The sequence below is a fragment of the Sipha flava genome, unplaced genomic scaffold (genome assembly GCF_003268045.1).
Source record: "Sipha flava isolate LNK unplaced genomic scaffold, YSA_version1 0_pilon_pilon, whole genome shotgun sequence".
Classification (NCBI taxonomy): Eukaryota; Metazoa; Arthropoda; class Insecta; order Hemiptera; family Aphididae; genus Sipha; species Sipha flava.
In genome coordinates this window covers 734,355-873,343 of record NW_020271713.1, presented here as the reverse complement: position 1 = coordinate 873,343, position 138,989 = coordinate 734,355, and the positions used below count along the sequence as shown (strand labels likewise).

The 138,989-nt window shown below is 34.3% G+C and overlaps 2 protein-coding genes across 2 annotated transcripts; both read right to left on the bottom strand.

Annotated features, from left to right (window-relative positions):
* Positions 1-12,052: 12,052 nt before the first annotated feature.
* Positions 12,053-23,852, bottom strand: LOC112686429 (DNA (cytosine-5)-methyltransferase 3C-like). The gene is made up of 7 exons (XM_025558726.1): positions 22,901-23,852; positions 13,677-13,783; positions 13,498-13,585; positions 13,024-13,260; positions 12,808-12,955; positions 12,515-12,747; positions 12,053-12,417 (listed from the first exon to the last, which is right to left on the bottom strand). The coding sequence occupies exons 1-7, from the start codon at positions 22,917-22,919 to the stop codon at positions 12,191-12,193; spliced, it is 1,059 nt and encodes a 352-aa protein (XP_025414511.1). The 5' UTR covers positions 22,920-23,852; the 3' UTR covers positions 12,053-12,190.
* A 12,329-nt stretch (positions 23,853-36,181) lies between these two features.
* LOC112690166 (transcription factor collier-like) lies at positions 36,182-121,767 on the bottom strand. Its single transcript, XM_025564150.1, has 14 exons — positions 120,733-121,767; positions 111,884-112,034; positions 109,785-109,848; positions 109,657-109,712; positions 101,269-101,342; positions 99,697-99,765; positions 53,210-53,291; positions 46,067-46,184; positions 42,166-42,320; positions 41,915-42,041; positions 41,677-41,765; positions 40,661-40,880; positions 38,428-38,784; positions 36,182-36,520 (listed from the first exon to the last, which is right to left on the bottom strand). The coding sequence occupies exons 1-14, from the start codon at positions 120,924-120,926 to the stop codon at positions 36,411-36,413; spliced, it is 1,866 nt and encodes a 621-aa protein (XP_025419935.1). The 5' UTR covers positions 120,927-121,767; the 3' UTR covers positions 36,182-36,410.
* Between the last annotated feature and the right edge of the window lie 17,222 nt (positions 121,768-138,989).

Here is a 138,989-nt window from a genome sequence, read left to right as displayed (position 1 = left end):
CGCGCATAGGCGCAGCCTTTTAGCACATTTTCATCTCAATAATCACCACCGACCGAAACGACATAAGCGTGCGCAGGGGGTATGCAGGGTATGCAACTGTATACTCTAAACATGGAGCCTTCTTTCTAAAATTACAAAAAATAAATTAAAATTATGACATCTTATGTATATTATGTGATTTTTAACATATTTTTATATTTAGTCCCAGAGAGTTTAGTTTTGAAATACAAATCATATGCTATAATAACGATTTAATGTGTTAATTAAATTAAGAAGTACAATAATTCAAGCGAGATTAAATAGCTATCAACTACAGAACAAGAAATGGCTTTAAATTAAAATCCCGAAAACATTATTGGTGATATTATTAACTCAACTGTACGCAGAATCGTTTTATGATTAATTTTGATTATTTATCAAATTTATTTTGTTTTTCATTGAAGTATATAATTACGTTTTTATTTATTTACTCTATTTAAACGTATTTCTCAAACCATTTCAAGTGTTATGTATTTAATTTTATTTTTTTTCATAATTTATTTTAAATTTTAATTATGAAGACAGTTATAACGATTGAGATATTGCTATTCAGTCACTTTTTTCGGGAAAAAAAATTTTAAATCAAATAGTTATTAAGACCAGCATTTCGAACAATTAAATTAACTTTCAGTTTTTTTTTTTAGACAGTAGCAGCCTTTTGCATACCCTGAAAAAGAGGTCTGTGCACGCCTATGGGGACCGACGTATCATTCTAGTACTGATGCATATGCATAGGCGTAATTAGGGAAGCGAAATAGGGTTTTTAGCACCCCTGAGTTTAAATGTAGCACTCATGTTTTTTTTTCTGATCTATATAATCTATAGTAATTACAGTTAAATACCATTTTATTTTATTTTCAGTAATTTCAGCACCCCAATATTTGGGCTCTAGTTATGCCCGTGCGCATATGTACACAAGGGCGCCCATATGGGGGGAAGAGAGGAACATGTACCCCCTGGAAAATATCAACAATTTTGGAAAATTGTTCACTATGATCAGAAAATATTTACTTAAATAGAATTTAAAAATGTAATTAAATATATGAAAATCTATAATTTGTTAATGAAAAATCTATTTATTTAGTTTGGAAAATCAGGTTATCAGCTATAAATAACAATACCCTTTCTCGTTTCTATTCAATGGATAATTATCAATTCTTAAAATATTGTGTAGTTTCAGAAATACGGTATGTATATGTGTGTTGTGTATACACGACCATAATATTTATATAATATTTGTAAATTGATATTTTAATAAATATAACTAACGTTTTAAGTGTCCAATTTATATTATTAATTAAATACAAATTTCAATAAAATACTTTTATGGTAAATTGGTTAAATGATTATTATTTTATAGTCTTCCAGTTTGATAAATATAATGTAAAAGTATAATGCAAAATTGTAAGCCCCTTCCTATATTGTGGGTCATTCCTATTTATGAATAGATTGATAAATTAAAATTTTGTCCCTCAGTTGAAAATTTTCCTTTGGGTGCCCTTGTATGTGCAAGATTCGAAATCCATTGTTCATATCCAGTAAATGATACGAGTAGCGGTATGAATGTGACATGTTACGTCAACCGTGCAAAAGGTGAAGGTGCAACACATACGCTCATGGAACGTAGAACGTAGGACGGTCGATGCAGTGGAGAAATCGGTTGGGCGTGACCGGTTCGCCGCCGACAGAAACTGGGGCTCTATTCTTGAACGTAGTGGAATATTGTTCGTGAATACGAATCGTTCAATCGTCAACCATTCTACTACCGTCGTAAAATCGTATCTACCGAACGCTGACAGAACCGCGGTCAGTAGAACGGTTCGTGCGCGAACGTTGTTTTCTATTATACGAGCGACAACATCGCAATGTCGTCGTTCCATTGATTTGCGCGCGTATTCGGACCACGCTCGATATGCAGTTAAATAGGAATGAGAAATCTTTACGATTCATGGAACACAGAATTTACAGAAAAAAAGCATATTTAGCTAGGGAGCTAGGAAATATTCAATACGTTAAAGAATATTTTATAAACATTTTGAGTTTTACTTTTGTAAATATTTTTTTCGAAGAAAATAATTTATCATTATATTATCTTAATTACCTTAATTTATCTGCACATTTATGCTCGTATTACGTACTTCAGCATTTTGATAATAATGATCAACAAATACAATATAAATAATGTGAGTTGTTCTTATATTCTTCTAGATTGTTATAAAAATTAACCACTAGATATTAGGGGTAATCCACGAATGGTTAAAATTGGCATTAAAACCATTTTTTTTTTTTTTTAAAGTTATTGTATATCAAATTAATAATAAAATTTAATAAATGATAAATAAATCAAGTAATTACAAATACATTTTTTTTTTATAGTTGAAAGTTTGTATTTTTAAGGACAAAAAACATAAATTTGGTATTTTTAAAGAATATTTAGAGAATTTATTACGTTTTATAAACAACATATAAACATCATATTTTAAGAATTTAAAGTGCGATTCCTTAGAGTGCGTCTATAGACGCGCGACCGATGCGGCTGACGCAGCATAACTCTAATTTTAACTGCTTTTTCTATCTTTAAGGGGGCTGGAGCGTAGCATAGTTAACAATAGGTACTTAGATTAATAATTATTTTTATACTTTCATACATTCAAAATAACTTTTTTGGGAGAGAAATTTAATAAATATTAAATAAATATAATTCAGCCATTGTATAATTATACTATTTTTCAATAATAACTAATTAATATAATACTTGTTAACAAAACGGATAATGATTTAGGTACATGTATTACTAGGATATTATTTAAATAAACAGTTAAAATACAAATTTCTTATTACTATTAAGTATAGGCAAAAGCCTTTTTTATAATAATAATAATAATAATAATAGGAAAATAATTTTTAAGTAAAAATGAGTTTCATTTAATATCTAAAATGATGAATGTAGTTTTTTTTTTGCGTTTTTTACTTATAAATTAATCTTGGCTATCTCCCAATATGTGGTCTACCAAAATGGATGTGGTCTACCATAATAATATTAAAAGTATAAATAAAAAAAAATTAAATTTATTAAGGATCCACAAAGCATAATTTCATATCTCTAAGGAAAGCATCAAAAATATTATCAGTTTTATTTAATTCTCAACACCAATACTCTACTAAGTACCTCTCTAAGAGGTCTTCATTAGTACCTCACATTTTTTTTAACGATTTTGAGTAAATAATAGTTAATAATAGTAATAGTTAATAGTAAAAGTAAATAATAATGACTGGAGATTCCCAGCTATAAGTAGAACACATAACATTGGTAGACCGCATACTATATTCATATTTATATTTACGTAGCATACAAAACGAGGTAGAGTGAATGGTAGAAAATGAGGTAAACCGCATATTGAGAGATAGCCTTAATTTTATTACTTTTTTTTTTTTTTTTTTGTATTTGATTTTCAATTAATCTAATAGTTTTATACACAGCTTAGGTATTATAGGCACAAATTAATTGAATTTATTTTTGATAAATTCAACAAAGTTATATCTAAGAACGATGGAAAAATATCAATGGGCCCAATATACCTGTGAGGGCTCGCAATCATACCAACCCAGGAGGCGTTTGCCCTCTGGCCCTTCGACCCAGTCCACCCCTGAATTACTTGAAAAATATTATAATTTCGTTTGTGCATAATGTGCAGAAATATATGATTAAATTGAACAATAAATTAACTCATTTATCAAAAAAATGTCACTTATCACACTTGTGCGTTACGCCATCGAAATATGCAATAGATCAAAGTCTTTGTTGTAAACTTATGTTATTAAAATCTGATGGGTTAAAATGTAAGCCGCATACACGCCTGTTATATTTTTAATTAGTTAAAAGCAAATCAGCCAATTTAATATTCCTTATAAGAATAAAAAAAACAATTAATATTAGTATCTAATTTCATAAACAATATTTTAAAAAAAATAAATTGATAAAATACATATAAACATTTAAAAAAAAAAAACACTATTAATTTTTTATCCTGATTTACGGTCGTCTCTATTCGGCATTCGTTATCTAAAATCTAAATTTCGAAATAAACAATAACACGTACCTATTTTATTAAAAATATTTTAAAAATGACCGATTGACTTTACACTACATTTTGAGACATCGTTATAGTAAATAAATTGGTTTCCATATCGCCTATACCAAGAGTCTATGTATATTTTTTATATTTATATTTAATTTAATATTTTATATTTTATAATTAATCTATGGCCGAACTCCCGAGACATTCATATTCACTCAGTCTTTTGTAGAAAATTCAAAAACCCAAATATTGGGGGTATTGATTACCAGGAGCATAGGAATATTCCGCGTCCGAAACAGCGGCGAGAAGTTGTCCGCGTTCCGTACGTCTCTAAAATCAGACAAGAACAAAACGTAAAGTGCTGTAAATATTTTACATAGTATAAATTTTATTCGCACGATTTTACACAATACCCATAATTACACTTTTACAGTGCCCCAGTTTCGTGAGAGCAGCAGATGAACGTTGAATTTATTTTATCGATAAAAAATACTTACACTTCGGGTTACAAATATTAATATATTGTATATTTGTAATATTTTTCATTTTAATACAGTTTTATATACATTGGTATTATATATTATTATATTTACTTATTTATTTATTTATTACTATATATATAATATATAAATTATTTAATAAATTAATTAATAAATTATTATAACTAATTTACGTATACTTTTTATTGGTATCTACTAAATATTATATTAAAATTAAATATATTATATAGTATTATATAATAATAGAATTTATAGTATATTTTTTACTTTTTATTTACAAATAGTGAATATTAATGAAAATCAATAAGTTATTATCAAAATATTACGTTTTATACACCAGAAACCTATACATACTAATTACAGCTACCAGCCATATCATAAGCGTACGCTACTGTAGACGACAGCATTGCTATACGAGCGGTCATAAAGCCCTGGTACTTCAAAACCAAATACTATGGCGGAATCGTTTGAAGCACGAAAAATATCGTATAAAAAGTGACCTTGTAAAGTAGACCTCGTTTCCAGTCTACCAAAGCATTCGTTTTTGAGTCGCTAGTTAAAATAATTACATTTTCAAGGCCACTTTTTTTACAAAAAAATCGATTCTAGTACAAGGATCCCAGAATCCGGTTGCCATCGCTTGAGCGTAGCATGTTTTAAGGAGTAATATTTAGGCATTTTATATCACATGAACATTAGTGTATGTAATCCGTTATCGCGTTTATTATGCCACCGTACATCGAATTCCCGGAACTACAATAATAATCAAAATGAACATTTTATCTTTACATTATATTAATTTGCACAACTTCACGTTTTAATGATCCAATACTATTATAATATAGGCAGTAGTTTGGACAATCTAGTACTATAAGACATAAATAATACTGTGGGAGCGCATATAAATCTGGACCGTATATATATGGAATTTAAAATCTGGATTGTAGAAATATGGACTTTATTTATTTGGAGTGTATAATCGGATGTACAAATCTGGATTTTATATATACATATATATTATTATTTTATTACCTCCCTAACCATTTAAGTCTGCTGAGAGCTGGTCGTTTTTCCGCAAATTCGAACCAAAGAGCGGAAGAAAAATTCATCCGGTAACTAAATCCTGATTTTAATTTTGAAAACACATTTGAATTCTTTATTCTCTAGTCTATGTTTTGTAGGAAATAATTGTTTTCATTTATTTGTTTTTTATAAGCATACAGTAAAAGAAAATTAAAAAAAAAATGTATTTGGTACTATGATAAATAAGCGATACAATATTTATGTTATAGCTAGAAATACTACAATTCTTAGAAATGTTCTAGCGTCCATACGCGCATGCACAATTCAATATACACGAAGAAAATACTTTTGAACTTTAAATGCTTATAAACAAAAATTGTAGCTAACGATTTTTGATTTTTCTTACTACAATAAGTAAAATTTATAATAAACCTTTCATTAAATTTTAAAGATTTTTTGGATTGCTAAATTTTTTTTATAGGCACAAAAAAACTTCAAACATTTCAACTGTCTATAAATATCTGAAAAAAGTCAAAATATTTTGAAAATGTAATCGTAAATAGATACGGCTAATATAAAAATGAAAATATATAAAAATATATAAAATTTTAATTATTAAAATTATTTTATTATTTTATATTAATTATATTAAAATTTTATTCATATATAAAAAAATATATGAAAATTTCAAATATTTACAATAATTCGTTTTTGAGGTACAGGAAAATAAAAAAATTGATTTTGTCAAAAACTGATTATACGTAAAAATTACCGTTTTTCCGTTACTTTTTTATGATTTTTCCTAAAGCTTTTGAAAACCTCTTGATCTTTTACTTTTGACTGCCCAAAGTACCAACTAGATGCATTTTCCCTTTCAAAGAGGGGTTGAAAGTAAAAAATCAAAGCATTATTTCTACTCAAAAACGTTATCAAGTTGTTATAAGTAAAAAGTAAAAAATATACACCATTGTAAAATCAATAAATTTATCAATCTAAATAAACTTACAAAATTATTTTAATTTTTAAATTAATATACAAAAAATATATTCACTATATATCAATCAATATACATTATAATTACCTCATCATAGTTTTTATGATCTTCGCGTTTTTTGCGTTTTAAGTTGGCAAAATTAGGTTTTTTCCGTAATGCACATAGCCTGAGACGTCATTTTTTACTCAAACGCCAGTCTTTATTCATTTTAAAATTAAAAAAAAAATTACTGACGAGAAAAATTAAACTTGACTTGCTGAAAAGTTGAAAACAACTAGTTCTATTTGATTTGTGCTAACATAAATTAATTTATTATGATCTATTTTATACTTTGCAATGATTGTAATTGATACAATACATTATTATTTCATTTCCATAGTCATTAGTTCTAATTGACTGATAATCGTTCGAAATGCGGGTAATATTTAATATTTATGTTATAGCTTGGTTCTAAAATTCTTAGAAATGTTCTAACGCCCATACGCGCATGCACAGGTCAATGAACACGAAGAAAATTTACACCACGCTAAAAAATGTCAAAAACGCCAAAAATCTAGACAAAATTGGGAGAATTGGGATTGATGAATTTAAATTTTGAAAACAGATTTAATTAAGTCACTATGTTAGCTAGGGATTGACCAAAGGAATTTTCTATATTGTTATCAAATAATAAGATATTGACAATTTAAAAAAACAGAAATTTATGTATTTCATGTATTTAAATACGCCATTAATTTTTGTAATAATAAAAATGCTTTCGAACAAGTTTTAGTAAAGATGTTCAAGATTTTTAATTTTTTTTCAAAATTAAAATCCGTCAAACCCAAGTCTCACAGTTTTATCTAGCTTATGACCTGTTTTACGTGATTTTTTGCATCGTCTACAGCCCCTTAACAAATATTTTGTTAAATCAACCTATATTTTTATTGAAATAACATGTATATTTTTTTGAGTGCACCGATGTCAACTTAAAACCTAGTCGGTACCATGGGAAAGCCCCTTGTAAAGTATACCTCGTTTCAAGCATTCGTTTTTAAATCGTTAGTTAAAATAATTACATTTTCAAGGCCACATTTTTTTACAAAATAACCGATTCTAGTACAAGGATCCCAGAATCCGGTTGCCATCGCGTTGCCATGAAACCTATTCCCAACACCGCCGCGCGGCTGTTGCGTCTCTAATCGCGCGACTGACGACCGCTTGATAGGCGGTCAAAACGCACTAGACGCGCGATCGATTATCGTCGACTTGTTAATTTGATACCGTTTATTTGATTTACCTATATAATTTTAAAATGTCTTGAAATTGTTGTTGCATCAAATCATGTTTGGAATGATATTAGTATATATCTGAATGGCCGTGTTAGCAAATATGCAATACATTTGTTCGTGCATAGTGATCGTTATAATGTATAAAAAGCTTTAGGATTACAAGAAGAGTACATACAAGGCATTTGTCAAATTTTTTCAAATAACACTCAGACGAATATTGCTAACGAACAGGGTTCATATAATTAGTTTATATAATATTATACCCATGTAATATACAAATATATTATAAATACGAGTAAAATACATACTATCGGATATTTCTTAAGAAAATAAAAATAATTACTATTTTTATCCAACGCCATTGTTATTTAACAAATATATGTTTAAAATAGAAATAGTGTGTTTGCAATATGCCTTTGTATAAATAATAATAATAATAAAATTATGAATATAATGATGTAAGAGATTTTAAGCATACAGAATTATTCTGAAAATATTTTTTATTTTGTTAATATAACACTTTGCTAATTAATAAAAGTGGTAAAATGGTTTTACAAATTACGTTCTAATTATTCGCAAAATAAATTTTTGTAAAACGTTTATTTTTACTGGTGGGGGTGGCTGGAATAACGTTATTCCAGCCCCTCCCGCGAAAAATGAATTTTTCTCGATGAACGAGGTCCGCACAAATTCTGAAAATAATCATACAAATTACGTTCTAATTATTCGCAAAATAAATTTTTGTAAAACGTTTATTTTTACTGGTGGGGGGTGGCTGGAATAACGTTATTCCAGCCTCTCCCGCCAAAAACGAATTTTTCTCGGTGAACGAACTCCGTACAAATTCTGAAAATAGTCGTATAAATTCATAAAAATTACGTACTGATTATAAGCATGAAAAAAATCACACATTTCTGGAGGGGGGGAGGGTAATGGTCGTGTAAGTCGCGCGTCTACAGACGCATACCAAGGAATCGTACCTTTAAAGAGAATATTAATCTGACCTCTATTGATTAAAGTTTATTTATTTTAATGATTTAATTTCATTCAGTGGTGTAGTTAGGAGGGGAGGCTTTAAGAGGCTATAGCCCCCCCCCCCCATCGGCCGTGATTTTATATTGTTTTGAGATATTTAAATTTAAATATGGATATTGTCTCACAAATTATAATTATTTAAAATAGTAACGGCAAATTAACTTTAATATGATATCAGTATTTTTTTTTCAATAAGTTATCAACTATTGTTTTCTGCATTTTATAAAATGTGTATTAGCCATTGTACCTATACCATGATACAGTGGCGTTCTCAGTAATTTTCAATGGGGGGGCTCTGATAATTTACTAGAATAAAAAAGTGGGGGGCTCTGCCCCCCCCACACACAACCACATTGTCATAATAATTACAAATTTTGTACTGTTTTAAAAAACCACATTATTACAAATCGTCACCAAATTGTTAAATTGATAGCGCGGTCGTGTCATAGAACATGTTCTATGGTCATGCTCCAATCCAACTTGATAACCGTGATACTGGTTACTAATGACGTATAAACCACTAAATTATAATCAATAAAATCAATAATCAATTATTATTAAACTATTGGAATAATTTTAAAAAAATACGACCAATGGGGGGGGGGGTCAAACCCCACGACCCCCCTCCCTGTGAGTTCGCTACTGCCATGATATGAAATAAATTAAAAAACATGTTTTTATAGATAAAAGCGTTTAAACCAGCTGGTTATCGATAAAGCGTTATTTAATTTCTTATCATGTTCATAGAACAATAGTTAACAATAAAATATTACTATGTTTTAAATTACAATTCATATTACAAAATTTTTTTTTTTACGTAAAACATTAGCTCTTAGGCCATTAGTTATTGATGTTACGAATATACATAGATGTAGGTCCTTACGAGTTATATTGTATAGAAGACACATAGCACATAATAAATATTAGAACAACTATTACAGAAAGGCATCAGTATGATATATGTAAAATGTGGAATTTACGAGGTCAACTGATTATATAGGTAATCCAGGGTTGGGCGCACAAAATACAAGTAGCAACAATCTAAAATGCCAAGGTGAATAGCATAGGTTGACAGTTGATTAGCATTCACTAGGTCCGGGTCAACTATGAGAAACGGGGTATATAAGATAGTCCCGAACAGACCAATATTCAGACGTGTTTTAGTCCGACTCTAGCAAGCACCTTCACGCCAGTTTAATTGTCAATTTAATTGAATACTTGTACTTAGAAATATTTCAATAAAACAGTTTAACTTAGTTAGTTAGAGTACTTTTATTGGAATTATCCTAAAATCCTCATATGAACTGTTGAATTGACTGCACACAACATTGAATTACATTCTTTTTTTCTTTAAGTTTAACATTTTTAATTAAATTTGTTTGTATAATTTGATTTCCTTTAAGAAGTTTATTATGTTGACATTTGATTGGATATCGGATTGTAGAGCTTCACATTCATGTTTTTGAACATTCCGTTTACCTGTGAAACTACATTTTTTTATTCTTTTTTTTTTATTGATTAAGCATCGACTATATAGGTTATTAGCTTTAACAAAAGTATTACATTTTTACATTATTACATACTATTATAAAATTTAATTTTTTTTAGATATAAAATTATGTTTTGATAGTTAGAAAATGGACCAATTGCTTCATACATGTCTGGGATTATGTAGAAGTCTTTGATATTCATCTCAAGTTGGGCATAGGGGTGGATCAGTCTTTGCCATAAGGTGTCCTTATGTGCATTTTGTATGGCCAATTCTAAATCTATTAAGAATTATCTCATTTTTTTCTATTTAAATCAATGTATTTCGGATATAGTTCAACAGTGTTTAATTTCACTTAACTTATTTTAACTTTTTGAATGTAGCTTTAACCACTAACTAAATAAAAAACGGATGACTCACTCGACTGAAAACAATGGTGAAAAAAATAACCAAACTAGTATAGCAACAGAGTCCATCTAAATTATTGTTCAAATACAACACATTATTATCGTCTTAAAATTGTGCAAGTACTCACATTTTCACATGTACCATCACACAAAATCAACATTCTATTCTATTAAACATTGAATTCCCAAAGTGATTTCCATCAACTATAACCATTTATTTCAGTAAGTGCTTTTACCAGATAATCAGTATTACAATATCCAACCTTATCGTATGACTCTCGCCTTTAGGATGTTTAGAAAATCCTTATATTCTTATATTTACATTGATATTGCAAAATTGTATAGAACACTGCATTTCACTTAGCTCCTCGAGAACTGTTAAAGGTTAGGATAACCTAATGGAATGCTTTATAGACACAGATTTAAATGTTTCCACAAACATGTTAAAAAGAACATAGTACTATATGATGCACTTAACGTATTATCCAGTTGCAAAAGTTATCATGGCTGGATAAAGAAAATGAAATAATGTAAATAGGTACTTTACAAAACCATTGATCCGTATCTCTTTAATTTACATATGAAAAAATGTAACTTGTGTTATAAAAAAATTATTAGTACTTATAAAGAGTAACATAAGTAAATAATTATAAATACAAATTATTTAAAATTTTATCATGTAGCAATTACAAATAAAAACTTTTAGTAAATAATTAAACTATTAAAAGTAATTTAAAAAACAAATTCTAAAGCTTTACTTAATAACTTTTATCTTTTGTTAACAGTAAAATTTCAGTTATCAGTGTTATAACATTTTATATTTAAGCAACAAAATCATTAATTCAATGTCTCTTATACTATGTACAAATATATAAATGTAACAATTTTGTAGATAAATTCACTTATAAATAATATAAATCTTATAATGTTATAACAATATATAAAAACTTTTAATGAACAATTGTAATATTAAAAATAATTAAAAATCTTAATACTGAACGATTTCATTATCATTCATCACAAATGTGACGTAGAAACAAAAAATTACTTATCACAACCAAAAAACTCAAAGCTTTACTTAATAACTTCTATCTTTTGGTTACAGTAAAATTACAGACATCAGTGTTATAAAATCATAAATTTAAGTATCAAAATCTTAAATTTCAATATCTCATATATTATTATATACGAATATATAAATGTAACAAGTATCAAAATAAAAAATAAATAAATACGTAGCATTATGTTTGTAGATACATTTTGTTACAAATAATAGAAATCTTAAAATGTTATGGCAATAAGTAAAAACTTTTGTTGAATAATAAGAATGTTAAAAGTAATTTAAAAAAATCATCACTGAACAATTCCATCATCCTTCATCGCAAATATGTCACGTAAGAGAAGAAAAATATTTTTCACAACTGGAACACTCCAAGCTTTTCCTAATAACTTTTGCCGCTTGCTTATATTAAAATCACAGACATCAGTGTAATGGGAAGTAAACCCAAAAATTAATTCAAGTTCTGTAATGTATAACTTAGTTTTTATACCATCTTGACTCACCGGATCTTTTGAACTACCTGAAACAGATATCATTTTGGATAAATATCAATACAAAAAAACAATTGCAAATGCAATTTATTTTTTATTATTATCTATTTAAGTTTTCGTTAATACCGTCATTCAAACAGTTTCTTTTAGTTGTAATGGTCCCAATTTTGTCAACGTTAGCTGTACGACCCAAATTTTTAGTCAAATAATCGTCTAACACAGGCTCCTTTTTTCTTGTCTCATGTAGTAGTTTATCAACCAAATTATCAATGCCCGGTAAATTGTTCCAGAAAAATCGCTTACGTCGCTGAGGACTCAAATGTAGCGAATCAATGACGTATGGTTCGCTGTTTAAAAATCTAATTTAACAACACAAATTAGTCAACACATTTTTTTAATAGAATGTGATTTTTTATTACTTCGAAATAATATTTTTATTTTTTATTTCCATGCCCGAAACATTTTCAAATATCCAATAAAACGGTGTTTTTTCTTTATTACTTTTAATCTTCAGATAATTCCAAATATTGTAGTAATCGAAAAATAAAATACCGGTTCCAGTAGGATCTGAAAAATATTACAATGTTCATACACCAAATACAAATTACATCATGCGGTTATTAATTATATTTTACCGTATAATCCTTTTCTAAGAGGATTGACACAGGACAGATCTGAACACGGCGAACCACCAATAAGGAAATTGATAGGTCCAATTTTATCCAATACGTCTTCGTTAATTTCTGTGACCGATCCCAGGTGCGTTATACGGTCTCCGAAATGATGTTTGGTCAACTTTATTGCATCTTCATCTATTTCGCTTGCGTAAAAAACTTCAATATCAAATTTTAACTCGGACAATGCATACATTCCTATTGATGACAAAAAATGAACAAAATTAACAATTTGTATTTGTTTTACGGTTTTGCGGGGTTTACGTATTTAATTAGCAAAGGATAAAATAAAACTTTTATGCGTATATTAATTAACATTTAAATAATTAAATAGTAATAATCATCGAAGGTTCATTAACTTTCGACAACTATTATGTTAGGTTAGGTTAGTCATAAATTCACGTTAACAATTTTTATCATTTTATTATCATTTACCAGTGCCGATTCCGTCGAATAGCGATAGTACTCTCAATCGTGGTAGTGACGTCGCAGCTGGTTTTGTGATCGAAGTGGACATCGCAAACTAAGACAAATAAACATTTCTATACAATATTTTATCGCATTTGTCGGTCTATACAAATTTAACAATTTAATTTTCGATAAAAATGCTCTACCTCAAGTTCATTGAAAATGGAGGAGCTACTACTGCAACCACTGTCACTGATTTCGCTGCTCTGACCAACCAAATTACTGGTTTCGCAGTCCATACCACCACCTATACCTATATCATAGTTATAATTAAAGCATATATATTTTATACTTCTATACCAAATTGTTTTTAAAAAATATGTGATATTATTAATTTAATGTGTAAGTTATAATAGTATAAATTTAGATAAATGTCATCAAAAATGCTACTATAACAAATACTCAGATACTTACAAAAATAATAATCCAGATATATATTCAAATACATTTTAATATTAGATTATTTATACCTTTAATACTCAGACCCAGCTCAAGGGGTAGGCGACATAGATCCACGGCTAGGACGGCATTTAATATTTTTAAACTATAGATAATTTTTAAAAATCACTACAATTCCTAGTAGTTACTCATATCAAGTAATGCATAGTAAAAAATATGGCCAAAAAATAGGTTTTGTTTTATTAGTAGTGGTTTACCTGTCTACAACAAATGTATTGATCTAATTAATTTTTAACTTAACATAAATAAATATAATTATTTCAGAATAAAATCTACACGGAAAAAAAAAATTACTATTATTTTAAAGTTAAAATAAATACAGTTATATTTACTGTATTTTTGGTTAATATAACAAAACGAGTGTAGTTTCAATAACTATAATAATATAGTAACATTATAAATAAATAATATAGTTAAACTACCTATAATAATGATTAGTTTTACAAATTATTATAGATGAATTTTTTAACTATCAAATGTAGTTAAAATTATAAAAAATTATAGTTTACAAAGATGGTGTTACTATTATTTATAGTAGGATCAACTATAAAAATATGTTGGTTCATATTTTGAAGTTATCAACATGGATTGTTATTTGTTCCAATTAATCACATTTTAGTTTGCATACGCGCTTGAGATCATTTTGTTTAATTTAAATTAAGTCAAGTTTTTAATAGTTTTATTTTCAAAATTGTTCAAAATTATTCAAAATTAAATTGAATACAGTTTTCAGGTATATACTTTTTACACTATAATATTTTATTGCAGTGGAGTAGCCAAGAGAGGCTATGGTGTATGGTTGATTGTTTATTGGTGGTAAAAAATATCACCTAGGCGTTTAAATACCATATTTAATATTACTGTCTCCCATTTTTTCTTAGCTATGCCACTGTTTTATTGATAAGGTAGCTTGCAGCTTACATTATATTATTTGAAAGATTATAAGGATTCTTTTACTTGGTTAAAAATTAAAGTCGAACCTGAAAGTGTTCTTCATAAACTTTGGAATGAAACCTCTTAATATAGGCTAGAATTCCATAAAAAATGACAATATAATGAACATATATTTAGCTTTGAAAAAACCCACTGATCATTATCTTGTTAATACCTATTATTTATAAGTTAGTTAGTTTTTAAGTTTGGTACTTACCAACCAAAATAAATTGTATTAAATACTTAAATTACAATGTAATACTATTTTTATAAGTTGATATAGATTTTGCTCCTCTGTATCCAGATAAAATAATGTGCTTCTTTCAAAAATTTGAAACATTCAAAAACAAGTTAAAATATAACTCAGTAAAAATTGTATTAATGTGGGTTCACAAGGGTAGATCTTTCCAAAATACTTGAAACTACTTTAAAGGCTGGCAAGTGTATCTGATTTGTTGTAACAAATTGACTAATATTTCATTTGAAATTAAAAAATTTGCAGGAGATGATGATTTGGCAGCATTCCAACTAATTCCATTTTTATTATCACCAGTTAATGTTGTTTTTAACAATAAAAAAATACTTAGACCATCAAAAATTGAACAATTGCATGCTTTTATTGTGAACTTACAGGTAATTTATTACAATTAATAAGTAATGGTTAATTATTAATATTTTTATTTTATATTTCAGAATGTTAATGAAATGAAAACTACCTATAGAGAAAAGATAGCTTCAGCATTAAATTTGGATATAATTGTACAACCCTATATTGTTGTTGTTGGAAATATTAAAGAAGCAGACAGTTTTATGCAGTATTTCATTATAATTGATGACGTTCATTTACAACTGAAAAATTTAAATAAAAAATTTAATACACAGTACTTTGACAAACATTTCCAAGCCTTTAATGTAATGTCTACACAAAATTTAATATGCATTTCCCTAACTAATTTAAAAAAAACATTTACCCTACTTATCTTTGTAGTATTTCTAATGGGTTATCATTTATACCATTAAAATTATAAGCAGATGTTTAATGAAAAAAAATATTCAAAATATGTTTAATTATTATTATATTATATTTTATACACATATTTTGATTACTGTTTTATGTATGTAAATATTTAATAAATTATAATTTTGTAACAACACATTTTTAAATATATTTTGTTATTAAGTATTATTTTATGTACCTACCTTATTACCTTTTACCCCTACCTTAAGTATTATCATTGATTATAAATTGATTTTAAGTATTTATAATCAATGTTATTATGTCAGATTTTCAACTTTAAAAATATGGTTAGAACAACAATTAATTTAGTTATTTTTTAATAATGTTAAAATTATTAACAACTATAAATTTTATATAAGGATAACTATTCATTTAGTTGGATTAACAACATTGTAAAACTTAATACAATAATTAAATCAACTATAATTTATAGTTAATAAATAGTAATCAATTTTATAGTAGAAATAACAATAATTATCTTACTAAAAAAATTATTTATTTTAACTAGAATTATAGCTGTTACATATATAACTACAAATTATGATTAAATTAATCATATACAGTCAAAATAACTAATTTTTTTTCCGTGTATTTTAGTATTGCTTATGTAAAAAAATATTCGATGAAATATTTACATATAAGGGGCGGCAAAACTTTAATTTCCTTAGGTGTGAGTCAACATTTGAACCGGGCCTAAGAATACTATAAGTGTTTCAAAAATTTTTTTAAATTTTTTTTCCAACATTCTCCTAATGTATATTATATAACATAAGTAATTATTAGTAGTCATCGCTGCCCGTTATCCGTTGCTACAAAATTAGAAAATAATTGTCCCTTAAAAAATAGTAGAAAATGAAATAATATGATTATAAAATATTAAATAGTTTCTTATATACGCATAAAAAAGAAATGTATAAGATGGAAAATATTTAAAAAAGATTAAACAAGGTGATTGAACGTAAAAAACGTATTAGGAAAATTTAAAAATTATTTTGAAGACTACCCAGCCAATCAAATATATTATAAACATTATTTAATCACAACTTCCGTAAAAAAAAAAATAAGTTGTTCACTCGGAAAGTTTGAATTAAAACTAATTCTGTTATGCAACTAATTTATTTTGTATTTAAGTTATTTTTTTAAAAAGTTAGTTTTATGATTTTATTATAGATGATTAAATTTTAATATCACTATGATTTTTGATATGGGTGACATTTTTATGATAAAAAAGTAAAACTTATATAACGGTATTTACCACTAAACTGCTTTAGGACGGCAACACGGACGATATTTTACAGTGAGACATTTTCACCGCGCCATAATTTTATGGCGCATTTTGTTTAAGTACATTAAAATTATTAAAATGACGAGTGTTGCGGCGTAAAATTAACGCGCGATATTTCGAAAACTTTCGCGTGCACCAAGACTTTACCGCGCGTTAAAAATATCATGCGACAAGGACTTGCCGTTTGTATGCATTGAAATATATGAATGACAACTGTTATAATGTTGCGGTAATTAACACGCGATATAATGTTATTTTTTACTCAAAACGTAATCATTGTTATGTAACTTGCTTTTCTGTAAACAAATCGATCAATTTTAACACGGATTTGTCAAATGAAAACTCTCAAATGCTCGACGAAGATATTTTAGATATTTATATGTTAATAATGTCGATAAAAGGAATGCCGTTATTATGGAGACAATTAGACAATAGATTCTTACTCGGACCGAAATGGAAGAAGGGAATGCTGGAGAGACATATTTTGTAAAATGACACCAGCATTTGAGGAGTTGAATAATATTCTGCAAAATTGCAAAATAATATTGTCGTCCGCCACCGTTGATATGTATTATGCACTGCAGAATTTTGGTTCAAATCGCTAACATGAAAAATATCGCAGAGTAAATAAAGTTCGTGTGTTTTTCTATGTATATAAGGCGCGGTTTTTAGTTATGAGTAGGAAGTCAAATTCGATGACACGTTTGATTCAAGGTCTTAATCTCGATAACACATTTTCCCCTAGTTTGATACACAGACGAAAATCGGAGGAGACTCCAACGGCGGTTTATATTATTCCATCCGGATTCCCAAGCGGCTTTAAAATTTCTTATATACAATGAGAAATTTGAAACATCACATGGTACATTAAAAAGTATATGTACATATATATATATAATAAGTGACGAAAATTGTAATTTTTTCCGCTTTTGTATAATATTTTTATGGATAGTTCATAGTAACACCATTTACGTTACCACTGAATATCAAAAAAACGTCATTAGAAAACGCTACCAGAATTGTTCAGTATTAATCAGTGGTGTATCGGTGAATATATTTATGGGTATACGTACTAATAAAATATGTATAATAATCCTTAAAAAATGTTCTCGTTTCGCTGGACAATTTTATTTCTCGCTAAGTTCGAATAAATAAACCCTTTACATGTTTATAATTTCAAATAAGTCTATAAAATAGAACACCACAAGATATACATTTGCCGCTTGTTATAAATTACTTGGTGCAGGTTTATAAACCATAAGCTGAAAGTGTCCATACTACATATTATATTTAATAACATTTATTTTTCTAAATATTATCTACTAAATTGAACATAAAATACATTAAAACTGCAATTGAACTGTTAACTGTACTAAATATAAATATTTCATTGAAACTTCATAGTTCATAACAATTTTTTCTAATGAACTATTAAGCAAGTTTTATTTGGTTTACGAGTTATTTAAGGAGCGTATACCCGTGAAATAATATTTTACATTAGGTATACGCCAAAAATCGAAAATCTGCAGACGGGTATACGTACCAATACAGCCCTGGTATTAATAGCAATTTAAATTTCAATCGCAAGCCCGTTGTTCAAGTCTAACGCGGGAATTTCGTTACGTATCCTTCGTCGAGGATCCGAGGCCACGGTTATCGCGAACGATACGAGAAGCACTCACACGCGTCGGACAGGAGAGTTTAGGAAATGGAAAAATCGCGCGTCGTCCGTCACCCTCCGCGCGCGTGCAACAATTACACAACACGTACACGGCCGAAGGACCACGTCGACGCGCGCGCACGTAACGTAATATAATAACAATAACGCCGTACGATAATAATAATTACAATAACATTACGCGCGGCCAAACAATACACAAATCGTTTCGGGAAACACGATGTTGTCGTTTTTTCCCCCCGGTCGCCACGTGACCAACGGTGCCAGGGAAGGAAGAGGAGTCTCGTTACATTTCGTTATTATTATTATTATTATTATTGTTATTGATAAAAACCGACGGGCTTATTAGTATCGAACGGGGGCGGCCGGAAAGATATGACAGCAGCCCGGGGCGCACGTCTCCCACGCGGCTCTCTCGTCGGACAGGGCACGCGGCGGCTTTGCGCTGTTTGCACACGAATTACACGTTACTCTTCCGCCGCCGCTGCCGTCAATCATATCGCAGTATCGTATTTTTTTTTTTACACGTGCGAGTAATCACCAAAATCACCAAAAGATCATCACGATGACGGAGGACAGAGTACTCGCGGGCCGAACAATAAGTAACATAAATAACAGTGTTCGAGTATTATCGAAACGTGTACTAATCAGTACTAATAATAGAACGCCAGGAAGTTATATCCTTTTGCGTATTTTTTTTTTTTTTTTTGATTCTACGACGGCGGTTCGAGATCTTTACAAATCGCGAAACGTGTAAATGAACGGCAACAGTATTTTTTGCATGTTGCAGTGGCGGAAATTCCAATAAATGTTCCATAGTAGCGATATTGAATTTTGAAAAACTTAACAAAAGTTTTGAATGAAAACAATTAAGTGCAAATCATAGACAATTATCAACGATAACTGATTCGCTCCTGTGAGACTTCGGTTGACGTCGAAAACGTTCTTTCGATAAACAAATAAAACATTTTAATGTATCAAACAAAACATTGTTGTCAACAGTTTTCAAACATTATCTTAATTAAAAATACGACATTAATGTTATTAAAAATAAATCTACGTTTTTATTCAAGCCGTATTATTTATCGTATAGCTTTAAATTTTTTTGTAATACGTACTTTATTCTTTTACATACAAACGCATATTTTTAATTAATGGAATATATTAATATAAAAGCGTACCTACTTTATACACATTTTATTATTTACGATTTTTTAAAAATATTTTAACTTTTTTTAAAAATATTAACATCTCATTTTTGATATTTTGAAAAAATATTATTCCGGCCTTTACTAATAATCTACAGCCCGAATATTAACGAATACAATAATTAAATATTTCTTGTTTTAATGACAAAAACTGATTAGTTCTTAAATAACAACGACTATTCCATCTGGTACAAAATTATTGCAACTAATTACGGTCTTGGGCCACTAGCGGATGTTTAAAAATGTTGAAAATAAAATATAAATAAATTAAAACGCAGTGAAACTATATTAACTCCAAATAAACTACAGCACAAAAAAAGATAAAATATTAAAATAACATGTATTTTATAATTTTACCCTATAAATAGATAATTACGGCAATACTTGTATACACTGTTTGTTATTCAGTATTACTATTTTCAACGCTGAAATATTTCTTAGAATACTTACGCGTAATAAGCATACCATGTATACGTGTGTGTATATATATGTATAGTATACTTATAATTTCATGTTATCGACATTGTGTCCGAACATCCAAGAAATAATATTTAATTCGTTGAATTGTACATTTATGGTTTGTTGATTAAAGCGATTAACACGGAACGGAACACAATAAATGTGATAAATAAACACGACCGATTCTGTTAATTGGGATGATTTCTCGTCTCATACGTTGTACATGTTTTCTTTTTAATATTTTCGCGTCGTATTACACAGACCGTCGTAACGAGTATCGTTTTCATAACGAACGAAATAAATATAACAGTTAAAATGATGTATAGCACCCGTTATTTTATGATTCTTCATTTTAATTGCGGTGCTAAGCTCTCCAATTCATTATATTTCACTCGAAAACACATTTTCGTATTTTAATATTATTCATTATAATTTATGATTTATATCTTGAGTATTTAATTTCTCTACACAATTTAAACATGCATTCAAATGAATGTTATTACAAGAACAAATTAAAACATATCAAAATAGTTCAGTTGTAATGATGTTTTATGTCAAAACCATTTAATTGTTAGTTTTTACGTGTAATAAAGATAGAGACATTTTACGTTTGATTGCGCCGTTAACACTAAAAAAATAAAATGGCCCGAAAAATGTAATTTTCCCAGGGCCCATAAAATCTGAGTACGTCCCTGATATGTAATCAAAAGTAAAGTATAATCGACTATAATTACAAAAAAATTTTCTCGTAAAACTTTAGAATATCTATTTAATATAAAAACTTTATATAATAATAATTACTGAACTTTATAATGAAAATATCGAAAATGTACAGGTGTAGACAAACTTTTCTCTCTAATATATTGATAGTGGGTATTTTTGTTCTTCGTTTTATTAGAAATAGAAAAAGTAATTTTTATACCAATTTTTATCAATATATTGACGCCCTTAATACACGGAGACTTGGAATTTACAAGAATAAATGTTCTGTTATTATATTCATACCCACGTACGTTACCAAACTGAATTTTTTTTTAGCATTACTAATAGAGCTCTAATAAAATATAAAAAGATTTTTACCTATTTTAGTTTTATTAAATTTATATTAGATATTAGTTCTTATTTATAATAACATTAAGGAAACAGGAAAAACCGAGTGGAATAAAAGATGACGCGCACTATTGTCGGTTCGAATTCTCTCTCTTCTCTCTCACTCTCTCTCATGGTATGTGTTTTTCTAGAGAAAGAAATACCGCCATGTTTGTAGAAAGCAACGGAAAACTAAACAATGTAAATAGAATGTGTAATGAAATGTACACAGAATTTAATTATTTTAATTAAATGTTACTGTTATTGTATATTCTACTATTTTTGGTCTCCCGTGTTTAAACCGTGAGCTTAGCAAAATCTGTTATCACAATACTATATACTCGATGCTGTATGTTCTACTTATTTGAATGTAGCATAACTACAAAATAATATGAAACGTACAATTAATACCTAGTAGATAGTAATTAATTTAGAAGAATACCTAAGAGTGCTGATATGATTTAAGTAGAACATAAATTAATTATATTATACATAGCACATGATGTAACTACAGAAGTGGAAAAATTCTTACGCCCTATCATAGTGCTGTGGGCAGCTCGGATAAGTCCGTAAGCTTGGATATTGCGACCGATTGGTTAAATCCGCCGATCATAAGTAACGTAATAAGTTCGCACTTTCGAAGTCGATGAGGAAGTTATTGATTCACACAATTATTATATGCACTAATATACTATTTTTATTGAGTCGTTATTTAAAATATTAATACTTTTACAAGAAATTAATACACTTGCTTAGCTGTTACACGACTGACTCCTCGATAACGGGTGGTCACGCCTGTACGTATTAAGTTGAAAAAAATGGATAGTCAACATTTGTCCCCACATACACACTAAGGATATACTACTACTACTAATAATAATAATAATAATATAATAATCATAATAAGGGGTTCATAACAATAGACCAATAATCAAATACTCTTGTCGAGTTTTTTTCTAATAATACTTTATACTTATTGAGTTTTAACGTAATATCAGTATTTAACAAAGTTAAAAATATTAAATTAGTTGTTAATAATTACAACAATTACACCCTCTACAATTTTACGCCCGGGGATGAATCCCCGTCTTCCTCCCCCTAGTTCAACCCCTGTGTACCTATGCAGTCAGTCCTATTATATATGACCAGGTTTATAGGTAGGGTGGGCCATGGCAAATGATTGAGGAGCGGCTTCGACGGGGTTTTATAATAATAAGGATATTGTACATTTATCGACTTACCTCCCGTTCGGTCGACCATATCTTTGTCCTGTTCGTTCGGTGACGGTCGTTACAATAATACGATAAATCGTAACGAATTTGACTGCTGCGATGGTTTCGGCTATGTTCTCGAAGACTTGTCACGGACACGCGAGCGTTGACGACGAGTGTTACGGCGGAAATGATTACACTCGCCGCCGTCTACCGTCTCGGACAAATACCGTCACGGTTGCGCGAACCTCCGCCCATTGGTCGCCGCCGCCACTCCTTATTGCGACGTACGGTTTCACGTAATATTTTAATCTCGGCGCGTCGCGGGAATTCAGCGCGGACCTCCGTTATCATATACAAGACTGGGTCATTTTGAGAACCGCGGCCGCGTAACCGCGCGATTCCTACTCGATGTTTCCACTCCGTACGGACTTAAGGGCGGGCCCCACACACGATCAGTTTAACCGTGCAGTTTATCATGCGTGACGTCATGTCTGAGCGGTTAACTGAGGTAACTGCGCTGTTTTGAAAGATTTTCACTCAGGTTTTTGACCCGTGTAATAAGTTCTACTTTGTAACGATAAATCGTGCTGTTAGCTCAGACAGTCACACGGTTCACACAGTCTTGTCTCGTCTTTCATAAAAAAAATCTGCTACCAAACAACGCACGGCCGCTTTTCATTTTCGGTCACCCATCATAGAAACACGAACTGTACACTAGCCGAACGATTTCCGTATTATACTGGACTGGAAAACTGAGAGAACTGTGGATATAACTGAGAAAACATTTTCGAGTAGTCTACACACTTTCAGTTCAGATAACTGTACAATTTATAGTCGGTTATTTACACAAATAAACTGCACAGTTAATCTGATCGTATGCGGGGTCCTTAGGAACGAACATGCGTACGAAAGTTATCAGGAAACATTTTTCATGTATTACTTATCGGGTCGTCCGGGACACGAACACAACATGTTTCGTCCTATCTCATTGGTTATGCGTTGTATACGGCTCGAGAACCTGTGAACGGGAGAATGGAAAACGGTCTAAAGTAAAGAAAAAAAAAGTAAGCCCTTGGATTATGAACAGACCGGCGATTTAATATGATTATATTTAATATGATTTGCACCGTGCGTGCGCGGTCGAATCAGTTCAACGATACTATAAATACTTCGAAAAACGAAATCTATTTGTAGGTATCTAGTATTTCTCAGAAATTAAAATCAGAAAACTAATCGTACATATATATGGTTTTTATTGTTCAGTATAAATAACAATCGAAACGCACATATTATAAACGATAACTATAAATTCTCAGCAAATACTTTTCATGTGCCCAAAATGATAAAGTATAGATTTTCCATTTTAAGTCTTATTTATTTTGAAACGTTAAAAATAAATTATATGTTGTGATGTTAGACACCATTATTCATTATATTTTGCTCCGATTGTATTCCGAGAGATAAAATAATGTTTGGATTTAGATGTAATATTAACACCATAAATTACAAACGCACCGGTTTTTTCCGATTTTACGATTCTACTGAAATTCAATAAAATGTTTGATATTACGAATTTTTTTTTACGTTGGTGTTACTTTAACGGTGCGGTTAGACTATGGTCCGATTGCGAACGAATGCTATTAAAACATATTTTTCTTAAATTCACCAGAAATCCGGCCGCACCGTGCAAGTTATTATTCGTTAAAATTGTACGAGTTCTGACGAATTCGTCTGAACAACAAAATTCCTTGTTTTCCACGGAGAGTGTTGACACTAGCAACAAAGATAACGTCAAAACATACACGATATCGTCAGAATCAGTTGAGCGTTCAAACAAGTTTGATTTTTTCGTACGTCTGCTTGGACATGATTCGATTAATTATTTTAGACTGGTTTTGGTTAATCAAATTATACAATTGTACAATTATACAAATTATTTGAACCATGGATTCTGATAAATTAATCAGTCTCGTGTATGAGAACCGGCGCTCGTTGACATGCTTTGATTTTCCCCCATTTAATAACAATAACTTTATTAACGGACTTTCAAAAAAATACAATTCATCAAATTGATCTTATCTTTGTTGAATGACAGAAACGTACTGACCATCAGAATATCAGAAAACGCGCAAAGTGTAACCGTTCTATTCTGACGAATATTTCGTACGTACTCGCCAGAATACATTTTCGTCATACCTCGCATACATAGTAACCGTAGCCCAAAGGCTCTATGATCGTAGCACTCTAGGAGCGAACTCTATAGAACGCGAACGAAAACATTCATTGATCACTTGAATAAAACAAAGTAAATCACATATTGTTAATACACGTGAATTAACAAAAGCTGAATCACGTGAATAAGCTTTAAGTAGGGTTGCCATACGTCCCGGAAAACCGTGATTGTCACCGGTTTTGGACTTTGCGTCCCGGTGTCCCGAAAAATGTTATCGGGACGTCCATATGTTCCGGCTTAGACGTTTAAGGGAAATTAGTAATATTGTTTAATTTTTAATTTTGACCTTTTTATCTCAAAATACATTTTTAATCGTAATCGATTAAAAATATATAATAATTTACACATATCTATAATATATAATATATTTCATTTTATAAATTTATTTTTTAAATATTATATTGACGGCCATTAACGGTCCTCTTTAGTGGCGTATACATAACTTTTGTATGAGGGGGATCATTTGCATACAAATCGTTATTTTTATTTTTTCATAATTTTTTTTTTTTTTTACGTTTTTAAATCCCTCACACTAAGAACATTATTTTATAACATTTAAAAAAAGGTCCTCTCAATATATTAAAAGTTTTATAAAAAGTATATTACACAATATTGTGTTTGTGTTGTCCCGGTTTCGCCTTATAAATTTATGGCAACCCTAGCTTTAAGTAAATAGTATACATACACACTAATGATTAGGTCGGCGAAAACTATGGGCGACCTGGGCGATTGCCCAAGGTGCCAGACTGAAAATTATTTTTATCTAATTTATCTTTTAATACGCATTAATAATATAACAGTTGTACCTTCTACTTCTTTACTACATCGATACCGCTGGTTCTGATGTAAAAATAATGCATAGAAACATATTGCATACCACCGCATTTGTGTGTGTAAATAAAATATAATACAGATGGTCGTACTAATTATTTTCATAAAATATTTACCTACTCGATTATAAATAAATCCATATAATTAGACGGTTAGGTAAAAACCGCGGCGGTAAAACCGTTCAGACCTTACGGCGAAAATACCGCTGTGTGTGGTGTAAATCAAAAAGATGCAGTTGCCTGACACCTACGCAAAATTTATTGTTTTCGACGAGTTCTCGCTACGTACGAAATGTACGTAGCGTCAAATGTGTAAATTAACAAGTTACAGTCAACCGGCAATCAATATTCATATTCTTTGTTTAGTTCATTTGTACATAATATTTTGGTTTCTTATTAGTAATGCGCGGATTTCAATGCAAAATGCATTTTTTTTTTCTAAATCCTCGGAGTAAATAATGTCCCCAGACAAATCTATTATTTTATATTGTCACTATCGTAAATTATATCAAGTAATAATTTCATATACCTTTCTAAATATAGTACGTTAATAATTATCAAGTATTTCCACCATTTTTGTCTCTTTTACTGTTAATTTTTTCAGTTGAAATCTGAATTCGGCAATTATTTACCACACGCGCGTAATGGTGTTATGTGTTTTATACCTATGAGTTTGGACATTGTATTACAGTACGCTTGTTATTTTGTGACTACATTAGACATGGACACTTTTAGGCAAAGACATTTAGAGTTATTTAGAAGAAACTGACGAAGTTACTGATGTCTGAGGTGGTGAATCCAGTGGTGACGAATTTGTCGTTGAAAATGATACTTGGTCTGATCATAATACTGACGATCATATAATAGAAATATGTCCTGATTGTTTTATAGATATGTAATAAAAAAATATTAGTTTTTAAGGTATCACTTACAATAAAATAAAATAATTAAATGTTAAATTTCGATAAACATAGTTTTTGTTTCAAGTAATTCAAGTATATTTGATTCTTCTTTTAATAAAATTTGTGTATTATATTAATTTAAATAAAATATATAAAAGTTCACAGGTAATGTTTCTTTGTAAAATAAATGATTTTTGCATAATGTGTTAAAATATTCATTGATTTTCATATGGAGTAAAAAATTACCCCACACGCATGGTTACGTTTTTTAAAATCACGCGCGTGATCAAAGGTTAATTAAATTATTGACAAATACATTTCATCGTCTTAAGTGATCGCTATGTCATTAAATTATGGTAGAATAATCGATGACCTTAACAATACAAATAAAACTACTCATTAATATTACTCAAATAAAATAAAAAAATTTTAGTGCATTTTTGGAAGTCATTTTTCACATTTTTAATACATTTTTTATACGCGCCCTATTTATTAGTTATTTACAAAGTATTCCGTTTTCTGATTATCTTAATAAATAAGTAGTTAGTGAAATATAGTATTCCTATATTATAAGCAATGGTGGCGTGAAATAATACATCCCCCAAAAAAACTTTCAAAGAATAAAAAAACGCCGAGTTCAAAATTAGAACGACATATTATATTCTTGCAACGAAAAAAAAACCTATCCAAAAAAGTATTAATATAATACTAAGCTAGTAAAATACTAAATACATACTAATTTTATTTAAACCCACTAAAAAACTTAATTTTACTACTATTCAAACTAAGTGGGTTGTAAGGGGGTTTTTAAGGGCTCCAAAAAATGGTTTTGCCCAAGACGTCAATACTTCTAGCGCTGACCCTGCTAATGATTAAAATGTGATAGCATAGTTTTGACTGTATGTTACATGTTATATACAATCGTTAACAATAAAATGTAAACATGCTGATATTTTTTGATTGAAATCAAGAATTGTTACATTAAACATATTTTTGAGTTTAGATGGGCATCGCATAGATGCATTATTAAATTATTAAATTATAAATTTTAAAAATAAAAAATAATTATATATTTTCAATGAGATTTTTTGTTTATATTTTTGTTAATCTATTTATTATAATTTCTTAGATTATTACCTATTTATTTATACATTATTTATTATTACATTATCTATTTGTTTAAATTTGATTCATTTAGTTTTATATGTATCAATTAACATTAAATTATTATTATTATAATTATTTACTGAGCGTACTTTAACAGTTATACTTAGGATTATTGATTATTATACTATTCTAACCTATATCCATGTTTTAGTTTTGTATGACTAATTCTTAATCTACTTATTATTGACTATGTGTTAGTCTTAACAATGGTGTACTCAGGACAGGGCTAAGTGTCCTTGCATCAGTCCCGTGTTATTGTTTAAATCTTATTCAATAAAAGGCAAAGTACAACCATTGATTATAAATACTATAATATAAATATTTATAATCAATGGTACAACCAACGATATTTCTGAAAACGGTTTTGATGAATAAGAATTTGATCATATTTAAAATTCAGTAACAAGAAGTGAATTTCTCGTTGCACTTGAAATTGCATTGATAATAATCATGGATTTATTTTTTCTCTGTTCAGTTAATTATACGTAATCTAACCTAACCTAAATATTCGATTGAATAAATAAAATAACAAAAATTAAATATTTCACATTGTACGCGTGCGCGAAACTTTTGAATGGACGTTGAACTCGGACAGATACGGTCGCTGCATCACTGAAATGATTAATTTCGATTACACGCTCGAGGACCACGGGCGCACGCATGCACGCGATTTGTTTGCTTTCGTCGCGTCCCCTGCAAGTGTATATCGTTTACCATATGTCCTTTACTCCGATATCGCCCTCCACCGCCATTGCCGTCGCCGCAGACTCTCATCGCGAACAATGAGCGCACGGCGCAGTTAAGTATTTGTTTTGGCCTCTTCGGGACCGGCTTTTTTATTTTTCAACTCTTTTTATTTGATTTTTTTAACAACCTCGAATACAACCCCTCTGCACGGTACACACGGTACATAGCATAATACGTGTGCGCACACATGCATATATCACACGTTGCACGAGCGTGTGCACGCATATAAGTACCTTTATACATATAAATGCATATGTAATGAATTAAGTAATATTCTGTGAGTATATATACAAATATATATGTAGGTATATATATATATATATATATATATTTGTATAATGTCTACTGCGGTTTTAATCCCGTCCGGCGGATGAGACATCGCGTTTTTTTCCCTCACCTTTATTTTTTTCTGTTTTCTTTTTTTCTCTCTCTTGCCTTTCCTTTTTGCCAGTTTACTCTCAGCGATTTTGTTTGTTCACTAAATTGGAAATTCATCGATCGTGCGTCCTACCGCGCCTTCACAGCCGCAAGGCTGGACGCCGCACGTATTGCGTTATTTGATCGAGTTTTTAAATTTCTTTTGTCGCACAATAATTTTCTTATTTTCGACGGTGGTTAAAAAGAAAGGGTGCGCGAGAGTGAAAGTAACTCGAAACAACCAGCACGGCGGCGCGTGAACTGCGCGTGTAAGTGAGTCATAACGCGAGCGCTTATGCGATAGTATAATACAATCTAAAAATCGTATATATAAATGGATATACACACACATGGTTCGACTGATACGAGCATGAATATGTATGAACGAAAATTGAAAGGGAGAAAGCCCCCCCGGTCGGATGCCGCACGTTAGCTTCGCCACTCTTATAGTCTTCCAAACAGTTTACCATCCTCTTCATCAGAGAATTATACAACAATAACAACAATATAATGTGCTTGGTGCTTCTGCTATTGTATCTGTTTAGAGATCACTGAAAGTGACCCTCCGACGCTGTTTTTAAATTTATATTTCCACCAGTAATGTTACGACATGTCACCGATTACTACTTTATTACTACATAAATACACAGTTTATACATAGAAATAAATAAATAAATACTTATAATCCTGAAGTATTATTTTATTTATAATGCACGACCGGTTTCGAATTAAAAATTCATCATCAGGTATGTACAAAGTCAATAAAATCGCAACTCAATGAGCATATAAACTATTTATTTATATATCCATTTAGAGTAATAAAAAAATTATTAATTTTTGTTTTATTTTATTCTTTACTACCTTATCTACGCCCAGGGCACTTGTTGAAGGAGACCTCACCTCAATGATATGACATTAACGGAAAATATATTAAAATATATAAATATAGATTTACGCAGATTACTTAGAATATTTTAGTATATCTCAGAACAAAGAATGTGAAAATAGTGTCGTTGGTAGATTGTACTTTTTACATTGGTACACATTTAAATTATTTTTTTGTCACAATTATTTTTATTGGACAAATTTATAATATTACGACTATGTGTAATATGAAACATAGATCCACCGGAGGAGAGTACGAAAAATAATTTATTATTGTGATCATACACTTATGCGCCATATATATAATCTGATAATATAATTTATTCCTTTTACTTTTATACGTAAATTATAGATAAACTGTAACCCAAAATAACATAGGCTCGCCACAATTATAAGAAGATATAAATTAAATTAAAGTAATTTATTATAATGAGAATAAAATATCCGTCAAGTATGAGTAAAAATTAGTAAACTAATAACAAATAACTTATTTATAAAATAATTTACATTATATAAATACACATAATGGAAATATGTGTAGGCAGAATAAACTCCAGGCATGTAAATAGGTGCTTATTTTTTTGGAGGGGACGATTAACCTTCAAAATGCTCGAGACATTAATAATGTGCAATAAAGTGGTATATACCATATTTATTAATTCGTGGATCCTTAGGGGGTAGGTAATCGATCATACCACCCCTTCGATTGAATTACGTGCCCGATAAACGCAAGTTAATATTACCTATATAGATACAAATAAATACTTTGAATATTTTTTTGATAAACATTTATTTTTTTATTCACACGAATATGATATAATATACTTGTACCAAGACCGTATTTAGGAGGGGTCCAGGGTATCTGGACCCCCCCTCCCCCAAAATTTCTTTAATATTTTACAAATGTTTAAAATAATTATTTATTTTTAATAAATATTTTCAGTCAAAAATGACTTAAGCTCCAATTAATTATTGACTGTTTTTAGATATTTTTATTGCGTCTACTAATAATAATCATAGACTTCTAACCAACGCGCGTATTATATAGAAATCTAATGTGACAAGATGTTTACCTGATTTTATTATATTTTAATAAAAGAAGACTATTTAGTTATTTTTAACCAAATATCAAAAGTCGAAATCTAAATTCAATAAAATTACATTATACATGTTTTGGACCCCATATTTAGCGATATATATAATTTTAAAGGATCAATTTTAATAAATTATTAAAAAAATAAATTGTTGATGTTTTTCATTTTTATATTTCGTCACCGTTCACAGCACTCCATACATCTTCCACTTATATACCACATCCTTATACATCTATATTAAATTAGTTACTTTTTTCTAACAAAATATTCTCTAGAAATAATTTATATGACAAAACAACGTTTGTCGGGTCAGCTAGTATATATATTATTTTATCAAAATTAATTAAATTGACATATCGAACTCTAATGTCTCACTAGAATTATATCATCGCTTTTTTTAAAATTGTTCTCTGTTGGCATTCCCTAAAAATAACGTGCAATGTGCCAGCTGCACCCATTAAACAATTTTGAAATAATTTTTATTTCAAAATTTGCCACGCAATTGGCATGAATTTGCACGAATAAATTTAGAATTTCCACGGTAATACAATATTTGCAGATTCTTTACTACAATTTTTATCTTTTATTTGATGAATAGCTTATAGTATATACAGCTGATGAATTTGTACACGTAGAGTACCTATATCAATTTATAGACCACTGAACGTAAGAAACAATTAATATTTACAGATTAAATTTAAATTAAGAAAATAATTGCTAACTCACTTTTGTTGCGATCGTCATCTATACTAATCACTTTAACTTTGAATTCAAATAAAGCATCAATAATCACTGATGGTATAAGGATTAGTTTTCGTTCAACCATTATAGTAAATACAGAATTTATTGAAAAGCAATATTTTGTGAACAAAAAACATAAAAAAAAAAACTATTAAAAAGACGAAGAAAAAAACTTTCAAAATTAATGATAAACATACTGGAGCAGCGTTATCTGTTAAGCATTTATAATATAAAACATAATCATTCATTTGAGGACGAAGAAAAAGAAAACACTACGCCGGGTGGCTAACGAGCCAAAAACAAAACGTTCGCAGACGCGGCACGGCGCGGAACGGCGATTAGTTCGGATGAACAAAAACAAAGGCCAAACGTAGAAAAAAAATGACGGACTGACGGCGACCGGACACCGGATCGCGAACCTGTTCCGTAGACGGTGGGAGAACGACGAAAAACTCGCCGGCGACGGGCAACTTGGCCGCGGCGATAGCGGGGGTCCAGGTTGGACACTCCGGCGCGACAACGTTACGGCATATTATTAATTGCGACATGACCGCGCGCAATTTGAATTAGACTTGTATCCAACAACAATAGTATAATTGAATACCTACCACACGTGATTATAATATACAATACAATATTTAAACATGTTTGACGCTGTACGTACAGTTATATTATATTGTACTATAATAATCCATTTCCATAATGGGTTGAATATACGGGTGATGAGTAAAATTACATGAACCTAAATAAAGAATTCCGTCTCTAAGTTGCAAAAAGCGATACGAATTATTAGAAATATCTGATTTGATAGATGTTGTCTTGTATTAATAATGAATATTGTTTATATATTATATTTATATGTTATTTTATATATTAGTTTAACTCGAATTGATATAATTAATAAAGTAAATAATTATCCCAAAAACATAATGTTTATTATTCTAATGTTTTGTGGTACACAATATTCTTAGTTCAATTTTCTGGCGCGTGTATGAATAGTTTTGTTGATATTCCGACACGGAAACAGGTTGCATACAACTTGCTATGTGAAAAACATAGATTTTTATCATTGATGCCACAAACACTTAGCGACTGCCCTTATCGACATTGCTAATGTCAGCCGCACTAGAAATTGTAACTGTTTAAAGTTGAATGTCATATCGTTCGGAATCAAAGGAATCCGTGAAATTAAAACGTTTTCGCCTCTGTGCTTCCCTTTTAAAATTGTGGTTTCGATGACGTTTATCATTAATATTATCTTCACCACTAATCGGGTGCCATTATAAAGACCTTTTGGTTAATATGCAACATAATTATTTACGGATTCATTTATATATATAGATGTATAAGCTATCGTGCTCTGACCTTTTCGAAATTTGGTGTTTTGATTTATTTTTGTTATATGTTCGAACCGAAGCAAACCGAATCTTTGATAATACATTCAGAATTCAAACTGTAAGAACATTATTAATTACCTAGGTACATGGTGTTTCAGATTTAGAACTTAATTTGGAAAACTGTTATTATCCACAGATACTTCTTTAAAAAATGTACGTATTTAGAGATAAAGTAAGGTTTTAATGATATTTGTCTTAATTTTCCCTTAATTTATGAATTAGCATGTATACGTCATTCTTCTCCAAGAGAAGAAATATTATTATTTCCTCATTTATTATTGACAGAATAATACCTGTGTTTATATATGTAGTATGATATAACAGGGTACATCATTGAATGGTTCATAAAATGTTTCTCACTAAAATAATAATAATAAAAAAAAAATCATTTGTTAACACAGTCATACGCAAACACGTTTGATGGTCGAGTTTGAGTAAATAAAAAAAAAAAAAAATTACCTGTATGAGATGAAAATCATAAATATTTATTGTAGTAACTTTAAATAAATACATAATATTCATATGTGTAAATCGTAGTAAGTAGTACCCAAATTGTAATGGTTCGTCTGCTCTAGCACTTACCTTCCTCTGAGAACCTTACTTATATACAGGTGTTTCGGTGTATAAATAAAGAATATTAAAATAACCTACCTTTGACAATAATATTTATGACCTATATAATAATTAGTTGTTTACGATTTTTGATGTCAAAGGCGGGTTAGGGTAACCTAGTAAATATTGAACGAGATTAGACTTGCACACACTTATGATCGTTTACTTCGCACATATAAGTCAGTTTAATGCTATCATGTTAAATTGCCTATATTGATTTCCTTAAAATACGATCGACTGCAGCCCCCTTAAGCTCTATAAGCTCTTCGTCACGGTAAAATTAAAATGAATTAGGAAAAATATAACTTATTATGTATGCAACATAAACAAAAAAAATCTTGTTTCCACGATCGACGCGATACGTGGAACGATAAAAATAAGTCCGGTGCACACATCGATTGTACCCCAACGACGATGTATTAACATTATTAATAATTATTATATATTAATGTAGTAACCGACATGTAGCTAATTTTTGTACGGCCGCCCGGAGCACAACGAATGTGTGCTCCACTAATTATTCAATCGCTAATTGACTTATTATTCAACACGAAAAGCTGCAAACACTTTTTTTTTTTAATGAATATTTTTTTTAATTACAGACCGTGTGCATAATAACCAATTATAATTTATCACAGGAATCTAATAATTTTGTATATAATTTTGTTTGGGTGGTTCACATACTCCTGTGCACGAGTTCGCGACTGGCTTTAATATAATATCTATTATGCTATATTTTTATAACACATTATAACATGTTCCAGATCATACCCGTATTCTCTTAGTTTTATCTATTTTAACTGCTTTTGTATTGGTATATATTGGTAATATTGGTAAGTATTTCTATGGGTATGAAAATCACGACACTTAAAAAACGGCTGCTTTAACATTCCGGTAGATCTTTTATTCTTTTCTTTTTTTAATGAATCGTGATTTGTATTTTGAAAGTCATAGATTCTACCAGCACTAAGCAGTAAAACGTAGTTACTACGTTCTTTCCGAGATGGCGGCAGATGGCGATTTGCGAAAGCTATCGTTCGTGGATGCAAGACGAATGGGAAAAGAACACAAGGATATACCGTTGCATGATGTACACTAAATAGATAATCATATTCGAGGTGATCACACGCATTGTGCAATACAGCAGTGGAGATAAGACACAATCAACAAGACGAGGTAATTGGTTGCTAAATTCTCATTTTAATCTCGAAAATCAAATAAAAATAAATAAATAAATAAATAGTGTTACTTACACAATCGAATAGTAATAATAAATGTCGAACGAAAGTCTTAATAGAGTATATTATATTATATGGTATATACATGAATGTAAATAATATTTTTATATTACTACCAATGTATATAATTATAGATATGTACAATTTGAAAACAATTTTATACAACCAAAAAAGTGGCAGTCTATGGAATATATTATACACATATATATATATTACGCTGTACTAATTACACAGAAGCTGATAAGAAACTAGAGCGTTTTTTGTGTAATGTATATATATATATATATATATATATATATATATACACTAATTATTAACAATATAGGATTTTTGCAATTTATTTTATACATAAATATTAGAGCAAACGAAGCTCACATGATATGTAAATGTTTCAACCGTCGTGGACGATAATATAATGTATAATACGATCGCATCGAAATTAACAATGGTTGTATAGGTACATTAAGACGTGTAAAATTATTAATATTATGATATTTTTAGATATTTAAATCATTACAAAAAAAAAAAAATAAATAATAATAAAGGGTTTATAATAATAATTTGTATAGAGATAAAATAAACGATTAAAAATTGTTGTCATTGGGACTCATTTAAGAAGTTTTTATTTGGTCAACTATTATTTGAATATAGCGTTACTATAATATAAAATATTTGGTTAAGCGATGGGATTTTTTAACTCAATACATAAGATAATAATAAATTACTTTTTATTACATTTAATTAGACTAGATAGAAAAGTTTTTTTCAACAGATTTTGAAACTATACAAAAGAAATTTCATACATAAATAAGGAAAACAACTAAAATATTTAATAAAAAAAAAAAAAACAAATCAAGAATATTATAATACGTCGTCGTACGACTAAATACGATTAAATACGTAATATAATATGATATAATATATAGTTTAAAATAATTTCTAAATACAACTTCTATGTATACAATATATATATTAATATATATTTTTGTACAAAAATAGTCTTAATGAAAAACATTAAAATTGATATTTTACTTTAATAGTTTTTTTTTATTTTTTTTTTTTATCGTTAATAATTTGTAGTTGGTCGATTTAGAATTAAAAATTCTCCAAAATAGCGTTGTTTGACATAACGATTATAATAATAATAATTATATGACGTAACTATACCGACGTGTGTAATTCGAAAGTTTCCGGGATCGGTTCAAGTCGATCGACTTTAATAACTGGAAAACATAATCGATACTAATTTAATGACACTTTGCGTCTTGTATTATTTATTTCGCTGACGAGCTGATTAACGGGCTGGTGGCGTAAGGTTGTCCGTTGCAGTTAGGTAGTGCAAAGGGATTCATGGCGAATGGAGATGTTACTAGAGTGCCCATTCCTATAAAAATAAAAAAAACATACGTTTTAATGAGCCAGCAACAAAATGTTTTCATGTAAAGTCAAGGTTAAAAAAAAAAAGAAAAAAAAAGAGTACTTGTAACGAGAGATACTAAAATAGAAAATCATTACATGATTAAAAATTAACCAATGGCAAAAACGCGGAATTATGTTGGTGTGCAGGCAAAAAAAATAAAATGTAATGAGTAAGGTGAACGTTTTACTGAACTTGCGGATAAGTACAAAAATGTGAGTTTAAGAAAGAAAAATCTTTTCCAAAGGTTAATATATTTTTAAACTGATCATAATTGCTATCTTGCAAATGTTCGGCGATTTAATAAATATATTATACTTTATCAACTATTTTTATAGCTTTATACAAAACAATTTCTATAGAGCGATTGTTCTTACGTAAACGCGAACAAATTATTAGATTCTATATATTTTTTACTTAGAGTAATTGGCTGTTTAAAATAACACTTCAGTGGTTCAACAGACGAATTCCTAACGTACTTAATTTTGTAAGTTAAACTTTAAGCACAGTATTTATTTTCATAACCGGTATAAAAGATTTAACGAATGCTGCGTAAACCGTATAGTTGTGTATATATATGCGTTGTAAGTTAATTTTAATAAAGATTTTTTGATCGCTTAGAGATTATAATTTCATTGTTGTTTTCGAATATAAAATTGTTAAACAGGGATAAAAAAATACGTTATCTATTTATAATATTTCTTTAGTACGCAAACGAGTTTATCTTTACACACCAACTATTAATCTGTCTTATTTGTTTAAAATTAGTTTGATTTCAATCAAGTTTGGTATTGAATAACAATTATCTGGGAAAATTTTTATACGGTGATATAAGCCGGAGCGAGGTACTACATTATTACGGATAAATTGTATTGAAATCTGTTGCTGTTACTCTGTATTAGCAGGGGGGCACAAGTACCAAGTCCGCAGATACCGTGCAACTGGCGATCATCATGCATACAATAACTACGATAACTCGTAAATAATATTATATTTATATGTTGAAGTTGTGTGGAATGTTTGATTTTTTCTTTAGTCTTTAGTCTTTTTGTGCCATACTGTTCACGGGTTGCGAGATTGGTCACGGGCAGTTTAGCGAATTACTTGACATAAGGGTCTAAGTGCCTCGGAACTACTCGACAAGGGTCGGGGTAGGGAGATTTCGGCCCTCGAGAATTACAATTTTTTACCAGTCTTGAATGCATCGATGACCCGTTGAGTGTATCATATCGGATTCGTTTCAATTAGGGTAAGCTAATTTTTCGAGTAAATATTTTCGCAAATTAATTCTGCGGCTCTTTGATTTCTTATCGATTTTTTAACCGTTTCCTGTAGTACGGGCAAGGGAACCGTGCTAAGCACGTGGAAAAGTTTGGCAGTCCAAAGACGGTGACAGTTATGTATTCGGTACAGTATAGTTGTAACCAGTAAGTAAGCCTGGGCATCAACGAGGAGTTAATACGAGTCTACATTAAATTGATTTTAGTTTGTAAAAATTTTTAACGGCGTCATTTTTTTTTTTTATTATTCGCGCATCGCGATACTATAATACACAGCATTCGTTCTTAGAAAATTTCGTCGTGTTGCTATAAAACAAAAAACGTTCTATGATTGTAGTTTTGAGACAGAATTAAATTTTATTCTTAACACGTCCAAAAACAAAATTAATCGAAATCCAGCGCATTCGTCGTAACGTAATTGTTGTTTAGAATTTTTCTGCCAAACATACATAATCGAATTTGGAAAAAAATAAAATGACCCGGGTAGCGGGGTCGAAAAACATCATCGTTTCGCACCAGTCTCGGGTGCGATGAACTAGGCGGACGTATCGACTGCGTTATGGGGTCGCGTATTGCACGTCGTGTACTACTCACGCGACGAGGAGTTGAAGAGCGACGGGTGCGAGGTGGCCGTGGGCGAGTTCATGTTGGTCAGTTGGACGGACGACGCCGCGGACGTGGTGTTGGGCATCGAGGACCCGTTGTAATTGCCGCCGTTCCCGTTGTTCGGACCGGAATTGGACTGGTTGCCGTTGCCGCCGCCGCCGCCTCCTCCGCCGCCGCCGCCACCGCCGCCTCCGCCTCCGCCGCCGCCGCTCACGCTGGTCGGCGGCGGGTTGATGTACGTGCTGCCGCCGTTCGTGCCGTTGGTCGAGTGCGGCGTCGATGCGCTGGACCCGTAGCCGCCGCCCCGAGGTGACACGCTGCTGCTCTGGCCTCGACCGTAGTCGTCTGCGGATGTCAACAGAAACGTTTTAACGTGCACAAGCCACGCGCGTTCACGCGAACGTGTAACTGTTGGCGGTCAGAAGTAATGGAAAGTCTCTTTTTTTTTTCTAGCTCGCGTTTCTCCCCTCCCGTTTATTATTCAAAGCTAAACCTATCGTTTTAAATCCTAAAACATACCGTTTGTGTTTCATACCCCCAATCGGTATCGTAATTTTTATCATGAGATTTAAAATCTTTTGTTTCACGCAAACAAATTTAACGATATAATGTCGCGCGTTCGACCGATTAACTCGTGTTTCACTGACTTCATCTTATATTAGATAAGTAAATCGCGTTCTATAGCGCGACACCGGACGGTCAATGTACGTGAATAAGACGTGATCACATAATTACAAGGAATAAATAAGTTATTATTTATCATCCCGTATAAAAATGTTATTTGCCGAGATACGGTTTTAAATATTTAAAATATTGACCTTATAGTTGCGCTAGTCCTGTAAAATATTCTGAAATCAAATGCACGATGATACGTTGTAGAAAGCACTTAAACAATTATTAATTACAATTAACAGACTAAATTATTGTTTATTCGTTTGTACACTATTTTCTTTATTATTATAATTTTTTTTTTCTGCGTATTCTAAATGTCTAACCGCAAACCGCGGTAAAGTTAAGTCTGCTGACTGTAAACATAATCGAATTGGACATGTAAGCCAATTTGATAACTATATCAGGTCACCCTTTTAAATCGATTTATTCCACTATCGTACAATAACGTTTGAATAATAAGAAATGTAATTTATTATTTTGAATTAAAATTAAATTGCAAAACGAGAGCTGACCATTATTTTCGATGAAATTTATGCATTTAGAACAGTAACAGCTTTGTTAGTGATTTTTAAGTGTGGACAACTGTACGTATCAAGAAGAGTAGGTGTAAATCTATAATGATATAATTTAATTACTAAAAAAAATATGTACGAGTATATACACACACATACTGATAAGTGGTAATAATTTACAACAAACACGATCACAGAGAGACAAACACTAACGAATCAAAATAATTATTTTATACACACGTCTTTAATCGTAACCGTGTTACATAATTCAATACATCGAAGGCATATATATATATATTATGGTGCATACATAATGTTATAAGTAATCGTATTACACATAAGATTTGTAATTTATGTGCACTAAGCCATCGTACTATATATAGGATAATTCTGTTGTCTTAGGATTTATGTCTTTACTATAATTACCATCAAAGTGTTATTTGACTAAAAGGGTTAATTAATTTGTTGTTTATTTATATTGTTTCAATGTGAGGTGAAACGTTAGTTTTATATTTAGTTTATTTGTTTATTCGTTAGTTTATTTGAAGTTATATAAGTTAATCAAGATTTATTTATATCAAGTCCACGGTTATTCATATTTAATTATAACTCAAAGTGAATTCTCATTATTTATTTATTTATATTATAATACATAAATAAAAAAATACAAATATATAACGTGAAGTTAAACTGTCTTAGGAATTTTGTGAATACATTGACTTGAGATTTAATTTTATGTTAACATGAAATTAAATGGATGGTCTCATGCGTATAAGTCATAAACGAAGCCAACGGCTTACATTACATCCCGCAAAAGACAGAAAAAGAAAACTTGTTAATCCCGCATCATTCGAACGATAAGGCGAGAATTTAAAGGATTTCGTTCTGTTCTACCCAATCGCCAACAATAGACGACTTTGGTGATTTATATATTTTTATTTAGACTTTAAGACTTCCTCTTGCTTGACTATACTGATGCCGAAAATCATTCGATTTGATACAAACGCAATGATAAAATTAAAATTAATAGCACTCACCGTCATTCCATTGACCCGTTGCTCCGTGATCGTGCACGGTGACCGCTAGCTGACCGGTGTACGGATTGAAGCCGGTGCCCGCGGATCCCGTTGACGACATATTGTTACCGTCCCTGTCACGAGAACATGGGGATCTGGGCAATGACAACGATAACTGGTTGTTTCTGGGCATTGTGTACAGAGCTTCCGCCAAGTCCGCAGCTCGTTTCAGGATCACTTCCTGCGCGTACAATAAATATTTATACTGGATATTTTTCTTTATAAATAATGTTTAATTAAAGTATGGAAGGATATGGAACGTTGTTAAAATAAAAAGCTCTCCAGATACCCTTATCTTACTACATAATACGAAAATAATACGAAAATTTCAAATTAAAATCACTTTGTCAAAGTTCTCGTAGAGGTACACACTTTAATTATTTATTTCTTAAATAAGCGATAATGACGTAGTAATAATAATATTTCATATAACTACAGTTAAAACGAATAGAAAATTTTAATAACTTATACAAGTAATATTAAATCGGCTCAGACGGACGTTTAAATGCCGTTTATTCTTCGTTTTATTTCCATGTGAATCTTCATTAGTGGAATTAAGCCGTACAGCATCGATTAGTATTTATAAGATAGAAAAAAAAAAATAGAACGACAGTACGGGGGATATCATCATCACCGAAGACGTCATTGATTATCATCACGATAATTTACCTTACACAATAATGATTGAGAAATTAATGGCAGCAATAAATATGTTGTAATTTTACAGATACAAATAAAAAAAAAACTCATCAAGTTAAATAAATTGACATTTTCTATGCGTTCGATTGGTTTAGAGGCAACTCGACATTTTTTAGCGATTCTACTGTAAATATTATACCTCCACTTGAGCCGCCGAGGTTCTATTGTTTATCAAAACGACATTTATAAGCTACACCCGGGGGTTAAGAAGCTACAGTATATTCGTTAACTGTCGTGCACTATACAATTCTGTGACGGTAAACAATCGTTGTAATTACCTTTGGCAGTTTTTCGGGATCGCCCGGATATCTTGGTACGAACTTCTGTAGTCTTTGGAAACCATAATCGATGGTCGGTTCACTCAGTGCTATAGTAGGAGATAAAAGAAACAACGGTTTTAATAATCTACATTCTATTAAGATTCTTAAACGCCGACGTAATATCCCGAAACGACATACAAATTTTCTAAAAACACATCGTCAGCATTTGATTAACAGTTTAGGTACATATACTTACATATATACGCAAATCTTCCGGGAGATCCTTTGCAAAACTGTTTAGATTTGTATGACAACGTCACTTCCACGATACCTGGTATGGGTCTGGGTGGTGTTTGTACTTGTATGGCATGAGGAGTTAATAGCTGAGAAACAAAATAATCGTATTAAATGTACGTGCTCGGACAACGCGGGAAAATGTTTTATCGATATATATATGTGTGTGTGTGTGTGTGTGTGTGTGTGTGTTGTTATTTTATTTGTAATTACTTCGCTCCAGACTAGATTGCTACCGAAAACCACTTGCAACCCGTCAAAAAAATTATCACCCAATATAGTAACCGAAGCTCCACCGTGGGTCCATCCTTCGCTCGGCGTGATATGTTTAATACAAGGGGTGGCTACGGGTAGAGGAGAAAACATGCCTAGAAAACAAACAAAAGACAAAGAAAATATAAATACAAAATCAAATTTACCGTTGAATATTATTGAACGCGAAACTTTTATCTTTTTCACTCTATCTTTCATTTTTTTTTTTTTTTTTTTTTTTAACAACATATATACATAGGTACTAAAATGTTATAAATTTATATATATATATATATATATATATATGCATAAAGTAAAGTTTTGACATGTTTTAAATCGACAACCCCAAAAAATCCTAAAAAGAAAACTTTAACTCTGGCAGAATATTGAATATATTTATTAATATATAGATATAAACACTCGTATGATATTCGATTTCTTCCACTTCCCCTATGGTATAATATTAGGTAAATTATTTGATTTATATATTTTATACATTTATAAAATATTCAAGGCGACGTTTGAGAAGGTAAATATATGCGAATTATTAATTTTTGATTACGTTCACTGAAATGACGGGTGGAAGCAATATTAATTTTCGATGAACTTCCAGCTGTGGTACCGACTCAAAATACACATTCGACGAGACCCATTGTCACAATACAAAACAACGGCAAACAAATCGTTACGATATTTCGATTAGGATAATAATTATACGAATATTATTAGAATACTACCTATAATACACGATCCTGTTGCCTGATCGGTGATAATGTAGATACGAGAAAACTGTATGGCAGACACGCAATGTCTCGCTGACAATCGATCGAATTTTGAGTGAAAACAATAGTATGATATAACGACGACGATTTCTGGTATATACAGTATAGTATAGTATAGTATATATAAATAGTAATGGAAACAAAGAAAAAAAATAATGGATTCGCTAGAATAATATAAAAAAATTTCCCAGACGGAGTGAGCTGTAAATAAATTCTATCCATCGGCATCGTTCAAGTCATATTTTTTTTCTATTTTTTTTTTATCTCTGGTATATATTATTATGTAGTGAATTGAAGTTACGCTTAGCTGTCGGGACCGAGAGATTTCTTTTGCCGGGAGCAGTTCAATTGCGACGCTGTATAAAATGGGTTTTATGCAGTGGACCGAATCAGGCGGTACCAATTCGGGACAAGAAAAAAAAAAAGAAAGTTTTAGATCGCAAAACTCCGTAGAATGTCGCCCAGCATACACAAACAACTTCCACGTGTATTTTTTCCCTTTATTTTATTTTCCCTCCTGTTTTCTTTTTTGTCCCTTTGCTCTTAGAGAATAATATGAAAAAAAAAACCGTCAAAACTCACACACGAATGTCTGTTTAGTATTACCCATGCGTTTTTTCGGCTTTTAACAATCACGAGACACCCTGTTATATTATATTATTAAGGTTTTAAATGTGTCTATTTTTTTATGTTTTATAAAAATCAATTATGATAAATAAGGATTAGGTAAGCCTTGTCACTGTTGTAAAAAAAGAATTGAACCATCCGGTTAAGTATACCATTTATGATAGTATAGGTACCTAATTCACGAGAAAAAAAATGAATTTAAAACAATATATATAATAAAATAAACATTTTTACTTGTGATGAAATTATCTTGTGTGGTTCTTATTACTGAGTGTTTAAAATTTATTTTATTACTTTTATATTATATAGCTAACTTGGCTATACTTTGTTATTGCTATTTTTTTAATAGATATATTTGACTCGGTGAACTTTGTATCAACTACAATTTATCCTTCTTTTATATATTTAGTGTCCCCGTGTACATCGTTGTGCGTAAAAATCGTCATAATAATTATTCTGTTTCAAATATTATTTTTTAATTTTAGACACGTTTTTTAAATAACAAAGTAATCTCATAAGCTAATATAATAACCTACTTTGTGTGTCATTAGTGCATGTCATATGATTTATTTTGAAATATTTACTTAAATAAAACGAAATACTATGTAAATTAATTTGTTTATTTAAATTATTAAATACTAAGAGTAAATAACATTTTTTGTTTTCAGATCTTCTGGTAATATAATAAACTGATTTTCCGGTTTACCTGTTTTTGATAATCTCACTTATAACAGATCATGAACAAATTCATAGCAATATATTGAAATTATTTGGCCTTGAGCCTTATTAATATTAAAAGCCAACGAAACTTTAATGGAGAATTAAAGTATCTTATACTGGAAAGATAAATTAGTAGGAATCATAGGTATACGGTGTATTACGGCGATTTTTCTCGTTGTACAGTAAAATACTGTCACTGTTCGATGACTACGCGACAAAAATACAAATTTTCTTTAATTATGATCTTCGGATATCCAATCAAGTTTTCAATGTCGTGTTATACATTAAAACCTTCGCCGAGACACAATCAATTATAAAATTAATAAATAAAAAAATGACAAAAAAATTTAAAAAGTTAGATCATTGAAACTGTGGTTCGAACTCGAAATGTCATTAAATCATAGTATAATAGTCGATGACGATAGCAATTATACGAACTACGTGTATGGAAAGCATTGATCAAATAAAATAAAAAATGTTAGTGCATTTTTGGTAGTCATTTTTACATTTTTAATACATTTTTTTACGTGAATTATTAATTTTTTTATGTCATAATTGAATTTCTTCTGAGGCATTTTAAGTTATTTTTTAGGGCATTCAAATCCGTGCCCTAGTAATGATGTAATGATGTAAAATAAAAATACTTGTATCAAATTATGTAAAACTTGTACATTTATAACAACATTGGATAAAGAGAGCCGGAAATATTATTAGTTCTTATAGGAAATATTAATAAATAAATGATTACTTGAGTACCATGTTCATATTAACGTAATATTCTTTGGCGACATAAATCCTAAAACGTTCAAGAATATTGTTAATTGCCTATATCGTTAATTCCTTGATCTACGTCTTTGCCGAGAATACGTAAGTAAATTTGTGTAATAATATATAAGTGATATTAGTAGCATATCATCAATCGATGATTACGACGACGATGTCGCAGGCAAGAAATTAATACATACACGTATAGTATAATGTATACGATGTGACCTTTATCGGAACCCTAATTTACGAATCGGTGAAAATTAAGCCCACGCGCGGCCAAATATTATTACGTTATAATTAAATTGTTCCGCACAATATGTGCTCGAAAAATAAAAATAAAAAATAAAACCAATAAGGTTTTATAATGACGTATACGTGTACCCAGTGCCGTGACTACAAAATTGGAGGTCCGTGTACGGTGATTATATTAGGCCCCTTTCTAGGATTTATTTTTGTTGTACGTCTTATTTATAAGTATCAATTTTTTTAGGTTTTAAAACACGTTTCACATCAGTTAGTGTATGATACATGTACATATATACCAAATTAAATACCTTCAACTGTTGTATACTATACTTCACTACATATTTGTGTAGTAAATTTATTTAACTAGTTTAGGTAGGTATGTTGTATGTCTATTCAAATACTCAATGGACTCATTGTTAAATAAATATTAAATTATTCTAAATATTATAACATCCTTACCTGAATTTTAAAAAAAGTTTCTTTTTATTATAAAATAATATTATAATATTATTAAATAATTGTGCGTTTGTAAATTGTATTTTATTTTAAGCTGGGACTAGGGGGCCCCCAAATGTATGTAAGCCTTGGGGCCCGTGTACGCGGCACACTATGTACACCCAGTTTTTGCGGCACTGCGTGTACCACTTCAACAATATTATGCAAATGTAAATCTGACTTAAATCCGTGAGTTAATATTTACCCATGCGTATTTTCCTTACCATCGTTTGGGTCTAAACGTTTTGCTCGGCGACCGTGTTTGGAGTTGTTGTGTACAAACATGTTATCCGATACGGCCAATAGAGGACCTTCAACCGTGACTTGTGTCGAAATGACCACCTGAAAATTAAAATTGAACGTTTAATTTAGTATAAATATTATTATTATTTTTTTTTACTATCCGCAGCGTTGCACATTGCACGGTGATCCTATTAAATTGCTATACCTATGAATGGTGGAGTAACTATTTTATAATATTATCAGAGGCGTGCGCAGACTTCAACTTCCAGTCGAGCCTGAATACAATTAGTGCCCCAATACTTAGACAATACCCCTAATTCTTTTCTAACACTTCAACATAGTAGATTCTCTTGTAAATTAAAAACAATGTAGTATTTATATCTATACATAGAATTAAGTATTATATTGCTAATTTTTAGACATATATGTCTAAAAATATATATATTTGAAGTTAAAAGTAAAACTAAATTCTTTAAAATCAAATGATATAAATACAATTAATTGATTTCCACCGACATATTAAAATATATATAGACATTTTACTATAGTTAGTTTAAATTTTACTATGCCCTCAAAAAAATTAAGGTCAAGCCGGGGCTCGTCCGGCTCACCCCGTGCGCACGCTTATGAATATTATAACATGTACTTGATACAAAGTAGGTCGGTAATAGCCGTAGAACCGCAGTTATAAGAAGCATTTTGATTTTGTTCGTTGTTTTTTTAAGTTAACCTATTGTTATTTATTTGGAATTTTTTTGAATTTCAGATAAGCGTATTATAATTGTATTAAATATTTTAATATATAAATGACAACAGTTTTAAACTGTACAACAACGATACAACATTAATCATGTATTTACTAAAACATTGTGTATAATATGAAGATTCATCAAATTTGACGTTTACTTAACGCGTCATCCATATAGGTACACAAGGTGAAAAAATTCTCTTACATTATGACTTGCATAAAATGACGGAGGGGTGCGCGGAATTCCTAAGATTTGTTCGCATTGTATTTTAGGTATGCGTTTTTGTTTGGTTCGAATTGTACTCGTATATGTGGAAACGTCATTGGTCGTAAAGCAAAAGTAAACGTTTACAGCCCATGAACTCGGCGGGTCAATTTATAAAAATATCTACGCGTTCGCGGCTATTTTACAGACGAGTTGAAAGGTCCAATTCGTGAAATGTTTTAATAATAATAGTTTTTTTGATTTTTTTTTTTTTTTTTTGTTAACCTGATGTGTTTGATTTTTTAATCCTTTTAATCCTTACCCAACATATAAATAATGTCAAATGATTATCATACGATTTTTTTATATTTAAAGTCAGGTCGAACACATGGTTCCGCGGGATACAGGTACCGCATTCGAGTAACTCGAATCCTCATATCGCAAGGCATTGACTGAACGGAATTTGATTTTTCGACAGTAATGTCCCTAACCATCTCGTCGTACAATTACCCTTCAAAACGCTAACGCTGGCTTGTTGTGTTCACGTCGTACGTAGAAAAAATATCGTGTGACAGGTACAGCAGTGACGAAATACGGACACACGTATGTCGACGTATACCATGTATATTATACGTGTGTACATGATTTGACGATCGTTGCGATGCGCGTTGTGCCGTTATCGTTACGGTTATTACTATTATTGTAATACGTTCGAATGTAGAGAACGATCGATATTATTGTTTTTGTGTTATTCGGCAAACCAACGAGGTGATGTAGATGTATTATTTTACGGTGCGCAGGTACGCCGGTGGTGTGTATAGATTAATGTTTGGCGCATAAAGAACGATAGGTTATAAATTATGACTCGCAGAGCTTTGTATACGTATAACCGTCGCAATTACTCACACACGCGTGCATTAGATATTACGCGGTTGATAAGTTCCACTCGTTTATTTCAAATTTATGACCGTAAAGGGTTAACAGCCGCGGTGTCGGTGCGCAGACGAATCAGATCCGAGTGTCGTCTCGTTGCGTTCGCGCGGCATCAGTGAACCACCGCATCGCACCGCTATCGTTGTACGAGCGTTATCAACAATAACGCACAGAGGAGTGTACAGTAGTACAATGATCGTTTGTCATTAATCGTCCGCAACACAAATGTTATTATACGTAGTGCAGCACGAACCGTTTCCCGCGGGAAGGGGGGGGGGGGTTCTTCAGATTTCAAAGGCACTCCGGGGCGACGGACGCGAATGGGGTCGAATACCGAGGAGCTTCACGGAGTTTGTCCGTATTGTTCTACGTGTCGTCTGCTCGACTAACGGTAATGGCATACCGGCTGAGGATGCTGCACATCGAAATACTCCTCGTACAAGCGCGCCCAACCTTTTCTCGCCACGTGCACGCGGTGGTTTCTGTTTTTTTTCGGTTTTCGTATGTTTTCCCACAGCGTTTTTATGTTTACGAAAATATATCTGTGTACCCGTGCGCAACAACAGTAGACTTTCGCGGAGAAAAATCGTCCCCCGATCGTGTAAAACTGTGAGGGGATGCGAACAGTACGGAGCGCGATGATAGTTTTTGAGCATGTTCAACGGACAATTATTGCAAACGCAAGACTGAGCGCAACGCACATCGTCGTCGAACTTTCAACCGGACAGAGTTTAATCGCGGAAATAATCGCGCGGTTCGTCGTCGGATGGCCGCGATCACCGGTTGCCTGATCGGGTTGCAACGAAACGCGTTGTCGCGGGACGCTGATACGGTCGTGCGATCGTAGGGCGACGGCGGTTGCGGTCGTGTAGTCAATTATTAAATCTCGAGCGTCGATATTCTCGCGGAAAGTTTTCCATTATTAAATAGGTGCGGCGGACGCGTGCGTGAGCGCTCACGGTGTAAATTAGATTGGCCGTCGAAAGTTTCGGCGCTCCCACCCCCCACCCCACCACCGCGCAACAATAAGAATCTTCCGCGACGCGGCCCACGCACAACGCAATGCACCCCGCACGGACGTACGCTTATTATTTACTCGCTGTATTATACACGTGCACCACATATATATTTATTATATACAACGAGTATTCTTCTCTCCGCCTTTCCACGCATCCTTTGCTCGCGTGCACTTCCGCGCCCGCCGTCTCTCCCTATCCTACCCTATCGTAACCTACCTACCACCACCGCGCACTACCGTCGTACAGTCTTTCGACCGGCATCCGACGACGTGGACGTTCAGGGGTGGTAATGGTAGAAACGGTAGTAATGTGTGCATAGTACATATATATATTTATATATATGTGTGTGTATACATTGTATACACTCACACTCGCACGCATCACCCGCCAACACCGCCACCCATTTTGCGGCGACTATAGGGTAAAATCGACTCCACCTCTCGAGGGTTTTGAATTCCGCCTCCGGGGAATAAGCCGCTCGTGCGGTACAGCGCGGTATACGACGACGACGACTACGACGACCGTGTGCGAGGAACTCGCGAGCGTCCTTGACGTCGTCGTCGTAGTCGTAGTCACAGTCTTTCAACCCTCACCACCGCCGTCACGCGACCACCCTTCACTGCCGTGTCCAGAGTCACAACCCCCTATCCCCCCCTCGAGGGAGCCGTTCCCATGGGAACATGCTAGCGCGAGAGCGCCGGCGACGGGTCGAAGGGCGAGACACGCGGGCGCGGGGACGGTTTTAAATCGCTAAAGAACATCGCCAAGTGCCTCGCCGCACCGATCCTGGGGGTTTATAGCGTCGACGGTGAGAGGACGGATGGACGGCGTGCTCCGGGGTGGGGTTAACGTATATATATATGTACGCAGTCGGGTCATTTCTTCGAGCGTTTCGACTTTTGCTGCCGCGAAATACCCGTGCCACCATATTATTATTATTGTTATTATTATTTCTATTGCATTATATTTATTATAATAATAATAGTGTATAACGGACAATTGGATGAATTTTCGTTGGAACGGCATTACGAGAAAAAAATGAAATAAAATAAATTCTTCTGATAAATATTATAATGTCTAAACAAAAACAAGCGATTAACGGTTGATGGAATGGTTGAATAATATTGTCTTGAAAGATTTAAAATATAAGTAATGGTATTATTGTAGTATTATTGTCTGTAAAATATCTGGAATCCAAGCTGTACAGGTAAGTTTTATCAGAAAAAAAGATAATCTTTTTGAAAAACTTAAAATGTTTTATGTTTGTTTGCGTAGTGAACGGTACCTATCTACCTTCTGGTGAAAATTTATTACTCAGAAAAGTGTTACAGAAAAAAAAAGAAAAAAGTGTGATACTTAAACTTTAATTATTTATCTATAATCAAAATTTAAATTAATTTGGACGAGATTAAAATGTTTTTAACTCGATCAAATTCAACAACATTCAAAAGTTAAAAGAAATCAACAAACATTTTTATTTATTTTTTTTATCAAAGAGAAATTAGCTGCTACAAAAAAACTAGGGAAACCCTGTATATTATAACAAGTAACTCAATATACATATCTGTTTTAACACAATCGCAATTTATAAGGGACTGTGAGAAAAAAAAAAGTGGTTTTGTACCCCTCCTTCCTTCAAATTATTTTTCAAATGTCATCATCATTCGTTATATTTATATGTTTGTATTTCGTAAACCGTAATATAGCATCATATTTTTAAATATTTTCTAGTATATGTATTATTATCCGAGTTTTCATAAATCTTAATATATTTCCTGGAAATGTCACAATTGAAAAATAACATGGTACCTAGTATAATGTTAGTTAGTCGTTGGTATTTTTATTTTTATCACAATCACCAAAAATACAACCGGAAACAGTTGCTGCTCCTGTAACAAAATAGCTCGGGATTGCTGATGATTGTAGTTATTATTATTATAGAATATGATTTCGCTTTATGATATTTTTCTTATTATTCGATAATATTATGTACTATGTTGTATAAAAACCGTATTTTTTTTTTTTTTTTTGCGTTGATGTCAAAGGTCAAATGCGATATGGTTTTATTGTATACACTCCTAATGAAAAAAATTTAATCAAGTTACACCACTATACATATCATACGTACGTACATGTATATAATATCATGCGATAGACGATCACTGCACCATGTACACGCAATGTATTATGTAATCTCGCGTATGCGTGCGGTGGTCAAAGTTTTCTTCAAAAGTTTCCGTGGTCAACGTTATATTTTTTTATTTTTTTTTTCTCCCACTTCCATTAATTTTCACCCTAAATTTATTTCGTAGAAATCGCACTCGCGAATGTCTGTAGAACATCGATTGGTTTAACCATAAGAATTTTTTAAAAAATTATAGTAATCTAGCTCGTGGGTCTGGATTAGTGTGCGTATACGCGGGTGGGCTGAGTTTTTTACGCTTTTTTTATAAGTTGATCGTCTAGTTTACGTCTAGCAATGCACAGAAAAAGAAAAAAGAAAAAATTACGATTTCTATACAATAAATGTCTGTACTATAATTGAACAGGGCCACACTGCAATGTTCGATGTCCACTTATTCTTCAACTCGCTGAAGATTCCTTTTACTTTAATGCATATATATTTAAATATATATAGTTAAATAAATATAGTTCATATAGTATACAGAACACTGTGATGCACTGATGCTCACTAAGTTGAATTTCGATTCGCAAATATCGTCACCACGTGGATAGATATTTGATTGTAGAAATCGTTTTTGAACACATATAAGTATATAAGATATCGTACTCGACGGGAGATATTAACATTACGTCGTTTTAGGTACATATACTAGGTACACTCGATCGTCAGGGTGACATTAATGGGTATTATAATATAATATATACATATATTATTAAATTATAATACCATCAAATATTATGTTGACGGCGGAAATACGCGATAGCAACGCAATAGTGGTTTTAAGGTTTTTTTTAAATCTAATAATGCGCCAGCGTATATTATATGTAGTTTGGTCGGAGGAAAATCATTTATTAAACCAAGCATTGAACTGATGTATATTTAAATTTTTGTAAACTTCTTTTTGTTACACCTTTTTCATTCAACTCCAAATACTATGTAAGATTCTTTTTTTTCTTTTTCTTAATGCAGTTGTATTACGTATGTATATTTTATTTTGCTCGCTTATTATGCGAACTAATGTTGTTAAAACTTTTAGTCCTGCCTACTTATAGCCCCGAAACTGCCGGAGAGTCTTGACATGAATTCTGGCTGTTTTGAGTAATTTTTACACAAAAAGCTTTAAAAAAAATAATTAATACGAGTAAGATTCTCAACTATTCTTCTCTTTCTCTCTTCCTCACTCCCTCTCTGTCTATCTTTTCCATTCACTCTTCACGGGTCTCATTTGTTCTTCTCAAAACGTTTGTTTGTTTATTTTATTTTTATTTTTATTTCTTACTTTCCTGTTGCTTAGTGTTTGGACGGGATCGCATTAATTATGCACCGTAATAGCATTTTATATTCTTGAAATTGTCAGACGAAAGAAACTTTTTATTATTATTATTATTATTTAAACGCGAAATGTGATAAAATATTTATAAAAAAAAAAAAGATCGACGCAAACGTATGTATAAATAAGGTGGAAAAATGTGCGACACATATATTTATTAAACAAATGCTTTTGACTGAAGATTTAACGACGATGGCCCATAACCAGCGTAACGCGGTATTATTTTGTGAATAACAACTATGCGCGTTTATTATAATTATTAAATTTCTTCGTTCGCGCAAACTTTTAATTTATATTGGTATGACATGCGCGTAGAAAACGTCAACGAAGATCGTTTAATTTTTCTTGTTTACGATGTTAACCCGCAATAATCGGAGTACATAATGTTATTAAAATTACATTTCGTGTTTGAACGACGTATAGGACACGCACGGCAAAGCCACCGTATAGACGGCGTATACCATTTTATGTTTGCACGTATATACATATTATAATACTGGAAAACCCTTTTACGTTAATGACTTGAATGAAAAAATATCCCTCAGGTTTTTTTTCAACCAGGGGAACGAAGGACTACCTTGTCGGTGCTTATACTTGCGTATACTTTCACTTATATTGTATATCAAAATATTTTTCACTTAAAATATATAGATTATTATAAAAATACATTTATTTTTATTTCTTATTTTTGACAGACGACTTACTTGAAACCTTCGCATGTCTCTGGGATTGCCAGCGTTTTTTAAACAATTTTGATTGCACTTCAAGAAAAACTTGAGGAAAAATCTATAAAACAAAAACGTGTCATTTCGAATTAGTTTTGTAAAAGTTATAACATATTAAACAAACAAATATTAGTAGTATTTCATAGAAGCACAAAAAAATTATTACACGTCGTGTTATGAGAAACAGTATTAAATTACATTGGGGGTACAACATTCGCATTTCAATAATATTTCTAATTTTGTACATCAACAAGTGTTCATCTTAGATCGTCGAGTAAACTCGTTCTCGTGTTTACTTGCAGTACGAAAATGAACACAAACACACACATTTATATATATATTAACTATTAAATGAAATTGTAGAGTTTGCGATGGTTATAAGTATGGCAGCAAGACGACGTTAAGTACACTTATCCGTCATAAATTCCATCACAAAATAGAATTTATGGCATCCAGGTAATAATATTGTATCGTTGTGATATTATTTCGACGAAAGTTTCGCTTTGTACCCTACCTACTATATACTAGTAATAACATTTTAACGTTTAATAAACATCGACGCCTTGCTCCTGTATAACCTAATTACTATTTGTTTCCGTTGAATTGTTTTTTCTATGTCTGTGCATTTTCTTTTTTTTTTCTTCGCTGCGTTTGCAACGCGATAAGTGCCTGACGACGTATAACGAGACAAAAAGCCCCCAGGATGCTGTCGGGGTTGCAGAATGGCGGATCGGAAGAATATTTAGTGAATTTATATGTACTTCACTGTATGTATATGTGTATGAATATACATGCGAACCCGGGGGCTTAGGGCGTAAAATTGCATTATTCAATAAATTATTATGGGGTAATGAACGTATATATACTGCGCTAGTCTTGTGAGTGTACGGTATGCGTGTATGTGTATATACGCACGTTCAATAGTCGCATGATAAAATGATCGATGCACTTTGCCAATCGTCCCCGCAAATCACCCTCCCACGCGTACCCTCTCGTCCGCACCCCGAGATCATATTATTATTATGGTCGACTATCACGCGCACACGGTTTGTTAGTTTGATAGAACGTATAATCTTCGGCACTCCCTCCCTCTACTGCGAACCCCGCTTCGGGGCGACTTCAGTCGCGGATGGTCGTCGCGAAAGACCGACGTAAACGACAAACCGTCTCCGCTGGTCGATTCCCCGAGGACTTTTGTACAAACACACACACACACACACACACACACACATATATATATATTTATATGTACACTATACGTATTCAGTTGCAGTCCGTAATGTATAATCCAACGCGCCGCCACCATAACAATAATGCTCGTGGTTTGTTTGGGTTTTAATTTTTTTTTCCACCGCTATCTTTTGTTACTTTTGTCGTTGTTCGTGTCGTTCTTACGTTTCTGACGGTTACACACCGATCGAACTGATTGTTATACTCGTCTTTGGTCGGAAAGTGACGTTTAAACAGCGGAGTCCTAGCAATAAGATTAAAACAACTAAAATATAACTCCGAGAGTAGCTGTAGTTGTGTCCTTAATCGGGGAATCACTTTATCATCGCACGAACCTCGACAACTTTATAATTTTTTGTTTTTTTTTTTTTTTTTTAGTTCTTTTCAACTACAGTCATCGTTGGTGATTTATTAACATTAGAACATCAACAGCGGTATTTATTTGTTGTAGCTTTTGAGCAAACAAACTCACGTGTACGAAAACGAAATGCGTTTCGACCGTATTCCTACACAACCGTACGGCGGTGACGTATGTACGAGAGTAGGGCACACGCGAGGGATTATAACATTTGGCCAGTACACGTCGACGGCGGCGCACGTGTGTATTTTTATCGCGAACTATCGGCCCCGAGATCAGTACACACGGGACGCGTGTGTACACGGTCGTGTGCCGAATAAATCGATTTTCGTGCAGATAACAATCTTTAGTAGCGATATTACGACGACGACAGCGATGATTATGATTATGATGATGATGATGATAATAATAATAGTAGTATTTACTTTGCGAACGTACGGACAGCAATAACTCGCGGATGGTTTTGGTACGTCGTCGTAAATACTATTATATTACACACGTTCGTTGCGTGTTTGACAATATATTATATCGACTAGACCGCACGCGTTCTGTTGTGTTACCTACGCATTAAATACGGGCACGGGCAATGAACGATTTCACGATAAGTCACAGAAGGACGGTCCACAGCGGTGCGCACGACGTGCCGGAAGTTTCACAATCGTATACCGGCAATAATTGTCGCAGAACAATACGGGCGGGGTTCGACCCCGGTCTCTGGACGCGATGCAAAGTGCGTCGACGGACGGGACCAGTCGAATTTTACACCACAGAAACGTGTTTACGGTACTGGTTCCGGGCGAACGGTCGGCGAGTTCGAGAAGTACTGAAGTTTCGACTGCATGATAGGCGTTTCCGTGTTCTCGTAACGACCGACGAATGTTTTTGTACAATCCATTACATAAATGAAATAAATTAGTTTTCGCCGATAACATATTACCACACCGTTATGAGTATGAACTATTCATTAATACAAAGCGTCGGTAGGCTCTTGGCAAGTCGTATCTAAATGGTCAAGGTAACTGTAAGAAAGACGAACGTGATATTCAATGGCACCGCACATACAATAATATTATTGATCGCATTAAAATCATGATTTCACAGGGACCAAGGAGTTACGTTGGATTGGGATTTTCAATGGGGGCCCATGTACGAACGTTGCACGCAGGTAAACATTGTTGCCTCACGTATACTGCCGATGTGCGGCAGCGTGTAGCTGCTTAAAACTATGTGCGAATCGATTAATATAGGATTCCGCCTCCGGGTCGGTCGATTGGCCCCTCGAGATGTAAGCTCTCCCCTTTACGTGCCACCGTTACCCTCTTGCATAATAATGATAATACTACCGACTTGACCCGAGGTCGGACAACTGTTTTCTCGCGACGTCGTTGATATAATACGTAAGAATGCAACAATATAATGATATAAATCACTTATTTATTTGCGTGTATACATGTGAATGTGCGTGAAACACTGTGAGGTTGAGTGTAGTGGCAGCGAAGAGAAAATAAACCAGAAACGCAGGAAAACAGGGTACCTACGACAGGTGAGGTGAAGAAATAATTGCATTTAGCTGACCGTGAAAAGAACGCGTGCACATTGACGTGCGGGACGGACGAAGCGAGAGGCGGAAGGCGGGAGCAGGGACTCCGTATACCTAATGTTTCTGCATTAGCCCGAAAAGTCGATGACTACACACCGACGGCAATTCCTCCCCGGGGATAGTTCAGCGACAGTCGTTCTCGTTACCCCGCAACAGTTTATCTTCGATCCTTAAGGTTTCTCTCTGCAACAACGTCGGTCTCGACCCCCTTAACCTTTACCTCCACCATACCCTTTCGTTCGACCGTTATATACGTGCACCCCCCCCCCCCCCCCACACACACACACATATGTTTTTATATATATATATATATATACATATACAAACAAAAATATATACCTGCAAGCCATCCATATACCACTTTATACACATTTACGTGTGTACTGTGCAGCAACGGCGATACTGCTTTAAAAGCCCTGACACGCACATATGGGCTGACCGTTTCGCTACAATCTGGCAAAGGGTTTTTTCGTCTCGTAATTAAATAGATCGTTCACGGCGGTTGCGGTAAATAATCGCACGCCCACGCGTCTCTTCCCATTCCAATGTTCATGAACCGCGTTTTTTTTTTCCCGTCGCTAGCAATTCGCGGTCGTGCAAAATAAAGTTTTACGTATAAAATCGTCCCGTTCGATAAGTTACACGACGATGGGAGCGACGCTGTTGTACACTGGCACGCGAGTGCTGCGCGCCACGAAAATCCAATTAGAAAAAACGGCGGAAGGTTTTTCGTTTCGAAAATATAAGAGCTATGCGAGTATGATATTGTAATAATTAATTTCGTCGGAAGCACATGTATACATAATCGACACCGGACGTTTCAGAGTGGCTGTTTTGGCGTAGTCATTTTAAATTTCTTCATAAAAATGATTTTTTAATCGCGTTTAAAAAAATATTATGTTTTCTATCCGATATATTTATTATTGTAACAAAATATAAAAGCATTTATCAGTTTTTACAGTTTTTACTCTCGTCGGTTAAATGAACGTATTTAATCAACTGTATATAGGCTTATAAAAGCGAAATTGGGAATATATTATCGCAGAACATGATCTATATTAGCCATTAGGTTATTGACGATCATTGAGTAATATAAGATTGTGAACTAGTCAGTAGAGAGTAGTTAGTAGTCACCATGGCACAAGCGATTGAAACTTTTTGTGGACGTGAAATATTTGTACATGATGGGTATATGTATATTTTTGATACATTTAGTGCAAATAAATTAAAAAAGTTTTGGCGATGTCGTGACTAAGATTCGTATAAGGCCAGAATTCATACATCAATAGAAAGTTTGAAGGTACCTAATTTAATACTTCATTATTTTTACTATCTATAGGTATATAAAATTTTATTTTTAATAAATAAATTAAATGTATTATAGTTTTAAAACAAATAAATGAACATTCGACGAATATAAAAAAACGAGCACGTGAGACAATGGAGCCTATATAAAATATCATCAATTAATATACGAGTGGATTATTACAAGCAGTAAACGTAAATATCTAAATTTTGTACATAAATTGATAATTAGTTTTAAATTACTTAGGAAACATTTACGCTGATGGAGCTTTTAAAAAACAAATAAGACGAACACGAAGTGAAATTCAAGCTGCAACTGATGCTCCAAAAGATTTGATTACATTAATAATACCTGAGAACTACCAGTTGTATTCGTAATTTAAGTTGTAACTGAACATTTTTTATTCACGGTAGTGGATTTGGAGTGGTTAGAATTTTCATTTTTGGTCATCTTCAAAATTTATAACATTTTATTAGAGTTTTCTAATTGGTTTATAGATGGCACTTTTAAAGTAGCACTTTATTTATGCTTTTTTATCCGATAAAAAAAAAATCTAACGTATGAACGGCTATTTAAAATACTGCTTAAAATACTAACCTAACCCGGGTTAAAACCAACATCAATTGCTTGCGATTTTGAGTAAGTTGTAATTAAAAATAATTTCCCTGAAGTTCAAATTCACGAATGTTTATTTAATTTGACAAAAAAATGAGCAACCTAAAATGAATAAACTGAGTTTATTTTCGAAGTATAAAAATAATGCACAACTTTTAATTTATTTGAAAAAGATTTTGTCTTTAGTGTTTGTTAAAATTGATGACATTTACAACAGTATAAACTTATTATACGATGAACTGCATGAAGATGTATTTCTTAGAATGGTTTGAAAAAAAAATTATACCGATACAGTTTTAAGAATTTTATTAAAAATATAACTTTAAACTATTAAATAATTTTAAACTTATAAATAAACGTCAAAACGGCCATACGCCGAAATGTCCTAGACCGATACATAATAGACGTTATACACACATAAGCTCAAAGTTCAGCATGTTCTTCCTTTACGTCCAATCGGGCTCTCTCTCGTTCTCTCTTTCTCTCTCACCCTTTTTTCTCGCTCTGTCATCCGTGCTCAGCCGCTCTCTCACTTCTCTATTTGCCACGCATAAATTCGAGATCACTGCCGCGGCTGCGGTGGCATGAGTCTAACGTTTAATTTCGTTCGCCACCGCGCGACTAAGTTTGAGCGCAACAAACTTGTTCGCGAACAACACACTCAGAGTGGAAGGGAACGTAGGAGCGGCGGTGTTATCTGGTGTGGTGTCGAAAACTTTACCGACCACAGCACATCGTCTCATACAATGAGCGTGGGTATAAATATAATATATATATATATATATATATATATATATATTACACCTTCTCCTTTCCACAGTCTCTATCGTTCCAGCCTTCCACCCCTTTATCGTGTTAGACGCACGTTATACGACCACGCACATATACACGTAAGTTCTTGACGGAGACGGGGTTTTGTATAGTAATAATAATAATTATTATTATTATTAGCTATAAGGTATGTATGTATGAGATAGAGTGAGAGAGAGTGAGAGAGACAGAAAGAGGAATATAGTACGGATATGAAGGGTTTTTAGGAGAGAGATAGAAGGAAAAGGCAGGAGGTAAAGTGAAGAGCACTGAAAACATAGGTGGGCAGACTAAAGTTTCGGTGGTGACAGAAGCGAATGATAGAGAGAGGAGAAGGGCTAGAGGGGAGGTGTAGAGAATATCTCGTTACGTTCCACCACCATCATCTACTGCCCGTAATATATTTACGTATAACCACGCACAGGTTACTTTAATAACGTATACACATATATTTTTAATACCATCAACGTCAAATACCACGCGATTACACAATAAACACTTATACATATTACACTACGGTAAGGTTCACGCACTGCGCGTTTTCCCAATCAATTGATTTAATCCGAATGCAATAATTATTTACGTCGAATGTGTGATTTAATATAACGTGAAATGTTAAAACAATATAACTGCATATATCTTATGCCGTCGAAATTAGGCCATGCGAGTAAACAGTTTTGGAACAACACGGAAACCGTGAAAATCTAATTTCCTATTGTTAACTCGTAGCGGTGTACACTGCAAAGTGTTATAAGCTCCGGATTGGGGCGCACGTCGACGTGAAAATAGTTTGTTTTCACGCCATATAGACCGCCGTGTTGTAGCAGATTTAATCGTTTGAAACGGATCTCGACCTTTGCGATCGCTTTAACGATTTTCACACAATGTAACCCTTTCTTAATCGGCAACAGTTTACAGACGATACAGTGGAATACGGATTACAGTCATGCGCGATAATGTCAGTCTGATTTACCGGGGCTGTTACGTTTTCAATTTTATTCGAATTGAATGTCCACCGTCATCTAGTAAATGCCAATTATTAAATGTGAACATGAAAATGTTTTGAACATGTTATCGATATGTTAACTGCAGGATAACAATAATAGATGGACGGACGAACAATAAGAACTTTCCAAAAGCACGTTCAACCTATTCATGTATAATCGTATAACGAGATAATGCGATTTCAACGTTACAAATGTATATGATTAGCGAAGCGTTAATGTATGAAACCGCGAGTATACATAGTCGAATGGGCTTGACGCAGAAACGTTGTACGAGTCGAAACTAACTTTCGTACAGCTGTAGATGTCCGCTAACGTTGAACGTTTTTTTTTTTTTTTTGGCCGTTTCTCATCGCCGGATCCTGAGTTCAGAAAACTCCATCCGTGAAGATCAACGTTGGAAAACTCACAAAATATACATATTTGCGGACGAGTATACTCGTATATATATATATATGCGTGTTTTGTAATACGATTGTAAACGTACCGATTAGATTTAGTGTCGAAAGTATCGTTTAAAAATTGTCTTGCACGTACCGCTCATGTGGGTTTGTTTTAATTGCTTTTTATTTCTCGTGTCCCTCGGTACGGGCGACGTAATCGTAACGCGGCGTGGGTCGTCGAGACCACCGAAAGTGTGACGCGAAAATAATACAATGTATCGAGAGACGCGAGGTCGAGGAGAACGGAAAGCGAAACGCGCGAAAAGTTTACGCGCCACACAGAGAGCGAAGGGCACGCCGCAGTGGAAGTCGCAGTCGTCGGCGGCGTCGTTCCCGTGGCAACGCGTTTTAGGGGACTCGAGTCGCCTTCCATTTTCGCCGCGGCACACGATGTAGCGCCGAACCGAGGAGAGGGGACTGTATGACGATGGTGGTGGGAGGGGGCACGGGAGGGACGGAAGTAACGGGGAAGGGACAGGAGGAAGGGCCTCCGCGCCGTCCGGTAGGACCGGAGGACTTGACAGTGCGTACCACACAAACACGCGCGCACACACACACATATACACACACACACACACGCACGCACATTTATATGTATATATATATATACATATGTAGGTACGTGTACAGTGAGTATATAGTGCACGCACGTAAGGAACGGTTGGCGGCGAAGGGGCTCACTGGTGGCAATGGCTTTTCCGACTCGCCCCTCCGTCACACCGCGGGCACGATTTTCCCTCACGCTTTCCGCGCCCTTTTCCGGCCGCGGTGGCGGTGGCGGTGCGCGCGCACGCTTGCGTGTATATGTGTGTTTGTGTGTGTGTGTGTGTATGTGTGTATGTGTGTGTGTATGATGTTTGCCCCGTCGCGTTATATGCCACCGCCGCCGAACCCGACATTGCGTACGTATACATCCTTGCGACGGCGACCCGACTTCGATCGCGCGCGCTCACATCAAATCCCCCATATCTCCTCCGACCAAAACGCAGTTTTTCCAAACCATTTTCGTTTTTCTTTATTTTTTTTTCTTTCCATATTCCACGCCGTCGACTTGTGCGGTTTTTCCGACATTCTCGCTAGTGCGAAACTCTGTCGGTCCGGTCTTCGTATCGTTTATTAAATCACATGCTGCAGTCCGCGACGCTTCGCCCGAGACAATCATCGTGTCCGTTTAATTTTTTTTTCAAACATTCTTCTCGTGGAACAAAAACGCTAATTAAACACACATTGAAATCCGTTCAAGTGTTTAAAGTTTGCACTTAACGGACGGAGGATTGCCGACTATATAAAATCTGCGAATGGAACTTTAACACGATTTTCAAAAAATCATAATAATTTTAAACAATTATTCTAAACGAATAGTTCTATGCACGTCTAAGTAGATTGTATACATTTTTATATTCGAGCATAAATACAATAACACATAATGATATTTATTAGAACACGCAGACATTTGTTTACTATATAGTCCGCGGAGATGAATGATATATTATACGAGGTTTTTTCGGTATCGATTTTAGTCTCTAAACACTTCATACTGTATAAATGTCAACTGTCGAGGTAACTTGAACCTGTAAAACTCGGATTACATTTTAAGTACCTTTTTTTATGTATTTCAAAATACACTCGTCATAAGAACCATAAATATACTACTATCTAATAGTTTCTTAAATTCGAATGTATGATATATATTTATGAAAAAGTTATAGGAAATATTAAAAATACAGATAAGATTGATGTGCGATGATGTTTGTTTCATCTTTAAAGCATTGTTCTAGATCTTAAGTTTTTGGACGTTATAAAATAGTGTAAATAATGTTGTTTAGAAAGTATCCTGCTAGTTAGTGCTTACACTAAATATTATTTTTAATTTAGGGAAATCGGACAATTTGTATTTAAATGTATGGAAAAAACGCTTTTGGGATCAGAGTGCACGAAAAAAGAAGAAAGCTTATAATTTCTATAGTATAATAACGTATAATTTGTAAATAATACAGGAAATGTATTGTATGTGTATACTCGTATTGAAATCTACCTGTATTATGTGTAATGTTTTCCGGTCGGGTTAGCTAAAAGTTATGATATAGGTGAGATTCGTGTAAAAAAAAAAAAAACAATAAGTGCGTGTAAAATATCCAAAGAAAAGTTTTAGTGAGAAAACGTGGAAACTTTCCGCACCCAATTCGCTCCTCGCATTAAAACAAACGCGCTATACGAGTACAGTTATTAATAATGGATGAGGCGAGAAAAAAGCGTGTTTTCCGCGTTCCTTTTGTTGCATTCTCACTGCACCTATTCAAACATTATTAATTTAAAAATCACCACGGTGTCTACGTGCAGAGAAGGCTCGAAGAAATTCAAAACTATGCGCGTTTTCAACAGTTAAGTTGTATTACAATATTATTCATGATACCGGATGAGTAAATTCAATCGATTGCGTTTTATTTATTTTTTGTCGAATAAGAATAAAATTCTTTATCCGCGCAGGACCTAGAAGCGTGCCTGTGCATTATGCACATGCATCGTGCGACTTGACATGCATACAAGCGCGTTCGCCGGCCGAGACGGATCCGGGTGGATTTAATTTCACGCGGATGACCAACAAAGTGCGATCCCAATTTCCGGTCAGGTATATCTTTACGTCGGGCGCTCGTCTCCGCCGGCCGAGGCACGTTGCGAAAACAATCTCACGCGTACACACGAACGACACCACGTCGTACGTACGTAACGGAGGGTCCAGTCAGCGGAGTGCAAAGGGCGCGCGTGCGAGAGAGAATATGGCGAAACGGTCGGGCCGAGATAAAAGTTTACTTATAGCCGGCGCCCGCTTGTGTACGTAAACACGTGTGTGTGCGCGCGTACGTGTACGTTGTGTATGCGCGCCGCGGCAGTAGTCGGCGGCAAGTGTAAGTGTCGGTATAGCGGTGGGTAGATAATTTAAGGGGAGGGCTGGTGGCGTTCGTCGACGGGGTGGTGGTGGTGGTGGTGGTGGTAGCGGCGGCGGCGACGACGACTGAAGGGTCGAGGGTAGGAGAATGGTGGAGTGGAGACGAGAGAGAGAGAGAGAGAGACACGCACAAAGAGACGAGGAGAGAGAGACACGGAGAGAGTATTGACTCCGGTTCCCCTGGGCTTGGGCTCCAGTCAATACCGCTGGGACCTCGCCTTACGCGGTGCGCGCAGTACTTCCCAAACCGAGTGTATTATAAACTCCAAGAACCATGTCCGCTGCACTGTATTATGTTGCTGTTTTGTTCGTGTTTATTTTTTTTTCTCTCTCTTTTTCTCTCGAACCTAACCGCGAAAATCGCTACGAAATAATACCGAGACCGCGCGATATCGTCACCGCACAATTACGTACGCGCGTCCGCCTGTACCTACGCGAAAACGTCTACGTTGGATCGCAATGTATAAGCGTCGCATAACGTCTCAACGCGTCTGGGGCCCCTTCGTTGCGCGCGCAGTAGAATCGGTAACAATATAACCGTTTACGCGCCGTACGCATCGCATCATCAATTATAACAGCAGGTACAGGAATTATTATTAAGCGATTGCCGCCGATAAACGAGTGGGTCTAAAACCGTCACGGCCGTCGCTGCACCACGTATCGCACATAAAAAAAAAAATAAATAAATAAATAAAAAAAAAAAAAAACGTAAAAAATAAAATTAGCGCGGCACGTGATATCCGCTTGTTGTTATCGTCGTTCGAATTACGATGACGGTGTAGAAAGCATTGCATACTATAGTTAAGATTTCGAGTCGAATTGTTAAACGCATCGATTAATCTATAAGCGCCGTGCGCCCGAACCCCGGTTTAACCTCTCTAAGTGCTAACAAAAAATATTCCGTAAACGAAAACCAAAATTTTAACACTTTAAAGGGTACATTTATAAATGTATACAATAAACATCGTCTTGCGCAGATAAAAACAAATCATTTGTCAGATACGTTATGGCGTACTAAACGACTGTCGACAACAATACTACATTACTAAGTTCGTACGGTCGTGGATCTGTAATTGTATTGGTATGAACTGTATAATATTACTACTTCGATGATAACAGTTTCAGATTTTTGTTGCTGGTATAAAAAAAATGTTTATTTTTTATATATATTTGTTTGTTTTATTTTTAAAATTGAGTTAAAATAATTTATAAATCTCGAATTGTTAGCGAAAACATGTAAGTTGAACGAATCTACGTGAATAATAATTATTTTGCTAATTATTAGTAAGAGATCAAAAGTATTGATCAATAATTTTTTTTTTTTACAAAAATCGGGTGTTATTTACTATGTGTTTAGATAAGAACATTGATACAAGTCAATAATATCAGTAGTGCATTGTATTATTTAAAAATAAAAATAAATTCGAAATTATTGATTTGAAAGTTTTGCGAGTCGTAGAAAACCTGCTTTATGGTTTTTTTTGTAGTTTATCGATTGCGGTTTGAAGACTGCGCTGACAAACGACCTTTGAATTCTGGCCAATGCAGTTTCGATTGACAGAAGTTCGAAAATATTCTTTTAGGTCTTACTGCATCAGCACAATGTTGTACAGAAAAAAAACAAATTTACATAAATATATATTATTATCGAATAACCCAATATGGTTACGTCATTTCGTTATAAATCTAAAATTAAAAACTGATGTTTTTTTTTTTTAGTCTGATGGACTCGACGACGAGGCGCACAATCTAACGTCCATATACTCGTATATATACCCGCATAAACGAACGTATGTGTCCAAAGCACATATTTTATACTAGTATATGTTACAGTATATTATGTTAAACATTAAAATAACGTTATTTTCTAGTAAATAACAATAATTACCTAATTAACTAGGGATTATCGTGATTTATTATTTTTTCGGTTTGATTATCGATAATTTCTACACACGATGGAAAATGTTGTTATATAATGTTATCTTAATGGTATTAGTTACTGGATAGTATTACAGCTGCAGTAGATAGAACTTCGGACTAAGATTTTCTCTAATATATAAATAAAGTATAAATAGGCTTAGTGGGGCTTACTAGTTTATTGTAACTATAATAACTTTTATAGATAATAATTTTGTCAGTCCTTCACGGAACGCGTAGAATCGATATCGTCGTTACATCGTCATACTATTTTGCATGCTAAAATATTCGTACAACATTGTGTTCATTTTCTTTAAAGTTGTATTTACTTATTATTAATGAAATTCAATATGGACGAACTTAAAATATACATATCTAGTATCTAGTATTTAGCTGTCTTTGGTGTACGCTGACTACGGTGAATGTTTGACTAACCCTATTATATATATATATATAATATAAAGTACACTCGCGAAATGCTTTTTCTTTTTCTGCCAACGCGCCGCGTGTCAGACCCAATAACGTTACTATATCGAATTTCGTAAGCTCGTATCTTCTCGATCGGCCCGTCGAATCGCATTAACAGCAGATATTGGTAAAATTGTCGTGGAAGGCGTACTGAAGTTTTTGATGGGTTGTATAGGGTTTCCAAATGCACGGTATATGCCTCCAATCTCTCCCCCCCTTCTCCAAATTTTGTTTTTATATATAAATGATAATATACGTGTTTAAATAAAACGCATATAATACGAGAATAAGAATAAAATCTAAACGTATTGATTTACGTACAAAATAAGTTATTACCCTTTTTATATTATAAAAGGTATATATTTGTATTTTAGAACGGATTTCGTAATAAACAGATAATATTACAGCGAATAAATTAGTAAAAATTAGTAAATAGAACAATGAGCATAATTTAAGTCTTAGAGGTAATCAATAACAAACTGTACGGTATCAACGATACATATTCAATATTCAATAATCAACAATAATTTAATATATAATATATATTATACATATATAAGAGTATATTATATATATTATAATATATTATATTATATACTCTTATATGTATATTACAAACAGTAAACGCTACTGGAGAAAATTATTTCAAACCGTTGTAAAATAAAATCTGCAGGTACGTAACGCGTTAAGTTATAATATTATTTTATGTCTTAGTCATGTTTTACACACAGAACCTTTATAAACACTGCAGTATATCAGAGTTTCATTGTAGTGTATAGTATAGGTATTGACAAAATATCAAAAAAAAGTGGAAAATTTACATTAAAAGTTAAAACTTTTAGAACGATAAGTGGTCCGTTATTGGTCACGTACATTTGCTGTCATGTCTTATAACAATAAACAAGTGAAAAAATAACGTTTAGTTGAAAAAATGGATTTAATTATTTTAATATTTAGTGTATATACTTATTCGACGAAGATATAATTTTTAGTTTTAAAAATTAAAAAAATAAAAATGTGTACAAAATAAAGTTGTCTAGAGTTAAATTTAACTTAAATTAAACTTAAATTAATCTTTGAAGAAAAACTTTGCAATAATCAAAATTAATGGTTGTACTGTAATAGTACTATAAGCATTTTTCGTTAAATACCATTTTTAAACCGGTTAGTCAAACGATCTATGTGATGATGTTCAATCACGTATTTAAACTACAATTTTTTAAATATTTTGTTAGATTTAATTTTTGAGAATTTCGTTTTGTAAATATGATGATATAAATCAAATGGTCCGTAAAAATAAATTATTTGTAGTTTTTGAAATGATTTATAAATTATGCTATCACATGGACAGTAAATCTGTTCGGGAAAATCGAGAAAAGGCCTATGGCAGATCATACATACGTGTCTATAAACTGCATATGACGAAATTAAAAAAACGAAAAATTCAAAAAAGCCGATAAACCCGTATGCCCTGCGTAATATTAGCGTGTTGACGAGCTCACCGAGCATAATTTATTTATTCGTATGACCAACCAAGCATAATAATATATACGTATTAAATATATATTAATACATTTTAAATACTTAAATCCAGCCGCCGCACCATCAAGCCACCGGACGTTTCCAACGCTTTGGAAGTTTTTTGGTCGTTCCGTGAAGCTCAGTTTTACCGCGAAGTAAACAAATAATTATTGACTAGTTGGACAATATAGCACCCGAGAAGCGTATTACGGTAGCGGAAAATAGTTGAAAACCAATTGGAGCTTAAGTTTACAATCATTTAAGCAAATCCCCGCGAGCACGTTAACTTGACACTCGTGCGATGTAAAAGACGCGTTCGCAGGGTGTATTCCATTTCAGCCCCCGTGGAGAAAACTTTTTTTTTCATACAAAACTATGGCGATAGTTAACAAAACATGTTTTTTTTATCTCTACCCTTCCTGTACAAAATATAATACAGCTACAGCTACGTACGCAATGTAATTCGTACAGTGTCAATATGTGCACTCATTATGAGTATATTATCATTATCATAATTATAATCATGTAACGGTTGAACGTTGATTTTTTGGGCGTACACCTTTTGGGCGAATCGACCCAAAATAAAGTCTGGTTGGGCGAATAAATATATATCGTTTGGGCGAGGATTATTTAACTAAAAAATCGTTTGGATAGTATAAAAATGCTTATAATATACACTCAACAATTAATTAAACAAAATGATATAAAATATAAATAATTAACAATAAGTTATATTTAAAAAAAAATTGATATGGATATTGATACTATTATTATATATAATATATAACTATATAAGTAGTTAGTAATCTACAGTCAAAAAATTATAAACACAATTACATATAATATAATTAGTATATTTTAAAGTAATCTATCGGCTTTGTATGAAAATGCTCATAATATACATTCAATAATTAATTGAAAGAAATCATATAAAATATAAATAATTAATAATGAGTTCTGATTAAAAAAAATATTGATAATGATATTAATAATATTATTATTTATAAGTCGGAAATAATCTATAGTCAAAAAGTTAAAATAAAAAAATTAAATTACAGATATTATAATTATTAGTAGTTTTTAAAGCAATTTATTGGCCTGATATTTTAAATCTAAATATTTTATGTATTCTAATTGGTTAATATCCTCTTTTTTTATATATATTCCATGTTTCTTGTTTAAACTCTCTATTTTTTATTTGCAATAATATCATCCGTATCTGTCATCAGATTTTTACCTCGTACAGGTAAAAATAATAACTCTCGCCCAAACGGTTTTTGGTCAAAATTATTACCTTCGCCCCAACGACCACCGCCCGATTTTTCCACCGTACATGGTAATGTTTTGTTTTTAATCTCGGTAGTCTTATTCGAAAACCAAATCATTCGAATGTAAACATAATACGATATATTTCTCCAACATCTTTATGCATTTTCGTTGAATATTTAAATTGTAGTAATTCGTCTATACGAAAATATTACTTGTATCGACGTCAATGGTGCAACCAAGGGGATGGACTCCGGGTCTGGACCCCCCTGGTACGTATAATAGTATATTAATATCATATTCTAGATATATATGTATAGATTATAATTATTTATTAGTTTATTTTGTTAGACCCCCCCATGAAAAATTCCTGATTGTTACTGGTCGAAGTATCATATGTAAAGAATATTTGAATAATGATATACTTTTTTACAGGAAAATAAAATGTTGTGTCAAACAACTATTTATATACATACTCGAATGTATATTTGCAACACTGCGCACTCCAGTTATTGTAAAATACATTTATCGGAGTATTTTATTTGATTAATTATTTAATTAATTTTACTATCATATCGACAACGAAAAGTGTTTAAAATCAACATGAACACTTGATTAAAAAAAAAAACAAATAGTTTGAAATGTATAATACTTTTCGGACGAACATCTACTTCTTTTGTGCCACGGCGTATTGTTTGTACGTAATCCCTTGGGGTGTATAACGGATTAACCGTACATTTAGGGCATAGGTCTTTATGTACTTATAAAGTATCATTGAAGTAGCCATCGTAATCGCCACTTATTTAAGATGATCACGACTGACTGAATATCATTTGCAAACCACATCGCATAACACTCACGTGTGTCGAACTGCGATTTAATTACAACGTGTTTTCGCGCGTCCTTGTATTAACTCCCGATGGCCTATTGATTTTTATTGTAATAAAGATTAGACTCGCACTCACGTGACGAATTTCCATTCGTATATGCGTGCGTGCGTTTAAGTTGGTTATACGAAATGTAATTAATAACGATCGCGTTACCGGTCGAAACTGTAGAGCGGAGACAACAGCCGAAACACTATATGGGAATACGTAGATATTGCAAGGTGTTTCGTTATCACCCCTCCATTTTATGATACCGTTAATTTATTTAGAATTTCAGAATAAGACGTGGAAAATTGACAGATATTTGATAAAATGACATGAATTATAGTTTCTGCACTTTGAAATTTATCGAAACTATACGATAACGATACGTTTGAGCGCTAAGTTCTGGCCTATTTTAACCAATGCGTTTTGATTAATTTTATATTTATGTTTTTGTTTAACATTTCTTTTCGTAGCTTAAAAACGTCGAGACTAGAGATTATTGCAGAACTCGTAGAAACCAGAGTAAAAAATAAAAATAAAATATATATCTTTTTGCAAATCATTATGTAGGTACGTACGAAAACCATTTGTTCGTACGGTAGCTGCGAAAATGACGGAGGGCGTAAAAAAAAAAAAAACCAAAACCAAATATCAGGTGATGTGCCATGATATTGTTTACGATCATGTGGTGTTCTATGCCCATACACTACTACTTAGTACAAAAATCTCAGGATATCGACGAATATCTTTGTATTCAGGCCTTGTAATATACTCGTATGTATATATATATATATATATATATATATATATACGTGCGAGTGATTCGCGTGTATGTCACAATGCACCGCGACGCGATCTGGATAATTCAATTGATCCGTCACGCGCGTTCGAAGGACGGAAACGAGTTTACGTATGCGCAATAAGACATGGTACGAAACGTACGCGGTGCGGGTCATTAGGGGTGACGAAACAGTGTTCGGATACGTTCGCGCGACTCGAAGGAAGTGAATTGTCGAAGCACGGTGAGTAAACATATCAGACTGCGTACGATTTTATAATACACGAATGTGCACGCACGAACTCGTATACGCACACGTAACCGTAATGAACGAGGATCGCGTTTAAATATATTACGCGGCAGAGGAATCTTTACCGACGGACGTATATTATATTATTATAGGCGCGCGCGCAGCACACGTAGTTGGTCGGCAACGGGGGGTCTGCAGAAGAAGCGACGGCGTAAAGCTGGAACACATGTGCTCCGGAGGGAGAATAGTATAAAGAAAACGAAACGAATCGAGGGACAGTTGTGAAAAGAACGGATGTTGGTGTGTATATGTGCGCGCGCGGCTATTTCGGAGAAGAAGGAAAAAGATTCTAATTGAATTGGTTAGCGGGTGTACGAAAAAGAAACCGATATCGTTTTTATCTCACAATGTATAACATGTTAAAACGTCGGTCGGATTTCAACTCGAAAACCACGCGAACGAGCACACGTTTCTTAGATCGATCCCGTTCCGTCTCGCCCTGCTGTCCGATATCTGTACGGTGCACGACCAAACGCGGACATTGTGGCCAGAACGAGAACTCACTTCGAGCGCGCGAACACGTCGCTTTTACATACGTTTTCCCACCGTCAGCTGCTGTTTTTTTTTATGCTATTTTCTTAACATTTCTACACGTACGTAGGGTTTGATTTCGTTGATCAATTAGGTCGGTTGGCACTCGATTGGATTTGTTGACTTTGTTGCCGAACGACGACGAATGACCACGGTTACAGGTCATCCGGAGGGAAGAGTTGTGTCGACAGTCGGGCACGTTGTAAACTTTGAAATGTGATTGCGCAGAACGTGATTGTTGTGGACGAGCGTGGGACGCGGTTCGCGAACACCGAGAGAAACACCGGCTGCACAACGGAAAAGTAGCTCGAACGGCAACCGATCAACCGCCGCGGCTCCGCGTCCGGTCATCGTACACCGTGTCGACCCGGTGCTCAGCCGGTTCGCTGTCGGTGCGCGTACATACAGACGTGCCCGCGCGCCCTACGGGGAAATATCGTCGGGCGCGCGCTAGTTTCCCGCGGCCCGGTGACAGGGAAAAACGACACGGCGGCCGGTGGCGGAGGCCGGCGGGCGGGACCAAACAAATTGCGCGACCGGCCGGCCCGTTCCATCTTACTGTCAGCTCGCAGCCGCCGTATTAACGGCTTCATGATGACATCATCAATTTCGGGCGCGCGCGCCGCCGCCGCCGCCGCCGCCGCCGCCGTGAATATAATGTACGCGGCGTGTATCTACGACCGCACGTAACGGCCACCACGTCTTAGGTGCCGCGCACGTATACATCCATCGCCTCCGAAACCCACTCGGTACATCTCTTATGTGTATATACATTTGTGTAACGCCTTCGTCGTTGCTGATAAATTACGTCATTAACGTCTTAACGGCAACCGGGTGCTCGCCGATAGACAGGGGTAACCCCGGACGAAGAGTGTGTGCCCGGGGCGGCGAGTAAAAATAAACTCGCATACATTCGACTTCCGCGGAGCGTACGTGTATTGCAGCCATGTGCGCGACTGCGTGGATCGCGGGTACGCGAGAGCGAAACCAGTGAAAACCGAATTTATCGGTGTTCTCCGAGAAAAAAATACTTATTCATGACGTCAACAATTTTATGCGGTTGGCTATTCCTTTTTTCTCGCACCGCGGAGTTACACGATTGTTAAAGTCCTAAGGAATTTGATTTTTCGCGGCACGGAAACACGCGCACGTTTCCTCGACGAATTATGCGTTTCTGTATTAATCAGCTCGAAACCTGTTAACGTCCGACCGACGCGATGCGCTTTTTATCGTTTCCCCCCTCGGCAAGCGAATTATTTTTTTCGTACGATCTGTACCAGCTGGAAGGCGTTTAAAATGTATTGGACATAATCATTTCGTCGATTATGTAATGTTTACTGCTTAAATGATTTTTAAACGACGGGCATCCGGTATTTAATCGCACACGGTGTAATACCAGGCTGTGTAGTGTATTTCTTACATACTTGAGCGAATTCTAGTGAGTTTTCTAGCGCATTAACACCAAAGCGGACATGCACACAACGTAGACGGAGCGTAAAAATAGTAGTTATGATAAACGAAAAAAAACCAATCAAATCCCGCAACCAGTGCCGGTTCGGAAAACGGACATAACGGTGGCGGAATAGGAAATGGAGATTACTGGACGCGTAATGCGTTTTAACGGAACAGTTTTGTCGCGCGCGCATACAATTTCCGTCGGCCGGCTAGGGCGCGTGCGAAAGGGTTTAGCCGCCGCGGTCACGTGCCGGTCGCGCGCGTTCCCTGTGCCCCTTCGCTCTGCTTCCGTCCGCCGCCGGAACCGTTCAATTAATGCGATTGCGTTTGCGAATAAAACACACGCACACACGTTCATCGCCGCGAGTGTCGCCCCCGCACGGCCGTTTAGGGTATTCGGCGGGCTCGATGCGCGGCCGGGACACTCGAAAACCGCGTGACGTACGCCCAGGACCTTTTTAATTCTTTCGGAGGGTTCTTTTCTTTCTATTATTTAAACGACACCAACGAGATATTCCTCGACGCGCCCCTCTCTTCGAAACGTCGACGCCGTGCCGTAAACAACCACCGCTTCACGCGCACTGTAAACCAACCCGGTAGCTGAAGTCGTCGCCGCGTCTATGTAGATTTATAAATTCATTTTTTCAAACTTTATTCTTGGCGCACACACACGCGTACGGGATTAAAAAACACTCGCCCGCGCACGCCGGTTGACATACTGTTGTACGGTGTACTGTTGCACATTGTAAAGCGGACACGTGTTTAAAATTTTTACTCGTCCACTTCGAACCGCGTGTAACGTCTGTTGTCGTGAAAGCGCACGGCCCGGTCGGAACACTATCTATACCACATTCGGTTTCGCAAATCCAAAACGAAAAATATAGGAAACAAAACCTTTTTGCACACACATTTTACCGCGCCATACATTTTGGGATTGGCCTCCGTCAGGGACGTGGGTAGGGATTGTCAAGAAGCGACGCAATATCAGGAATATGTCGAAGAAAATAGCAATATAACAGTAATAAATACGTATTGGTAACAAGTACGTAAGCGAATAAACTGCTCTGCGATTGAAGTAAAAATGTGCATACAACAGATTATAAGTAACGTTTTTTAAAAAAGGAGATCGTTCAAAAAATTATTCGTGTTAAGTCGTAAAATAATACGATGATGTCCATTCATTAGCATGGTTTTTTAAATAATCATTGGTACAATTACTCGGAGAAAACAATGACAGAAAATTATAAAAAATAAACAATAAACTTACTTCGTGTATTCTTGAATTACTTCGTGCTGATATAAGGAGATGTACTTGTCCGTGCGCGTTACGCTGTGTTTTCCGATCGGTTTAAAGGCGAAACATACGTGGCGTGGCGAGTTCGAACAAACTGTTCGCGATTAATTACATTGCCGACGCCAGGGCACGTACTCTTGGGGATACTGTCGTTTAACGGGCGATTTATGATTTCTGTACTGCACTTTCCGCTTAAACGTTTGCGCGTGCACACGCACGAGCAAATATCGGTGAAATATTATTATCGTGTTATATGAATTCTGAACGAACACGACGAAGACAGTATTGGTATTACATTGATGGGACATTTTTCCCTTCTACGAACACCTTTTCGGGCGGTAAATTTGTGTACCGAAAGTCTCTTGTACCGATAATTTGTATTCAGAAATTAAGTACGGGTGTGAAAATATCTATTTTCGTTCTCCAATACGAGTGGAATACGAAAAAAAAACTAATACTCATAAACCTAACGCATGATTTTGTTCCGCGTAACAAGCGTTTTTATTAAAGAAATCTTTGTTCCTCGGTTTTCAAACGTAATAACTTATCAATACTTTCAAATTTCTAAAAAATAAATATATACTTATTCAACAGAGGACATGCGATCGAAACCAATCGACACTTTTTTTCAAGGCTTTTACAACCGAAGCGTTACAGCGTTGCACACCGAAAAAGAGTTCTTCTAAAAGAGTAAATATCCACGTGAAACGATGGGAAAAAGTCTTCGCGGTCGATTCCCTTTTTCTTTTCTCCACGGGTTCTCCGTTCGTACGTCGCGCCCTCGTGAATAATAGACCGATGCGCGCACACATTCACGTATCGCGCGAAATAATATATTTATATTATACATGCACATGCACATCAATCACGTCGCCGGAGTGGCGCGCGAAGTGTCGTCTTGGATGCGATGAGAAATGAAAATGAAAATAAACACGGACGCGTAGAAGTAACAACGCTGCGGCGGCGACGGCAACCGGAACACCGTGAACGCGCCAACGGTAGGCGCACGGGGGACGATTTGTGCGAATGGCTTCGTGTTAATAAATCATTAAAAAGGGTCGTCGCGACCTACGTCTCCCGCAGTCGATCCGGAGAGCTCGCTATATAACCGTGCCTAAGATGGTTAAAAAAAAAAAAACAATAACGAAAAGATCGCGATCCTCGCAACGGTTCTTGCCCGAATCGGATTTCTACCCCCTCCTCTCGCCCGGCAGGGGAAGTACGTGTTACGATATTACATGCGCGTACAACGTGCGTACAATGTGACGCGCATGCATACGATACGACGACGACGTTATTATGTTACAATGTGGTCTGGCACTCGTCGGAAGATAAAATACGTGTCAGGCGCGCGACAACTGTGATGGTTTGCGCCGATGATGATGATGATGATAACGATGATGATGCGGCGTCGCGGGGAACATTTCGTTCGGAACGGAGCGACGGCGGCGATGTCAGACCGTAAAAATCAAAATAATACCGCCGTACGATATTGCCCCGAATATACTTTCACGTGCACGGCACCACACACATTCGACGGCCACTATATTATAATGCGCATTCGATGTTGCGGTGAGCGCATGCGCGTGCGTACGATGATATCGTGTACCACGTTAATTCGTGTACGTGGTTTCTGGTCGCGGCCCGGCGACCAGATGCGAAAACGAACGTGCCGTGATTTATTGCGGCACCCAAACGCCGGGCGCGCACGGTTAGTGTTTGCGGAACTCGTCAGCGGAAGAATAACCGTCCGCAGCGGACGCGACGACGAAGCGCGGTTTCGGACAGTTCGCACTGCAACCGTGCACGTGCGCATTCCTTCGGATAGGTTCGTCCGACCAGCGGCGCAATCAACAGTCGGGGGGGGGGAGTCTCATGCGTGTTCGCCCTCTCCGATAGTTTAATCGACTGTTATTGTTTCATTACGATTACAGATCGAATCGCCTATTGCGTTGATCGACTTCAGGATTTGTTCCCGTAACGTGTTGTCCCTCGTCTGAGCGGTGACGACACGAACAATAAGCCCATCCTATTTTATTTACCGTCGGGTAGGTCGAGCGGTTACGTAGGTACACAATAACATCGTATAAACATAAATAAATAAATGTTTTTCCGGATACTTTAGTCTTGCTGCCCTTTGAAAATCATAAAAAAGGCACCGACATAACGTTCTCGATGTACGACACACGTGACGTGGAGATTAATAAAGTTAGTTTAATATATGGTTAACGAGATAATCAGTTACGATCGTTGACGTAGCTGACCTAACTATATTATAATGTAATGTAAGTGACAGATCAATATCTATAGTAGCACTGGGACTACGACTCATAATTTGTGATATTTTGTAATTGCACACATCATACTCGTATACCACGTGCTCTAAAATTTGGTTGCGGTGTTAATTTATTGCGTTGTTTTCGCTTTGAAAAATTGTCGTAAAATTAAAATCCTCCAAAGTTGTACTCCCAGTTCGTATCAATAATGTACAGTGAACCTGCAGCATGCGTTTTAAACAATAGCATCTCGAGATAGGTTGTTTATATATTGACCATTTGAAAGCAAAATTAATTAATTTTTTTTTTTTTTTGCTATTCCCTCGACACGTAAAACGAATGCTCCAATTTGCTCAAGCCAAAAGGTTTGGTGACAAATTAATAATTTATAAAGTTTGTCTTCCGAAGGGTTGACAGTTTGATTAAATCCGGACGACTGACGTGCAACGGCGACGACCGCATATATATATACAGCGTACGGGCACGTGTGTAGTAGTTTATTGTCGTCAGTGACTTCTTAGAAGTTTATAGAATAACGAGTCATTGGTGAAAGTTTTTAGGAAAATACTTTAACTTTGATTTTGACCGTTTTTATAAACATATAGAGGAGCGCTGGAAATCGTTGTCGTGTTATAATTTAATAAAACATATACACTTCCTCGTACGTTTTCCCTCTCTCCTCCGTGACCAACATGCACACAAACGCGGACAAATACAGTATTTGACGCTCAACATGTCGTTGTCACAGCTAATGGTTTTAAACACCAAGTATAAGAAACACACACACACGTACCTATATAATATTTACATTTACACGAACGTTTACCGAAACGATTGGATGCAATTTCGTAATGGCCAAAATTCGTGGCGTACACAACGACGTTCACACATTGTACCCACACGAACAAAGATCACGACACGGTTCACGTGAACCCAATGATGGGAGACACTCTTTTTACAGCTTTTCGCCGGGCCACGCGCAACGCGACACGTTTTAGCGAATCGAACAGATGTAGCAAACCCGAAAAACGAATTAACTACACTCCGCAAACACTGCACTCGAAACAACGCGCGCGCGGACCAGACGCGTGAAGTCATTATTATTACTTTTACTATTACTGTGATATACTTCTTCCACCACTGCTGTGCACAACGTGTCAAACACCCCCTATGTATATAACGTGTGTATAGGGGATGTTTGTGCTAGGCGTGCGTGTTGTCTAGTTTTACACCCATCGTCTCACGCCTAGGGCGCGTTGCATATCGATATTGCCTTTACAACGGTTCAGTTCGAGCACACACGAGCAAACGCACGCACACATGTAAAAACGTTTACACTCGATTTGTGTACCGTTTAAAGTGTTTTTACTAATTTCCGACGGAAACGCGGATAATTTATCGTTTTGTACGGCGTACGAAGTACACACTCGGTCGCGCATACCTCAACACGCTAATTATCTGACAAATACGTCCCCGGATACCCGTAATGGACCCAGTGTCGTCGACTAAACAAACTCTCAGTTGAAAACGTGCGCTCCACTTGTGCACCGTCACCCCGCCGCGCCGTGTACAATATTGTAACGCCTACGCTATATTAATAATATCATCGCGAACCGCGTGCATGGGAACCGCGCGCCGACCCACGAGCTTCCCGTTTCACGATTGAATATTGGCCTGCGTTTCAAACGCAGGTTAGCCGCGAACAGGAGGGGGTGGGGCAGGCTTTTTCCAGGAGCTTCGCCCTGATAGTACCCCTCCGCCAATCCTTATCCAATATGAAATTCGATATTTAATAAAACTGCAACAGTACGCAACCGATACATGTCGACATGGGATAATTTTGAAAAAGTTAAAGAAATGTTTATCGCTGCTCCAGTAGAACCATCCGTGCAGTCTGCCCTCCCGATATTTCGTTGTTATTTATTACGTAAATATTATATGATATTACAGGGAAAAGAGTTCAAAGGTATTTTTACGACATGTGTTTAAATTTTTTCTCTTACTATAATGGTTTATTGTATCAATACATGTTATAAAAAAATGTAAAAACGGACAATTTTCTACAAAGAAGTTGGCACCATGGCTATTATTGGATTATAAATATATTTAACCGGTTCGGATGAACTTTTTCCCAGTGAACTTTAAATAAGATATCCAGTAGATATATATTCACATGCATTTACTTATTTTAATTATGATGTTCATTACTTATATTATTATGATGCATTTATTTGACGTATTACTATTCAAATTGTCGAAATAATACAGAAGGAGCAGCCGCTTTACAATTTATGGTTTTACTAAATCATAAATCGAGAGGGCTATAAGCTCCTTTTGCTGTTCCAATTATTATACTTTGTGAAGTACCATTGTGGTTTTATCTTTTTAGCGATTTTCCGGTCGTTGTCGATCCTCGGACAAGTATTTTTGACCAATATCTGTCAGCTATATAAATGTTGATACATATCCATTTCTTTATATTTCTACGTCGATATCCGTGAATTACCGTTTTGCATATATTTTACTGACAAACAGAAATTCGTTCGGGTATCAATATTTATACCGGATGAGATTAGCATCTCAGAACAATTTCTATTCGATAAAAACTAAATGAAAACCCGTCCCAATTTAATTTTTAGTCCTTATATATTCATCAAATATTTTCTTGTTGAAATCAAATAACATAATATTCGGTCTGCGGCGAGCTTCTCTTTTTGTTAAAAAAACAATATGTTTACTTACATATAATTTTGTAAATACAACTAAGACAGGAATACTGATAAAAATGACAACGAGTGCTCGCTTAAAACTAATGTATGCAGATCGTTTCGCCTTCGTATGATGAATTATGTTTATTGAAAAAAACGCATTGATGTTGTTGATTGTTCGGTACAAAATGCTTACGAAATAGAAGAATAGTTATTAATGATTATAATTGCATGGTATTAATAATCAAAATTTGAAGCTTTATTCGAATATAAAAACGACGAAATGATAAAGTGATGTAAATAACAAGAATATATGATGATATTTTAATTTATTCAGAATTTATCGAAAATAAATCATAATTTAAACGTATAGATTTAATATTTAACATACATATAGTAACAGTATACACTCCTGTCTATACTTGCATTACACATTTCAGATGAAAAAGGTCATTCTGTAAAGAATATTATATTGCTAACTTTACAACTGGGTATTTGGATTTTAAATATATTTCTAAAAAATCTAATTTTTATATTCAGAGTTCCACGTTAGTTTTGGTGATTAAATTTGTTTGTAAGGTGCTGACGCCATTTATAATAATTATACAGGGAAATCAGGTTGATTACAGAAATGCGATATTGGTATTTTTTTCCCCCGTAAATATTTAAAACACTTTTCCGGGAATAAAAACTTGTTGTCGACCCCAAAACGATAGAAAGGCTACAACGTATCGGATATTTATTAAATATTTATTAATTTCTCTGAAATTGCCGCGTTCGCTCATTCCGTGATCCATTGGTCAAGTTTCGAGTCTCATCAATAATTTCTTCTATTCAGTCGACGGCGCGCCCTTCGGTTACCGTCCATCCGGCAGCAGCCACCCTTCATCTGATAGTTTATCGAAATAACATCTCCGTCTCTCTTTTATCGTTTTCCGAACCCCACACTACGTATCTCTATTGTCACCATCCCGTTCTTTAATATACACGCACGCGCATCTAACTGCCTAAAACTTTATGGCTTTTCTCTCAGTCATTACACTCACAAGCCCGCTCACACATTTATATGATATTGCATATACATACACTTATATACCAATGAATTGTAACCGTTATCAACGGGTCAACCGTCCACGCATTTACTCGCGTATGCTCACAAATAATTTTATCCATCCGTCGATTAATTAAACAATGTTTTTAAATTTTTATTAATTTTGTATATTTATATTATAAAAAATACAATTATAATACAGATTAGGCACTAAACATTACGTGTTAATGGATCAAATCGGTTATGTTTTGATAAATCTGTATTTAAAAAAAATATTTATTAATAGCATCGATCGGTAGCAATGTAAAATAGTAATAATTGGTCTAACTTCATGACACACAAACATTCGTACTGGGACAGCTGAAGAATGCAGATCTTGTATATAAAATACAGACGATTTTTAAAATCTAATTAGTAATTGTTCTCGGTAATATCACACACTAACAGTTGGAAAATATCGATTTTCGAATAGTGATTTTTTTTTTTCACGTAAACTCTGTTTTTTCCAACGTACCTTTCCATAACGCGCGTAAATATAATACACTATTTGTGTGCGTCGCACGAATTCGACGGCATTATCACCGAACTTTGTATGCGCATAGCGAAACAAGAGACTTTTTAATACACACACGATTGCTATCAATGACTGTTGTTGGAAATATCGTGCGAATCCGAATCGCTACATTAACGCGTGTAAGCGTTGGAAAATTTTGCACCGGAGTCGATAGGTTAGATAGGTTCGATGTGTTATTAACACGAGTACTGTACTATGTACCCTTCGTGTTCAGGGGGTAAATAGTAAATGCTGTTAAATACTATTTAGAAACAGTAACCGGACATCGAGGTTATTCTCTCCGATCTTCATCCCGGTGAAAAGCGACGATGGTACGAACCGAACGGTACAGGGATACAATTATTTTCAGCCCAATCAATTTAATACGAACGAATACATACGAGTACATCGATTTCGATTCCTCAAGCCTACCATAACAGATATCATAATAACGACAGCGAAATCGTGAACGATACACAAGTGGTATGTCCATCTGCATACATTTTAGTCTTAACGTTCAGTGGCGTAGTTACGGGGGTGGGAAGATGTTTCCACCTCCCTCAAATTTTTTTTTAATGATATTTAATTATTATTTATGAATATTTACATATCATATTAAAATGATAATTTCATTTTACTACGATTAGAGGCATATATTAAAAATCGAGTAACAAAATAATTTTCATTGAATACGGGACATAATAACAATACCATTTTAAATGTAATATTATTATCTAGGACCTCGTATTAAGATATACTAAGAATATTATGAATTTACTCTTAAACACCCTCCCCTCCCCAGAAAAAAATTGTATCCACGCCACTGTTAACGTTTTACATACAATTGTATGTCTGAGGGTGCTGCCCCCTTTGTACCGTCTAATGGACCGGTATTAACACCTATACAGCAATATTTTGTAAACGCGATTAATGTGCGTTTCGTACAGATATGGTCCCGTGACTGTATGTACACCGTACACACGCGCGCCCACCCGTCTAAATCGATTCCGGATCCAATATACGTGCGCGTTTGTCGGAAAATATACTGTTGACGTAGGTCGATCGAGTTTACGTTTATAATTATGTGTAATGCGTTGTACGCGCGCATGTGATGAACCGAAATCAGTCGTGCAAACATCGGACACCGAACCCAGCGGGTTTTTAATAATGATTCGTTTCAATTTGTTCGCGACGTCCGCTTGCACGTCAATAACAGTCGGATCGGATGCCTCGTGCCACCGTATCAGTGTGTTGTCTTTGGCGGAGTTTCTCTTCCCTCGGACCGTGTGTTTACGCGACACTATGTGTCTACGAGAGTACGTGCACCGTCGACCAATGAACCCGATACATTTTTTCGTTGACATCTGCGACTCGAGTTTAAATGATGTACGGTTAAAAATAGTGTTGCTCGTAAAGAGATCAATTCTTGGCTTCTTTCACGTTTAAACGAACCTAACGAACCTAATCTTGTCTGAATATCATTCGAGAAGCTATATATTTCTGTTACCCAAAATATTCGGACTCGACCCTAGCAGACTACAACGAAGATATTTAAACGCAACGGATCGCGAAAAAAAACTTAAGTTTCCTCCGGTACATCTGCCAGTATATTGTTTTGGTAATGAATAGCGGGTAAAATAAAATGTCTATAGTCGTTTTTTAATGCAAAATAAAAAAATCAATAAAAAAAAAAATCGAATAAAAAATGTTTAATCTACAAGTTTTTGCATGTGAATTATGCTAAATGTATACGCCTCAAATGTGTTTAATGTCGTCGTGTGCCATTACGTAAGGCACATACAATTATTGTAGATAGTGTGTACGAGCAGCACAGTTACAGCGATGTCATCATTTTACGTGATATGATATAATTTACGACTTTGTTGTTGAATACTACCCAGAAGAATATTAATATTAATACGTCAAAGTGTTGCGTAGAAATGATTAAAAACAGAGTTTTATTATTTCCTAATAATTAGGACGAAAAATAGCGAACGAGTAATTATCATTCAATCATACACGTACAATTAAATCACATTATTAAATACGAATCAGCGAAATAACTAGTGATTCCGACTGATAACTGTTATAATAAAAAACAAAAGTACAATACATAAGCGAAATAGAATAATTATATGCACGTGGTTGGACTGTATGATATACGTACACGTAAAATCATATCGACATCACGACTTTTTTTGGCCGGTTTAAAATATTCATTTTTCGTTTTATTTTTTAGTTTCATCATACGTCAAATCATCTCTAGTCCGGTTTACGAATAATATATTGTACGAATAAAAAAAAAATAATAATAACGTTTTATCAAGGACACTCCACTACGTTATCCGTAATTTAGACCGTCGTAGAGAGGATGAGTTATGTTAGTTTTTGATATTTCAATGCTGTTTACATGTGTACAACATATCCGAGACCAACACACCGGTTTAATTTTAAACATTTAATCGTGGAAAAAAATTAAAAAATTACAACCACGGTGGTGGCGCGGTAGTATGGCCCGGCGGCGCTCGTTACAATATTATGGTAAAGTTCCATTTTTCCATCCACCCGCAATTTAATGGTAATATTTTAGGCCAGATGCCTAATTAATTCAATACCGGCAAGAGATAACAAAAACGGATCCCCTCTCTTCGCATTATAAATATTATTTGGACCCTCGTGTCAGCTCTATGTTTTGGCTGTGCCGAATTTGCATAGGGTAATGAACGGCGGCCACTTTTATTGCTATACCACATATATGCGTACGCACACCACACACACATGCATGCATGAAAAAGCGAAGAGATGGTAAATGCGAGAAATACAACTTGTATGAAGTTATTTATATGAAGTTTAATATATTACATTACATGTCTACCAAAGTACGAAAATCTGACGTCATAATATTATTCATTAACGCACAATAAACCAGCTATCGTGACGTAATTTACGTTTGTTATTTTATTTTTTCTACGTTTAACATATGTTTTTCGATTAATTCAATGTACCAAATGTCTACTGAACATCAGAATGTCTACTAAAGTTGATTGCTACATCAAACGTACGACTCTATAACTAATACAATTATTATTGACATACGTCCTATAAGTAATAAAATTGTTTCGTTACTGTTTAGGTACAAACGAGCACTAAATATGGATGCTCGAAAGCACGATTACCCTATAATAAACCGAGTGCCTAATGTTACAACATTGAAAAAAGTATCGCTTATGAAATGATCACCATACATTTTCTTCAACCTTCAGCCGTAATTTTTATTCGTTTAGATTTTGTTAATAAATCAGACTTTTAAATCTAATTTAGTTTTATTTTAAATTAACTCTATTATATTGTAACTCTACTTATTTAAGACTTAAAAAAAATTAATTTCTGAAACTAAACCCTTTGCCCGGCGTATAATTATTCATAGCAATTCGACGGTTGTCTAGAGAGAATACTCCTGATTTTCAATTAAAAATAATATTCACAAATGTTGATCAATTACCGAAAAGATTATTTTAACTACTCTCTGATACCTACTTTAACGATATGATATTATAATGTATAATTATTGATATCAGATGAAATGCGAATTAATTATTCAGTATATATATTCAGTTATAGATTATTGGTTTGAGATAGGATATAAAAAAACTCAAAACATTTTCTACATTGAGAGCGGTTACGGTATATTTCTTATCGATCAAAGTTATCATATTGGACCTGAGGGCACAGCGTAGGATTACAGTAGTAAACAAGAAAACAATATAATATGTACCAATAAAAGTGCAAGGACAAATAAATACTATGTAAAAACGAGCGCTCGATAAGAATAATAAACGTACGTCTGCGGTACGATGATTGTAAACGTATAATAAAAACGTACATGCAGCATATGGATGTATTCTATTAAATCCCAACATCGCAATTTTCGATATTGATTACATTTCATGTACTCAGTACTTACTACTCATATTTTATTAAAATCTCACAAAGGGTGCGCTGTACTAATTTCTAATCTATATGCTTGCGTAAATGTTGATTTAACTAAGAAAATATTATGTCGAGAATAATTAATGTATTGCTTTTGCGCGTGCAGGATTTGAAGGGTGCACTAACTACACGTACATAATACATATACTTGTGTTTGTATGAGAGTGCGTTCACTTAGATACCATAATGTACGTAGGAAAAAAAAAGAAACGTCCTAATAACAATATAATAAGTGAAGCACCCGTCCCTGTTGCAATAATGGAATTCCAGTCGCGCCTGATCCAGATTAGCCGTCACTGGCAGATTAGTAGTCCGACTAATTCGGTGATAAACACAGTTATGGTAACAATAATTTCATTTGGACCTATCGGGAGCAATGCGCAGACGCACTCGTATTAATGTATAGTACATGCACCGCGCGGAGCGCATTCGTCATCGGGGTAGTACGCGCGGCAGCAGCAGGGTGGTTCCGTGACATTTGCTCGAGGGCCACCGATTACGCCGGGCACTTAGGCATCTCGTTTTACACGCGTAAAGCAATTATACCGCTAGCCCCGCGGCCGCGTCGTTTATTCCGAAAACCTTATACCGCGTGTGCAATGTGTCGGACGCGGTGGCGGGTAGAGAGGCTAAAAAGTTGCCCGATGCAGTTCGGCGCGCGCAAGTGCGGTGGTGGGCCGCTGCAGCAGCACAAGTATACATATATATTATGTAATGCACACAACAGATGGGACACCCAATGCGATGCTTTTAACCCCACACGGACGTAAGTGTGTGAGTGAACGCGTAGTTTGCGTACACACGTTATTGTCGGGTGATGACCGGAAGGGCGATAGACGAGGGAAGATAGGAAGAAAAAAATAGAATGGAAAAATATAAGCAAAATAAACCCACCCCCCTTACCCCCGGTGATGTGTTCTTCTTCATTGTCTGCTGCCGCCGTTCGTTGTAATGACCAGCGCAGAGAAAACAAAGGGGCATTAATAGAGCTCGCGTAATAACATAAGCCGTCGTCGATCCCTTCGACCGCACGTTATTCGTGGAAGGAAATCCGCTGGTTTGAGTGAAAATATCTCGTCTGCGCATAGCTTACGTATTATTTATTATTTATACATGTGTGCGCGTGTGCACATCAACCATGTAACATGTACGTACGACGATGAATTGACTCGAAAAACTCAAAACGATATCAAACTCTCGCACCATACTAAACAACGGGTCCGTTTACCAAACATTACCTGGTATTCGTTACGTACCACATTGTTGTCGTCTCCCAGTTTCGATCGATCCGAACTCAATTCCACGACGTCAAGCAATTTATTCAATTCGATTACATAAATAAACTTACGGTTTGGTCTCTAATCACTGGGTTTCGGAATACTGTTCGATGTAACAACAAAGCCCGTCAAGGGTTATTACCGAAACATTAATAATTAAAGAAACATAAAATTCCATATAAATGAAATATAATTTAGTATTGGGACGAAATATCCTGTAATAAAATATTCAAATAAAAAAAAATTATAAAAATCTGTATTGTTAATACCTGTATGGTTTTTTTTTATTTAAATACATTATTGTTCATTTTTAGATCACATTTTAGTAATATTTAACATTAATAATACTTTATAATACAGTTATAAAATAATAATAATAAAAATAATATGTTGTGTTATATAATAATCATATCTTTAGTTTTATGTAGTGCGGTACACGTAACATAGTTTTATTTTTACTATTACTATTTTATTACTATATTATAAAATAATGTTAATTTTGATTTAAAAATGAACAATGTATCTAAATAAAAAATAAATAAAAAAATAATGTACAGATATACAGATTTTTATTATTTTTTTATTTGGATTTTTTGTCCTAGATTCTGTGAATACCGTTAACGTAGGGTTATTTATTATGCCATGTTAGTTACTGTATACGTATTTATATCTTAAATTATAAATAATTTATTCAATTTTTTTAAAAAAAAAATATTTACCTATTATCTCAATCGATAAACAAAAATGGAATATTGATTGAAATTTGAAGTTGTTATAATACTACAATAAAACAATGTGATGTAAACGTATGCGATTTATAATCGTATACAAATCACAACTAAAATTTTAAGTTAAAATGTTTAAACAATCCATTAAATTGGTACAGTTAGGGCACATTACACTATGTTTACATGCTCTCTAAAACCACTACTGAAGAGAGAGAGAGAGAGAGAGAGAGATAGATTAAAAGTACACCTACTTTATAATATGACGTATAATATAATGTTTTCACGGATCAATGATTTAGCGGTGAACCACAAAACGATGTAAACGTATGGCCCCGTGCACGCGAACTATTTACAACAGATGTGCTGTGGCCGTAAGATTGGGAGTGTCGCTAATATTATTATCATATTTTGTGACGGTACGTGGCAAACGAAAAATAAAGTAGCTCAACGATAGCTGTTTCAATAAGTACTAAAAAATAGTTCAATCGAAAATAATGAATTTGGTAAATTCGAAATTTCGTAAGCTCGGTAAACAATGTATTTTTGGGAATGACAAGTTTGTAATCTTAATGCGTCGGATGTTGTTATAACAAGCCATGGTAAATGAACAAAAATCGCGTTTGGAACTATTAGAATTATCTTCGTTTTGATCCACGAATAGTCGAACTGTTAAGGTTACCGAACGGGGGAGGTGGCAGGACGGACAGCAGCTGTTGTGCGGTCGGCGAAATAGCGATTTTCACGCGCGCGCGATATTTGATTAGAGGTCGGCCGACGCGTCGTATTACAACGGACTACGCACGCAAACACGTACCTATATATATATTATTAACAGAGACAAGTGAATCGACTTGTCTCGCGACCCCTCGAACACCAGCGGCACCGGTCGGCTGTTTATGTGTATACGTACTCTATCGAAAACGCTCGGAGCCTTTGCAACATATAGACGCACGCGCAGCTATATACGCGTGTACACACACGCCCTGAACAATGTCAACAATTTGCGCGACCCCTTTCCGGTGCTGGCTGGACCCCGCAGGACTATCGAAAACGGGTAAATTATACGACCGCGATAGAGGACCCTCTCTCGACGGGTGACGGAACAGCAGCAGCAGCGGTAGCAGCAATAGTACAAGCGGCAGCAGTTTCTGCTAAAAACACGAGTGTGTGTAAGTTCGGACCATATGCGTCGCGATCCTCGTCGTATATGCCCACACGCATGTAAATATATATATGCTATACTATTACTGTTATATAATAACATACGTACGCGACTTCGTACGATATCGTATCAAACGCGTTTTTAGTTAACTGTTTTTATTTATCTCGAAATTTCAAAATCCTTTCTCGTTCGCGCAAACCACGTGTGTTGGTGGAAAACCCTCGCATGTTTTTCATTCCATTGCAATGGGGCTCTCGTTTATTTTCAAATATTCTTACACGACTTAAATCATAACCGTGGTATAATGACTGCAAATAATAACAGCCGAGCGGTGGTGATCGCTCGTAGATATTTCATTTCGTCGACAGAAATAAATCACACCCTAACAAACAAAAGTAAAAAGAGCATATAACGTCATAGTTGTATTATACTACGCCACTGCACCATAACGCTCTGCCGATTTCGGTCCGGACAAACCAGGCACAATAACGAAACACACGTGACACAGTGCAGTTGCATGACTTGTGTTCTGGACCACACGGCACGCGAAGACAATTTGGAACAATCGAAATGGTAATAAATATTCGGCTTGTCAACTTGATAATGTGACTAATGAGCAATATATACAATAAAAATCACACATACAAGAATGGTTTTTTTTTTTTTCAGCTTCACACATTCATCGTACATGTTAGAATTACCCTATATACTGCATTCGTTATTCCTGTGAACTTATTTGTGCGCTACAGAAAACAAAGACAAATTAATTTACAAAGTTATAGTTAACGGCGAAAACCATACGAATCGTATTTGTTCCCATAAAATGTTTCCACAGAGGTATGCATATGAGCATAATAGACATATGAGCCGTTGAGTATACATTATGATTATACGCACGAATTCACTCGATTTAATCGTTAAGAATGTTCTAATAAAGAAACAGCAGCATAATATCACAGTATTAATACTATGATACCAATTATTATTCATACATTTAAAAAAAATAAAAAATGTCGCATCAGGGAATCTTGAAACGAGCATCAGATACTGAAGATATATTAGAACTGCCTGAAATATAATTTCAAAGACCAAACGAACCTTGGGTGGACATTTTGTTGGAATTCATGTTCCAGATCCAAGTAATAAACTATGAACGAATCGAATAATTATAACTAATAATAAAATCAGAAAACGATTATGCATGATCAGTTTCGATACTATTTATCATCGGTTAGATAATATTTATATCCCGGATGAATGGTCTCATTTTCAAATATAAAAATATAAATCGGACAAAACTGTCTAAGAAGGATTCAAATTGGGCCTGCGGAGAAATGTCCGTGGCTTGAGACAATTTTCCGGTTTATCGAGTAAAACGTTCACAGTTTGATTTGGTACGAACCGAATGTTCGCATCACAGTCCACAGATTTTCATCTTATTCACGGCGGTCCATCTTAAAAAGATTTCACTTGCATATATAATTTGAGCGTTCAGCGAGAGGTTACACTTAATGTGCAGTAAACCGGTATAAATGTACAACACGGAGGTACGTATTGGAAAAAAATATTTTCTAAAGGATTTTAAGGTTTTCAAGAGCTACGATAACCACAGCTATTTACAAACAGTAATTAACGATAGAAAATTTGATTTAGTTATATCATTAAATACATAACATATTTTGCAGGAGCAAAAACTACTGGTCGTTATGTGACCAGGAAACAAAAATAAAAATATAAATTTTCTTACAATTTCCTAATTTGAATCTGATAAGCGGCTCCTTGTACACGCACCTGTTGATACATAATTATAAACGCAGACTTTTCATATATATTATATAAAAGTTCGTATACGCGAGTGAATGTATTACATATGTATACACACACATATATTTAAATACGATTATGTTTTTCATGTAGTAAAATACCAAAAAAGAGCAATATTTATACGATAAATTATTCAAGCGCGGAGCTTAACGCGTCTGACGAGTTTCGTAAAATCGCGTTATACACCACCGACGCGGCATACAATAATAATAATAATAATAATAATAATAATATACGTCATAACGCGCCGCCGACAGCCAAATCCCCATCCCTGCACACCGTCGTCGTTATGTTTTCGGCAATTATTTATTGATGTCGGACCGCCGCCGACGTCGAGTCGCTCTCGCCGGTCGGCTCGTCACTCCACCCTGTACAGTATACGGCACCGGCGGCGAGCACCGGCGACAACCAGGAGCAGCTGTCATCGTAATTCCATTAATCATCGCAAACGAGAAGCCGACGAATGTTATACGCGCCCGTTGTAGTAATACATGTAAATAGAAAAATAACACCCACCCGGGCACCGGAGCAGAAGGGTCGCGGCAGCAGCGCGCGTTACGTCATCGCCGCGGAAGGACTCAGGTGGTCAGCGTCGGGCGCGCGTGCACGACGCGATGACCGGCAGCACAGGGAACATGGCACTGCTGTAGGCCTTACCGGACGGTTTTTTTTCCATGGACGTACATTTATTATAATATACGCGCGCGTTTGTTACCACGTAGAAAAACCATAATCGTCACAGCGGGTTACGTGGCTCTAGTATCCTCTATCTTCCCGGTTCCTGTCCTCGCTTATAAAATACAATATCAGCCCCGCCGTCCGTTCTCTTCGCTAACCATCAAGGGCTAACTGTTTCGCGTCTGTCAAACTTACATCCGTTTCCTTATTACATTAAAACATTTATCGTGGATGTAAATAGCGCTTTTTCCGCTTAATTCGGTCCGTTGCTACAGCTGAACTGATCTTTTTCGCCTAACACAACCCTCACATGATCCAACGGAATTTTGTTGGAAACCATGACTTCACTTATGGGTATATTTATCTCCGCGTAACGAATCCGTAGTTAACGTATAAACGATTAAAATACCGATGGCGGGTGGAGGAGTTCAATTACATCAAAACCAGAATCAAATAAACACCGTATCAATGGAAAAACGAACGAATTCAGTGTGTTTACGGAGTTGACGGAGCCGAGTCGTACAAGTGCATTTCTATACAATATACATACGGTCTTGTTCACAATTATATTATTATATTATCTTCGTGATGAACCAATTAGTGAAACTAGTGCGGTGTATTTTAACAAACAGATATTATATGTGTCACTCGACTCGCCAATAACGCGGCAATGGCTGCGCGATAGTATAATAAGTAAACTATATCGCTGAAGAACAATAATTAACGATCCTGGGAAAGTACGAACGCGTTTCGAGTCCGTAATGAATTATAAATATTTGTATTCGGACGTTAAACGAATATTTATTTAAAATTAAACGAATAAAAATAAAACTTTAACCACCGACGGATGTAAGCGTTAAGTCCGTATATATATATACCTACGTATTATAAAAATAATAAAATAATATGTAAATGCACTAAATAATTTTTTCATGGATAAATGATTAAATTATTGAATTATTAAATGATTTTCGCGCGCGTGTACTTATATATACGTTTAGAATGTAGTTTTTAGCCGTTCATGTATTGATTGCATAGCACGCAGCGAAAAATTAAACATTAATTTTTAATGCCGATAAAGAAAGCGTATGGATTTACAACACGTTTGTCAAATACTATAACGCGGTTATAACGCGTCGCGACTTACCGCACTGTCAGTCGAATACTTAACCAGGTGACTGTTACGGAATTCAAGGGCATGCCTCGTCGGCTCGAAAACGGAAGCGGTGCAAACCAGCGATGATAATATAATTTATTGTCGGTGCTCGTTCACCGTAATGAATAATTTCATAATAATAATTGCACACACGTACGCGGTTTCATTTTTGACACTTTTAATTAAAATTTTCGAGTTTAAAATGACGGTCAATTTTTATAATTTTTTTTTTTTTATGATTTTCATACTCAAAATCATTTGACTGCGATATTCCGCGAATCCTCTCCATCCACGTTAACTGGTGTTGATAATAATTGAGGGACTATGGGCTTAAATCCTTCGAATATAGTTGTTATATTTTCCCTTATCAATGCGTTTAATAATTTATTACGCGTACATGTTCAACGGGGTGCAGACATTTAAACAATTTTCGACACTCTAGGGAATTGTATCGCTGCTCCTCATCGCCAATAAGTATCCAAAGTCTGTGTGAAACAGTTTCATTTTCAGCGTATTCTACGTAATTAGCCTAATATATCATATGGGATCCTTGCTGCTTATCCCCATCAACATGCTAACGTATATTTTTCTTTTAATTATGATAATTACGCACGAGAGCAATATTTTTACACTGTATTTTATCCCGTATTGCCCTCTTATATGCGGTCAGATAGATCGGTTTGTTATCTAATCTTCAATTTCTATCGTATGTTATTTATCCGCAGGAAACGTTTAGATCTGTTAGCTAATCCTACGATTTAAAGGATTCTATTTCTGTACGTTCCGAATATATTGTGTGTGTACAATATATATGTGTATCTATGTTTTACATAACAAACGACTACTTTAGGTGGATATTGGTATAGTTTGTTGTTTTATGTTGGCATCAATATACCAATGGCTGCTGTATAATGTATACGTTGTGCAATTTCGATACGATTCACTGCCACCTCACCGTCCAGTCAGATACGAACGTGCACATAGTATTTCATTTACATATAATACACTCATATATTATGTGTATGTATATTCATATATTATACATTCGATAGCAATAATTATTATTATCGAAGGAGTAAAACGGAACGATAAAAAATAAACGACCAGTCGAATTATTAACCAACACGCACTGATATTCGTAGATAAAAATATATTCAAATACACACACACAATATATAATAAACATCGACTATATATTTATATGTATTATGTACATTGCATTATTCGTATCGATCAGTTTTATTGTATTACGTCAAGCTACCACAAAAATCGAGTTCGTTTTGAAATTTTTTAATATACGTCATATTATTGTAATACATTCGAGTTACATAATGTGGATACGTTATTACACCATAGCTGTACAAACCGCGGTAAAATGCCCATTCGGCATTATACAACACGTAGAGTACTACCTTCCTCGAGTTTCACTTAATTTTACTTCGTAACAAGGGACACACGTATGTACGGCGATTTTCAATTTTCGTAAATTATAAACATCGCGATAAGTGCTCTGTAATCCTCTTATTATTATTATGATATAGCGTGTTTTTTTCTCGACCAACCTATATTATAATATTCTAGTTTATATAATATACGCAGCACCAGTCTGTGGGCTACGTTTTAGTCGTAACGACATTTAGACTCATTTTGAAAAGCGCTCCGTACAAAAAATACTAACTTTTTTCACGAAGTACGCATACTCCTATTTTGTGTATGTGTGTGTGTATGTGTGTATGTTTGCGTATATAAATTTATGTGATATGTATACTATGATGTATTATACGGTAAAATATGAGAGTTATAGGGTGGAAATATTATCTGAGAAATACAATAACAGCATGTGAAAAATAAGAGCTAATAATTTCTATTCTCGCGGATATACAAGAATATAAATTTGTGTACGCGTATATATATCCTTTTAAGAAAAAGAAAAAAATCGAACCGTATGGGGTGGTAAGAAAATGCAAGGATCACGATGTTTCCGCGTATGCGTATATGTTCGTATGTACATATATATAAAACATTTATAGTAGGACAACTGAATATAGTCACCGTTTCTACACACAATATACATCGTATATAATACGCACCTTTCTGTGTTCATATGTATATAACAAACAAACAAATTATGGAATCCCGTTACGAGAACACTTCCTTCTTTTTTCTGCAATTACCCTCCATTGTCATCCCGGTATTTCCTTAGAGAGGAGGAACGGGATTCTACATGTATTATTGTTTACGTATTTCGCCCGAATCGTCTCCTCGAGAGACGAATAATTTCTCGTCATATCTCTTACCCGTACCTATACTCTGCAGCAACACACCGTCACCAAAATAAAATGCATTTCTACGTTTATCTTTCTCTTTCTCTCTCTCTCTCTCTCTCTCTCTATACGCGTTGGTTACCCCTTATATACATTTACATCGAATGCACCGTTAGATATTATAACGGCACAGAAGTTTCCTGATGATTTATAGAGATAATAAAATATATAGTGACTATAGATGTAATATACTATCCGACTGCCGCTCGGGGGCTGTCGATAATACGTGATATAACCTTTACACGTATGTTCTATATTGTGGCTACCTCGCCATACACGGTTAGGAAAACTGCGATCGCGATGCGTATTGTATTACAAAGATATAATTTAAAAGCGGGTCGACGACTCTCTCGAAACGGCCGACCTCACCTCGCTACAGGTCGACCAAACTTCCAAATTGAATTATTTAAATTTCCATGAGATATTTTTTTCAGCTTTAAAAAACCCTCTACTAGTATATACTTATTAGCACATTCCTTTGTACGGACTCAGAAAATTAACGTAATTATCCCAATGGTTTGGACGGAATATATATTTATCTTCTTCTTCTTCTTGTGGGTTACGGCCTTCAAGACCATCCCTGTAAACAAATTTGCCGTCATCTTTCCCTATCCTCTGCAGCTTCTTTCCACTGTGTATTTGGTTCTACTGCTTTAATATCCTTTTTGATACGATCCTCCATCGTAAACGCGGTTTTCCTAACAGTCTTTTCCCAGTCATATTTTCTTTAATAACCGCCTTAATGAAAGAGCTCTCTTTCCTCTAAGCATGTCCAGCCTACAATAATCTTCTTCTATTAATTTCGGATATAATATCTGGTTTTTGAAACAAGTTATTCAATTCATTATTGTGGCGTATCCTGCATTCTCCAGTGTCGGAATCGATATATGGTCCATAGATTCTTCTTAGAATTTTTCGTTCAAACACCGCAAGTCTTGTTTCCTCTACCTTTCTCAGTGTCCATGTCTCAGTGCCATATAAAACTACTGGTCTTATCAGGGTCATGTACAATTGTATTTTTAATTTTGTCGACAAGATTTTTGAGCTAAACATACTCCCTAAGCCAAAAAAGCACCTATTTCCCATTAGAATCCTATTTATACAAAACAACAAAATTAGATTCAACAAACTTAAAGCAACTGTATGATATTTAAAATAATAAGAAACGATAACAATGTTATGGAGACAATGTGCAGCTTGTTGTTACCGTAATAACTGATGTGAATAAACGACCCGGGGGATGCACTATGTTATAAGAGCCGGTGAGACAATCATTAAGTTGATAATTTTAATTGCACAACTCAAAAATCTCAGACGACTATTATGCGTACCTACATGTGCAACGAGATAAAAATAAAAGATCATCACGGATGAATAATAACTATACACTAGCACGTGATAGACTGATACAGTGTAATATACGCAATTACATTTTCCATAACATATATATTTCACTGGATAGTTTCAACGTATATATGACGTCATATAGTCGGTTATGTGTACATATATATTTATATTTTAACGTGGTGTTGATAAAATGTATTGTGTATACAATGAAGATTTTTCGTATGTATGTGCATGTGTGGCATATAACGTGTATAGAGAAGCGATCAGTCGCAGCGGCTAACGGAGGAAAAATCGCTGCGGAATATAAGAGAAATGAATGAGGAGAGAAAAAAAGATGAAGGTTCGACTTCGACGACGACAAAATGGCATCCCGTGGGAGATGGTGCGCACAGGGGAGATGTAATAAGACACATGGGGTTTGTTTTCTTTGTTGTTCGGGGGCGGGAAGGGTGCATGCTATTTTTATCTCTTTCGAGCCATATTTTTTCCTTCTACTCCGCGTGCGCGTTAGACCGAACATAAAAATCTTTAGCAGCAGACGTTTTTTTTCTTTTTATATTCAATGGTTATAATACCGAGGAGGCTATTGCAGTACATCACACTGCTGCAGCAGCGGTGTATGCGGGAGTGTAAATATATGTATATTACACACACACATACACATAATATATATATATATATATATATAGTAAGGATATATAAGGGGCGGTTGAAGTTACTTATACGACGGCGTGGGTCGTATGGTGGTAGGAATGGACGGGGTGGTCTGTCGGAACGATGTAGTATCATCCGATTCGGATCTTCAGTCGCAGAACGCGTGTCGTTAAAAGAGATAGCAAATGTAAAAATATAAAATAAAAATACGGGAGACGGAAGAGGAAAAAAAGTTCACAGTGGTAGAAATAATAATAATAATAATGATAATAACCTTCAACGAATATTGTTATTAAGCGTTCTGCTGGAATCTCTCTCTCACTGTTTTACATCACCGCGTTATAAATCATCCACAAATATTATATAGGAGATGTGTAGTACAGTAATACGTCACATTTTTTTGTTTGTTTTGTACCACCGGCATGGAAAAAAATAAACAAACAAACAAAGAAACGCGCTTCGGGTAAAAAAAGCGAAAAATCGTAATATGAGAAAACGAAATCGTAGCCGATACAGACGTAGTTTCAGCTTCTTATAACTGGTATACGATGTATAGAAGTTGGTTATCGTGGTATACACGGTGACACATCACTCATGTATTATATTAGTATATAGGGGTGACTGATTGTAACCGGAAAAACGAATTAAGGAAATTTGAATGTACTCTGCAGATTTTTATCTTGGTATATGACATGATATACTCTAATGCAATAGTAATTATACATTTGATACTTGAACTGATAAACGAGTTTGGGGTTGGAGAGGGCGTAAATATTTCCGAGACACCCTACCCAATATTTGCATTTGTGACATAATCGCATAATATTACACGCTGCGAAGGGCAATTAATTTGGGTAAATCAATATATACATATAATAGTATATTATATTATTTCATTTATCTTATTCGTTGAAATTTCATAAATATAATTAGGTACATTACTGCAATATGATTCCGAGTGCTTAAGACTTATCAAAATAATATACGAACTGAAATGAATAGAACACAACTAAGAATTACATTTAATTAGCGCAAACCGTTGCAAAAAAAAAAACGGTTGTACATACTAATAATATATATATATATATATACTTTAGATAATCATATTTGTCTGAATTCATTTTTTATGTGAACTAGTCTAAACGAAATTTTCTTGTTAACGAGACTGTGGCAACTGTATTAGTGTACACAGTATTTCATCATTAGTTTCGAAAAAACACATATTTCGTCGTCTCAATTTCGATAAAAGGTTTATATTTTTATTTATTTTTTATTCGATTGCCTTTTTATACAATAAGACGTATGCAAGTATATGTATACATAGCTGCGTGTACCCAACAGTAAAGAAGAATTCTGTTCGATTATTTTGACGGATGGGAGAGCAGTTTGTCGGCGCAGGACTTAGGGTCGACCTCGTTAACTCTTCACCATGAAAGCTCGGACCCAATCCATTACCCAAAAGTCACATGACACAATGTAGCTTAAATAGTTTCTTTCACTCCTTCTGACATTCTAACTCTGTTTATATATATTTATAAATATGGAAGGTATATTACGTAATAATGAGTTATTAAGATTAATATATGTACAGATAAGGTTATTAAAGTTATATTAAGCTTATTAAAAATAAAATTACTTGATAATAACGTTTTAATAGGTTATAGCAGTGGTTCCCAAACTTTTTTTCTGCGGTGCCTTTTTTTGGACTCAATTTAACCATGGTGCCCTGCTGTAAATAACATGAAAGACAGGACAAAAAAATATTCATTGATAAGTCATCAATGATAACTAATTTTATTAAAATTTAACTTAATTATAAATTAATGAATTTTTAAACTAAAAAAATTAATAAATAAAATTATTGTTATCATTATTATAATTATTACATAAAAATATTATAAGGTTAAAATGAGAATTTCCGAATATACAATAGAAAATATTTCAAACAATTAGGAAAAAAAATCTATACACTTTAAAGGGCGCATGTAAACTCCACCAGAAAAAAAAAACAGGTAAAATTAGATTCATGTAAACTCCGCCAGTGAAAAAAATCAAGTAGTAGTATAAAATTAATATGATATATTATTAAAAAAAAAAATTATAATATAATATAATATCATATTGTGAACAATCAATATTTAAATCATAGTAAAAAAAATCATAATAAATAATCGTTATACCCAATAATCCAAAAATATATAGTTATGTCAAGTATGTAAAATAATGATTTGATACAATTTGTAAGTATTCTAAATCTTATAATACTCAATTAGTGTACCTATTTATAGTATCCTGTGACACTGTTTTTTTTTTATTTCGAATTTTTTAGCTTATTTACTTGAGATATGATATTTAGTTTTATATTAGTATGGGTTGGAAATTCGGTAAGAACTTTACTAAAAATAAAAACATTCGGTTGACTTCTATAAAATGAATTTCTTAGATGACCATGAAAAGATTCACAGGCAAAACACAGAAAAACTGGTGGAATTTACATATACCCATTACAGGTAAGAAAAAAAAAATTGGTGGAGTTTACATTAGACCTTTTATTACCTTTTTATCTTAACCGATAATTTAGTGGAGTTTACAATAGCCCATTTTAAAATATTTATTATAAACCGTAGACTACGGTGCCCTTAGAAAGTGCCTGTAGTGCCCCAAGAGCACCGCGGTGTACAGTTTGGGAACCACTGGGTTATATTAACGTGAGCATGAGTACAACTCAACATTGTATATATATATACATTATATTTTGAGAATTCATATTGCGTGTTATACATGTATATTATAGTTCGTAAACATTAGTTCGAATTCGAACCTTAAACGTGATGTACCTACTTCAAAGTAGGTTAAAAGGAGATAAAAATGTACGTTCGAAAAAAAAAGCATTAAACCGTTTGAATTGAAAGCACACCTAAAGATGAAGAAATAAATTGACTATAAACTGGACTATTATTTCATCTATACACGCTCGTCGTACTTAATGACTGCAATTGGTATACGTTTCGTCAACCATACAGTTTTATACGTTTGTCCACGATGTTGTAATAATGGTAATTGTGTCTCACATTATCGTTTGATCGTGTTTTTATTAGTGAAAATAATCACAAATTGAATTTAGTTTTTAACGTGCGTGGTCAACATAAATATCGTTTAAGTTTGTAAATTTTAAATGCACATTGATTACGGTTATATTGGACCGATAAAATTCAATAGCCCATAAAGTTTCGACCGCACCGAACACATGATTTACATAATATAAATTATGTTTGATAATATTTTGCGCTGTACCTTTGAATTTCGATGATGAATAGTATCGTATGTAAATAGTAAACACACCGTTCGTTCTCTGAACAGTCGTTTAAGTAATTACCCACGAGTTTTAGTCTGGTAATTCAATTTTCCTAAACAATCTCTAGACGGTCTTTGAAGTCTCTATAGCTAATTATGTTTTTACAGTGGGTATTTGTTTTTTTTTCAATTTAGCGATTACTTAAAACAAAAATACCGGGCGTTTGCGGCGTTTTAATTGGTTCTGGGGGAGGACAACGTTAGATAAAAGGCGAAAGAGCAGAAGTTTGTTCAAAGCACCCCACCCGCTGGGACGGCTTATTAGTGTGCGGATCTCTTTGTGGTATTTAAACCATTCCGTTATAAAAGTACAGGGGGAAGAGAGCATAACAGAAACGAATGGTTTTTTTTTCTAAGTGCTAAAGTCGACCGAAAATAAAGGAGGGTGAGAGAGCATTAGTCTTTCTATGTATTTATTATTATTCTTTTTTTTCTACAATAACATGTGACGTTGGCGGTGATCACAAATAATACCAAAAAACGTAGTTTACTTCGAGCTACAAATATATTAAAATATCTATTCTACGGTGGTGTCCGTGTTGCTTTCAATATACGATACGACGCCTGTTGAAAAATATCTATTGGCAAAGTTATGTATGCAAACGCGTCAAATCGCGAGTTATTTCATGCGTACGACATAGATCGTTACTGAATCTTACCTGTCGATGATGACCGGATCGGATGGCGTTTCGTTTCTGTTGCCACAGCTTTTCTTATCGCAGCACCGACTGCGAACAACATAAAAAAAAAATATTAAAAATAACAGATATACGCATGTATTGGTATCGTACAATGCGTAATGTTGTACACAATATTATACCGGTGGACCGGGGGCCTTTATTATTATTGTGCTGCAGTAGTAAAGGCGCGGTGCACCTGTCCCCCGGGGTTTCGGTCCCCTTCGATCTTGGAAAAACGCGCGCGTTCATACATGCAACCCCTCGCGCCGAGCCTGCGACTACTATTGACGGTGTGGTTGTTTACGCGCGCATGTGTACAATGCGAATGGCGTGCATACGTAAACATAAAAATAAGAAAAATGAGAAAAAATAGCGTCGATCCCGACCGTGACTCGGCAAACTTTCTCCGTCCCCTTGGCCGATCGCAGTGGTCGTGTACGCATGTGTATGTGTGTGTGTGTGTGTGTAAACATTGTACATGTCGTACGTGTGTAGGAGAATATAAGTCGAGGAATGCCGTTGTGTCGCGATACCTGGGAGGAGCGTGTTAGCGGCCATAATATTTGACCGGTAACCGATCCATCATTATTACAAACGGTTCGCACCTCAATGCCGTACGTGCGCGCACAAGCGCGACTTGGTCCCTATGTAGTGTACGCGATGCGTACGTTTATGTTCAGACGGTGTCGGCTGCTAACCCTGTATCGGCACTATCCGATCACTATATGCCCACTGAACGTTCAATGTTACAAAACATCGCACCGATGTTGAATCTCTTTGCGTCGGTTACATTATACTCCGTAGATACGTATGTGATGTGTAGTGTAAAGGTGTTACATTTCCAAGTTGACCAAATTGCAATCGATTATGGTGATGCGTTTGTGTTGTCAAGTTTTTCTCATAATTATTGATAATAATTTTGTCTTTGACATGGTATTATCATTGATTTTAAAATATAAGTTTATTCTGTAATCAATGGTATTATTTTCAAGAAAAAACCGTCTGAAACCCACCGATAAAGACAGATAGACGCTCTTTGCAATAACCTCTCACTTTTCATATACCGTCTGTTGACGCACATGGTATGCGGTACATAGGTACATATATATCTGATGAAATGTATGAAAAATTTAAACAAATGATTTAATTATAACAAGGATTAACCGAAAGTTTCTAAATCCCTAAATCACTAGACGAGGCCGCGAAAGTTCGAATCTCAGAATTGAGCATTTATTTATTTTTTCTTGTCTTATAATGGAAAACATTTATCTGAAATGTTATTATAATGATGCAAAATAACAGATATACTAAATTTTTATGAAGTATACAAATTACCGCACATTAACACTACCATTTACCATTACCTACTATAGTGTAAATCCGCTTTAGGTTGCAACGTTACACGATTTATTTTTACATCGCGTTGATATAATTGTTACGTATAATTGCACAGTGGGTAGGCGGTGGAAAATTAATACGCACGCTTTATTGTCCTATATAATGTTGTGTAGATAATTGTAAAATAAACGATTTATAGAACTGCACATTTACCTGCACATGACTTCGTGCGTGAGCAGCACCCGGCACATTTCTGGATTCTTGTCTTGACCCTCGTAAATGATGGCCTGTAAAAAAAAATCACATATTTGTGTACAACGAAGGACATATTTGATGGATTTAAAATGTAATAACGCGCGTTGTACGTAGTGACTGAAATGAACTAGACCCTGTTATTACCTACGTCGTAATGGGAAATAGTATAAATCGCTTTGCTCACCGATATATTACTATCGTTAAACAACACGAGGGGGGCCAGTTCGTATACCGAGTTTAACCAGTACTTCAGTGCGTTATGTGTCCATACGTGGATGCAGGTACATAACGCACAATACCATGTATAAATATCGTGATACTGTTAACCGTACACGTGCGTGTTTCGGTCTTCGTTACGCGCGGCGAAACCGAAAAGGTTAATATTTTATGCCCTATAATGGAAACAATTAAAAAAAGAAGGAGCCCTCCGAGGGCTTATGTAACATATTAAAGGAGCTTAATGGCATTAGCGTTCTGTAATAGATTTTTAAACAATACTCTCTCCGGCAGCAGCGAGGGGGCACCGTTGGCGGGGAATGGCGTAGTTGCGGCGGAACACGAACGCGCGCGCACATAAGACGGTTAATCCGGAGGTCTTAGGCCCGCGAGAATCAGGGGCGAGCGCAATTTTATATTAATATATGTATTATATATATATGTGTGTGTATACATACACACGCCCACACGCGTATATACGTTTTCCTGGGCTTTGTGCCGGCGCGGCTCCCTCTTTGCCGCAGGATTTATCCGGTGTGGGGGTGCAGCCACCCTTTTCGCTGCGGCGGGGCCCAATAAATACCGTCTAATTGAATACGAGAGCGCGTGCGTGCGTGCGTGCGTGCCAGAGTCGGTTGATGTAAAATGTAAAACTTATCGTGATCGGCTCAGCGGCTCATCCGTATGCCGTCCGAACGAGACGGTATCGACATCGCGGTGCTATTCGACCTAGACGAAACCGTTCGCACAACACGAAAACCCGTCGAAAGAAGCGCACCAAGTCCCCATGGTCCGTGTACCGGGATCCTAAAAAGTCCTGCGTTCGAATTTATCGCACACGCAGTTTTCGCTCAGTCCACCCGTTTTTACCGATGCGCGTATTTACCGAATTACTGCCGTGAAAATATCTGGCAGGTGAAATTCGTATAGATATATTTGTTCTTGCATTTGTACAACGCAAACTAAACGCTTTTGTATATTCTACCCGCAGATACAGTATAAATCGTATGATAATACTCTAAGCGAAAGAAAAACAGAGTGTATAAATAAATACGAATTCAGTCGTCGACGCCGACGCGGAAAGTTTTAATGAGTTCTATGTAGTGAAATTGGCTTTGCTGAGAGTTTGCGATCAAGACAGATGGCGGTGGTTAATTAACGAGACCGAATTGCGGTAGTACGTTGCGGCTTTTTAATAAATGTAATAATGATTAAATATTTGTAAAACAGGACTAAGCACGTGCTCGATTTAAAAAAGGACACTTTGCTTGTAGATAAAATGTACGTTTTATAATTGTGTAAACGATACGTTTGGTAATATTAAGTTCTGTATAATATTAATATAATATATTTGCTGTATCGTGAATACGTCTATATAGGCTTAGGAAATCTTAAATTAAATGAGAAATTTATTAATATTATTATACTAAGATGTTTGTTTACTTTAAGTGACTTTATTTTAGTAATACTTTTCTGATAGAATCAAAAATTTAAGGTAAAAATACAAAAATAATATATCCAACCGGGGAAGTGTCTTACCGATTTTTCCGATTTGTTGTGCCTATTCAGATTCTAATGGAGCATATTTTAAGAAATTTTCACCGGGTGGTACTTCAATAAAATTGTCTACCAGAGGAACATGGAGGTAAAATCGTCGTGTCGACTCACACCGCTTACAGAACCGTACCGAGCCGTTTTTTATCCCGAGGCAGAACTGAAGCAATGGTTGTAGGGTTGCCACACTCGCAGCTTTTATTATGTATTGGGACGATTGGGAAAAATCTGAAAATTTGTGATCAGGGGTCAAGCGAAACGAGAAATAACATTTCTTAAAACAAGTTTATTGTTTAATGTTTGTGCGCCCCCCAGCTTCGGGCGTCCAAGACAAGTGCCTCGCTCACCTCGCCCTAGTTACGGCTCTGCACACGTATACTCGTGGACAAAGCCGCACGCGCACACACGGGCATTTATGTGTATCGTATAGTTACGTTGTTATTATTATTATGGTGCACGTGTGCATAAGTACGGTAATATACATAATACACGTGTGCGTATATATGCGGTGCGAGCGCGACTTGGCAATGCGAAACAGATAGATAAGAGCGTTGTAATTCGCGTCGCCACTATCGCGTGCGCTCATCTCCGCAGTCGTAGCCGCACCGCCGACCGCCGACCGCCGCTCGCCATCGGGTTAGGTTATATACATCACACGCGATGTGCATATACGTACACATACACTATAATACAATATAATGTATTACATACATACGTATATATACCGTATATTATTATTATTATTATTATTATTATACATAGTGTTACGACGTGTGTATAACACTATCAAAACCTCTACACACGCGCGCGTCCGCACGCACACATATACATATACAAATATACAACACGCGTGTGTGTGTAAATCTACAACCTTATAACCTTTACCCCTTTGGACCGTCAGCGGCAGCGAGGGGTGTACCGTGAGTGTTTGCGATGTTAGTGGTGGACATGAATGCGCGGCGCAAAGGGTGATGGTACCGAAGAGATATAGTTAATAATATAATATTGCATCATCTATTATATATATATATATATATATATATATATATATATATACATTTGTGTGTGTGTGTGTGTGTGTACGTGTTTGTTTGAATGTATCGTGCAGAATATAGACACGTAATACAACCACCATGTATGTGTTGTGTTTGCGCAAAACAATTTTTGAACTATCCAAAACTTGTGTAACAAATTCGTGCCCGACCACTTGAATGCCGTAATTGATGGATTAACTCATGGATTATCAACACGTTTTATTGGACGCAGAGACGTGTTTAGGAATTTTGCGCCCTGGGTAAGAAAAAAAAAAAAAAAACCCTCTCTCAACATAAATTTCTTTAGCATTAGGTATATTTGTAAAAAAAAAAAAAAACACTTGATAGTGAAACCAATGCATTCTTCGCTACACTTATAATTTGAAAGATATACATATAAGGTATATAAAAAAAAAAATTATTAAATCACGTAATGCGTAATTATAGTAAGTATATTTATTATTATTTATACAAAAAACCCTCAATGGACTTGAGTTGTATAATAACTTTTTAGGCATGAGTGAAAATCAATTGAATATGACAATTAATACGAGTCATAAATCACAGAAGATTATATTTAAGATAATATCATCATAATGATGTCTTGCAGAAACTTCTTCAAATTCGAAATTATATAAATAGTCATTGAAGTACATTCGAATGGTTAGAAGAAGGGTTTTGTAATTATAATCATGATTACTTGCGTGAGTAATAATTATATCAAGCAACAGATAGTGAACTATACTAGTAATTATACCAGTATAATATAAAATAGAATTTATACGTTATAATGTGACATTAATGTTACACCTATATTCACATACAATCATGATGCAGATGTATGTATATATATATATATATATATATATATATATATATATATATATATATATATATATATATATATATATATAGATACATATATATACCTGTGTACATTTTGAATGCATAACATAATATTCTAAATCCTTTTCACTTGTAATATAAGAACATTCTTACTCTGTTCAATAGATTTTTTTTTAACCTGTTCCCAGATGAAGATGTGCATTTTGTACGATACTATTTATATAGTGTGAAATAAAAAGAAATACATTTGGAAAGTATTAGAAAAAATAAAAAATAAAAAAAATAAAACAGAACCTTTTTATTCTTTAATAGGCCCCGAGATAAATCTGTATAACATTTTATGCCTCGTTTCGGACGCATATATAAATATGTACATATGCATACACGTACACCAATGCACCGTATTATTTGCGAGCTTATACCTACACATAGCTATATAATATCACACGTATAGGGTACGTTCACGGTTCGTCTATAAGGTGTAGTAACAGTATAATCGCGTACCTAAATATTATATACATGGATGTAATGCGTATGTGCACGTACCGGCGTAGGGTTCTTATAGGTAATAATATACGACGGTACACGCGCGTATGTGTGAAATAAAGTACTCGGAAAAAAGTTGTATATGCACGGTTACGTACGATAAATAGATAAATAAAGGGGAAGAAGAACGAAAAGAAAATCAATTAATTCTCGACACACCGTTTCGTTTTTCGGTCGCTGTCGCGCGAAATAAGTCGGAGACGTACGAAAAACGATACACCTTCTCTTCTTTCCGCACCGCTCATCGATTTTCACACCGCGCCATCCGCTGCTTACGCGTGCAGTGTTATATATTACACATAAAAGTGTGCGCGTGTACGCGTTTATAAATTATACACTTTATCTGTTTCAAACAGTCTCGGGAAACTTATTCGATGATACTTTACGCGTTATACGCATGTACCGATGTTAATATATTTGGGTTAGTATACGTGTTCGTGCGCGCGCGTATATGTTCAATCCACCACCTGCGTGACCAACGCGCAACAAGTATTTTTTTTATTTTTTTTTTACCGTGCTCGCGCCGACGAGATGTTGATTGTCAACACGAACCGTACATAATAGTAATGATACGAGTGTCTGTATGTACCTACACCATGTAAAGGCACTGCAAATAAACTCACATTAAACGTCTCGGAGGGAATTCGATTTAAACTTTTATCCTATACCTTCGAAATGACCTACTACCATCGTCATATGACCACCCGCTACCACTGCCCACTCCCCGGAGTACGTATATTTTTTATAATCTATAAAAATATAATAACATTATTATTATTACAATCATATGTAATATAATATTTAATATATACTATATGTCGACATGGTCAGATGGAGTTGATGCAACGAAAGTCCTCCGAGGACTGTAAAACCTGAAGAAACAGATATGATTTGAATACCAGGGTTGATAGTATTTTATTATAAGTTAGAAAATCCGAATCGGCTTTAGTGGATTTGAGAAATGTCGTTCACGTACCACTAAATGTTCATATTTACCATTTTATTTTTTGGTAGTATTACCGATCGATTGTCAAAACACTGATATCCTTTATACATTTTACACTGTATACTGTACAATATACTGCAAAATTTAATAATATTAAGTACCTACCGGAAATGTTAGTTATTTTCGTTTTACATTTATATTTGTAAAAAATTAAAAATTGTAAAATTAATTGTTTTTGTATTATTGAAATTATATTCGTTATGTCAACCTTAGCTAATGTATACCGTTCTCAATAATTTTACCATCATAAATATTCACTCGAAACGAATAAACTATCGCGTGAGTAATACACTTATGTTTTGAATTGGGCGTAAAACATAATAATGTATATTACATCAATTTTATATATTAAAATAAATGGTGCATATAATACCATATGACGTGCCACAAACAATAATTTAAATATAAATTACATTGATATTATCAAAACTATACATTAGTTCTCTTAGTCGCTACATATGAATAGATATGTTAAAAATATTTAGCAACAATTTGAAATCGTTAATGTTCAACTACAAAACAATAAACATTTTCAGTCGAATTTGTGGTCTTAGAAAAACAAATATATTTAACGTAGAAACATATTGTTTTTTTTTTTTTTTTTATTTTATTATTTCTACTTATAATTATCCAGACATTATTATTGTTCTATTAGTAATTTTTTTTAACCTTTTATAAATATTTCTATGAAAAAAAAAAAATGGTATTTACCTAGTTTCTTGCATCTGATAAAATGCTTAACACGCTGAACGTCAAAAATTACGCACAGATAAGACGAATTAAAGATTTCAATGATTTGTTGGACGCCATGCGAAACATCACGCGACATATCCAACAAAACTATACATTTCACATTCGTTTATTGTAATACGCTCAATAACAACAAAATAACCTGTTCATTAATTTTTTTTTGAACCTAACCCGATTAGGGGTATGATATGATAGGATTATGAGATAGTGGCGTAATTTCAGTTTTTCGTTAGAGCGCAACGTACATCATCATCACTACAGGTACCTATCAAGATGTTATTTAAGAAGTACCTAGTACAGAACGTGTATCTTGGCCGATTTCAAATGGAAAACTAAAAGATTTAACAACAATAAAATCAAAAGGCTACAGCATCCCGACTTGCGTGTTGGCCGATGGTGAATTTAAGTTGTTCGACGCATACGGCGGACACGCGATGACGGATACGGTACAGCAGAGTTTACCGCCCCTGCAGCATGCACACACATGCGCGCGCACTTAGATGTATACGTGTGCAAAAGCAAGGGCGGGAGGAATATATACATAACAAAAAAAAAGGTGATGCACCGCCACCGTTGGAGGGTAGATTTCGATCGTCGTTTTTAACGAACGTAATCACAATGATAATCGTCGCAAACACGACGGCGGTCGAGTGTGCCGTGTACACGCGAGTACACGCGGCGGAATACCGTACGTACGATGTATTGTATACAATACGTGTATATGCGTGTTGATAAAGCCGTTTAGTGGGCGTACGCCGGACGGATGTCGGTTGCGGCGACGGCGAGAGGATCAGATTGCGGCGGCAGTCGCGGGAGGCGTGGCACGTGCCGCCACCGCGGCCGCACACACGCGCCGGTGCACGTACGGTACATACGCGTTTGCCATGGTCGCGCGCGCGCGCGCCGCACGTGACGTCCGCGTACAATCACACGGGTCAGAGAACGCGGTTCAGAGGACGTCAACGGCGACTTTGCGGATAGTTCGGTGCAGGTATTGACGTGTGCGTTGTGCACGTGCACTTTACGCGCACGATAAAAACGCACCGCACCGCACAGCCCGTCCGACTTCCGATCGATCGGTTTATCGTCGTAATCTTTGTCGCCAGCGATTTTTCCGATTTTTTTTCCCCGGGCTAAGGTGAAACCAGCGTCGGTTCGAACCGAGCGAACATTATACCGCGAGTGCAAAAGGTGGTTTACGGTAAAATGTAACGGAGGGCGAAAAAAAAAAAAAAAAATGTAATTACTTATAAATCATGTTATTACGTGAAACGGGTTGCCCCTTCCGGTCGAGGCTGATCGATACGGCGGTGAAATGTTTCGTTAAACCTCCGTATGTATACGTATGTAAGTAACAAGCCTACGCACTAAGGCACTGGAATTAGAAGTTATTCGAAGGGAGACCGAATAACGACTGAATATTCGACCGATTGGACCGAGGGTAGTGATATGCTCATAAAGGGTTCACTGTGTATTTACATACATACCTACGTATAAATATAAGTGTACGGTTTAGTACGGTCGATAAGTGTCGATCGAAACGTCGACCGCGCGTGTAATCTGTTTGCTTTCAATCGTATTATTATTTTATCACGCGCGCACGCACGCCGAGTATCGGTGGATTGGATGAAATCCACTCGGCGTACCGTTGCAGCAGCAGCATATATACACACACGTCACGTATTCCTGCACCGTGTACGTCGGTCGTCCTTTATCTCTCGATCCTTTACCCTAGTCGTCGACGAACGGCGTACCGGTAGGAAAATAATCGAAAATCAAATACAAATAAAAACCCTTTTTGGAAAAAAAAAAAATTATCCATTGTTCGCATGATATTGCACCATCCTGAACACACACGCGTGCGAATGTGCGAGTCTAAACAGCATAGCAAATAATAATTACGAAATGCGACGAAAGTCGCATTGTGTGAGCGTCATTGGATCGCGTTTTTTAACGAGGAACACCGCGAGACATTCGGTACGTCAGGAGATTATTGTGCCCACGCGCAAACACTTTTACCATCGAATCGACGTGTACATGTGATGTACACGTTCACTACATACGTGGGTGCATTAAGCGGGTATTTATTTTATATAATATTTTTAATTTTTTATGTACAAAATATATATCAGTGGTGAAAGCGGTCGGAAAAGCAGCGGTTGTAAGCAATCAGACTGGTGAAATATCAATGTGGATTGCCGAAGTCAACGTAGTAATTAAGAACTAAACAACAATCAATAAGATGGCTGTGGAATGTGGGATTGGTGAAGAAACCTTACGACGAGATAAAATTATTGGTGGAATTAATTTTCTTTTTTTGTAAATCAAAACAATATTATAATAGTGAATAATCGCGCGTAACATTATATTATTGTACATTAGAAAATCACTCACTTGTTTGGTAACGGTATCGATAAGTCTCACGTATATGTCTTGTTCTTGTCGTACACCTAAATAAATAAAACGGCACCGGTATTAGCATATTTACAGACCGCTTTTGATCAAAAGCGCACGTTCATTACCATTAGCATACAACAGCTGTAGTCTATACTGAATACCGTTGTTGGTCTTCTGCGACTCGGATTCCTGAAACGTACATACAACATTCATGTTTGACCAAATATTACATGTTTTGTGCGCGAAAACAAAACAGACTTTGACTTATCGGAACACTTTCTCGAAGCTATATCTTGTCCAAAAGTCTAACAAACGATGCGTAACGTCGAGTTAATCACCGGAAAACACTGTATACATTATGTATTATAATATAATATAGGTGAGTGGGTACATAATATATTAAACGGAATATCTTTATATTATATTGTATATACCCATATTCATAAAAAACATTCCTGAAACGTTGTCGTAACACCAATCAAGATAAAAAAAAAAAAAATTTAAAAAAAAAATTAAATAAAGTCAAACTATTCATTAAATATGATAAACCATGTTTGCAATGGAAACCATTTCGTTCGGTTAAGTTTAGATTTATTGTATTGTTATCATGTATATATTATTGTTATTACGTATTATATTAGAGCACTGAGCCAAAAAAAAATATATAATAACTAATTGGTTTTTTAATTTAGTCAAATCATGTGAAATTTCAATGAATGACGTAGTAGTATATAATTTGAACGATTTTCGGGGAATAATGATTAAAAAAAAAAAAATTAATTCTTTCGATGTGTCACATGTTTATCAGGCACTTACTACATTGCTCCACGCGTTAGGATTAATACTAACACATTCATTGTATGGTTTACGTTATAATTATTATCAATGAGACATGTTAAATCTGAATGTAAAATTACTATTGTTAGATATTGTACGCTAAAATTAGCATCTGAACCTAACAAGAACGTTAAAAATTATTACTATGACATAATATAGAAAAAACGAATGTGATAATCATTTGGAAGACTTGATTTATTTAAAGTTATTTACGTCTTACTCTTAATGTATATATTATAATGTCATTGTTGCGAAGAGAAAAAAAAACATGTGGCAGGATCGTAAGAAGTATTGTGAAAATTATAATAAGGACGTGCACTACAATCAGCATGGAAACGGATGTATTAATCGTATTATGACGTGCACGTACTTCGAGTATAATATAATACAATACAATATAATATATATGAATATGAATAGAACACATTGGTACCTATTCGTTCAAACGTTCGATGTTTACTCGAATAATAGTACGTAGAAATCGTGTTAGCGAAATTACACTTTGAATAGAAAATTAATCGATCGCACTTGAATGCCGTATTATATACATAATATGTGTTAGTGAACGAAAACCATTAGGACGTATCATCTTCTGTCAAATTTAACTCTTGACCCTTATAGATTATATTGTACTATATTATATAAACGCACAATAATATATACATTTGACAACGGAACGCAAATTATCCGTTTGTGTAATGGACCACGAATTATATATGTATATATATATATATATATATATATATATATATGCAAGGCCCTAGCCAGGGAGAGATTTTAGTGTTTAAACCCTCCCAAAATGTTTTCCTAATATATAATTAAATTATACAGGCCAATAGCATTTGAAATTTTAAAATTTGCTAGTAAAAATAGATATTTACACTCTTAATCCTTCAACCAAAAAAAAAAAAAATTCTGGTCGCGGCCTTGTATATATTTATATTAACAGTTTATTGTTATCTTTTTGTTTATATGACGTGTGTCGTTTATTGTCGTCACCTTGATTTTTACGGGAAGATTTAAATTTCCATGGTGTTCGTGTAACCATAACGATCAAACTTTCTCCAACAAGTCGTATATTCGATTAGTACCGTAACCGACCATTTCAGGAACGACGAGATAAAAAAAGAGATTAAAAAAAATAATAATTTATAAAACAATAGTAATATACACACCGATCCGATGTGTATTATAATGCACATGTTAATATTTGAAAGAAAAAAAACAGGGCTAAACGTCGTGTATTCCTGTTTTGGTGTTTTTACGTTATACACGCCGTCTGTGCGTGTACTATCAGCTAAACAAAATTAATTCACGTTATGAAGATCAAAAACAATAGACGCACACAATACGTTGTGATGAGTTACTGTAAGCATACAAAAATTACCGGTTTTTCTATGAATCCGATGAACGCGGTCCGTTCAATTTCGATCGGCTGCTGAGACCTGTCGTACAGCGCGATCACAAAATGAAAGAAATTTGATTTCCTTAGATTGCTTGGTGGTTGTTTCTCAAAGTGCGCCCTTCCAACACCGATACTGAAAACAAAAATACACGTTAATATTATGCTTTACGTTTATCATGATAAAGTTATGTACATATTTATTTATATTTACAGCCCAGTGAAATAACTGCCAGGTGTAATGCATACATACATATTGTGTTGCGGGGTGAAGATAAAAGGGGTATAGGGTGTTCACGATTATAGATTTACACAAATAAATCGATGAAAATCCAAAACACTTTTAAAATGTTTTCTGTACAATACTATTTCAGCGTACAACATTTCGTATATTATCCTTGGATGTGTTTGATAATATTATCAAATACAGGTAAATGGTATAGATATTGTTTGAACGGCCTAAAACTTTAAATTTTAAAAATATTTATTAGGAACTTCATATCCATAGACTCGTCGGAAAAGTGAGGGTGTAATGTATACGTTAACAGAAAATATTATTGTTATGAATTTAAACTTATTTGCTCCGATTAAATTGTCTTTTTTCCAGAGAAACTGAATAAAAAAAAATGCCTTTAAAAACTATTTTTTAAGAGTCTAATAATGCATTATATATCCGAGCATTATAAAATACTTATATATTAATAATATAGTAAGATATACTAGATATACTTATTCTATATTGGTTATCAAACTAAATATAAAAAAACTCATTTGCCAAAATATATCAGATAGACCGTCATAAGTTTGTTTATATCATATTTTAAATGTTTTGATAAAACGGGATTGCCGAAAACATGTTCATCATTTTTACATCATAAAGTGCGTAATCTTATAAAAGTTATAAAGATTTATCGTTCATTTAATTCTCATGTACGGATCGTTATGACGAAAACGCTTCCAGATATTCTACATATTTCATTTTAGAGCAAATAGCTTGTTCGTAGGGATCCGTTTATATGTCTATATTTATGTACACATCTGGTTTACGAATAGAATATTACGCATGTGATTTAATGCATAACTCAAGCCACGGGCGCATTGCGTTTATTTGAACCAAATAGTGGGACCAAGTATACGAAAGAGTAAAAAATCAATTTCTTTATACATATATATTAGGTATACGTAAATTTAATCAAAAAATCGAAATCGAATTTCACGACCGTTGTTATTGGTTTACGTACCATCATGTATCTGTGTATCAATAAATACATGACGTGCTGTATAATATTCACGTTCGGAAGGACTTTTCGACCCGATTAAAAAGCACAAGGCAAAGCCATACACTATACACAACTAAGCAATGTCGTCTCATTATTTGTGTAAATGCATGTGTTTTCGAACTAGTTATTGCTTTTTAAACGGTAGGTAGTAAAAACTAGCATTTATTTTTATAAAAATCTCTATATCTTATAAAATCGAAATGTAAACTGGTCGCTTAACGATTGTATGAGAGGAGTGAAATGTTAAGATATGCAATCCTCATCGTTTAGGAAAAAATATTTTCTTTTAGAAAACGATAATTAAACACTAGAAAAGATAATTTGTCGCGTCGTTTAGAAAATGGTCGAAAAATCGTATTGAAACGATATCGAATATCGTACAAAAAGTAACAAAAACAATTATTAAACAAAAAAAAAAAAAAAAAGTACACGAACCGATCGAGGAAATACGAACGTTAAAAAAAAAAATTATCCCGCCGCGGTAACATATATATATATATTCTAAAAATACCATACACACGCCGAACGCGTACAGTGGATTTTAATTTATCAAATTCCCCGGGTACGGTCGAGAGGTGGTGAAAATAATAATAATAACAACATAAACGTCGACACATCAACCGTCGATTATACCATCGCTCGCACGTATTGTGTACTAATAATAATAATAATAATAATAATAATAACAATACGATAGCTGTCCAAATAAAACGGTGTACAAACGGTGTACGCATCGTAATATTAAATTATTGTTATTAGAATCGGTCCGCAGTCATTAACGTGTGTACGCACGTGGGAATTACATAACGTACACGTAATAGGTATACACACACGAATCCGCGCGCGCGCTCCGAACGATTTGGTATTTTCAATAATTCTGACACAAGCGCGTAAATATTTCCGCGTGCGCGCGCGCACCTATATTATTTATGTATTTCATTCCGGCCGTTGTTGTTGCGCGGTTCGTTTAATAAATTAACTTGTGTTTGTTCAGTGGACGGGGGCGAACCGCACTGCGTGCAACGCGCGTCCGTGTGCGTCCCGCGCGACGTTTCGCTATTTCGCCGATTAATATTGTTGTACCGAACGGTCCAAACCGCCGCGCCCGCCGTAATTAATTTATCGGTTTTGTTTTTTTTTTTTTTTTTCCTCGTCTCGTTTTCGTTCTTCCGCAGCGGGTTCACGCCAAAACCGTTCGCGTCGTTAAACCGATACGCCGCCGACCGGTGACGGCAAATAGTTACGATTCGCCGCCGACCGCGAACTCCACCCGCCCGCAGTATCGCGTATTTCCGTACGCGCTAAAATGCACGCGTACGCGAGTATTTTTACATGCACTCACGGCGCGGTACAACGACACCGGTACAACGGTTTTATCGTTCTATGTTTACGCCGCGCGAGAGCACCGAATCGCCAAGAGGGCACGGGGACATTTGTGTACCGAGTACGTTGCGCGAGATATAGTGAAACCCACAACATCGTACCGCTGCGAACAATGTTAACGGCGCGGGCGTTCGAGGGACCGGAAACGATTGCGTTACGCGTGTCGCGGGCGAACGGGAGCGAAAACATTTTGAGAACAGAAACAATTATTTTCCGTTGCCATCAGATTACAACGATCAGCTCGATGCTGTAACGCTTAACCGCGTACGCATAACCCAAGCGAGTCGCTTCCAGTTTGGTCGTGCCATTGGTAAAAAGTTCGTTACTTTTCGCAAAAACCTATCCAAATGTGTTTTGCAATCAAGTCTTGTGGTAACGTTACGATACTCTGCAAAAGTGTCATAATACTTTCACGAGCAACGTGTACATTTTCGCGATCCATAAATCGTGTAGTCAATGCTATGTCGCTTCAACTTGTTTAAACAAATAACCATGCCCAATGTACCTGCGCATGAACACATAAAAACTGACGTTTTTACTTTTGCACCACACCCACAAGAGAGCACATTGCGCGAATTCGAAATTTTCCGCAAGCGAATACGACACAGTGGCGATCCCTAAGGCACCCCCCCCCCCAAGCCCGTACCGTATTCATAAAAAAATGTATATTGTTAACGAAAAATGCACATTGTAATATGGACTGATATACGACACGCACAAGTATGTAGATAGAGCCATAGAGGTATGACGGTGTATACGATGTACCTGCTATCTATAAAGAAGAACCAATAAGGCTATGAATAAACTATATTAATATAAAATATACTATGGTATGATACTATGATATTATTATTTTATAATATTCAAAACATGAATTGAGTAGCGCACATTTCTGTACGGACTAAATTGTTTTTTTCTTTTTGTTATAAGGTTTTGTAAAATTATAACTTTACCTCCCCCCCCCGGCTCTTGAGCCGACCCTGATACTATATCTGAAATAGAACAGGCACGCACAGCATGAGATTAATATACGCCGAGACTCCGAGTCCTTCCACCTTCTCCTTAAATCACCGTTTACCCACCGTGTGCTGAAAACGCTTCCGTTCCTGTATATAATGCTCGCACAGCATAATATGTGTGTTCAGGGAAATCAATATTTTAATTATAGAACATGGAATTGTGTACATTTACGTAGGTGATTTCGACTTAACCGATAATCAGCCGTACCGAATTACATACGTTAGTAGTACACTTGAGTGTACACGAGTGCATTTCAATCCACACATTACGAACATAAACGTTGAGGTTCACCTCGTAATCCTACTCGGCACGCGATCAAAATGAACACGAAACACTCCATTTTGAGTACGTTTATTCCTCCCATTATATTTCTCGCAAACATATTGTTACATATTGATACTTATTTATGATCTAGTTAAAACAGTTTTATGGTCGTACTTTTTCCCTTGCTTTCTTACATTTTTACCCCTGCAGGTGATAATAATCTAGGTGTTATAGAAATTATGAAGTATAGTTCGATGGTAAGAGCTTTTGACTTTCGAAAATGTTATATGCGCATAATTAGATCATTAACTCTAATCCTCCTATATAGCCAACACTACACTTGGTATATGTATATTTATATACTACATACTTCTATTGTAGTACCTATAAAAGATTTATGCTCGGAGTTATATATTTTTAGAACATTTATTAGAAATTCTGAAAATAATCAATATCTGCATAGATGTTTTATAATACGTGTAGATGCTCATAAAATATAATATACTACATAAATTATGTGTTGTATGTATTATACAGCTACCATACATAGAATATCGTACATTGTAGCGGATTGTCGAGTGAAAATTATAAGCGCATAGGTAATGATATAAATATATTATACTCGTATATAAATACTATATTATAGGGGTGGCCACAACGAGACTCGTGAGCCGCACGCGGCTCTTAAATCAGTTTCGTGCGGCTCTTGAACGAAATTTAGATTAAAATTTATAAAAATAAAATTTTTTTAGAATCGTTAGAAACATTTATAGTGTTTTTACTGCCGTCGGTTTTGTTATCGTTACAGTCGTTATTAGGTATAGATTGGCACGGCGGCGGTGTTCTTAGTACTTGTAGTTTTATAAATTTGCGGTTCCCAAAGTTAAGATTAGTGGCCACCCTTGCTATATATAAGACGATTCACGATGAAAGTGTTTATGGACTTTTATCAACTGCAGAAACGTAAATAGTTCATATCCATAGGTGTGGATATATATATCCAACCGCACGTAGTATACATAGGTCTGCGTACCTATACTTAAATACACTATTAGTCTATATAGGTTTACACTTATATCAAGTTAACAGCCATAATTGGTACATTTCATAGTTATAGTGAAGTTTCGTAAGTACACATTGAAAGGATGAAAATCATTGAATGAATATTGTTACAATTATTGTACTTAGGTATATTTCACATGAATATAACATTCGTATGTACCTGTCTCACTGCGTAGTTTTTTATATTACTTAGCACATGACTATGATTAAAGTACATCTTATAACATTATCAGAATATTATTAATTAGATTTAAAATAAAATTATATAATTGAAGACGTTATACATATAATGAGAATTATTTTTTTTTCAGTGTGGATTTTGTTGTGGATATCATGGAAACAAATCATACAAATCGATTGTTTAATTTCAGTGGTTATCTCGGGCACGAGAGCATTATATATTACATCGCACCGTCAGTATTTTATGAAAACAGTTCGAAAGAGATTAGGACAATAAACATGAAATATATCTATACAATAGGTAATATTTTATTGTACGTAAACGCATACGTCTCTATGAATTTGATAGAATTTTAATTATTACGTAAAGATTAAAAATTTTTGATTAATTGTAAATATAATGACGGATATGTTATTGAATCCATAAAATGTTTTTGTCACACATTTAATGATTCACATTAAATTTATGGAAGTATTATAAATTTCCATCAATTTTAATATACTTGTTTGTATGCATTATTAATGTTATGCTTATGTAGGTATTATTATCGTGAATTATTCTAGACGTATACTTAAATAATACATGAATGATTTATGAAAAAACTGGAGTACCTCCTATAATAATATTTAACTTTCTAACGTATAGTACAATTTTTTGATAGGAGAATTTTACATTAATTTCTGTTGTACGTTTTATTCTTTATATGTTCATATACATATTTCCCGGTGCAACAGCATTTATATGAACTCACAATAAGCTGTTTCTTTAAAATATGAAAACGTACAACGGTTATGAATGAAATGAACTGTATTACGATACGTAATATGTACACGTAGATAATAATAGTGCATGATGTAATAGAATATCGCGTTAAACGTTTCGCTTTCAAAGTGTTTTGTGTGTATTTAAATATTTTATACGGTAAAAATGTTGTTCGCCGGGGGAAAAAAAAACGACCATAAAAATATGCAATAATATGCACTACGGCGAGCCGCGTGTACAAAGAACAAAAACTTTAATTCGAGTTTGAGCGCCGTAGTTGTATAGAGTTTTACTGCCGCGGCAGCGTTTTAAATAAGAATGGTCCGATACTACTTTTTACCGATACCCGATATACCAATATATGCAACCGACATAAAACCGATACCTACCCGATATAATAATCACAAGTAAAAACTAAGTTGATTTTTAATATAATACGTAGAAAAATCAACTTTTTTGGCAAAAACCGCGAACCGATATTAAAATTGTTTTTTTGCGGTATCGGTTCAAATATCGATAAACCGATACCGATATCGGTATATTGGAATGTGCCAAGTATCGGTTTTAGGATCGGCCAATCCCTAATTTTAAATGATGTTTGTATGAAGCACCTAGGCCAATCTAATCTATAAATACGATTCACATCCGAACGATATACGTAACCGGAAACGCGTGCGAATGGAATCCGTCCCACGGAAACTTAATCATTTCACAGAACGCGAGAAAAATGATAATATTTTTGCGATCAAAATCACAGCCGAGCCGAACGGCGCGCAGCGCCGGGACGGAAACCGAATGAGAAAAAAAACCTATGTCGCGCAACATTGTGTGCTCATGACATTATTATACACGTAAAGGCACGCGCGCTTGCGTGTGTACGTATTACGTGGGACAATGTGTACATGTTACGTAGGTTGTACGTACACACGAACAGCCTCGGGAGAATATATCCAAAACCCAGTGAAATATGCTGTCTTGTTTACATAATCAATAATGTATAGGCCATACGGGGATCCTCTTGCTCGTTATGACAGATTCCAGTCATTTTTTCCCCCATTCTCATCCCTATTTTTTTTTTCACTCTCGCAATGAAATCTTTTGCTCCCGTTTTACCTTCCCTTCCGTTCACTAACCGTATTATTCGATTTGTATTCGTCTCGATATCCTATGTGTGCAGCGATAATTTTTATAACTACTCAATTCGATTTACATACTTATATATATATATATTTACTGTCTGTATTTTATCTAGATAATTTTATTTTATTTTTTTTTTTCAACACGCAAATCTCACTCAACAATCTAATTAAGTACTTATGAATATTTCCAAGATTATTTTCCGTGAATTTATAAAACGTTGTTAATAATTTGATTGCGAACACATTTATATAGTTTATACATTACGTTTGTATATTTCAACGTATAGCTGTAATTTTATCAAATGTTGTTACTTTATAAATCGAGAGTATAATTTTGTACATAAAGCAATAAATAAGCAAATTGTTATGACGTGAACATATAATGTAAACTTAACAACTACCTACATATTTTGTAACTACTGATTGTAAAAATAATTTAAAATGTAATTTATTCTTTTATAACATCTCTAGGCTTAATGTTATTAAATTAACGAATTTATGTACTTTTTAAAACGTCAAAGGGCAATTTAATATTAAGTTATAGTCAGGTACTTATACATGTATACTCGTGAAACATTTTCGCATAAAAATGTATAAAAACAATGTTATTCATACATAACATTGTTATCCAGTATCATAATCTTATTTGAAATTATTTTTAAAATTTATAAATTAAACAACTCAATATCTAATGTTCTTATGTTTTAAACTAATCGTCAACGTTTCAAATAAATTTAATAATGAAATTATAATTTTAACTGTAGACACGAGTATATTTTTAAAGAATAAAATATTTTGATATTTACAAGCTTTCACTGGTTTTATAAATTATTAATTTTTGTTAGAAAACCTATTATATTTATTAAATTATATGTGTGTAATTTTTATTATTTTTTTATTTGTTGAATTAAAAATTATACAATCATATTTATTTCTGAAAAAATGTTTTAAGAACTTCCTTTTTGTATGATAAAAATATAGTATTAATTTCGGTCAATCTTTTTTAATACAATATTGAACTTACATATATTTAAGATATATAATATAATATATTATTTAAATGTATACATTATCATATATATATATATATATATATATATATGAAAAAAAAATTTGGTTCATTATTTAATGTACATAATTTAATTTGTTTATAAAAAATTTTGATATCTTAAACATGTATTACGTAAAATTTAAACCATTAACATTATAGCTATTATTACATATATATTTAGGTACTTGTATACGTTCGATTTTCGTAAATAAATTCTGTGACCCGTGTACAAGTTTATTTTTACTAAATATGCACATGTCGGACCATTACCGACACTGTCCAACGGTTGATATTTTTTATTATTCAGGTCGGGCGTAAGTACCGCAACAGTCGGGTATTGATACAATTAAATGTTATATCGCGTATTGACGTAACAGTATTCGAAAAGTGAAAAAATGTACATTATATACGTATGATACAGGCATTTTAATGTTGCATTTAGAACTTTGACAGTTCGAGATAAATCGAGATAAACATTATCGGACGCATGAAAAATCAAAAAGGATTTAAAATTTTACCCCGAATAATAATCGTGCGTGTCTCGTAAACCATCGAAGTTTTTTCGACTTATCAAAGTCACGATGCGGGAATTTTTACTATCATGTCGCCGTATTTATTAGAAATACAGACAAAAAAAAAAAATTTAAAGCCGTTATAGAATATTTAGAATTATATTAGAATTAATTGTTTACCTGCTTTGATCGATGATGGACGGCTGCATCCACGACCGCGGGACGGACAACTGCGAGTTGGCCAGCGGTTCTTCTTTGAGCCCTGTGACGGGGCCACGGACCTGGTGATGATGGTGGTGATGGTGGTGATGGTGCAGTCCGGAAATGCCGCCGGGCGAACCGGTCTCCTGGTGATGGTGGTGCAGGCCGAACATGAGACCGGCCGCGGCGGCGTTTCGGTGATGGTTGCCCGGCGTCGCGTAGAGCTTACGGCCCCACGCGGCCACGGGATCCAGCTCACCGCCGCCGCCGCCGCCGTTTCCGCCGCCGCCGTTACCGATGTTGCCGACATTGCCGACGACGCCACCGCCCAGCGTGCCCAACGTTGACTGCCACGGGGCCGCGACCGCGGCGTCGGCGTCGGCGTCGCCGCCGGTCGCGCCGCCCGTCCAGTAGCCGGCGCCGGCCACCGTCCGTCCGTCTTCTTCCGTCGACACCACCGTGATGCCTTCCGGGCCCACCGCTGTCCTGTACGTGTCCGTCAACTTGCGTGCGCGCTGTGTCCGGTCGGGTGACGATGTTTTCTACGCGCGTTTCCGGTAAACGAACGTACACGTGCGGCACGTCGCGGGCGCGGAGATCTCGGCCCGTGAGCGCGCGGTGTGCAGATGCAGTGCTGCAAGCGGTCGTCAAACCGTCACGTGCACGCGTGATGACATCGTTGAATATAGTGTTGTGTGCGACGCGAAAACGGATGTAACCTGTGCGCGGTCGGAGGGTAAAAAAAAATATATATCGGAAATACTTGTGGAAAAGTGAGAAGAAAAAAAAACGGAGTGTTTTCCGGACGCGGCCGCGTGCGCGTCACCGGTAGAATACAATAATATTTTGTGTGGACGATATTAGAAATAACGGCGATACGTGTTGTGCAACAGAAACCGTGGTCGGAGTGTACGTGTACGTGCCGTAGCGCGAGCAGACGGCAATGGGAAAATTTGGGAAAACAATTCGCGGACCCGTGCGCACAGCGACTATAGTCGTCCCGGTGGGAGTGCGCGTGAGACTCTAAAGGCAACGCCGTCGTCACCGCGGCCGAAACGGTCCCGCGATCGTAGCGCTGGTACGCGGTGCCTGCGGGTACGTGCGCGCGCAGGCGCTCTCGTGCCCGCCCCACGCGGTCCGCGACCCGCCGCCCAACCGTCCTTCGTATACGAGGTGTCCGTGTGTGCGTCCGTCACCGTGCGTGTGTGCGTGCGCGTTTGGTCCCGTCCTTGTGGCCGCGGCCACGCCTATCCGCCGACCGTACCGCTGTGCCGGTGACTCCGCCCGCGGGCCAATCAACATCGCCGCCGCCGCCTCCGTCGGCCGTTGTCCACCGGCGGCGTCCCTGTCCTGACACATCGGCTGCCGCCGCCGCGCCACGCGGACGCCGAACGCTAGAGCGGCTCCCCGGCCGTCGTTGATCTCAAAACGTATACGCGTGCACACGCGCGAGTACTCCGCGCCAAAGATTCTAAATTAGTACTCGTATATTATATGGTTATACAAAATCCAGGACACGACGGTGTGCAGTATTCGCACAGATTTATATTGATATTATAATTATTATCATATATAATCCACATATAGTATGCGATATTCGTCCGATCGCATTGTTTGAGGACTTTTTTCGTTGCTTTTTTTCAACACAGGATAAACCAACACGGTCGTAAACATATCAGTAATATCGTTATACTCGTATACGGGAGTTTGTATATTATCGCACAACTCGTTTGTTATTGTTATTTTTTCCGCCGGTCGTTTTAAATTATTATTTCTCTCGTGCCGCTTGCGCGATTCACTTTTCCTATACATCACATCAATAATTCACTCTTCGAATGTGAATACGAGCAACGGCGAGTTAGTGGAATGGATAGACCTTGCAGCACCCGCATTATATATGTTCAGAGGGAGAGGTTAAGGATTACATTAAAAATTATTCTTTTATTTTGGGCGCGCCTTACAGTTTTCTCCACAACACATTTATATAATAATAATAATAATAAAATTCGTCACTAAAATTGCGGCAGTTTGTGACCTTAACTTTTCAATTTTCTTTTTCATACGCTGAAATTAAAGTAAATTGTGAAAGTCATATAAAAATTATGTACATATATGTTTGTGTGTGTGTGTGCTCCGATTTGGTAAATTATATCTAGGAACTGTATGTGTACGCGCAACAGGACAGGTTAATATTTCATAATGTCCGGAGTGTTTACGTACAACATATAATTGTACACATACTTTCGGCTGTTAGGCATTAGCTCGTGTATCTTATACTGTCGTATACTTATCTTATATAAATAAAAACAATATCAAATCTTACTTCTTTAATAAATTAATTTTTAGAATAATGAATTTTAAATATTATAATCATTGTTGATATGTGTACAAAAAGTGAAACCACCCAAAGCCTCGCGCATTTCTTTCACATATGGGCTTTGCGTATTCCGTATTATTAATATATTATTATAGAATTAAATATAAATTGTTTCAAGTTATAACAAAAATTGGTAGATACGAGTACATACTACGCATAACATTTTAAAATAGACTTTATTATACTTCGGATTTTATATTTATTTGATTAGTGGTCATCTTTATTATTATAAATTAATATTTTATACAATGAGTAACTGAAAATACAATACATTTATAAATAGAGAAATATCGATGAATCTGTATTTGGATGAAAATATTCGTATGTTCTCCGATTATATAGTTTCTTATAACTATAAACTTATAAACTATTAATTATTTTTTTTAATTTTTAATTTTTTTAAAACATTTTTTTACATTATTATTTCATAATATAGAACATTTTTTGTAGTTTTCATACAACTAGAGGCTTGTTTAAATATTCAAAAAAATTATTATAAGAATCATTCAAATGCATTGATTGTTGTTTGAGTTTTAATAAAAAAAACCCAAAATAAAATATGACGAGCAATAACAACCAAAATGGGATGTCATTATGAAGAATAATGGATTTAAAATTATATCTAACACCTCTGAAATGCTAGATAGAAAAGGAGTAGAAGATATTCCAGAGAATTTAATTACTAATGACATGATTTACTTAAGTATGGACCTATAAGATCTCAACCAAAGTTGTGTATCACACAAAAATGTATTAACTGACTGACGTCGTTGTCTTTGGTTTGAAAACCTCAGACACATTTTAATTATACAGTCAGGGTAATTATGCGAAAAATAACAAACATTTTGTTTTTATTCAGAAATTATTTAAATTATTATTTTTTTTATTTTCAGAGATTTTCATTCAAACAAACAATGAACAATTCGAGTATTTTTTATGTGTTTTTTTCTTATTACTTCTTAATTTATTTTTAATAATTTTATTCAACTACTAATTTTTTATTTGTAAATGAAACTTTAATTACATTTAAACTTAAATCTTTACTATTGTTTATTATTTTACAATTCATATTTACAATTACTCTGATACCCAGTTATCCATATCTTTAATAATAATAATTATAATTTTTTTTTAAATTAAATTTTTTCATTTATTTAAATAGACATTTTGGCAATTTTTCAAGTTCTCTTTCTTGGACATTTTAGGGTATTATTTTATTTATAGTAGAGTGTTTTTTGTCTATTAAATTCAATTAAATTAAGAAGAATATGAATAATCACAATTTTATATAATTTATTTTTATTTTCGAACAACCTTTAAAACCTAATATAATTATATTTTTAAACGAAAAATATTTTATTTTAAATTTCTAAAATCGTTTGACTTTAAATAATTAATAATTTAGTATAAAATATTGCCATTTCTTAATTTTGCATAATTAACATTTTAAGCTCAAGCAGTGTTTACTTTTTTTAAATATAATGTTAAAAAATCAGTATAAATGTCTTGAAATAGACTTTGCTATAAGGTAGCATACTAAATGCACACAGTTTTTTGATAGGTACCATTTTACGGTATTAATATTTTTATTATTATTTTAGCACACTATACCTATTATTTTACTACCAATTATTTTAGTCAGGATAGTTGTACCTCCGTAGAGGGCTTATATGTGATACATATCATTCGCACAGGGTCTCGCTAATCACAACGGCACCACTGATTATAATTAGTTGCCTTTATAAGATTTTAGTTATTGATAATATAGACTGTTTAGTTATCTTGAAAGTATATTAACTTGAATTAAATTTAATCATACTGCCATAATGGTATATAAACGAAAATTCGCTTAACAAACAAAATAATAGTGTTATAAGTACATTTATTGTTATACAAACGAAATTTAATTGAGCTCACATGATTTTGTAGACTATCAGTCTTTGTTATTTTCTATATATATATTCATTTTTATGCATTACATTTACTCTAACGCGCAAATATCCAGTTGTGTATCAAATCGCTAATAAACATAATTTCTTACATATTAAAATGTATTTGTGCATCATTATATTAAAACAATTATACAAGTGCACCTACATTATAAAATCTTTATGCAGACAAACATACAAAAAGTTTCACTTTGTTCATGCCAATAAAATTTTTCCTAGCTAATATTTTTGAATTCTAATTTATGTTTATGGTTAGGATGTTTATGACTTATGTATATTTTTTATTTTAGTCGTCCACATTGCAGACCTAGATATAAATTCGTTTTGTATGACATAGAACCAGATACAATCAATTTTACTTTGCATATTTTTGCATATTTAGGGATTTTTATGAATAAATGCATATTCTGATAAGTATTGTAAATAAATGAATATTTCGCCAAAAAAATAATTTTAATTTAATATAAACCCATAGGTAGGCATTGTTGGTTCCACAATTAACAAAAATGGGAAAATATGAAACGTTTAGTAACTTATCTTTATTATTTCTCTATTTTTACTATAATTCTACGTTTATTAATCAATATAATCATGTTTACGAACAATGAGTGACGATCGCGATAGTGTGGTAATGTCGATAGGATAAATTGACTTACATTATAAAATCTTTAGTGTATGTTGTGCGGTTTGTAGTGGGCCGGCCTGCAAAAGGACGACACAATACACCGTTGACGAAAAAATACTTGAACGGTTCACGTCTGTGATGTAGAGTTGTTGGAAGGTGTTTAAATGACAAAACACGATGGTTTAAAGTTATACAGATATGTATGATAATGAATAAAATAATATATATATAATATGTGGTTAATACAAATAAGATGGTAATTTATAATTGAAAGTGTGAGGACAGAGTATTTAAGTTCTACCCGAGAATAATAAAGATTGACTCTCAGAGCTGGCGGCGATGTGAGGCGCGCGAGCTTCACGACCAGATGAGCGTCGGTGCAGTAAGCGGAGTAATTAGTTAACACTAGTTTAAATCATTCTATTATTCTGAATGTATGGGTAAATGGATACTGTATTTATAGGCATCCATTTAGGATAAGAGTAAGGTCGATGGGGATTCTGACGGATGTGAACAAGAAAACTTGTTTCTGTGATATCGAAAATAGGCTCTGTTCCGTGGAAACTGCATATCAATACGAATAAGTATTGATATTGGTTTCCGTTTCGGCTTTGCCACATTAGTATCAATACATGTTAGCAGGTGTTTGCTACCCGATGGTTTACTACAGGTTGTACCACAGGTACCATGTAGACTACAGTGTTATCGAATTATTTTAGTATACTTGTTTTATTCTCTCTAAAATGCCAAAAGTTAAATGTTGCAATAACATACATTTGCAATTTGTATAATAAACCAGTGGATTATTAATGACTGAATCTCTTTAAATCATACAGAAAGTTGAAGAATCATTGGAAAATTTATAAAACCATGTCGGAGAAATTATTAAAATAAAATGAAATGTGTTTTGAGGAAAAATCTAGATACCAAAATAATATTGAAAATCGCTGAAATACTTTATGAAAATGAAAGTTCAAAATACAGTTTACCAGCTGAACTAACAGCAAATGAATTTGTTCATTTTAAGTATGCGCCCATCACATCTGTTGATGTTGAACGGAGTTTTTCGGTTTTCAATAATGTATTATCCAATAACCGACAAAGGTTTCTATTTTAAAACCATAATAAAACCCTTATCGTCCATTCATTTAAGAGAGTACGTTAAAAATAACTTAAATTTAAATTCTATTTAATTTAATTTATATTTATATTATTTTCAGAATTATAAATTCAGAATTCAGAATTAGTGACAGTAAATCTAAGCATTTGTATGTATATTTGTATACTTTTATTTTTTTTTATGCATGTTATAAAAATTCTATATTAATTGAGTATACATTTTGGATTAGTAAAAAACTAATTTTAAAAAGACATAGGTATTTAATTATTTTTAAGGACATATTTTGATATTTATTGGGCATATTTGCATGCATTTTTTTAGTGATTTTAAGGTCATAAACATCTTAACCCTATTAAAGATAAATAATACACTCTATTTTTAAATTTGAAAATGCATTAGTAATTTTGAATCACTACGCACTACAGTCGCACAACCTCAAAAATATAAAACTAAACTTCAGTTGCCTGATTGGCACATAATAGACCCGTCGGTCTACACACAAAATAATCACAATTGGTCGACCATACTTACAATAGACAGCGTTAGGTGACGGATTTTATCCCACGCGATCCGCACCGCAGAACGTAATAAACTACAATAATTAAAAAACTATTGCAGTACGGTAGAGCTTTGCACGGTCTGGTCTAGACCGGTCCGAACCGGACCGGACCGGACCGTGGTCCGGTCTTTTTCGGTCTTTGCGTATTGTAATTTTATGTGGTTCGGTCCGGTTCGGTCCCTTCCTCTAAAAAAAAAAAATTGGTCCGGTTTGGTCCGTCTTCAATTCATATTTGATCTCGTCCGATCCGGTCCCGTGATCTTTTCTTTATATAATTTAAATATTTATATGACGTAGTAAAAAAAAAAGTAATTTCATAATATTATATTATTTTAATTTAGATTATAACGTTTTGGGATACAAAAATAGCTCATTGCGTTTTTATAATAATTATTATAGTCTTGGGCCTCTTTCACACGAATCCACCAGAGCAGCGCCACCATGATCGCGCCACCACAAATTATTAATAACTAAATTAAGGTTTTCACATTTGGTCGCGCCACAAATTTGGTCGCGCCACTCTTATCAGTTCATGCCACCAAATATGCTAAACGCACGACCAAAATAGTCGCGCCACCAGTTAAATTTATATTGTTTTGATGTAAAAACGCGCATTCTATTCATTCGATCGACTGCCACCGATACGTTTGTACGTTATTTTTGACGTTGTCAATATTTTCGCCATGGATACCAATTTTGACTCAGAAAATGCTGCAGAAGTTCCAGTAATTCATCAAAGGACTTAATTGACATTCTTAAATAATTAAAAAATTTATCTTCATACTTCCTCAAATCGTTATAGAATAAATTAAATAATCCTTTAGTAGAACGGTCAGATAGTAGTGGGTGCACCCAAAACTTCCTTTTTTTTTTTCGTTTACGTAAAACTTTACTGTACAGGTATGCCACACATGCTAGCTCTTCGACTTCCATTTTGATACTGTACTAAATTTTAATTTCATTTCATGACGTGATAAACACATCTGGAAGCGCTTCTGGAAGCATGAAGAGTGGCGATACTTTTCTGGTGGCGCGACCATGGTGGCGCTGCTCTGGTGGCTTCGTGTGAAAGAGGCCTTGTTGTTGACATAATATTCACCCATTATACAGATCTACAAATATAACGCTGGGACACGAGATAATGAATTTATCTGCATTGTGTTTTCAGTATTTTTTCCAAATGTATACAAATAAGAAAATGAAACCAAGCAATTATCACTATCGGTTAATAATTTATAGACATTTATACATACCAATTCTGTGGAAATGATAACGACGAAATAATATGAGATAACTATGTCTATATTTCTAGAAATTCGAGTCCCACATCATTTATAAAACTATTTTTGGATTCTACGGTACATTGCCTTTAAATTCAACATATAATTGAAGACAATTCATCATCACAGCAATAGTAATAAATTAAATATTGTTGTGTCTCTTGGAGAGGACACTGTGTAATAATAATCAGTGGCGCAACCGGTGAGGGGACCCCGGAATTTTAATTTTATTTTATCGGTCTGGTCCGGTCCGGTCCTGGTTTTTGTTAAAATGTATCAGTCCGGTCCGGTCCGGTCCTGGTCTTTGTTAAAATGTATCGGTCCAGTCCGGTTTAAAAAAAAAACGGACCGTGCGGAGCTCTACAGTACGGACGACACTGGAAATTGATGTGCACCTTGAAGACGGAAAGACGAGAGCGAATTGGTGCCAACGACATTCACCGCGAAGACTACAGCCGCCGGACACCATATTAACGATAAAATGTCTCAGTGCCACCACCACACTAAAACTAAAACACGAGAACTTTACGAAATGTTATGGTACTGAGAACATGACTTGGACATTACACGAAACATAACCGGAAAAACCACGAAAAACGTAAAATAACGAACATTTACGCGTCATGATAACAATACGATTACGTATCCGGCAGGTCGCACAAGGAAGCTTATTGCCGCCGTCGACAAATGACTGCGAAACGCAACGCACCACTACGCATCGCACGAAAACGATAACACAAAACAAAAAGACAACGTAGTTGCGGCACGAACAAATTTAATAAAATGTAATTGTTACACAAATTTTTGTAGTTTTCATTAAAAGTTCCCGTCAACGAATACTTGTCGAACCCGAAAAATATGAGTAAGTATAGTAGTATATTCGTATAAGTATGTTAGTTTATTTTAAGTGGGTTAATGTATAATAATTTACATCATGTTTTCTTCACGATTATAAATTGTAATACCTACGTGCATAATTAATATACACATCGGGTAATATACATTTACAGGGCCGTCGAGAGGGAGAGGGGCATTAGGACTATTTTGTCCCGGGCCCCAAACTTTTGGTGGCCACAATATCAATTGCTTTTTTTTGTTAACCAAGATAGAGTAAGCTAAGTTCCATGTTATACATTATTATTAATGTTCAAATAATTGAGTTGTACAAGTTAGTTACAAATAGTTTTTTTTTTTATTTGCGTAATAGCGTTTGTATAAAAATTACTTGTAAATTATAATTAATGATTATCCCTAGAAATGTAGCGCGCAATGACTAAAATAGATATTTTATTAAGAATAATAATTGTTGATTATCAATAAGACAGCCCGATAACCACAAATTTAAACAATAATATCAAACATGATATTCCTCCCATAACAATATTAATTATTAATTTTGAGTATTGACTGTTGTTTCACTTTTGACTAATGACTATGCAAAAATAACCGTATGATTCATAATTAGTAAGTAATAGTTTACACTAAACACTGTTTCTAGCTAAAGTACTTGTACAGTTGTACATTATGTGGTTGCACCTATTTAAAAACCTCAAGAGGCAAGAGTTTATACAATGAAAAAAACAATATTAAATTATACATTTATAATTGAAGCCATGGTTTTTCCAACAAATTACGTAGAATCTCAATATTTAAGTTACTGTAATGTATAGTATACGAGTATATTCTCTACCTATTTATTGTGAACAGATAGTGTAAAAAAAAAATGTTATCGTTATCATATTATAGAAACGTCACATATATATTTCACAACCGAATATTTAGAATATCCAGTAAATGAGACAATATTTTTATATTAACAATATATTATTATATTATTTTAATTTTTATGTTGTGTATAATAAAATTAATTATATAAATACTATTGTTTTAAAATATAAATCAAAAGTAAAGGTAATTTTAATACATTCATTTTTCAAGTGACATTTTGGTGTTATAAGTTCATTAATTTGTCACGGGATTAACTAAACTATGTAGATATAAGGGTGTGATTTAAACTTTTAATTGAAGTTCCCCAGAGTTTCGGCTTGTGAACATACCGGGTCTAGATACAAAAAAAAAAAAAAAAAATAAGTGTTTGTTAGACAGATGAATAATTGAAAATAAAAAAATAAAATATTAAACACGGTTTTATTTATTTTGTCGTTAACATAACAGGGTTTGACGTTTTTTATTCAACAAAACTGTTTTTTTGCAAGTGATTGTGTTTTTCTTTATGTATAAGATCTATAAAAGCTGATTATATTTCATTGCGAATTACTATCATAGAAATAATTACTTAAGTTTTGGATTTGCAAGGTGCATTACGTATTCATTAAATAATTTATAATAGACACGGATAATTAACGATTTGTAGTAAGTCATGGGTCATTCGATCAATACACATATTTTTTGATGGTTAGAAAATGTCAGTGTGTTTAGGATTAAATTATTAAATATCAGTATTATAATTAATTCGAGATTATATTAGGTTAATAGTCTACATTAAGTAGTTACAAGAATTAAGTAACTCGTCCCATTTAAAGTATTAGAAATCAATTTGCACTAATATTTACCTTGTAATTAGCTTGTATGACCATCACCACAATTTGCACGAAATTAATATTCATAATAATTATTTAATTTAAACCTTAATTAGTTCAATAGTAATATATAAAAAACAAGGGGCCGGGTTGACATTTCATTGCGTTAGCTCGTCTTATTGCCAGTTTTAAAATGTTGGCGAATTTTTAATTTTTTCAGGTCAACATTTAGTGCGTAATTTGCATAAATTTGCACAATAATTGGCCTTCTTAAAAAGACATTTTTATAGGGTAAAAACTAATTTAATTTTTGACCGTAAGGCTATACCCCAAATGTAAGTTTTCAGTTTTTTATAAAATTACCTTTAAAAATATGGATTTTCCATAATAAACAATTTATCGATATTAGTAACCTAAAAATTACCTTTTCTAGATTAACCACATTCATATGCTCGTAATATCATCCACTATTTAACTCATGACTTCATGTTATAATGGTAGGGATGTAATTATTTTATTTTCAACAAATCGAGGAATACTATTTAAAACTTGATCCCGTATATTTTCATATTTAACTTTTAGTGATAAGACAATTTGATTTTATTCAAAAGAATAAAAACGTTTACACTAAATATCTATTGTGAGCATAAAATAAAATTGTAACGCGTCGTCATAGGCCACAGACACCAGTTTGATAACACTTGGTAATGTTATTTTATATTTTTGCCACTGGGACATATTGATGTCCGAATTATTTTTATTTATGATATGATAAATTATTTCTGTGTGGTTATATTATTATTATTACTATTACTCTTGGATGTGGGTGCCTACATTCATATTCATACGCACTAAAGTCATGACTTTTGTTACTACTGATGTTTATTTTTATTATTCGATCTGTTTTTCGTATCAATTTTTAATTCAGTCATTATTTTATACACCATTTCATTGATGATTTTATTTTTATTTTTTTATTTACACATTATCACCCGAACAATGGCCGCCTCGATCGTTTAATGGTCGCTTCAATCACTTTACACTATTACTGATTGTTACCGCTGGAAAATCTTTTGGAAAATAAATATAAATAAACATAAGTAAAAATTTAACGCCACGCAGTAATTTTGAACAATACTTCTTAATTAATTGTTAAATAATTTGTTTTGAATACAACCATTACAAGGTAAATACAGATGACGTGGTGACCCGATAAGTCTACTTATAAAGGTTACTCTTTGCTTTAACCATTTAATAAGGTCGCGAATAATATTCATGAACTTCGAGTTAGTCGAAAACACGAGAGAATACGTGTAATGTATTGCCGAAGGATTTTTCACTTATTTAGACGTACTCTAGGGCACGAGAATTTCATTCCGATATTGTTCTTTTTTTCCAATTTCCAAAATATGTATTCCAGAAATCGGAAAGATCCCTATTCGAAACGAAATCCTTCAGCATAACTCCATGTACGTGCTCGATTGTATCAGTCAAGTGGGTATGACATAGTAATTTTATTTCCTACGCATCTCTGTCGATCGGCGAGTCGATCGTCATTTTTCCTCCGGTAATTATGTCGTCTATGTACGGCTACACAAATGTTAACCATACGAGATTAACTATAGACATTACGATTTTCTATTGCCTGCCGTGACAAGAACATTTTTTAATAACTACGGATCCGACGTAGCGAAATATAAAGTTATCGCGACATGGCTTGATAGTGTCCCGGAAGATCCTGCAGCAGCGACAACCCGACCGGACCAAATCTGTGTACCGCTGTGAAACGTCTATACCCGCAGACCTGATACACCTGGAAGTGTTGTCGAATCGGGTACGCGTAATATGCTATAAGAAACATTTTGCGCGGTTAACGCAAACGGAAACGTTTTTCTTTGCATACGTCGTACGGTAACCGATGATTTTTCATCGAAAAACCCCGAAACACTCGTAACGTCCGTGCGGTATAATTTCTTCTCGGTGCGCGCGTGTACGGTTCACGGACGCGAATCGCTCACGTTGATCCGGCGTGCCATTAAAAATGCATTACTGCACCGGCACGTAAAATTTATTGAAAACGGCGGAAAGGATATTGTTTCGCGTCGTACCGGGCCGCGGACGGCGAGCGAGAGCCTACGCAGGCGGTCCGCCGCGGGCAGCACAAAGCTCCGGGCAAAACGATGAGATGATTTACGTTGAGCCGACGGGTTACCCTGGGACCGGTGCTACTCGACCGTCTCGTAATGCCGTATAAATGTAAATATCCGGTCGAATTCCCGGACGAAACCCGGGGGGCAGTGGTGCACCGCGGTCCGTCTTGACATCGCGTACAACAGCAGCCGGTGCTGTTGCGACCGTAGACGACGCGCTTCTAATCGAATTATTATTCGCCTACGCGGAAGACCCAACGCGCACGTTGACCGGTCCGCGGTGGCCGTTCCCAAAAGCGCGTTACGCTAATCGAAAATTAATAGTCGACCCCAAGCCACGCGAACGGCAATATCGCCGTATAATCGTAGCAGATGCATTTTACGGTATACAGTCTTATAATATAAAGTCGTACGGTTAGTAGTAGTAGTAGTAGTAGTAGCATTGATTAAATATACATTTATTATTTTATTGTGTATTTAATCACCGGTAGTAGGTAGTGCCTTGGTGTTAAAGGTCGTGGTATACGTATATAATGTGTTTAAGTGCTGTGGTGTAGCATATTATACACGTGTATGTATATATCGGTAGTTTTCGTGCAAGGTTTTCCTTCGGCGACCCCGTCGCCGAGTCTTTACCGTTACAGGACCCAAAAGGCCGGTGACGCGAGATAACCGAACGTTTTGAACGTCTAGTGCACGATAGGCGTTGGTCGATCCGATGTAGACGAGTTTTTAGTACGTATATTATACATATGCACACGAAATGACCTCAGTCCGTCCGCTTTATATCCCTCCGGAGCCGACCGCTTACGCTATTAATTAAATTTTCAAAATGCTCGCACGATCGCTTTTGCTATCTTTCTCGCTCACTCGCTATTACTTCTTCCGTTTCCTTTCTTTCTCCCGCATACTCACACATGCATTACGCCGCATGTTAAGCTTCACAAGTTTCATTCGAACGAACGAGTAAAATCTTATAACTCGGTGTCGTGTAACAGTAATATAGGTATGAAACACGATACTGTGCAGCGAACTGTACGAACACGCTGTACTGCATTAATGACTTCTGCTGCAATTGTTACAAATATCGTCGTATCGTGTTTAATTTTGCACATTACGACGTTTTCGTCGACGGTTTTAACATCGTCCTAAACTACGTCCGCAGAGACAGCGATGGGTTCTACACGATTTCCATTGTTTAGAATGTCAAACGTCTACTACTATGTGGTAGTACCACATTGCATACGCACACATAATGGTACGTATTTAATCTAGTACGAGTTGAGATCGGTGCAACCAAAGAAATAGATTGGTAAATAAATCTTCCGTTTTTTCATAATATATGTTCACACATTTTATGTGCATTTTCTTTGTTAAAAAAAAAAAAATCAATAAAAATTACAATTGATCCCGTAAAGTATTTGAAAAATAGTTTTAATAGGCATTTTTTAATTTACGTTTGTAATGATACTTAATTATAATAATCTAATGTCTGAGTATAGGTAATAATTTAAACTAACCGAAAACAGTTAATCTATTTGTTCAGATGTTTCTCCACCCTTGGTAGATGTGTTTCTTATCAAGTGGTTATTTTGTTATTTCGAATATTTTTTAAATCTCCGATTCATCTATGCCATTTTTTTTAAAGGACATTTGTTCCTTTCGTGGTAAAAAATACTGTGGCTAGTCTGAACTGAAAATAGGCTGATATGAAAATAGTATTTTTCCCATTAATGCCCACGCTTGATATTGCAAGATGAGAGCTTATAATGCTACTACTACCTCGATACTTACATATACATTTCGCAAGTAGACATTTTTTACTTCTTCCTCGTCTTGGCTGGAACAACTACGGATATCGGTAGATGTTCGTTTTGCTATTTTTCGTCTTTGGTTTTCTTGTTCGAAATGTTTACCCTCCGATTTTGCTATAGTTCTCGACGGACCCTGGTCATCTTAGAAATTCACATTGTCTTATTTTCACTGGATGTTTTACTAAATGTTGACAGATAATTTTTTATTGGAATTAGTCTATTAAAATATTGCTAATCGTGATTAATTAAATACTCAACCTATTATGATCCGAAAAGATAGGTAAAAATCTATGTGAGTAAACGCATGGGTACCCAGAGGAGGGGGGGGGGAAAGACGGTGCATTTGCCCCCCTGGAAACAATTAATTGAATAGTTAATATTAAGGTTTGCAACTTACCAATTGCGAAGATTTCAGTTTTTATTTAATAACGACTAATGTGTATATAAGTTTGACATATTTTATTGTTTACTAAAAATATATTTTTTAATATACTTTTTGTTTTTGATTTAATTATACCCTCCTAATAAATTTTCTGTGGGCACTCATGAGTAAACTTTATGATCTATATTTGTTCTTGAGTAATAACAAATTTAATTTTGAAATGTATATTTTGTTTCTCGAAAAAAAAACAAAATAGAGAGATTTCTATAATTATAATATTATTTTATCCGTAATGCAAAATTAATGGTGCCACAGTAAATATATGTATATCTATAGGAAATAAAGGAAAAAACGAATAAACTGTTTTAAACAACGTAACGTTCTAAATATATAACTCACATTGGACTTGGGCCACCTGATATTTTTTTTTTCCATTTTTACTTACTTATTTCATCTGGTTTTGAATTACGCGTAGAGTGTACCTTTTATTTGAGGAATTTATACTAGTGCATTCGTTTCTCAACTCCACTGGGCAATATTGTCGCGGTGAACCCTTATAAAATATATCATAAACAACATTGTCGGACAAACTGTCCACGTATGGGATAGTCTCGTAGATAAAAAAAATGGCATCAGCGGTCTACCGTCGTCTTTTCTCATGGGATCGCGTGTTCCGTAGTTCGTGCGCGAAAAAGTAATTGGAACACCAAGAAAACGCTTATCCATTTCGTTATATATAGACATAAACGTTAATTATTATTGTTGTTCCGAAAATACAAAAAAAAATACAACACCATAACGTCTTTGAAAATAATATATTAATATTTCAAACAGAAATGTACTTGTATATTATACAACGTGTAATGTTAAGACTGTATAATTATTTGAATTTTAATAAACTTAAAAAGTATAAAACTTTTCGTCTTACAATTTCAGAACAGCAGTCGAAAATCGTACATTATGCTGAATGCCAAACCGCATGATTTTAGTTTAATGTATTAAACTTGAAATCAATTAATTTGAATCGAATTATGGACAAAATAAAAAATGAAAAAAAATATGTAAAATTAATATCGTTATTCTATCTCAGATTTGTAGAGTATGATAATATGTTCTCTTAAACTGTAATCAAATAAGTTTTATTGGTGGTTTTATGTGTAAATGTATACAAAAATAAAAAAAATTTTTGTTTGTTAAATATTTATATACGGCGTACTAACCTATTCAATGTATTTGCTAGATTTATTTAAAAAACAAAAATAGCTTAGGAGAGCACATTGAGGAGGATTTTATTAATCTATAAGGTTTATCCATAGCAGTAGAAAGGTTTCACATAAATTATTATAATTTGCTGCTTATTTTTTGAAAGTTGTGACGTTCATGTCTTCAGTCCCATCAGAAATGTCAAATACATCATTATAATTAAAATATAAAATAATATTTCAACATAAATAAAACGCTATCTAATGTGCATTTATATTAATTATTATTTTACCAATGACTAAATAGAAAAAATTGAACTTCAAAACGAAAAACCAGAAGTCATTCTCTTGCTCTTAAGAAATGTTTTAGCTAAAACACTCATAAATTAGCTGAGAAGCCCACTTGCTATCAACTATTTCACCCCGGAATTTTTTCTCTATTTATGCATAATAATTACAAGTATTATTCTATAAATTTTCAACTTTTTCGGCCCCCGCTCACCCAAAATGATAAGGCTCGGATGAGACGCCGTTCCGCCTACGACCGATCGAGATTTCCGAAGATTAATAAGCCCACTTGTGGGACGGGTCACCACGCTCGATTACGGTGGGCACGTCCGAGGCTTTCGCGCCCGGGAAAACTTCCGTGTCAGCTGGGAATGCTCAGCTAGATGTTGGCGAGTTTTCATGCATCAGTGTTGCCGCCTCAACACCTTCGGGCTACCGTCAGTTATCCGTGTTTCTGACGTTCAGGGAGATCTATGTCGTCCGGTCATCGCTCGCAAGTAGCAATGAACATCAGGAATCTCCAGTGGTTCGCTGCCGGGACATTATCCCGGTATCTACCGACTTCAGTACAAGACACAGCAACTGACACCATCATGATATGGTCCGTCACCCGCCCCGCATTTGGTCCCTGGACGGTGGAACACCACCTGGCCCCCCTCCGGGCGTGCCTATCCATGTTGATGAATCGTACTGCTCTGTAGATTCTTAAGGTCTCCAAATTCAGGTCATTTAACGCATCAATAACTACTGCTCCTGTTCCTAAATATCTAAATAAAACACAAAGTAATGTTGTTAGAACACTTACAGATACCGATACAATATCAAGGCTGTTTGCAAACACTTACAAAAATGTGTATCATAATTCATAAAGATAATTATTTAAATTTTAAATAATATAAATAAATTTAATGTACATTTTTATAATTTATAAGAATAGATACCTGTAATTTGTAAAACAATAGAAGCGTATAATGTAAGCCAATGTTCTTCAGATAAAAGTCAGCAGCAAATGAAAATAAAATCATTAATATTAACTTATCTGTAATCGTCAATCGGTATTCGGTACCTATTTGTAATCAATAATATTCATCAACAGCGCGTTTTGTGGAAGAGTTAAAATAGAAAACAACAAAACGCGTTATCGGGATCAGACAGGACTGATCACGAAACCGATCAAAAACCATCAAGAGAACACCGCAACTTGCTGCGGTCGACGGTCGACCAAAATCCAAAAACGTAAACATACGTTTTTATTTATCCGATCATACTGACCAAATTTTATATTTTTTTATTGATTTTTATTTTTCACTACATACGATTTAAAATAAGTAGATTCTAGAAATGTTTTTAAAAATTATCTAATATGCAAAAATGTTTAAATGGTGTCCTTGCAAAATGTCGCCCTAGGCGTGGGCCTATATCGTAATACCGTCGTAACGTTGAATATTTCTTAAATGATAATTTGTCTGCACGACAATAGTATTTAAACACAAGTGTCGTCGTTGGCCTTTTCTCGGATCCCGGGCGGCATCACGAAACGGCCGGTGCAGAACCCCGGTTCCCGATCACGTTACGCGGACGGTGACAGACGACGGTTGCGATCGCCAGAAACTCGACAGGGACATACTCTGGGAGGCTCACGCGACAGGCACGGGAAAACGGTTTGAGGGATGGTGGTGGAGCTGCCAGGTACGCATCAACGTCTGGTTCCACCTCCATCACCTCTAGCCGCTCAAGAATCACAGTCGTTTCACTGATCAGCACTACTGAGGCCGGTTCTGGGACTGGTTCCGGTGCTGGTGCTGTTTGTAAATATATATAATTCGTTTATCAATTGATCTTGTACATCTTATTAAAATTTTGGTTTAATTTTAATGTATAACACACCACAAAATCACAAATAAAATAGAAATATTTTTTTGTTTGATTCAAAGCTATGAACCAATTTTA

Excerpts from the sequence above, each read along its gene's own strand:
- LOC112690166 (XM_025564150.1), bottom strand. The coding sequence starts at position 120,926 with ATGTTCGGCCTGCACCACCATCACCAGGAGACCGGTTCGCCCGGCGGC. Across the intron at positions 112,035-120,732 it reads TCCATCATCGATCAAAGCAG|TATCGGTGTTGGAAGGGCGC; the intron begins GTAAACAATTAA and ends TTTTGTTTTCAG. Across the intron at positions 40,881-41,676 it reads ATCCCGAAAAACTGCCAAAG|GAAGTGATCCTGAAACGAGC; the intron begins GTAATTACAACG and ends TTGTACGCGCAG.
- LOC112686429 (XM_025558726.1), bottom strand. Across the intron at positions 13,586-13,676 it reads CCATTTTCAATGAACTTGAG|TTTGCGATGTCCACTTCGAT; the intron begins GTAGAGCATTTT and ends TATTTGTCTTAG. Across the intron at positions 13,261-13,497 it reads ATTCGACGGAATCGGCACTG|GAATGTATGCATTGTCCGAG; the intron begins GTAAATGATAAT and ends TGTCATCAATAG.